Here is a 118,386-nt window from a genome sequence, read left to right on the forward strand (position 1 = left end):
CAGCAGACTGTACCAGCTTCTGGTTTGTGCTGAACTATCGAATTCAGAAAACAAAGCTTTACTGCATATTTGCCCTTGCTGGTCCATATCAATAATGGCTATTTGCCAAGCAGAGCTTTTCCAGAAGTGTACATTCAAAGCCTATTGTGTCCAGATTTGCAAAGGTTGTTCCTAAATAGGAAGCCAACTGCAAAATCTCACTGGCAAATAAAATAATGGATACCAAATTAAACTAACATCAAAAATAATCAACACCATAAAGTCAAAAGGGGGGGGGGAATCCACCCAAACAAAGTGTCCCTTGTTGCAATAAAGTCCAAAAAAGCTTCATGTTTTATTCTTTCATATTTTGTAAATCAAGAAGCAGCATTTGGTAATAAAAAAATACAGAACTATTTTAAATTTTCCAGTCCACGCAGAATATATTACCAGTTGCAACATGACAGATATGATCTGTCTCTTAACTACTCACCTTAGGCAATTGTTTGCAGCTTTGGGTTATTAAGTCTTCTGAACTATTTACAAATATATTACACATTTGAAACTCTCCAAAGCAAAGAAATATTTCAATAATTAATCTTACATTTGAGTTTCAGTAGCTCTATATAACTTCAGTGTTCAAGAGGACTATACACACAGTGCTGGAAGTCTGAATAATTTATATCTTTATATATATATATGTATAATATTTTTTTTAAAAAAGAAAGCGTTGAGAGGGTTTTTTAATATAAAACTTTGGGGGCTTCAATCACATCTATTGATCAGTCTCTACTGGAGGACAAGAATGAGATGTGATATCACTGGATTTGTACAGGGCCTCGTCCAGGTCCAGAGCTTGCTGACTAACATTCACTTTCATGCAGCCATGGTAGAAAGCGGTGACTGGAGTTGAAGTGACAGGAACATCTGCATTTTAAAGAAAAGGGAAGGAAAACATCTTTGAAGATTACTATCAAGTTTCCTCATTTTTGTTAACTAAAAACCAAAACCAAGTGTCTTCCTTTTGGCATTCTGCAAATGTGTGTGGCTCTATGACTAACCCTAGCTTCTCAAATACAAGAACTGTATAATTCAGGGAAATGTTCTGAGACTGAAATGTTGTTGGGTTTCCACTCCTGCATATAAAGATTAAAAACTGTAGATTCTCACTCTTCTCTCTTTTCAGATTTTCCTCCTATCCGCCTTTACAAGATCTTCTATTTACCATTAGATCAGTTTTTGCACCAAGGCAAGTTTGATCTGCAGGGTATGTCAAAGGTCATGAAGTCTCTACAGCCCTTCAAGTGTGATTGCAGTGGCAAAGGTTAGAGTTTTGGTCTGGGAAAGGCTTTTTCCAATATTTCCTTGAGAGAAGGGCTGAATTTGCTACATAGATTATACACCAAGGACTTTCCTCTGTTATAGCACAAAGGATTAATTTAGAAGTATGTGCTTCACAGAACAAGCACACTGTTCTGTTACTGGGAAAGAACTAGATATGCAATTAGGAAATGCCTGGCCCATCCTAAAAACAAAGTGCACATTCTCTGTAGTCAACAACTGATCAATGGTGTGGCACTAAGAATGCAGGGAAGGGAAGTCTTCCATATGCAATGCGGTCAGATAAGCAAGATCTGATTGGAACGATGCTTGGTCTTCAATATAGTTAATATAACATCCAAATTCAGTAACTATGCCATTCTATAACACCTGGAGACATTCAGATTTGGTCATTATTCTGAGGCCTTTGCTATCTGATATCAGTTCCACAGGCAATGGGGAAGGAAGAATGACGCAGCAGATAGAAATCTGCTTGGGATGTCATGAAATCTGAAGTGTTAACAGATCTTCCTACTGAACAACATCAATTTGACTAGCATTTCTCTATGCAGCATTTCCACCAATCACATTAATTGCCTGCTAGCTTGGGAAGATTTTTCCTCAGATCTATACAAGGGTGGTATCCTCTTATTACGGACTGTGTCTGCTAGGGTAGGAGGTAAAGCTCAGGTTTTACCTAACCCCAGAGAGAATAGGCAGAAATAAACACAGTTGGGCACAGAAATAAACATAGTGTTGTTTTTTTAAGCAGGAACACAGTTCCAGCTGGCTTGGCATTAGGGGGTGTGGTCTGTTCCTGCTGGGCTTTTTCTACAAAAAAAAAAAGCCCTGGAAACAAACCTACTGCACCTACTGGCAGGCAGGCAAATGAGACTGTAGACTAGGGAAGGTGGGAAGAGAGTAGGAGAGGCTAAAGCTCTGCCCTCTCCCTGCCATGACAGTAAACAGGCACATCAGCAGGAGATATCAGTAAAAAAATAAAAGATATGAGATCTCTGTACATGACAGATCTGACTATGGAAGACTGCAGATGTTAAAAAGCAGCAGGTGGCACCCCACAGGCACAAGACTGCCCATCCTGGTAAAAACTGGAGAGCAATGTCTACTCTTTTTTTTTTACAGATAAGATATGAGAGAGGAAGAGGGAAGCAAAATTATCTCCCCCACACTAGCTTTACTGCACCCCACTGCTTGAAACGTGTTTCTCCCAGTCTAGTTTTAATACCAGAAATCAGACAGACTAGAGGAAATGTGCAGAAAAGAACCAGATACTGTAAGGTAAGTGTTCTATTTAAAAACAGACACACACCCCACTCCCATATGAGAATCCCAGCAGGTAAGAAAATGCACAAACAATGTCATCAAACCGCCCTTTGCCCTCTCCATAACTAAGAATTTTAATCAAATTGGTCCCACAAATTTGGCACATATCTTTTGGGCAATTATTCCTGAAATTATATTCCTGAAATTGTATTCTCTTGAGTTATCCCTGAGACTGTGTTCCCATTGAAACCAGTGGAAATGAACAAAATAATGACACCGAATAAGCTTAAACACCATGATAAAACAACTGGGGTTAATAACAAACAACTATTTTGAGCTGAAAATATTATCCTTTTTGTCTTCAGTGTACACTATTGTTTTGCAAATGAGTCATACTTAATACTGTTTTGAAAGAAGCCAAGTTTACTGCCAGGCTTGGGACATGCATACAGGATACAGATATTTATCTGACTTTAGGGTTGCCAATTGCCTGGAGAAAAAATGCCCTCTCCCTTTATCAGAGGCTGAATGGGATGTTATTCGCCACGTGATATTACTTGCTTCCTTCCAATCTATGCAAAATTTCATCTGCCTGTTTCCAAACATTAAACCTCAGTTAAAGAAGCAAGACATTTTTTTCATTAGGTCTGTTAGCAACCCTATCTGTCTCACAAATTGTTAAGAATCAACCAATAACAAATTTCTGTTCTCAAATGCACTGAAGGAAATTTACACTAATGAAACTCAGAGTAATTATATAGGTCATACATCTTTTTACATCTTCAAATCTTCATTTGAAGTGTTAAAAAATCTTTCAGTAGATGCCTACCAGTATCCATGTAAACACTGAAGCAAGAAGAGAGAGACAGGATTTTAGTATAAGCCAATACATAAGGAAATCAGCTTATATCAACGTTATCTGCTACTATTAATTCATAAACCACCTGTTATTTAAAACTACAAAGAATCACCAACTTGCACCCAAACACACAAATTCACATACACAGAATGGCTTTGAACTGGTGTCTCTAGCTAAGGTTATAAGGTTTATCTGCAGTAACTAGCAAATGAAGCTTTTTGTAGCTGAGAGATAAAACAACCTGCTTAACTCTGCAAATCAAGCTGCTGTTCAAGGTGTAGTAGCCAAGTCAGAAGCTGAAATGAATGGTGGAACTGAAAGTGTAATGGAGTAAATGCTTTCTTTTTTTGCTTTGAAACAGTGGTAACATTACATCCCTTAAAGTCCACTGAAATTAATGGATTTAGAAGGGTGTAACTTTGCATAGGGTGGCACTGAAATTCACAAACTTTTGTATGTATTAATACCTAACATCATAACCAACAGCGCAAAAACAAATCAGAATAAAGTTTGAGTCTAGTGGCATTTTAAGACCAACAAAGTTTAATATAAGCTTTTATATTATATATATTATATAAGCTGGCTATAAGCTTTTATGTGCATGGACATTTCATCAGATACAAATAATTATACTTGAGGGGAAATTAATAATAAAATGTATGTACTTAAGGAAGCCACCTGGCACTTTTGCAGATACATCATCATACAGCAAAAAAGGACAGATCTCTTCATTAATATCAGACTTAAATATTCATTGTTTTATAGGCATGATTGGATTTATTAATGTGATTTATCCATTCTCTTTTTGTTTTCATCTTTTTCTTATCTATCACGTTGTCAAACTGAGGAAAAAGTTGAAGGGCTTACTGCACAAGAACTGCAGATGAAACAAAAATACAGCCCCACAAAAAAAACGCCTACCTGAATTAATAAGAAAATGAAGAACTGATGAATCCGGAATGTGAAGACTTGCAGAGGAACCAGATGCTATTTAGCAGGAGTGAAGTATCATCTATATAATAGTTTAATCCTCCTCAATTTAACTTCATTCATAGAGGGAAAAAGCAACTGGGATAGGATGATCTGTCCCACACATTTAGAACCCTCCATGCATGCAGCTCTGGATTTATGGAGAGGAATTTCCCCCTAGGAACACTACAGAGTCTTCCAAATTCCTCATTGTGTCTCCTGAACAGTTTGTGTTAAACACAATTCATCCCATCTCCCCACAAAGTATAAGGATTAAAGTTAATCCTATAGGCTTTAAAACAGGCAGGCAGTAATGGCCAGCAAGTCAGGGAAAACACTGCAACTTTCAGACTATTTCAGCTATTTGAATAAAAATTGCTGTAGGGTTTTTTTTTTTTAAATGCACTGGGAAGGAAAACCCCTGCAAGCATTTCCACTTCTCCAGACCTTAGAGAATTTCTCCACAAATGGAGATTTTTTAGTTCTCATTTCTCTAAACGTTGGCAGCCAGATTCTACTAGTCCAAAAATAGAATATAAAAAGGAAAGCAGATAAAGATGCCCTATAATTAAGGAAGCCAGGAATGCAATAATATCAGGGCCCCGCTGGACATTTCTGACAGTCATCTTCTCTCTACTCTTTCCCAGTCAGTTTTTCAAACAGCTTAGCAATGTATCAAACTTTCTACACAATGATTTTCTAAGAGTCACCTGACTGGTGGTGGTTAATTGCCTTCAACTCACAACTGACTTATGGTGACACTGTTGGGTTTTCAAGACAAGAGATGTACAGAGGTGGTTTCCCATTGCCTGCCTCTGTGTCATGACCCTGGGTTAAGGTTGGAGATCTTTCATCGAAATACTAGCCAGGGCCAACTTGGCTTAGCTTCCAAGATCTGATGAGATCAGGCTAGCCTCGGCTATCCAGGTCAGGGAACAAACATGATAGGGGTGTGTTTGCGAACAAATCACGTGCAATGCCCACCAGAGCCTAAGCACATTAAAAAAAATTGTCTTCCATGATCCCCAAGTGGAATCCTAAATGGGCAGAACAGTCCAGCTTGCATAGGATCGTGTGAAACCCCTACATTTTGCAGTGTCCTGAAATTGCTTGCACAATATCTTACACAAGTGGCAAAATAGTTACACTGTGTTTAACTTAGTACAAGGGCCTAGTATGGGATATCTTTTACACTTCTGCTTGTGTAAGGACCCTAGAGCATGGGTGTCAAGTCAAACATATAGCCCATGGGCTGGAACCAGCTTGTTCAGGGATCTGTCCAGTGAGGAACTGGTGAATACCTTTACTGTCAGATAACAAAGGCTCTGTATTATGTCCCTGTATACTGTCCCAGTGCTAATGAGTAATGGGCAGTGGAAGTGGGAGGATGGGCATCAGGGAGATACTAACGAAATACTGTAAGAGTGTTAATGTTTTAAGCATGTTTGTATTTTGAGTACAAAAATAATATCACTAACTAAATTCGCAGGTGTCCTTTATAAACTTTTTATCTCCAGTCCATGGCATTACATTTTATGGCACACCTGGCCCAGCCTGACAAAGTGACATTTATGTCAGATTCAGCCCTCATAACAAATGAGTAAGATACCTCTGCCCTACAGCAAGCAGAAATTTTCCAGGGATTCAAGCCACAGACACCTGTTTATACAAGAGTCACATGGAATGTAAGAGTAGCCCTGCTGGATCAGATAAGTGGCCCAGCATCTTGTCTCACAAAGTGGTCAGCCAGTTACTCTGGAGGGTCTGTAACAGGGCATAGAGTCAGTCCAAAGCATTTTTTTTGATGTTGCTTCCTGGTACTGTTATTTGGAGCAAGGCTGGCATCAGCATACCCTCAGGTGGGCCAGCTGCCAGGGCCCAGGGCTTCTGGCAAGGTCCACTGACCCCCATACCAGCCCATTTCCCTGCCTGCTTGTGTTCACCACCCATGCATCCAGCTGCCCATACCACTCAATGCCATCAGGAAAAGGGTGGTGGGCACTGTAGATGGCTGTGAGAATGGGCAGCAGGAGGGCTTGTGAGCAGAAAGGATGCACAGACATATATGAGTGAGCAGGGTGGGACCCCCTGAAAACTCTCTGTTCAGGGTCCCTCCCCAATCTGGGACTGGTCCTGATTCAGAAGTTTACTGTCTCTGACAATGGTGACCCCCTTTGTCACCATGGCTAGCAGCCACAGATGGACATATCTTCTATGAGTTTGTCCAATCCCCTTTTAAAGCCATTTCTCCCTGTAGCCACCACCACATCCTCTGGCAGTTAATTCCATATTTTAATTACTCATTGAGTAAAAAAGTACTTCCTTTTTTCATCCTGAATCTATTGTTCATAAGCTTCAATGGGTGCTCTCAAGTTCTAGTTTTTTGAAAGAAGAAAAAGTTCTCTTAATCAACTTTCTCTACCCCATGCATAATTTTATAAACCTCTATCATGTGTCCCCCCTCAGTCATCTTTTCTTCTAATCTGAGAAGTCACACTCTTATTTTTTTTTCTCACAGGGAAGATGCTTCAACCCCCCAATCATCATGGTTGCCCCCTTCTGTGCTTTTTCCGCCTTTGCCAATGTCCCTTATGAGATAAGTGACTTAAATGGCACACAGTATTTCAAATGATGCTGCACCACAGATCTATACAGGGTATCATAATATTAGTTGTTCTACTTTCAATCCCTTTCCTAAGTCCCAGCATGGAGTTCACCATTTTCACTGCTGCAGCACACTGGGTTGATATTTTCATTGAGCTACAACTACGACCCCCAGGTCTCTTTCCAGCTCATTCTCAGCAGGGTCAGCCCCCATTAGCTCTTAGTTAAAACTAGAGTTTTGTAGAAAAAAGCCCAGCAGGAATTCATTTGCATATTAGGCCACGTCTCCTGATGTCACCACCTTTTGCTCAAAGCCTTTTTTGTAGAAAAAGCCCAGTGTGAACTCATTTGCATATTAGGCCACACCCCTGACACCAAGCCAGCTGAACTGCGTTCCTGTGCATTCCTGCTCAAAAAACCCTCCAAACCCTGGTTAAAACTGAGATATTTGGGCTGAAGTGAGGAGGGAAATTAGATGAGCGGAACAGCTGGTAGGACCCAACTGTGGGAAGTCAGGGGAGACTCACTGCCACAGCTGCCAATTCATTGTGAAGTCTGAAAAGCCCCCAAAAATTCAGAATGTGAACTGTGAGCTATTTTGGGGTTTGGTTCCAAAGCAGTCAGCACAGTTCAAATTAATGCAGCTGTTACTCAAGGCAGCCTGACACCTTTGTGTTATTTATTTTCTACTTGGTTTTTTTTTCTTCACTTGACCATCTGGATAGATGGTAGCATACAAATTGTGAGGAGCTATGCCACACATATAATTAAGTTTCCACATTCACTGGGAAGTAGCCCACACAGGGCTTTTTTATAGCAGGAACTCCTTTGCATATTAGGCCACACACCTCTGATGTAGCCAATCCTCCTGGAGCTTACAGTAGGCCCTGTACTAAGAGGCTCTTGGAGGACTGGCTACATTAGGGGTGTGTGGCCTAATATGCAAAGGAGTTCCTGCTACAAAAAAAGTCCTGGGCCCACATGTATTAAGTTGCTAAAGTTAGAAGACCCCTAAGACACTGCCAACAGAGAGTGAAATGAATTTACCAGAATGTCTTCTGTAAGAGCAGAAGGCCAGGTTTTTCTGGTGATGGATGAGTTGAAATGAAACATTATTAATGGCAAGCAATGTAAAAGGATTGTGCTTTTGCATTCTCAAAGCTCTGACAGTAGCAGACCAGATAGTTAACTTCACTCCTCTTATCACACTAGAATCTAACTGTAGAGCTGCTACCTGTAGAATGACTTCTGTGTTACAATGATAAATCTTACTCTGAAGATTGTTATAGGAATAAATGTAGTTTCTTTTGCACACTCTCCTTCAGGACTTCTATGCAAACCTCACTTTCTGCAATACAAGCCTGAAAACAGAGCATGGGATGCAGTTTAATACAATAATCTAACAACTGATTTCTCTATGGGAACAGATTGCTCCTTTGCCAATGATAACCCATTTTCCGCTAGGTGCAGTTATAATTCACTCTCACCTTTCAAAAATAGGGTCAACCTTAAAATGATTTTTAAAAACAGCAATGAAAAAGATCCATCTTTGAGTCAGGCCATCATAACAAGAAAAACTGACAACATTACATTTCAATCACTTTCCCCCTGACTGCCAGTTTCATGATTTGTTAGAAAGAATCAACAATTCGGTTTGCAAAATTGAATAATCACCTGGCAATCCTCCTACATAGGTCTTTACAGATGACTGCAAATAATTATCCAAGATGGTCAGGTTCTCTTCTAGCTGTGAATTGCTTAGCTCATTCTGTCCTGTAGTCCCATCCACAGTGAGCAATATTTGACTGTTGTTGATGGCAATGTCAACCGCGTGCTCCTGCTCATCACAAATGTTTACTGCCAGTCTGCAAACCACTGTGTGCTCCACTGCCAGAACAACAAACTGAACAGCAAAGAAAGAATAAGGAACAACATGGAAGTGGTACATGTTCACACAACTCCCCCACGTCTTATTTTTTCAGGCACTTAAATGGCCTTGCCCAATCATTTTATGTTGTAATGGGCATCCATCCTCAAATATTTCTGCACTCCTTTACTTATTGGGGAAACTTTGAACAAAATTTATTTTGAAGTTAACCACAACACAGTTAAATTCACAATGTTATCCAATACACGTCCTCGGCTGGGTTCTTGTATGAATGTACACACATGAAGCTCCCTTATAATGAATCAGACCAACAGTTTACCAAGGCCAGGACTGTCTACTTAGACTGGCAGCAGCTGCCCAAGGTTTCAGGTGCAAGTCTTTCACATCATGTTCTATCTGACCTTTTAACGGGAGATGCTGGGGATTGAACTTGGGACCATCTGCATGCAAAACTCATCTTCTACCACTCAGTCACAGCCCCTCTCCTTGAAACTGTCCAGCTGTATCAGTTCATCTAGTGCCCAGAAAGATATTTTCTCCTCTCTCCTAGCTATCTGACATGAGTGCATCGGAATTTAACTTTCCCCCAGCTACATCACACAGAATTTATAGCAAATTTAAAGTAAAAGACCTACTGCTGGATGCTAAGCATGCTTATTAGAATGGTTGCTATACTGGCTTCTGAAAATTCACCACTAACCACTACACATTATATTCATCAGTTCATTTGGCTCCTGAGATTTCAGAGAATATTGCCTATGTACTTTCAAATACATTGTCACAGCAATTAGAGCAATGAACTAATTCTTTTTAAAAATGATAGCTGAGATTCTCAAAAAGCGTAATTCTATGCCCTTGACCACACTTTGTACTAAAGAAAGAAGGTGTGTGTGTCTCTCACAGTCCTGCCAATACCCACTTGTTTGTATAAAATAAAAACAGGAGAGCAAGCTACAAAAACAAATCTGGCCTACTCACACAAATGTTACAAAACGGGAAATTTTAAATGAGACCTCAGAATGCCCTTCCATTTGTACCCTTCTCCTTTCCAATGGAATATAGGCATCTGGAACACAGTTCTGCAAAATTAACGTTTTTATGTCCTATTTGCTTCAAAGGAAGAGCTAAGCATGTGCTTAAATCTCTCCCACTGAAATCAATGAGACTTCATATATCTTAACTTTGGTTAAATTATCCATTTGGTTTACATAAACCAGTCTTGTCATGGTCCTTCAATCCCCAACATATATGCAACTTCAAAAAATCTTACCTGCTGTTTAATTTTTTTTGTAGAATGGTAATCAATAAGAGCGACTGACAAAGGGACTCTTGCTTCACTTTTGACTAGAGCAAAAAGCACCCCAGTATCTGTAGCTGGCCGCATTTGAATGTTTATTTTTACTCCCCATTTCCTCCTGGTTTCATTACTGTTGTGAGATTGTGCTGGGGGGGGGGGGGGAGAGAGAGAGAGAGAGAGAGAGATGAAGTTAACACCAAAATTCTAGAAAAAGATTCAAATAATCAAACAGCAGATACAATTTACTCATCTGAGACAACAGCTGCATATACAAATTTTACACCCGCAAAGGAAAGGAAAGAGCATTGCCAAATGAAACTATGTCAACATCTCTTCCTCTTCCAATTCACAGAACATTCTGCATCCTTTTAAACTATCAAGGTTAAGGCTTGGATCCAAGTAGCATGAACAGAGCTCAGATCTCCTTCCTACTCTTGCTATAGCCTGCTGTCCTGAAAGAGAAACACCAGAAACAGTTCTTCGGATGATGTCGGGAGAGGGTGGAAATTATTGAAACCTTTTCTCTTCTTGATGGTCAGAAGTACCTTTATACTGGTTGAGGGTGGGGAAAATTTTTTAATCCAAGTCTGAGTTTCTGTAATCAGCAGGAAGATTATCAATTTATGGCCACTATAAATTGAGAATCTTCCTGTTGATTACAGAAACTCAAGCTTGGATTCAAAAATTTTGACTCTATACAGCTTTAATATCAGACTTCTATTGATATGACTGAACCATCTGATTTTTGACTCCAGCTGAGGGGAGATTGCTTTCACAAAAACGATGGCAAAATGACCAAAGTATCTCAATAGACCACTGTCTGCATCACCCAACTGTGCCCTGGATTTGTTTACTTACTTTAGCTGTTATATATTGTGAATGGATATCACACTAGCAACATACAAGCAGAAAAACAATTCATACGATGTTTTTGAAACTTGCAAAATTCTGAAACAACCTTCCCCCTCCCAATCCTATATCCACCCCCCCCCAAAAAAAATCTTTCTTGCTGTTATGGGCAATTGTTAGTTATTATAGAAACTGGCTGCAAAGAAAGGTGTTAACATTTAGAACAGAGTCTAGACAAATAAGAAAAATGGGAGTTGAGGCAGCAGAAGTAATTGCTTTCCATACAGCAATATTATTTAGGTGCCAAGTATATTTTTCATGTTCTAGAATTCCATATTTGTATGTAAAACCCACACTTCCACAGTGTTGCAGTTCATGAATCTATAAAGTAAAAGACAGTAGTTGCCGCTAGTCAATATTTGTGACAAAGCAGAGAGGTAAAGGATTGTTGAATTGTTCCTGTCTTGTCTTTAAAATTTGATCAAGACACATGGTGGAGACTCCTTGTGTAAAAATATGTCCAAAGCTTCCAAAGTACTTTCTTGAGCATCTCCGTGAAAGACAGACCTCACTCATCACTTCAGCAATTAGGGATTAGGTCCTTTAACTGCACAACCAGAAGAGGTCTGGCTGGTATCAAAAACTGTGGAAGAGGTGGAGTTTTCTCAGTCCCCTCAAGGAGGCCAAACTTTCCCCCGCTTCTTGACTATGTCCCAGTGAGGAAGTCTTTTGTAAATTTATTAATTTATATTATGTATAGTCTGCCTTTCTCAAAGGGACTCAATGCCACAGAATTCACCCTTCCAAGCAGCCATTTTCTCCAGGGAACCTGATCTCTGACAGCTGGAGATCAGTTGTAAAAGCAGGAGATCTTCAGGCCCCACCTGGAGGTTGGCAACCCAAAGTGATTCCAGTGTTAGCTGGAATACATGGAGGGAGGGAGTCACCCTTTCTGTTCCTCTATGTCATTTGGTGACTTCACTGTTAAAAGTCTAATCGATGCTGGAGTGGGTGGGATTTTGGGTTTGTTGTGTTATTCTGGTTTTAACTCTTGTAAGCCATCTTGAACCACAAGGAAATACAAGGCATATATATTTTAATAAACAAACATTGCCATAGGGTGAATGGGGGAAACTGACTTTCACCATTACATTTCAGGGTATAGCGAATTTCTCTTCCTCATGAAGTAATTTGAATAAGGAAGGTCAAAAGTAGAATATAAAAATGTAAATCCTTTAGTGAGAGATAAAAATACATAGTAAAGTATTTATGAGAACTGAATATATTATATGTGATATTGACTGGTATGTTAATTTTAAGAAACATTTTTTTTGTTCTCCATCTTACCCACCAGAAAAAAAAGCAGTGGCTTTTAAAAATAGGTAGGACAAAAGATTACTTTAAAAGGATATTCCTATGGGGTGTGTGTCTGTTTTTTTGTTTTGAAGAGCTAGAAAGCACTGCACAGTAAAATCAAACACTTACTATAATTTAGATTAAAGATAGCATAACCGTTGCCAGGGTAGAAAGAGCCTCTTCCTGCTATTCTAAAGCACTGCATCTTATTATTTAGTTTCACTGTATCTTCGATGGTTGTATCGTCACCATTCAGAAAGTTCCAGGCCCGCATGCAGCCATCTATTCGAGGGTTAATCTAGCAAGATAAGGCAGAACAGTTTTAGTTGTGAATGGAATTACTCAGTTGGGCAATCAGACAGTACTGGTCAGGGACCACCATATTAAAACACAATTGTTTACCTAGAAACCTAAAGCAGTAAAAGATTCACCTGTGGGTGGGGGGCTCACCAGTGACACTGCCAGTGATGCATTGATATAACTTATGGTGACATCAATGGTGATGTTCTAGCATATAGCCAAAGCACCATGCTACAGCATTGCCTGATGTGATGTCACTTCCAGGTAACACTGATTTTATGGCATCCCTGGCATCACCACTCACCATCCCAACTTCTCTCTGTAGGCTTCCCCTGCCATCCTGCTGACCTGTGATGGGCAGATTTTACACAAAAATGGGAGACCAGGCCTCACTAAGTTACCCATGTATACATGCTCCCATTTAAAGGGCTAGCATGCAATATGCATGCTATTTTTTATAACGAAGAGCACAGTTCAGGGAGCTCAGTCTTCTCCACTTTACCTTACTATCAGAACTGAGCAGAGCTGGGGCAAACAACTGCCTGAAGCTATGGACCCTGCAACATAAAGCAGGTGCAGGTTTAGTTTCCTTCACACCCTTATTCCATTTTTTAAATTAAAAACAGGATCACATACACAGCTTTAGGCAATGGGGAGACACATGGATCACGTTTAATCCAGACCCCAAAATTTCCTTTTTACCAGCATAGTTCCTAAATGGATATACATATATATATGGTGATGGTGTCTGAATTGGTTGCAACTAACCAAGACAGCTTATTGAAACTATTAACTCAGTGTGCAGTGTAAGGGAAAATTCACTGACTTACCGGGAGGGAAAAGGTTCACAACCAAACATCAAGTGTCATAATGCCCTAAATAATACTTTCAAGAAAATGTGAGATAGAAAACTGCACTGACTCTCTGTGCAGATAGGTCACCTTGACACAGCTATGTGTAATTAGCTGAGAGACATGGAGAGAAAATTTTAAAAATCCAGAAGTAGCAGGATATCCAACACCCCAGTATTAGAATGGCAAAGTCTCATATATTTTTTAAAACCCACTAAGTAAATAATATGTAGTTTTAGTCAGCATGTTTACCAAACACAGTTACATCATAAAATAAAACCACGATTTTAAGTAAACTAAGATTCAGCACAACTGTCTAAATACAGGCTAATTAGGGACAGTCTGATGAAAACGTGAAACCACAGTATGAGATTGGTTTATTAACCGAATTCATTCTTAACTAGGGTTTCATATGATGTATGAATGCAAACAGCCTCATTTAATCCTGGTGTTTCCACTGATGATCTTCACACTAACCATGGTTATTTTGACTGAAGATCATCATCCATCCATGGGTCACTCCACTATGGTTAGTACATCAAACCAGGATGTCAAATCATGGCTGGTGGATTAACCACATTTCATCACAATTACATTTTAATGTGGCATATAAATGCAGACAACCTTCCCACAGCCAACCAGCCATAAATGCAGTTGGGTCTTTATAGGAGAGGTGGAGGAAACAGTGAAAACAACAATGCCTGCATGTATAGAGGCAAAGCAAGATTTCAGTGATCATCTGTAAGTGGAGTCCTGGTTTCATAAATGTTCACTTTAAAAAAATGTTAACATGGAATAGTTTTTGTTGTTGTTGTTTTGAAGTTCTCAGTTCACAAAAGTTTGTCACTGTATGTAAAATCAGAATCAGAGTCACTACATGGCAAATCTAGAATGGCTCACTTCTTGGACATGAGAGCCATTCTCTTTTTTTGATAGTCCACAGGCTGAAAGTGTGGTTTTGGAAGGGTTTGGAAGAAGGAGAATTGCAGCTTAGCATCAGAGCCCATGGTCCGTATGTAGGAAGTCCAAGGTTCAATTCCTGACACTTGAGTTTTAAGCACTTTAGGGAGCCTTTATTTGCTTGAGGCACTGGAGAGCTGCTGCAGGTCAGCGTAGGCAATACCAAACCAAATGAATCTGACACAGAAGAAGGTATCTTCATATATATTCAACAAGTAACAAATGAACTGGCTGCAAAGGTTGATTCATCAAACCATAAGTAGTATGGGCACTGGAGAAAGAGAACTATGTGCAAATCAGCAATCTAACATTAACAATTTTATTTTTCTTTATGGGAGAGATTGTAGACACACATTTTACTATACCTAGATTAAAGCTCAATGCAGCCACCAAATAAAATTGCTTATGGGGTTTGATTTGTGTCATCCCTGCAATCTGTATTTACTTACTGGCTGGACAAGATAGTTGATGTTAAAAGGAATGCCTCCCACTGTTAGATGTAGCTGATACAGTCGTTTGTCCAGAATAAAGAGATCTCCTGATACAGCTATCTTCATAACTGCTTCCTTGTCGACTTTTATAACCAAACTTCTATCTAGTTCTTCAACAGATATCTGAAAGAGGGGGAAAAATGCAAACAGGATCAGAGGGAAGTATTACTGTATAGTATACTTGCAACCACAGGAAGTAAAACTGTTCTGTACTCTACATGATAAACCCCCCTTGGTTGTCTGAAATTTAGAATAACCCCATGGCACAGAGCCCTCTGCTCATGACCTGAGTTAGATCCCAGCAGAAGCTGGTTCAGGTAGCCGGCTCCAAGTTGACTCATCCTTCCAAGGTTGGTAAAATGAGTACCCAGCTTGCTGGGAGAAAAGTGTAGATGACTGGGGAAGGCAATGGCAAACAACCCCGTAAAAAGTCTGCCATGAAAAAGTTGTGAAAGCAACGTCACCCCAGAGTCGGAAACTACTGGTGCTTGCACAGGGGACTACCTTTACCTTTTTTAATGCAATTACATTACTAGAATGTTATATTGGGGTTACCATGAACTGAATGGCCCAACTTAGCCTGATCTCATTAGCTCTTGTAAGCTAAGCAGGGTCAGCCTTGGTTAGTACTTGGATGGGAGACCACCAAGGAAGTCCAGGGACACTATGCAGAGCCACCTCTGTTTATCTCTTGTCTTGAAAATCCTACAGGGTCACCATAAGATGGCTGTGACTTGACTTCAGTTTCCACCAGTACATCAGGGTTGCATCCAAGCCATTCTTACATTTGCAATTCTAATGTTGAGACTGCTCATGCATTTTACAGATTTTCTTTACCCAAAACTGTTTTTATATAGAAACTGTTTTTATATATAAAACAACTGATCAGTGCCTAAAGACCTCAGCAAAGAGTCTGTGCCATCTAGTGTTCAAGTTCCTTTTTAAAAAATTTCCTGATCATAAAAACAACACTCTTCTATAATTTGTCCTGCAGCAAGTGAACTCATAATACTTTCCAGGGATGCTAGTACTGTTACCGATTCCTCACTAGCAGTTGCTTCACCCCAGGCTTCTGCTTTCCTCAGAGCAAGTGATCAATTCCACATTGGTCACTATATGGCTGCAATGTGACTTTGAGGCTCCCTCCAATTTCCCTTGCAGCTTCCGGATCTCAAACAAAACGACCAAGTTGCTGCAGGGGAAATTGGAGGGAGCTGCAAGTCAAAATGCAGCCATGAAGCAACTAGTGGAGAATTGGTCCAAGAAAAGCAGAAGCCCAGGGGCGGAATGACTGCTAGTGAGGAATCAGTATTTGTCATTTTCACAGAATATGGGCCATAACAAGCGAAATGATAACCAAATTTCCCAGTACCTAACTCCATAAAGTTTTAAAAGTGGTAGCAATAGTGCATTTGTAGAGAGAGATAATATTCCAGCCTTATCTAACATTTTGAAAGGAAAAGAAGAAACCAGTAAATTCAAGCTTAAAAATAACAAGGCTGGATATCTGGGAAGAAGTATAGTAAGTAAAGTAACTCAATGAGTTCTAGTTGAATGATATAAGAATCTGTCAATTCCTTTGTTATAGGATTCATGTGTAAAATCCAATTCTACCTTTCTTAATTTTATTCTAATCCTAAAGCTCAATTTATAACAATAATAAAGAATTCATGGAATCATAGAGTTGGAAGGTACCTCCAGGGTCATCTAGTCCAACCCCCTGCCCAATGCAGAAAACCCACAAATACCTCCCCCTATTCATTGATCTTTGAACATAAACGGCAAATCATCAACAACACTGAAACTTAAAGAACAATTTCTGGCAGAGAAAAGAGGATTAATGAGGATTTAAACTACTGCCCAGTCTACTAGAAAATCTCCTGCAATTAAATCAAATTACAGATTAATTACATTTATAGCCCACATTATTCTCATTCAATGGACAAGTATTATAGGTGCACAAATACAGAAGCCACAAACACATATGATCACAGCATCTTCCAGTCAACAGAGGAAATATCTGGAATTGATTGTAGTGGATGGTTTAGGAAAGTTGATTTTTTTATAGTGCGGTATTTTGCTCAACAAATATGTAATCTCGCCGTTCTGGTCTGGCTGCTGCAACTGACAAACCACTGCATACCAATAGCGTATTTGGATATCTTTCTCTTTAGCCAATATTTGTGAAGCTCTACTCCAGTGTTCCACTTAAAGCAGAAAACTACCTATTTTAGTGAGAGTGAAGTAGCTAAGTTAGCAGTACCGCAGAGGTGTTTTATACACTTATTCCTTACCAAAATAAATAAGTTCCCTTTAAATGAGAACTTCTTTGTTTTGGTAAGGAATATATTTGCATTCCACACAACAATATTTAAGAACATTTTCCAGTGTCAATTTGCAAGTTAGGTCAATGTTCTAAAAGCATCTTAAGCTAGCAATTAATACTAAGTTACAGCTAAACAAACTGTTGTTGCATCATAAACATTGAATCTTCAGACAGCCACTTTCTGAGAAATGCAAAATGTCCCAAGCAAAGTTTTGGAGGTATGGATTTTAAGAGTTATGAAAAATAGCCTACAGGATTGGTGCATCCATTAGGCAACTGTAGGTGGTTGCCTATGGGCACGACCCGGGTGTGTGTGCTGAATTGGGCGCTTCCCCCAAGTGAGCAAGAAAGGGAGAGCCACTGCCCTTCCCACTGACAAATGAATGCTCCGCTGATCAGCTGATTAGCGGTCCCTTCCAGCTCTCTCCTGCGTGTTTTAAATCACACAGGAGGGAGGAAATGGCAGAGGTGGGGAATGCATATGGATCACAATGCTCACAGCCAGGCTGTGTCGTGGTATGCCGCATGGCAGCACAGAGAGGAAGGGAGCTCCAGCAGCTGCAACAAGGCTAGCCGCATACCCGTGGGGCGGAAGGCTGGAGGGCGTGCTTTGCCCACGGGGGTGGGGAGGACACCATACCTGGGGCGGTGGGCATGGTGGGGCACCCTAACACCAGCGCTGGTAGTCTATAATAACCATGCTTACCATCTGCCACATTCCATGGTTGATAACTGGCCCGCTGCTGGTCACACGACCTATTCCATTGTACTTCAGCTGCAGTTCTAATCGGCCATTGCGCAAAGCCAAGACTATCCATGTTCCGTCTTTATGGCCCCCAGCAAAGAAAATAATGCCTTCAGGATCAAAGGTTCTAAAGTCAAACTCAGCCACAAGTCTGAACACATGGATGACAAGAAACAAAATTAAAATTATGCAATGTTTCAGGAAGGCAAAATTACAGTATATTTACCATACAGCTGCTGTCAATTCAAACCCTTAAGAAGTGCCCTTAATTTCTGTTGTATCTGATATATGGAAGGCATATAAATAGAGCTGCCAACTCTGGGTTGCGAAATACCTGGAGATTTTGGGGGCAAAGCCTGAGGAGGGCTGGGTTTGGGGAGGGGAGGGACTTCAATAGGATATAATGCCATTATAATATAGTGGCTTCTAAGCATCGAAGAATCAAGGTGGTAGTGATAACAAGCTCTTTTATTGGGTACAGCATGGTACGTGGCTGCCCAGAATCAACTGGTGAACAGGCCCTGCAGGGCCAACTAAATACAATACTGTGTTCCTGTGCTAGTGTTTGATTGGGCCATTCAAACCAGCCGGAGGCCTGTGATTGGAGCAGGGCAATTTAGGATTTTCTGTTGCCCATTGTTCCTAAGTTCCCCCGCTCATCCTTCAGGCTCCAACAAGCCAGGATGGAACACCATGGATTCACATACATCAGTCATAGAGTCCACCTTCCAAAGCAGCCATTTTCTCCAGGTGAACTGATCTCCATCTCCTGGAGATCAGCTGTAATCCCAGAAGATATTCAGCCAACACTTGGAAACTCTACATATGATCAATATGTATAGATAGATAATATTATAAGCATGCTTCTTTATAGAGGAGTACATTTTTCAAAACTGAAACTACTGGAATGTATTATTAGCACCAAATTGTTTTTAAAATGTTTTGTTATATTGTTTAAGTTTTTAATTAGTTAATGTTAATATTTGTACATGTTTTTACTGTTGTAAGCCACCCTGAGCCTGCTTCGGCTGGGAGAGTGGGATATAAATCCAATAAATTAAATAAATAATACATAAAAAAAACAAGTTCCCTCAAAGTGCACAAATAATCTTCCTAGACTCAACTCCAGTAACTCCTTAGAGAACAACAAGATCGAGGGGGGGGGGAGTTATAACCTTGAGGGAGTCAAAGATAATTGCTTCAGATACCAATAATCTTGCTGCTTCAGACAAGACAGCATTTAAAATCAGGTTTGCCAAAAATTGTGGAGGGTGTCAATCAGTTTTCTTCTGAGGCTGAAGAATTATGCATTTGGAAGAGGCACTTGGAAGCCATTCCAGAAAGGGATGAAAAAGATTCCTAGCATTCCTTAGATGAATCCTTTGGTAGTGGAGAAATTACAAGCCAGGAGCAGCATGAAGAGAAAAGAGATTGTGTAGAACAGATAAGGGAAGAATGGGGAGCATGGAGGGATGGATCAAGGCGGTTCGGCGGTACTGATGCTATTAGACCTATTGGTTGCGTTTGATATGGTCGACCATCAGTTGCTGACCCACCATCTCGCCGATGCAGGGATTCAGTGGTTGGCCTTACAGTGGCTTTCCTCTTTCCTCTGCGGTCGGGGACAAAGGGTGTCAATTGGGGGAGAATTGTCTCGGAGACACACACTTAACTGTGGTGTGCCTCAGGGGGCGGTTCTATCCCTGATGTTATTTAACATCTACATGCGACCCCTTGCCTAGATTGCCTGGAGCTATGGGCTGGGCTGCCACCAGTATGCTGATGATGCCCAGCTCTATCTACTGATGGATGGCCGATCTGCTGATGTCCCAGCAAACCTGGACCAGGCATTGCAAGCCGTGGCTGGATGGCTTAAACTGAGCCAATTGAAGCTGAATCCAACAAAGACAGATGTCCTTTGCCTGAGTCGCGGCGGTCTGAGCAGGGGAATCCCCCTACCAACTTTTGACAGTACGCCACTGACAATGGCGCACAAGGTCAGACGTTTGGGGGTGCTACTGGAGCCCTCCTTGACAATGGAGGCCCAAATAGCAAAATCTGCCTTTTTTCATCTTAGGCGGGCGAAACAGTTAGCTCCCTTCCTTGACCGTAGCGACCTGGCAACAGTGATCCATGCAACAGTCACCTCAAGATTGGACTGCTGTAATGCCCTCTACATAGGGCTGCCCTTGTCACGAACCAGAAACTACAGTTAGTGCAGAACGCAGCAGCCAGGCTGCTATTGGGGCTGCCCAGGTGGGAGCACATACAAGAATTGCACTGGCTGCCCATAGTATAGCTGATTTGCTACAAGGTGCTGGACATTACCTTTAAAGCCCTTTATGGCCGAGGACATGCGTACCTGAGGGACCGTCTGTCCCCACATGTTCCCCAGAGGGTACTAAGATCAGGAACTCAACATCTTTTAGTGATCCCAGGGCCGAGAGAGGCTAGACTGATAGCTAACAGGGATTTCGCCTTCTCAGTAGCAGCCCCCTACTGGTGGAACCAGCTGCCGGAAGAGGCTAGGGCCTTGTGGGACCTTGCCCAGTTCCACAAGGCCTGTAAGACCACACTCTTCCGGCTGGCTTTCAGCTGATATTGAGTCTTATAACAGCAGGAGGAATCCAGGAATATTGACATTGAATTTGAATAACATTGGAATGTTATTAGCACAAATTGTTTTAAACTGTTTAAACTTAACTAATTTTATTACTATGATGCACTTTGTTTTATGACTATTTGTTTTATGACTATGGTATATGTTTTATTGTTGTAAGCTGCCTTGAGCCTGCCTTGGCGGGGAGGGCGTGGTATAAATTTAATAAACCATAAACCATCCTGACGGCTCTCTCCACCAACTGCAAGTGATTGTGCTGCCATAATTTTGAAGAAGAAGAAGAGAGAAGATATTGGATTTGTATCCCATCCTCCACTCTGAAAATTAAGAGGCTCGGAGCAGTCACAATCTCTTTTACCTTCCTCTCTCACAACAGACATCCTGTGAAGGTGTGGGACTTAGAGGGCACTCACAGCAGCTCCCTTTTCGAGAACAACCTCTGCCAGAGCTATGGCTGACCCAAGGTCATTCCAGCAGCTGCAAGTGGAGGAGTGGAAATCAAACCTGGTTCTCTCAGATAAGATTCTGCACACTTAACCACTACACCAAACTGGCTCTGAAAGATTTGTTAAGCATCCTATGGCCTCCTTGTCTGTAAAAAGTCAATCATTTTCTCTTTATTACACAACTTTACATAAACAGTGACAGCACTGGATACTGACATGCATGCAACTGGTATGCTGAGAAGTAAACCTGGTTAAACACAAAGCATTATTTGCTTAAACAGCAACGTCAAGGACCAAGAAGGATGGGCAACTGTATATACTAACTTCTAAGTAATCCTAACTAACAGAAACATCTTAAGAATGTTTACTCCAAAGCAATTCAGTGGGATTTGTTACCTGCTAAGTAGACTTAAGAATGCAGCCCCAAACGGCAAACCTGGATTGCAAATGTCACAGAATTCTGTGCCCTTTTAAGATTGATTTCTTGCAGCAGTTTGTGACAGCTGATAAAACAGCCTATAAAAGGTCACGCTGCAAGACACCACGGTGATATATTTTTTTTTTTGCTGAAATACAATTGCACCCTCACATCTGTAATCTTTGAAAATGATCATTATTTTGGTGTCTCTGCATCTCCTTTTAACAGCTGCATAAGGTAAGAGCAGTGGAAAGTGCAGCAAAGAGAGAGAATGACAGCTGCAAATGCAACTGATGGGAGCATGTTCCAGCTAGAAGTGTTAGAAGATGCTCTTGCCAAAAAGAAGCATCCAGATAGGCGGGAAGTGGAACCCATAAAAGCCTGTCATCAGTGACTTAGGGAAAGTGTTGTTGATTCTTTGTATTTATTTTATTAATTCATGCACCACCTTTTCAGCTAACTGCGGAAGTCCCAGGGAACTTACAAGAAACCTAACTCTCAAGGAACACAATTAAAACAAACAGAAAAATCCCAGATGGGAGAGCCACACAACTATTCTCATACACTTCAAAATGGATCCATACCTTGTGGGTTGTTTCCTTTTAAAACGGAGTCTGATAATCGGTGTGCCACTAAACATTCTTCCAAGGTAGAGTGACTTAATACTTTTTTCAGCAGCAAAAGATACACAAGGCAAAATATCCTAAGGAGGAGAAAAACCAAAAACATAGATCAAAACCCCTCAAAACAACTTGTTGAGATAATGATGAAACTTACATGCAACATATTGTCTTTTATTTTCTATTGATGTTAATTTGATGACGGTATACTCACCTGGCAGAAGTGTTTATTGGGGGGGGGGGAGGGGTTAATAAATAAACCAGGCATTCTTTTTTTTTTTAATTTTGTGCATGTGTGTATGCCTGAAAGTCATAGCTGACTTCTGTGACCCCTATTAGGGCCTTGGACATTCAGAGAGGTGGCTTCTATTGCCTACCTCTGTGTCCTTGCCCTGGTATTCCTTGAAGGTCTCCCATCCAAGTACTTGTCAAGGTCAGCCCAGCTTAGGTTCCAAGATCTGACAAGATCAGGCTTGCCTGGGCTATCCAGGTCACGGCAACCAGGCATTCTTTAAGATGTCACCCTGTACATTTCTACTGGCAAGTGCAAGGTCAGCCTCTCTAAACTTTGGCTGCACAAAGAAACATCAGTACATTTAACTGTTACAGCATTCACAGTTAATATACTTTCTACTCGAGGAAGCAGGTAACAAGTGCTTAATTAATGGGATCTGCGGACACACCTTTCTGGAAGCAGGTTTGCTGGCTGACATAGGTTTCCATAGTTCTCATGCCAGCCTTTTACCACTCTCATTGAGACTCAAGTTTTTTCTTCTTTGTACATTATTGTACAAACTGAATTCCTCTACTTCTACTCAATGCAATGAGAATCAAATGCTACCTCACAGGTATTCATGTCACTGGAAAGTTTAACTCCTCCTCTTCCATTACAGTGGCAGCTGTAACTTCCTGGTGAATTGACACAGGTTTGCTCACAAAAGTTATGGGCACATTCGTCCACATCTATACAATACCAACAGGGAGAAAGCACAGACATCGTTTCTTATTTTCATTTTTTAAAAATAAAGCAATGGAAGATGACTCATAAGATGAAAGTGCTACTAGTGAATGGAAGAATGGGCCCTAGACTTAAGGTGTGACCCATTCTGAATAGGGTTGCACTCAAAGTTGTACATTCCCCTGCCTCTATTTCCTTCCTACCCCTGTAACTTTCACGAGCAAAAATAGGAGGCTAGAATCCAAGCCAATGCGGAAACTATCAATAAAACAGTACAATTAAAATAGTTATGCTAGAATACTTTTTTTTAAACCAGCCTAAAACAGCAACACAAAGAAATTTGAACTAGTAATAGTTAATCAATACATAGAAAAGGCTTTTTATAGAAATGTATTTTCACTTGTTGGTGGAAGTCACCACTGAGAAAGCCCTCTTCCATGTAAATGTAGGGATGCAAAGGAATCCTGATTAACAAATAGCCCCTTTTTTTGCATCTTAGGAAAGACATACAACATCATTGGATATTGTTCACATCAGCTCTCCTATAGTCATTAAACCACACAGCCATCAAGCCATACAAAACTTTAAAAGTTTGCTCCTGAAAATAGGCATTATTTGAGGTCAGAAGAATAAAGCTGAAGAACTCCCCCCACAGTTCCCAGTCATTCTAGATCCTCTTTATATTGTTTAGATTTTTTAAAATATGAGCTTGTTTCAAGCTATTAAAGATGGCTGAAAATCATGGCGATGAGTTGGATCCTATGGATTTGTTGCACTAATGGAATGGACTGACCAGGGCTTTTTTTGAGCAGGAATACACAGGAATACAGTTCTGTTTGCCTTGGTGACAGGGGTGTGGCCTAATATGCAAATGAGTTCCTGCTGGGCTTTTCCTACAAAAAAGCCCTGTGTGAAACAATGGTGACATCAGGGGTGTGGCCTAGTATGCAAATGAGTTCCTTCTGGGCTTTTTCTACAAAAAAAAGCCCTGGGACTGATGTAAGAGGCTCTTCCATTAGTGGAACAAATCCAGTTTGCATCGAAAGCAAACATTAGGATTAGCATTCTGGAGGCTAAAAAGCAATCTAGTAAAAGAAGAGAAAAACTTCAAAATAGCAGTATAATATATCGCATATTGGTTTTTCACTGAATTAATCCCATTTACTAACCTAGGCAAAGCTTTCTTACATCATCAAACTTGTAGCCTTCATCACAAAAGCATGTATAGGAACTTATCAAATTTTTACAGTGAGCTTCTCCACAAATGCCTGGTGATACCATGCATTCATCAATATCTGAAACAGAGGGATTGGGGCACACAAGGATTAAACAGAAATAATCAGAATGTTAACCTTATTTCACTATCTGCCTCTAATGTTAAATCCTGGCCCAGAGTCAATTATCCTGTCATGGTTAGAATAAAAAAATGGAACCCAAAAATAACTTCAGAGTTCCCAGAAGCAAAATATTAGGAAGCTGTAGGCTTTGGGTAAATGCTATTAATTTATGAACACCAAGGGGAAGAAATCCTGAAAATGATAACCATGTAAAGTAAGGTCAGAAATGGTGTGGAAAAGAAGATCACAGAACTAAGAAATGAGAAAGCATTTGTCGTGCTCGGGAAATAAGCCAGGAATTAAAACCAAAGTGAGACTTCATCCAGCAAAAAGATTCTATGTATGGAAGTGAGTTTCTGCATGGCATTTCCTTGCACAAGAATCACAAGCAGTTGTCCATCCAAATTCACACCTGCAAAGGGATGAGAATCAGTACAAGACATCCTGTCCAATTTACATCTGCAATGTAAATCACCAAACACTGTCTCACTGCTATCTAAAATGCAAAATTTTCAGTTGTGCTGCAGTGTTGAACTTGGGAGACTTGAGTTCAGTTCCCCATTCAATCATGAAACTATACTAAGTCACAGCTACACTTGAGGCAGTCACTGTTCCTCAGCCTCATCTACTTCTCAGAGCTGCTGTGAGGATAAAAAAGGGCAACAATACTCTAAATGGGATTCAGAGTCCTTGAAAGAACGGGGTGGTTATTCAAGCCTACAAAATGCCCAGCCGTAGAACCTTTCAAAAACCATACACCATGTTACAGAGATTCCGACATTATGGTTTACTGTCTTGTAAATATTTCTGGTAATAGGGAATACCAGGGCTTTTTTTGTAGCAGGAACTTCTTTGCATATTAGGCCACACACCCCAGATGTAGCCAATCCGCCAAGAGCTTACAGGGCTCTTAGTACAGGGCGTGGCCTAATATGCAAATGAGTTCCTGCTACAAAATAAGCCTGGGAACTCCAAAGTTTGCAAAGACATGTTTTGTAAAGATTCCTGAGAATCTTGGGGTCAAAAAACAAACAAACTCAACTGATACAGAGACAGAACAAACAAGGGTGAGATTTTCACTATTCATGAAACACAACAGAAAGAAAGTTGGTGCAGTGACATCATAAATTAATTAGATGAATAAAAGCAAAAGGCCATATTCAGCAACACAAAATACAAGAAGTTTGGCTATGGCATACTGGTTTTCAGAATGAATCCTTACATGGAAACTGATGAACAATTTAAGTCATAATAAAAATGTATTTGGTAAAGCCATTCAGGCTAACATATGCCAGCAATTCAATTTATCTGAAAGGGCAGATCTTCTAGGCTTTTTCCTCTGATTATGGCACTACACAGAAAATACTCTGCTTAAATGGCAAGTGTATATTTTCCCTGGAATATACAAATGTATAACTATACTATCTACACTGGTACTGCATTTGTCCCCATTTGCTATTAAGGGAAACTAGCATAATTCAGTACATCTGGAGCCTAGTTTTTCTGGATAGACATTACAGAAGGGAACATATAATGAGCTAGCACCACAATTTATCAGCAACTTTTTTTTTTGCAAATTATTCTACATCCTCCAAATCTCTCATAAAATTCTGACTGCACTACTTTCACCTAAGATTTTTCTTTTCCTTTTCTGCCTTTTTTTTTAACCTCTCATTTCTTTTTCCCTCTACAGAATTATTTTTTACTAATAAAAATATGAGAAAATGGGGACAGGGAAAGGATTTAACGTCTTTGGCATGCATCCCACAAAATGATGATTTTGTTCATTCAGAAATGTTACATGGCAGCTTTCTGGGAAACCTCCCCCCCTCAAGAGTTATCATAAACATCTCTATCCTGTCACCACAACATTTCTCTAGCAATTAATCTTAAACCAGATTTTTTTACCCCATCTAAGTTTTTTTTTTAAATGTACACTGCCAAACCCTAAACATTCATGGTATAACAGAATGCAGTCCAGTAAGATTAAGGTAGTGGAGGGGGGGGGGAGGGAGAGACACTTTGCCAGATGTTGCTTTTCTCTGTGTCAGAGAAAACTGGTTAGCTAGGGCACTTTGGCACAATCCACCACACAATTCCTTTGTGAATCACGCCTTTGCTATGGTGCTGGATAGTTCTTGTGGTATGACTTCAGGCATGCCTAGGCATGAATTTCTGGCTTTTCATAATGAAATCTTAAGCCAATGATGTGTGACAGAATAAGAAGCATTAGCAATAGTTCAGTGCAGCACTCAGTGCTGACACAGTAATAAATAAAATACAGCACCCCATGGAACCTCAAAGGGTCTGTATATTCATTGTGGCTTAAGCTTTTCTGGACTAGAATCCGCTTTGTCAGAAGCAAGTGGGCTCTAAGCCAAGAAGAATTATAAACATGGCAAATATGTTAGTTTTTAAAATGCCTCCAGAGTCTTTTCTTCTGGTTTTGATATACCAGACTGATGTGATTATACCTTCGTAATGAATGGAATGTTTCATCCACTTGTGCTGTGTGGTTATTCCAACAGTTTGTGCAGCAAACCCCTTTGAGAAACTCCTCCCAATTCGCACAGTGAGCACACAACAACATCCACAAAGAAAAAGCTTAAATAACAGTATCTTACCTTCACAAGTTTTGTTGTCCTTCTGCAGAGCATAGCCACTATAACAAGAACAGCGATAGCTGCCTCGCTTGTTGAGACAGATCTGCTTACAGCCCCCATTCTTCTCAAAACACTCATCAACATCTGGATATAGATACAAAATAATTGATGAGTTTTCCAAAATTACACAATATTAGGGAAAGCATATTTTGAGACAATGGGTTGGATCCAACCAGATCTTCAGTGAAAATCGCTGATGCTAAATACGCTTAACTTTCAAAAAACTGATTAAAACAATCTGGTTTTAAATGTTAATAGCAATATTTTGTATCAGTATTTATATGAAGGCGTTAAATCAGACAGCCCAGATATTTGGAGGTGCGTGTTATCAATATGTTGACGACATTCAGCTATAAATGACATTAGTTAAGATTCCAGAAGTAACTGTTTTTGTCCCTAGATGTCAAATGAATGAGAGTGAACAATCTTCAACTAAATCCAGAGGAGATGGTGTTGGTTGTAAAACTGACATCCTGGGTTAATGTATCCATCTTGGGCTTGGTAAAGCTACTACTAGCACTTCATGAGTTGGATCTAATCTGTGTTCTGCTGGTGGAAACAGCTGGAAGAATCTCTTTTGGCTACCCAAAAAGGCAGCACTAGAGATCATGGGGCCTGCATGGAAAAGGTCAGGAAGAAAATTTAGCAAGGTTGAGCAGAAGAGCTGGCAAGACCCAACTCCGTGGTTACAGTTTAAGATTCTTCTGCAGCTCTCACAGTTAATAAAGGAAAAACAGTTTGGAGTGGTTGTCAGGCATGTAGCAGCAAAGTACATAAGCAGCACAATAACAGATTTACCTTGTTCACATCTTTCTCCTTGCCATCCTCCTTCACATTGGCAAAAGAATCCACCCTTCTTATCTTCACATGTTTTAGTACCTTCTTTATGACATGGATTAGGTGAACACTGATCTGGCAGATCTGTGGGGGGAAATCCATATTATAAATTTTTAAGCCTTGAAATAAGAGTTAAACAAGAAACCACACCCCCTTCCTTCTAACTCTCTATTCAAGGCCTTGCCGCTTCCATCATCAATGAAACTGAATATCCCTAGCTCTAGCATCTCCATTTTTCCCCTTCGCCCACTAAAGTATAAAGCCTTGGTTTTATCTTTGATTGTTTTCTGTATTTTGCTTCCCATATTCAGTCTTTCACCAAAGAAAGTCATTTCACCTCACACATTGCAACTACAGTCATTACTCTGTTGATAGGGTGAAAATTCTTATCCACACTCTGATAATTTCTTGCCTTTACTGCAAAAATTCTCCTTTCTGAGCTTCCATTGTTACACCTTAGTCCCCTCAGGAGCCAAACTTCTACATATATCTAATTGTTCTGTATGTGACAACACCCTGTCTCTACTTCCTGTTTTCCACCCAGATCCAACAGGAACTCTTCCTCTTCAGCTTCAAAACCTTCTGGTCTTGTTCCCCCTTCTCCCCCCTCTCCTATCTTGATCCATCCCAGCTAGGGAATTTGAGTACTCTGGCTCCACTGCATTTCACTATCCAAAAGTCTCCCACAAATTCAAATAATTCTGGCCTTCTCTCCCCCCCCCTTCTGCTTGCCATTACTTATACTTAAGAGTTGCCCTCCAGAACACCTGGCTGATGCTGCCTCTCCCACATCCTTCATATCCCTCCTCAAAATCCAGCTCTTCCACAAAGGCTTTGGCACAGCCCCAGCATCCTTACTTCCTTTCAAAAACATGTCTTATCTGAAATGAATGCATGTTCTTCCCTAGTTTACGGCTGCCTCCATGTTCTGTCCCTCCCTCTGCCATTTCTCCTATGATGAATTTCAGTTTTTAAACTGCTCATGGCAGGGATCTGTCTTCTTGTACTCTTCAAAGTGTCATGTACATTGACGGCATTACCAAGATAACATCACCATTTAAGTTTCATCTTCCTTTACCACAGCAGTTAGAAAATAGACACTACATTATAAGGAAAAGTACCATTTTTTCCTGTTAGTATACTGTTTGCTAGATCACTTGTGCACTTACTGAGAAGGAATACACTTGCCAAGCTGAATAGTTTGCTGTGTAGAACTTCCTATTCAATATTATGCAAAATTTCTTAATGAGTCTATCACCTACTGATTTCAGCACATGATCCTAAGGAAGTATTCTTTGCAAAATCAGCTTATGATTCTTTTAACAGTACAGACAAAAGCAATGGCATATTTGCCACTGTTTCCATATAGTTGTCTCAGTTTTGATCCTTACTACTCAAAACCATGAATTAAAAATTGGGTGCATGCATGTTGAACTCTACACACAGACCAGTCAGTTAAATTTCACATTCCAGAGCATAGGAAAGACAGCCCGGATGCATACCTATTCTCACAGAGGTACAGATGGGCTCAAAGAATATACACACTCCATCCCAAACACTAGTCATCCCTAAATGCCAACATATGCATCTATTGGCACTACTTAGACATGCAAGCTCCCTCTCTTCCCAGGCACACAGGCAGGCGTATGACTACAGCTACAGCACATGCTATAGACATGTGCTCAGTACGGTTTAGTCTTCTATCACGCTTCCACATACTTGTCAAACTAATTCCTTAGTACTTCAATATATTGGCCTGGATACCATCTAAATTCCATGCATGGAAATGTGGCTTCCCTGCCTTCCAGTGCAGCCCAAAACCCTGTATCTGAAGCATATGGGATCCTCCAGGAGCAGGAATGGAAGTGGGGAGAGTTAAAGTGCTGCAGAGCAGGGGGGGGGGGGTGTCAGCAAAAACGACCCTTGGCACTTACCGTGAGGGGTCCTTCTCCTAGGAGGAAAGGAGGCCTCCCTGATTGGACGGTGGGAAAGCACCCAAGATGTCCTCCGCCTCCTAAGATGTCCTCCGCCTCCTAGGGAGAACTGCCTCCTCCCTACCTTGTGTGTGCAGAATCCACACCAGCATCTCCCAGAGTAACCAGTCTTAAATTAACATGAACATGCAGCTTTGGTCACAAGTTCAGTTAGCTTGCAGTGGGTGGGAAGAATTACTTGGTATATTTCTTAGCAGCAACTACGGCTGAAACTGGCTAGACAACCTTCCACAGAGACCATTCCACTCAGACAATTGTCATCCATTATTTGATTAGGCTGCATAGGTGCACAATAATCCTGCACTATCGAACTTCGGGAGCATAAAATTTGCTTTTACTTTTCAGAAGTATGCCCTATAGATCACCCCACCCCACAAGAGCATATGAGATACGTATTATGTTCTAAATGTATTTGCCATTTTTCAAAAACAAGAAGAGGAAGTTCTAAGGATGGAGCTGCCAGCATTTTTGGTCTGTAAATCAGCAGGCACATGTTGACCCAGTTCAAATCAGTACAGCACCACAAGGGGAAGGGGGAGACTTAAGCATCTCCCCTTGTACCATTTTTCTGACCAGAAACAGACCCTTAGTTACTGCTTGGACCGCAAAACATACCATTAAGTGTCATTAAGTCATCACCTGATTTATGGTGAACCCAGCAAGAGGCGTTCAAGGCAACTGAGAATCAGAGGTAGTTTGCCAATGCATACCTCTGCAGAGTCTTCCTTGGTGATCTCCATTCAAAGCCCTGACCCTGCTTAGATTCTAATATCTTCACTAGTTGGGACTATACCATGCTACTTTCCTTCCCACTGCAAACATAAGGCTATCTATACTGCCAATGGGACAAACAGTAGTTTTATGGGAACCATTTGAGGTTGGGAAAATGTTGATGGGTGGTAGTGGAAAAGATCTGATCCTAACTAGACCCTCAAATGCTTTCTGTGTGAAGAAAAACAGACCTGAGATCTTTGTTCATGGAACTCCCTGGTTTGGTCTTGAACACAGAGTGATTTCTCACATAAGCAATGAACTATGAACCTTTATCCTTGTGGTTTCATTGCCATCAGCATTATCTGTCAGCAGTGCATTCCGATGGGCATTTGTATTTCTGCCCCTAGCTCCATTCTGTTTCAAAATATGACAGGACTGCAGCTCAGCTGGGAGACTAGCTCTAGGCCTAAGCAGATAGTACTTCAGAAACCTTCCAGATGAGATAAGAACTTATCTTGAATCATAGCACATACCACATAACTATAACATTTTATCTTTTAACTCTGTTATTTGATGAAGTCTACAACAGAATGGTTTAGCACTAATGAATACCTCATCCGAAGGTTTCACATAGAAAAGTAAGCAAAATCTATTGCTCTCGTAAATCCCTGTAAGCAAAAACTTGGAAGAAAGGTATGCTAAAACCCTCACAAAAGAAAAAGAAATGGAGGTGAAATTCACATTGGCATACACAACTGCTGCTTCCACTCAGATCAGAATAAATTTATTTGAAAAGTTTTCATTGCACCTTTTTATCAATTGCTTTCTAAAGTGGATTTTAAATGTTATAAGCAGAATACCTGCAGAGTTGACAGATCACAGAGGAAAGGAGGAGGTTAATAGTTGGGAAACAGTGGAAGAAGTCAAGAAGTGAAGTGCTTCCCTTTTTTATACATCCAATGTTTGTCACTTTCGTATTAGAACACTGTTGCTCTTAAACATGGCTAGAATAGTATTTCAATTCCTGAGGAGCAGCACCACATCATTAAGGTCCTGAAAACACTCTTTAATCAGGCTCTTTCAATTCTGTCAGAACTCTATCCACCCTAAAATACTTATATAGACCAGGTTGCCCCAACCTTATCATGTATCTGCCACTTAGCTCCACAGAAGAATGCAACAAGAAACCAGACTTGTCAGCTGCCAAATGATCACACTTGTGAACTCACCTCTGCGAATTCAATTCAAAACATGAATTTGACCATAGGTGAGATCTGTATGCCAGTGATCCTAACGGGCTGAAATGGATGCAAGCCATTTCAATAATCCTTCTTGCTCTCACCTCCCATTTCCCAACATAAACCTCCAAAACCATGTGGGGGGTTGTGAGACAGGGATGGCCATGAACTTCTGGTTTGTGAACCACAAATCAGAGATGTTTGTCATGAAATTAGGTTCATGATGAGGTTTATCTTACTAGGCAACCCTATCAGGAAACATTAGCTATGGTTTTAATTTAGGGGTATGTTCTTGTGAGTCCTACATTATTTGTTTTCAGTTTGTGTTGAAAACCACTTTCTATACAGCAGAAAAGCAGTATAAGTATAATAAATAAACAAACCACATAATTAAGTTGATGCCACATCTTTAACATTCTGGTAAATTCATCACAATGTTAATAGCCCATGATTCTGAAAGCTCAGTGAAGGAGAAGCTGCCTCTCTTTTAGGCTACAGGCCGATATATTTGTAAGATTACACGATTCATTTCACTGGATAGGGCAACAATGCTGGTAAAAATGACCCTTTCTTCACAATACGTTATTTTTCAAGAATAACTGACAGTTTTTCAGCTACCCACACAAGCCACATTAATTTCCTATGGTTCTTTTCCCAGAAGACATTTCAGATATTGTTTGTGTTTTTTTTCCAGATCATATGCCCAAATACAATCCTAACCAGTTACACCCTCCTAAATTAATTGACTTTAGCAGACTTGGCAGGGCGCAACGCTGTAGAGGATCACATTTTTCATTTCAGTTTTGCCCCTCACTGCCCTGTAATAAATTTTAATCCAGGTTTTAATTTTTTAGAAAGAAAAATATACGCTGAAATTGTGCAATCAAAGTCTGGCATTCACCCATATTCCATATTCCAGTAAACGTTAGACAATGTGCCACTAAATTGGGAGAAACCTGAGACAGCATCATGAGGAAACTTATCCTCTATTGAAATAAGTTGATGAACAGCATACAGATATAGAGACCACCACATAAATACAATGACATAAAGCCAACATTTAAAACAATGTTTGTGAGCAAGTCTATACTAGCAGAATAGGAAATAAACTGGAGACAGCACCAAAGATTTATTTGAATGGTGTCTGCAATTTCTTATTATTAAGATTTCATTTTTAAAATTTTAGGGTATCACAATTAGGTTCAGTTCAGACATCACACGCACCATGGTTTCATCAAATGAAATACAGTTCATGTGATCGCCCAATGAAAAAACATTAGAATCTCAAGCAATGTCTGTAGGGCTGACAATATAAAACCAGACACTATAATCTGTGAACTTTTTAAAAAACCTGCCCTATCCCAATCACCCATTATGCTGATTTCAGGTATATTCAATATACCTTACCAGAAAGACTATTAAAACAAATGAGCTTAATCATACACCACATTTTGGAAAAGGACAATTAACTAGTATCAAGTGAATTCAAGGAGAATTACCGGTAACTAGTATCAAATGCCCAAACTTTCACATAAATGAGAAGTAAAACTTTAAGTATGGTCCTTAACAGGGGTGGAATTCTAGCAGGAGCTCCTCTGCATATTAGGCCACATACCCCTGTTGTAGCCAATCCACCAAGAATTTACAAGGCTTTTCTTTGTAGGCTCTTGAAGGATTGGCTACATCGGGGTGTGTGGCCTATATGCAAAGGAGCTCCTGCTAGAATTCCACCCCTGGTCCTTAATATTTAATGTGAATGGAGGAAATGTCCAGAATAATTTTACAATGCAATGCCTTTGGCTTGAAAAAACAAGGATAGAAATATTGTGCCCTACCCTCTGAGGGTTAAGACACCAACATTTTGTCAAATGTAAACGAAATTCAATGTGGATTGCAATGACTTGTGATGGACAAAAAAATAACACTATACTTAATTGTAACATAGAAATATGAAAAATGCTTACTATGCACACATGTATGGAAATCTGGACTTCTTGTGCCATACGTATTAATACATGCTGAAGAACAAAAAAAAAAATAATTATTAAACCAGAAGCCAAAAATCCACTAATTTCTTATCTACGGATATTATATTCAGCAAAGTTGATTGTTTAATCAAAGTACGTTAATGTAAAAATACAGAATTCTAAATGCCTTAAATGTATTAAATGTTTTAACTCCACCATGTCATTGTACTCTACCATGTCAATAATGCTAATTGCTTTATCAACCTTCTACCAGATTTTACCAAGCACTAAAAGGATATTAGTACCTAGATATTATTATAGCTAATTGAGAAGAACAAGATTCTGAGGCGTTGACTCAAGATATTTAAAGGATATACTTAGTTATTTACAATGCCCTTGTGAGCAGAGTTAAACCCTTCCAATTTCATTGAAGTCAATAGGCACACCCTGAACAGTTACATACTTCTTTGACTTAAGAAGTATGTTAGTCTCCCTTTTGATTAACTTGTCATACTTGTCAACTTGGTCATGGTGTCCTCCTTCTTATTTTTATTTGTTACTTGAAAAATAAAAATAAAGGGGTTATTTTTTCAAAAAAGCATATATGAATTTTGTCAGGATTGTAGTGTTACAGGGTTGCCAAGTCCAATTCAAGAAATATCTGGGGACTTTAGGGGTGGGGCCAGGAGACATTGGGGGCGGAGCCAGGAACAAGGGTGTGACAAGCATAATTGAACTCCAAGGGAGCTCTGGTCATCACATTTAAAGGGACAGCACACCTTTCTAAATGACTTTCTTCCATAGGAAATAATGAAGGATAGGGGCACCTTCTTTTGGGGCTCATAGAACTGGACCCCCTGGTCCAATCGTTTTGAAACTTGGACGGTATTTTGGGGAGAGGCACTAGATACTATATTGAAAATTTGGTGCCTCTACCTCAATAAATAGCTCCCTCAGAGCCCCTGAAACCTCCAGATCAATTCCCCATTATACCCTATGAGAAACTATCTCCACATAGGGATTAATGAAGACATTTCCCTCTCCTCCACACACATACACCCCCCTTCTCGCAAATCTGATGTAGGGGATTGGCCTCTCTACTCACCAGCCAGCTTCTTCACAGCAACAAAGACACAGACACAGAAAGTTGAAGCCTTTCACCACCTCCGGAGGTGCAAAGGCACATGGTCCTTTGGGGCAGGGCAGGAAGCAGCCTGGGAAAGCTCCAGCTGCTGCGATGGAGCTGGGTGGGAAGGGGAGGGGCAAGGAGAAGCTGCTGCGATCTGAGGTGAGAAGGGAAGGGAGGAGGAGAAGCATCGGGGATCGGTGGGAAGGGGAGAGGAGAAGCTGCTGGGATCTAGGCTGTGTGGGAAGGGCCGCCATTCCCCCCCTGCTTTCTGGATTTTTGGCAAGCGGGGGGGGGGGGGAGGCTCCAAATCGGGGGTCCCCCGCCCAGGCGGGGGATTTGGGAAGCCTACAATGTTAACATGCTGAATGCAAGCAGACTTAGAACAATTAGTAGGTCACAGATTTTCAAAATAGTAAGGAGTCTAGTAGCACCTCTAAGACTAATGAATTTTATTGTAGCATAAGCTTTCAAGAAACAGTTCTTTTCATCAGATGCATATTTTCAACTATCAGAGGCATGTTAGTATTAGCGTTTAGTGGTATTCAAGTGAACATACTGTAACATATCACTATGAGAGATAGAATATCTTAGGGCACCAAATGGAACATCAGCATGCAAACACTCTTATGTAGCAGAGGAAAATGTTCCTGCAACATTTCCTGGGACTGAAAGTGCCATCTCAGAGCCAATTAAGTAGTTTTGAATACCAGCATTGATCAACTGGTGGGGGAGGGGCGCTGCTCATCCTGCATACAAACAAATGGCATTTGCTGATCAAGACTAGCCAGTGTTTTTCTTGTTTTTAAAAAAGTGCTAGTACTCATATATAAGGCTGCAATGATTTCTACAAAGCTTCCCTTTAGTACTTGGGAGAGGGCTGCAAAAAAGTTGCCAACACTCAGTACCTGGCAAGTACAACCACACACACAAAAAAGCCCTGAGAATAATAAACCCTTTCCTGTATTAGACTTTACAGTTCCGCACTTGATGAAAATAGAGATAAAAATTGCTTCACTACATATTTTCTTTTTGACCGTTCTGCTAGTGTGTATATTAAAATTGCATCTTTTTTTTTCAAATCACAAGAGGCAATGTAGTTAGATTTAAAATAAAGAGATATGCTGCTATACAGCAGGACCTAACAATGTACAAAAATGCCAGCACAAAGAACATTGAAAAGGTATTAACTGCAACTCACCCAAGTATTTCGGGTAAAAATAGTCCTGTAGGAGAAACAAAAGGAAAGATTTTTATTGGAAATATATATTTTATCTGCAACTGTATTAATATTAAAATGGCTACTGAGAGTGACACTACGCCTTTCCTTGATGAGAAAGGCAAGCATTTCCTCTCACCCTCCTCATTCCAGAATATTTTAAAGTTGCTTGTTACAGTTGTGGAATTCATAAGGCACACCAGCAGCATCCTCAGTCCAGCTTGTGATATTTGCTTATGAAAAGATGTGCTTGGAGAAAGAGGCTTCAGTTGATATGGCCCATTTTAGCTGGAACTCCTGCCGCAGATCACCTTGGGAGAAGGCATTTGTCTCTTTAAATCATTTCTCCAAGCCAAGCCAGTCAGCAGCTTGGATAATGCATTTGATGTTAAAGTTGCTTTCTTTCCACCTCTCCATTTCCCATCTATTTGCCTTCCTTCCTTCCTATCTTGCGGCTCTCAAACACCTAATGTTCATGTCTTGTGGCTCTCAAACATCTGACATTTATTCTATCAGGCTCTTACATTAAGCAAGTTTGGCCACTCCTGATACGCACAATAGTGGCCACACTGCAGTTTACATGTATTCCATTGCACCACTGAGCAAAGTTGGAAGCCTTCCTCAACTCTAAGTAGACTTTCAGCAGCTTAAGTGACACTTCTGCAAATGGAACAACACTTGTGTTGGCAGAGTTAGCTTACCCTAGGAGCCTAAGGTAGAATACATGCCCATTAAATGTACTTCCATGGGGTAAGGAGGGAGACTTAAGGCAAAAGTGCTGGAAAACTACACCAGGATCCTTACAACAAAATTTTAAACGATGTTTGCAGGATATCTCATTATTTATTGTTTTGTTAAGCAGTTTAAACCAAAATCACATGTACCGTATGTTATAAAGCACAGGGAAGTTGAAATGTAACTGAAAGATCAGCTTTGCAGCATGCATGAGCAAACCAATTCAGAAACCCAACTTTCTGTTTTTCATATGCGCACACCACAGTTTCTGTGGTTCATTAATATAATCAGCCTGCAATTCACACTGTATGAATCCATAATAGTTTTTTTATTTTAAACGGGACTGCTCTGAAGTCAGGCAGGGGTGGCTTTTGATTATCTGCAAATCCTAAATAGTTGCATTTACATTTGGAAAATAAACAATAACTAAGTTGGAAACAATCTTTTGCTGCATGTGACATTTCACTTTATAAGGCTTCCAGAAACACAGTGGATTGAGGTTCCTATTTATTTTATACCAGAAAAATTAATTTAGCAGAAAGAGTAAATGCCATCCTATCACTGGAAAATGTTAGTTAAGATCAAGACGATAGTATTGTTCAGAACAACCATGAGCTTACCCTTTAGAAAATATTCTCCTTATGCAAAAACACTACACATGCAATAAGATGTCGAGGTTTGCTATAAACTTACAGAAGTACTTTGTTTCCCACCCCTCTAAGAATGTGCAAACAGAATTTAACAAAGGTATGCATTAAATTTTTAAGAGCCCCATGGCGCAGCATGATAAAGCTGCAGTACTGCAATCTGAACTCTCTGCTCACGACCTGAGTTCGATCCTGGCGAAAGGTGGGTTCAGGTAGCCAGCTCAAGGTTGACTCAGCCTTCCATCCTTCCGATGTTGGTAAAATGAGTACCCAGCTTGCTGGGGGGGAAGTGTAGATGACCGGGGAAGGCAATGGCAAACCACCCCATAAAAAGTCTGCCGTGAAAATGTTGTGGTGCGACGTCACCCCAGAGCTGGAAATGACTGATGCTTGCACAAGGGACTACCTTTACCTCTTTTTTTTAATGCATTAAATGCTACATCCATCTGCAGATGAGGACTTCAAAACTATAAATATATTACAGCATATTTATAAATATTTTTAAACCATGTATATGAGTCATGAAATGTAAAAAGCTAATAATGAAAGAAAAGGTGGTCTCCAACGTCAGGCTCCTTTTCATGAAACTAAAGGTTTGGTCCTATGCCTTTGTTTTACGTGCACTTCTCCTTATCCACCACAGAGGTGGTTCTTTGCTGTGGAGCTGCTTCCTGTGGTGTTAAGCACCTGCACAAGACTGATGCTTTCCAAGGAAGTGCCTGAAGTGCCTCGTATGGAGAAGAATGTACTTCACATTACACCACTTTCACACTGGGCAAAAAGGAGTGCATGAGGAAATAACGGTCCAAGCCTAAACCCTTATTTATTTATAATGAATTGTGAGTTATTCAAGGTTTGGGTTGCCCTGAAAGAATATAAAATTTTGAAGATTGAACAAATTCATGCAAATACCTCTAACTTTCTCACATTTAAAAAAAAAGAGGGGGGGATTCTCCCCAATGATCTTAAGCTGGGAGCAGTGGGGAAAATAGATGATCCTTATTCCTCACTAAGGAAAAACAAAACAAGTATGGGGAGTGAAGTTCTGTTTGACAAAAGGCCAGTGAAGACAGTGTGCATGCACACACCCACATTGCTTCTCTGATGGAAGCATCTTTCCTGATGAGGCATATGAAAAAATACTCCTCATATGAAAAAATACACCACTTACATACTTCTATATGTAAGATTTAAGTGAGGCCTTAGTATCATTTAGATTTACTTATTTAAATGTTTCATTTATAAAACAATCCAAAGATTCATACTTCAATCAAGCTGGGCTGCGTAAGAGTCAATAATTCAATACACATTTGCTGTAGAGCCGGAAGCAAGAGGAAGGATTTAAAACACAACAGATCTCTTTCAAGCATCTTTATATATGAGGGCTAGCATCTTATGGCAGGGCTGCCAGGTCTGTGTTGGAAAATATCTGGAGACTTTGGGGTGGATCCAGGAGAAGGCAGGGTTAGGGGACGGGCCTCAAACATGGTACAATGCCTTGGACTCCACCCTTCAAAGCAGCCATTTTCTCCAGGGGAGCTGATCTCTGACAGCTGGAGATCAATTGTAAAAGTGGGAGATCTCCAGGCCCCACCTGGAGACTGGCAACCCTAGCATGAGCTAAAGACTGCAGTTCCTAGTTCCAAAGGATAGTCAGGTTCCGTTAAGTCCTGTTCGGAATCCTCCATAGGTGCTATGGCCACATAGGGAAGAATCATGCACCATTTATTAAATTTCTAATTAAGCATATGTACAAAGTATTTTATTCCTAAAAGCATTCCCATCCCAAATGACCAAATAATCCGAAATTATGTATGGCCCCTATGTGTTTCCAACAAACAGGCAAGGATTGCATAATATAAGAAGAATTAAACAGGAGACCAGCAGCTTCTTAAAGACTAACAAAATTTGTTCCAGAACAACTTGTAAATTAAACCTTACTTCATCAGAGGTAATTGATGTGAGCTCTGATTTATACTAGAATAAATACTTTTAAAAGGTGCTACTGGACTCCCATTTAATTTTGCCACAATGGACTTAGCAAGGTACCCCCTCTGGCATTATAAGAAGATATGTGTTGGAATAAATTTGTTTCAGGACTGGAAAATACAAATTGATACAAACACCTATTCAATTCTCAACTACTGCTTATTATGCTAACTTTCTAAAGCATTAAAAACAAAATCACTCATTATGATAGTGAAACTCACGACAGAACAAAAAATGCCAGCTTTCTAGCAACAGTCACAATAAAAGGAATTAACAATGACCTGGTTGTATAACAATGGAATATAAAAGACATCAGACCCAGCTTTGTTTATACAAAACAGTAGTCCATGCCGTGTGCCAGGTATCAACACAGCCCAAAATAGTACATAGAAGCTTAGGCTGCATTCAGATGTCACAACAAGCACAATGAAACTTTAACTGGATATGTTGGGCAGTGTCCAACTATCCATGCTCAGAACGAACATGGCATTTTCCCATCTCCCCCTCCCCCCATCACTGCAGCTCCTCTCCAACTGCTGGAAAGATCATTTCCAGTGTTTTGGGATCCACTCAGGAAACAGCTGCGAAGGCTGACAGACTTGAAGCAAGAAAGAACAAGGAAAAATAACTGCCCCCTATCTAGGGTTGCCAGGTCCGACTCAGAAAATATCTGGGGACTTTGGGGGTGGAGCCAAAAGCAAGGTTGTGACAAGTATGATTGAACTCCAAAGGGAGTTCTGGCCATCAAATTTTAAGGGGCTGCTCTCCTTTTAAATGCCTTCCCTTCACTGGAAATAATGGAGGATAAGGAACCTTCTATTGGGGCTCACAGAATTGGACCTCTATGTCCAATATTTTTAAAGCTTGGGGAGAGGGGGGTTGATGAGAGGCACCAGATGCTATGCTGAAAATTTGGTGCCTCTACCTCAAAAAACAGCCGCCCCCCTTCCCCCAAGTTCCAGATACCCATGGATCAATTCTCCATTATAGTATATGGGGACTAGTCTCCATAGGGTATGATGGAGTGCCCAGTAGACATTCAACCCCCTCTCCCCACTGTCTGATAACCCAAAAGTGGGGGAAGGGCCTCCAAACCCAACTGGGGATTGGCAACCCTACGTATCTGCAGTGGAGCTATACATGCAGGAAAGGAAAGAAGAGAGATCTGAACTCCCAGTCCCTCCTCACTACAGTCTCCTCAACCTGAATGGCTATTTGTCCATGTGAGTCCTGCAGCCCCAGGACTGATCCCTCCAAGGGGTCAGAAAGAGCTGCAGTAATGGACAGTGATAAAACAGTTTCTCTTTCCCACCAGCTGTGAATCTGTCCATAAGGATTAAGGCTAGACCTTTACAGGAAACCCCAGAGTTGGGGTAGACAGGGACTGAAGCAACCCCACACAGCTGCACATTTAAGTTTTAATGTTACACAGGCTGCTGTAGAATCCTTACTTCTAATGGAAACCTCTCCTGCATTTGGGAGCTATATTTTGAACTGAGTTAACTTGCAAATAACTCCGTAAGAGAGAGTCAGTCTGCCATCATTAAATCAGTGATATTTTCCAATGTAGCAATACTTCTAGTTTCTACAGACCCCTAAAATCCTTGAACACCCTTGGGAGCTTCATGCATACATCCAGGGCTATTTTTGTAGAAAAAGCCCAGCAGGAACTCATTTGCATGTTACACCACATTCCCTGATATCACCATTGCATCACATAGGGCTTTTTTATAGGAAAAGCCCAGCACAAACTTATTTGCATATTAGGCCACATCCCTAACAACAAGCCAGCCAGAACTGCGTTCTCGTGCATTCCTGCTCAAAAAAAACCCTGAATGCATCTAAATTAATGCAAAATATTCAGAAAAACTGGGTTATTTTTCTACTAACAGTATACCCAAATGTGCATTTTTTGCAAAACCTCTGTAAGGAAATGCAGCGCTGAAATCTTCTGAAGAAATTTCACTAGATTTATAGCTCAATCAAAATAGTAACAGTTGTTAGGATCTAAACTTAAGTTGCATTTTCAATGGTATTTATGTCTAGACTATGCAAGTTCACCAACACAAACCAAAGAGATTTTATAACCTCTTAATCCTCCACTCCCTTCTCCCTCACCACCATTACATTCCTTCCTTGTTCTCTAATGTATTAATAAACATTTAGATAGCCATTTATATATAAATATTTCCATTATTAGAAGTGACCTCATTATCTTGGCTGGCAAACACCCTTGTTAGAAAAGACAGGGAACTACTACTATATTTATAACTTGGTTAACATTGCACTGTAGAGAGACAAAAATATCAGAAATATACTGGAAAAAAATCTGCAAGAGACAATTGTAAATACAGTTGTGATGCTTTGATCGTCCTTGGCCAAAGACACTGTGAGCACATTATCCAGCCATAGAGAAACACTTATCTCCCCTTGAAATTATCACCTTTTCAAATCGATAGTACTTTAAAATGCTAACCTTTGGCGGCTGAGTCATGTTGGAAGCCATCATGTATTTTCTACTAAGAAGAAAACCTTTAAATTGTCTGAACTGACTCTGACCACTCCCTTGCCACTGTTGGAACAATCAGTACTTCCGTTTTGGGGGGGATCAAGGATGGTTTACATGTTTGTGTTGGTCCACTTGACCTCATCCCTGGATCACTAGCAGCTGAGCATGTGAAGTGACTACACTGAAAAGTAGTATAAAAGATTTGCCCTACCTACCTATCTAGTTATATGGGCCAATGCCCAAACTGTAGGATAATTCCTGAGCCCAGGAGTGTCCCCTGGGACCACAGGCCCCACCAGAGCTCAATGGGCTGGATGGAGACTGGCTACAAACTGAATCTTTTTCAAGGGGGGGGGGGCGGGGGGGAAGACAGTTGTGCCACACTAAAACTATTCATTGACCTTCAGAAACATGCAGAAGAAAAACCTTAATGCATAACATACAGTACAAAGAAAAACCCAATACCTCAAGATTGAGATCACTGAACACAAGTAATTGAGATATAGTCCATCTGCCTGCCAAGACCCACACAGAATCACTGGGAGTTGTTGGCATGCTGCCCCGAACAATGAAAGCACAAGCATACCTTTCTGCAGTCAACAGAATCAAATGTAGGTATCAATTAGGAATTTGATGAGCTTAACAAGACCCAGAACCTCATTAATTGGCAGTATGAACTTTGCCCAAAGTTAGTTTATTATCTTTGAGGTGTTCTAAACAGCCTCTTCATCAAGGACAGAGTGCTAAGGAGCCTCACAAATGCCTGGTGCCCTTGTCTCTATGCTCAAATGTGAATGGCATAGGCAGGCAAAGTCTTGTGGGATATTGAACGAAATAATAGGTGTTAAAGCCAATTCAAGATGATGCTCAAAAAGGCCTAGTCTCAGTTAGGAGTAATCAAGATCCAGGTGGGCAGCCGTGTTGGGACTGAAGCTGTACGTCAAATTTTGAGCCCAGTGGCACCTTTAAGACCAACAAAAGTTTATTCAGGGTATGAGATTTTGTGTGCATAGACACACTTCCTCAGATACATAGAAATGGAAGTTAACATTTCACACATACACACATATATGGCAGATGTCTCTACATAGGTGAATAGCAAATTAGCATATAACTTATTGAAGATGATTTGACATATGCAAAGGCTAAACAGCTGCCCTGAGCCCGTTAAGGGGAGGGCAGGATATAAATCTAAACCGAGCCTTACTCCCCCCCCCCCCCCGGTAATTAAATTCTAACATATTGTCACCTATAAACTTAGTTTGTTTTTGCTATAAGACCAGCAAATTTGTAGCTTGAAATCCAGCCTCTTCTCTTCTGTGGGCCCTCTGCCAACTTTTATTTTGCAAATCCTGGATTAAGTTCAACTCTATAGAAAGGATGAACCAGTGTGGTGTACTGATTAAGAATGTTGGACTGGTATCTGGAAGACCAGGTACAAATCCCCGCTTGTGCCATAGATGCAGCTGCCAACCTCCAGGTGGTGGTACAATTAGTACAACTCACTTCCAAGTGACAGAGGTCAGTTCACCTTGAAAAAAATGGCTGCTCTTGAAGTTGGACTCTATGGCATTATATTCCATTCCATTCCCTCCTCAAAGTTTGTCATCTACAGGCTCCACCACCAAGGTCTTCAGGTATTTCCCAACCCGGAGCTGGCAACCATGGCCATGGAAGCTCACTGAGTGACTCTGAGCCAGTCACATTCTCTCAGCCTAACCTAACTCAGGTTAGGGCTTCTAGTGTCCTGGCCCCACTGGACCTCCTGATGGCACCTGGTTTTTTTGGCCACTGTGTGACACAGAATGTTGGACTGGATGGGCCATTGGCCTGATCCAACATGGCTTCTCTTATGTTCACAGGGTTGTTGTGAAGGTGAAATGAAGGAGAGGAGAATGATGTAAGCCACTTTGGGTGACCACTGGGAGAAAGGCAGGATACAAATTAAATAAATAAATGTACTTTGTTCAGTGAAGCAAAGATTCTCTTTTGAGATTATCGGGACAGGTGTAATCATTCCCATTAGCCAAGACTATTTGATTCTATGCATTATAAATTATATTTACAACAACACGCAACATTTAAAGCTTCCCAGCAGCTCTTTCCATTTTTAGATACAGTAGAATTTTAATGCTTTAAAAGAACAGACTGGAGCAGAAGCAAAACATGGAGATAATCTCTATGTATATCTTCTCCCCCCTCTCTGAATGTTCTTTCAAATTCCCTGCTAATCTTCACAATGATCAACAGTGCAATTCAAAACTAAGGTTATCAGCCTCCAGGTGGGACCTGAAGTTCTGTCAGAATTACAGAAACTGAAAAAAAAAAAAGGATTACAGAAACTGGTTTCCCTGGAGAAAATGCTTTGGAGGACAGACTTTTCCCCTGTTGCATTCCTTCTTCAAACTCTAGCCTCCTCAGGCATCACCCCAAATCCCCAGAAATCCCCCAAGTTGGAGTTGGCAATTCTATAAGAAGAGCTGCAAAATTCAGAAACAATAAAACCACACAAGTTCAGCATCAAAATAAAAAAGACAAAAATTAAACCAAGGCAGATAAACATCAGCAAAATGTATAAAAGCCATTCTTCATCCCAAAAGGCAGGATACATACATTTTATTGCTTGACCCTGTCCTAAAGAGTCTACAAACAATGGCAATTTATGTCTTCATAATCCAGTCACTAATATCATAGCATCCATATAAGCCCAATCACTTCCATGGGTCTATAAGGATGTAACTTCGAGATGGGTGATCAGGAAATTTTATCTCTCTATTCTTTCACCTAAGTGTCTTTTCTCTAGGTCTTTCAATATCTGACATGTATCCTGTACATGACTCATAGTTTATACTTTTATTAGTTAGGTTTTTCAACAAGCATGAGGACACCACCAAAAATCCAGAAATGAAAGCAAATTCTTAATCCTGTCTGGCACTGAATGTAGCTTGCATTCAAAGTCAGACATCTGTTCAAGATAAAATATAGCCAGGAGGAATAACAGTGCCAAATTTGCAAGCAAAGAAAAATACATACTGATGCCCTGACCTGGATAGCCCAGGTTAGCCCAAACCCATCAGATCTCAGAAGCTAAGCAGGGTCAGCCCTGGCTAGTATTTGGATGAGCGACCTCCAAAGAATAACAGGGTCATGATGCAGAGGCAGGCAATGGCAAACCAATTCTGAAACATCTCCTGCCTTAAAAACAAGTCTAGCCCTCCACCTAGTGGTACATAATGCTAAAAAGAGCTAGAACTTCCGCCTGCCAGACAATCTTAGGATCTCCTGGCTATACTACACACAATGCCATACAATTAAATTAAATTAAATTACAACCGGGGTGGAATTCTAGCAGGAGCTCCTTTGTATATTAGGCCACACACCCCTGATGTAGCCAATCCTCCAAGAGCTTAGAAGGTTCTTTTTTGTAAGCTCTTGGAGAACTGACTACATCAGGGGTGTGTAGCTTAATATGCAAAGGAGCTCCTGCTAGAATTCCACCGCTGAATTACATACTGATAGAATATAAAGCAGTGGCTTTGAGCTGGTAGGTCTCTGGTTCAAATCCAATCCCAGCTATGAAGTTACAAAGAAAAATTAAACAATCACTTTTGTCAGCCTCCTCATCTACTAGATTCAATACTGCACTGCTTTACACGGAATTATGACAGCTGATGAGAAAAATTATGTAAAGTGTTTTTTTTAAAGTCACAGCTAATAGGTTTGTGGAACAGGAGGATGAACCTAGTCTGAAAATTATATTTTATCATCTCCGATGGCCTTTCATACAACTACCAGCAGTATAATAATGCACTGCACAACCGGTGCATGTATATCCCATTTTCTAATTAATCAAACTAATTGTAATACACGTGAAAATGCATTATTTGATACAGCTGCTTTTATACATGTGCAATTCCCCCCCCCCAAACTCTGCATGATCATTTCAATAATTGTGCATTTTACATTTTCATTATAAGCCAGATGAACTGCAGTGAAAACTCAGTGGGTGGCCCCTGGAAAAAAAATTCGCCCTTGAGCTCCACTTTCTCCACCTGCATAAATAATGATCAAACTCAGATACATGGTAAGGATTAGTAAAATACATACACAAGAGGTCTTATCCACCCTCAGTCCTAGGGATAATGGTGATTTGTAAAGTGGGGGGAGATGGGGAAATCAGTGTTATGTCTGCAAACCGACAATTTCACTGATGTCCCTGGGTTTTTAAAAACTCGCTAAGCATTTTAATATACTGCAATTTGAATGTGTACAAACAAAAACATAGCGGAAAGTCTTTTATATCTCACTATACAGAGCTATTTATAAACCCAACAAGTCATTTTGTCAAAAATCAATGCTGCATTTTTCTTCCAGGGAAAGACATTAATTTGAAAGGTTAAAATGTCAAATATTTCACAAGACATAACCATTAGGTGGAGATCAAATTACCTACATCTCATTCTCATGTTACTTTAAATCAAATTAATATTTAACTTTTGTTTTCTTGACCTATGCTCTCCTTTCTCAAGTTCTCCTTCCAGTTCCTTTTTCCTGCTTCTGGCCTTGTCTTGCCTTGATTATTTGGATGCCTCTCTGTTCCTTTTTTTCATTAGACCTTTCTATCTCACCTCCTCTCTGGGATCTACAGCTCAGCCAATGGCAAGTAGAGACTCCACCACTGCTATCTCTCTGTGATATAAAGACAGTTCAGCCAGTCATAGACAATGTTTCCTCACCACCAGCCAATCACTGTGTATATTACATATAGACTGACCACAAAATTTTATTATGGACCATCAACTTCTTATGAATGGACATGACACAGTCAAAATTAAGCACTTTAAATGCAGTAGTAAAAGGCATACCTACTGGGTATGTAAATTAAATTGAACAAAATTAGGCTTATTTATGAAAACAGCTGCATATCCCATTGACTTCAACAGGGAGAGTTAAAATGAAAAATTTCCCAGCTGAAATCAATAGTATTTAACATGCTTATTTTTGGCCAAGCCATGCACTATATTTCTGCTAAAGAAGACCTATACCAACTGCAGTGCCCCCCCCCCCCACTACTGACATGACATATTATGGTCACAGTGGGGTTGCTAGGACCCTCCTGGCAACTGCTGGTGTACGGGGGGGACTTACCAGGAGTGGGAGGGAGACCAAGGCTACATAGCTGGTGATATCTCTTCAGCATGTACCTGAAGTGATGCCATCATGCTGGAATGTCTCAGGCACTTGGGCAAAAGCTCAATGGTAACAATGGCTTCTAACATAAAGTTTTTGGCAAATACCAGAGTGTTGTCTGGACAGCGCTGATGCCACTTCCAGGACATGCCAGCAACATAGCTGGCCTCCCTCTTGCTCCTGGTAAGGTCTCCTGCCAGGCAGCTGATCTGTGTAGGGGGACAGGACCCATGGGGCAGAAGATTCCCCACTTTCAATGGAGGGGGGGGCTGGCAACCTGGATCACAGCAAAATAAGACTTGATAACCAGTACCTATTGAAGGTCTGGCATCTGGGCAGCAAGACATCTGAACTGGGCCAGAGATGCATTCAGTGCCAGTTACACCTTTCAATTTTCCCCAAAGGTTGTCTAGGAAACATTTTTAAAAGACTCAGTCAGCCAAATTCCTTAGTCTAAGCTAACAAGTCTGAATACCTGATGGAACACTAAAGGTCAGTCAATACTGCTCCACTGTATGGAGCCTAAAGGCACACAGCCTACAACTTTCTCATCTAGATTCCATCACACTCTAGGAAGACTGATGCAGAATAGTAGATTACATGCCTTACAGACTTAAAACACATTCCAAACACAACAATGCAATTTCTCTAAAAGCTATGGACCTTGGAGGTTTCCAAAAGTTCAGCCTGAGTTAACATCTTGCCTATTTGCCTAAAGCACTGTAAAAAACCGAATCTGCCGACAACTTCAAAAACCTCCTCCCTGAAGAACTAGGCCAATCAATGGGATTATATTTCTTTCAGCCCAACGAAAATCATCTTTTAGAATTCCCTAATGGACTATAAGCCTAATATTTGTTGAACCAGCATATAAATGGACACAGTGTGAGATATATAACCATGTCAGTATGCCATAAACAGGATTGCCCATAAATATGTCACACTTTCAGATCTTGCTTAATTTTTGTAATAATTTGTCATTCTTAAACAATTCTCCCCTGCAGAAAAACTATCTGTGAACCAATGCACACCCACCTCCAGCACAGATTTCAGTAGCATAATATGCAACCCAATTCCTTACATTAAAAAAAAAATTGGCAATTACTGAAAGACTAGAGAGACATGCTGGTTTCAGCTGTAGGAACACAATTCTCAACAAAGGCCTCTCCCTGCCTCTGAGGCAGGCTCAGCTGGTAGAAAAAGGCACAAATTACTGTATATGCTAACAATAAAGCAGTTTGTAATATCTCTATGTCCCATTTCAAAAAGCAAAAGAAATCTTGAGGTAAATCGCTGCAAATTCACAGAAAACATCTGTTTACTTTAATACTGCAGTTAGAGCAAATTCAGCATTCAGGATTACAGGAAATGCCTTGAAATAAAACTAGCTTTATAATGGTATTACAGGAGTGTCAAACATGCCACCCACGGGCCAGTCCAAGCCCCTGGAAAGCTCCTATCCAACCTGCAAGCAACTCACTGTTGTCTGCTTCCTTCTCCCTCTCTTGCTCTGTTCTGCATGGTGGGGGGGAGCTTGCTTTGTCAGGCTCTCTCAATCACATAGCAGAGCTACTGAGACAAGCTTTTCCTCCTTCTACTGGGTGAGGCTCCTCCCCCTCCTCATCCCCTGGAGGAAGGGAAAGAGCAAGAGTTTCCTTTGCCCAGTTCCCTTGAGCACAGGGATGAAATACAAAGCACCTTTAAGGCCAATAAAGTTTTATTCAAGGTATGAGTTTTCTGCCTTGCTACAGAGAGAGAGAGAGAGTGAGTGAGAGAGAGAGTTTTGTTGGCTCTTTGAGTGCAACTGGGCTTGCCTCCCCCTTTTCACTGTATTCATGCCATCATGATCCAGTCTTTCATGGTAGGAAAGCAATGTGAACTATTTAGATGAGGAATAACAACAAGCCAGTGAGGTGGATTAGGCCAACAGTCTGTTTCCAGACCAAGTTCACCCTGCACATTTCCTTTCCAGACTGGGAATTTTTAACTTCGGCTTCCCAGACTGTAGGCTCATGCTGACCACTATCCATGGCTGTCTCTATTCTTCCACTGCCTCACAGGAGTTGTAGTTATTTCTCTGGGGAAGTCTATGTCTATAGTTTTGCAGACAAACACTTAGCCCTCAGGCTGTGTAATGGTGCCTTTACATGTTCTTGATCAGCACATAAAGCAACTTTTGTACAAAAGCTTACAATGCCCAGCCAGTTCATGTTTTCTTCTGGGTGTTAGGCTCAAAGCACTGACCTTGAGAGTTCTGTAGTGAATGTTAATACATCAAAAATAGGTTTGCAATTTATGGATACACACCTGAACAGCATATTCAAGATTGCTACAGCACAGACATTATCTCCAGATTTTGATGCAATAATTCAGAGTAAGGTGTCAGTTATCAGAGACCATTAAATAAACAAAATATTGCAAAACTGCTAATATTTTAAGCATGTGTTAAGGTTTTCTTAAAAAAAACCTTTAATTGTGTTTGTCTGTGTCCTTTATAATATTTATATTGCTACTACAAGGCATTACATTTTATGATACACATGAGCTGGCCTGAAAAGGTTCCATTTATGTCAAATCTGGCCCTCATAACAGTTCGACACCCCAAACTACTTCAAGTGCTCATATATGGGATACTGTATACAATTTGGATCACTGCATCTGAGGGAGTATCAAGACCCAGAGAAGGTTAGCTTATAAAGAAAACACATCTTCCTTATCATGAGAGACTAAATAAATTAGACCTTATATAAGATGATTTAGAGGTAGGGTTACCAATTCCAGCTTGGAAAAATTCCTGGAGATTTGGAGGTAGTCTGGGGAATGTGAGGTTTGTGCTGAGGAAGGATCTCAGCTAATACCATGGAGCCCACCCCCTAAAACAGCCATTTTCTCCAGGGGAACTGATTTCTGTTGTCTGGAAACCAGCTGAAATTCCAGGAGATCTCCAGGTAGCACATGGAGGTTGACAATCCTATTTAAAGGACCTAATGAAGGTTTGGAAAATTATGAAGAGGGAGGAAGGAACATATATCAGTCTCAGATTCAAGATCATCTACCAAAAAGGTTCAGGCCAAAGAGATGGGAAAATATGCTTATGCTATGCATAATTAGAATGGAGTAAGCGGTGGACCTGCAAGGACTTGCAGGGGACACCTATTTTCCCCATAATTCCCCTTACTATTTTATTTTATTTATTTGATTTGATTTATACACCGCCCTCCCCGCCGAAGCAGGCTATTTCTTCTTTCCTTTTCATGAAAGCCCACAAAGCCTCTCCCCTTTTCCTACTTCCTTTTCTCCTTCTTACCCACCAGCCAATCTACCTTTAACAGCTCCCATCTTCAGTTTACCTCCCCCACCTTTGTCATACCCTACAGCCACTCCATGTGAGATGGCCAGGACAGTCAGAGACTGGGCCCAGTTCAGCAGTGGCCACTGGTGGGCTGGGCCAGGCCAGGTCAAAGTTGTATGTGGCCATCACTGTGTCACCAGGCCAAACTGTGTTATAGTGAGGTTCCAGTAGTCACTGCAGGGGCTGTATCCAGTGACTCCTTAATCAGGGGATATGACTGAGTGGAGGTAGTACAGAACTTTTTCCAGGGCTGTTTCAGCCTCCCAGTGCACTCCTGCTTCAGCCCCATAGCTTTGTTTCACAGAAACCAAGACCTGGAAGGGTTTGGCAATATTGTTATGCTTGCCTAGCAACCTTCAACAGCCACTGAGAGTTCAATAAGCATTTTTTCCCCTTAAAGTCATAGACATTTTGGTAATTTTTGGAGGTTTGTTCCCCCAGTGTATTTTTTTAGATTGTTCAGGCAACACTGGAACTTCTTTCAGGTTTGTAGAGAAATCACCCTGGTCTGTCCCCTACTTCCATTTTTTTTAAATTGATCACATTCTTTATGGCATGAATCAGAAATAGCTACTGATTAATTGCAACAAAATGTTGAGATTTCCTTAACTGCTAATGGCATAGACAAACACATGGAAGACAGGTTTATGGAATTTGCATGTTCATGGAAATGTACCTGTACTTTCCAAGCTCTCATGGTGAACTTCAGATGATACCTCATTTTTTATTACAACCTGTTCAAGAACTATACAGAGTCATCTGTTTGCTGGACTAGATGGACTTTGACTAACAAAACAATTATCATGTTCTTTCTCTAGTACAATATTAAGAAAGAAAGTCAGGAACTTCCACTATTGTTCTGTCTTCAGCCCACATATTTACACACTGAAGCTGTGCCTTAATATTAACCTGTAGTAACAGTCATTGGTATTACATCTCCTTTACATTTATATACCCACTAACTGGCATACTAGCATACAACAACATTGCTAATGTTTATATAGTACTTTCTAAAGTGCCTTAAACAGAATTACAATATGCAAGTATTATAATTATCAGGACTTTTGTGTGTGTTATGGTACCACCTTCTTTCCCATGTCCTGAGGGTGGAATTGACAGAAATCAGCACAACCTGATATATGAGTTTGCTACATTACAAATGGGGCCAAAATTGAGAGAGGTGGGACTTTTTGATCCTCAGCTCTCTTGAATAGAACAGTCCCACTTTTTCAAGGCTGTTATAATAGAAACAATATTGTGTAGTGGTTAGAGATCTGAGATCTATATTCATAGAGATAGTACATAAACACCTAATTTCTTTAAATGAAACAAAGTCCTTGGGCCCAGATGAATTGCATCCAAGGCTACTAAAAGAACTTGCAGACATAATTTCTGAGCCACTGGCCTTTATTTTTGAGAATTCTTGGAGAACAGGTGAAGTGCCAGAAGAATGGAGGAAGGCAAATGTTGTCCTCATCTTCAAGAAGGGGAAAAAGAAGAATTCAAGTAACTAACAACCTGTCAGCTTGACAACTATTCCTGGAAAACTTTTAGAACAAATCATCAGTCTGCCCTTGAGCATTTAGAAAAAATGGCTGTGATTATTAAGAGCCAGCATGGGTTTCTCAAGAACAAATCATGTCAGACAAACCTTATCTCTTTTTTTGAGAAAGCGACTACCTTGCTGGATCAGGAAAACACTGTAGACATTGTTTATCTTGATTTCAGGAAGACTTTTGATAAGATTCCACATACTATCCTTGTTGACAAGTTGGTAAAATGCAGTTTGGATCCTATTACTGTCAGCTGGATCTGTAACTGGTTGACAGATCACACCCCAAGAGTGCTTGTGAATGGTTCCTCATCCTCTTGGAGAGGAGTGACAAGTGGAGTGCCTCAAGGATCTGTCCTGGGATCTGTTTTGTTTAATATCTTTATAAATTATTTGGATTAAGGAATAGAGGGAATGTTTATTAAATTTGCAATTACACTAAATTGGGAGGGGTAGCAAATATGGTAGAAGACAGAGCCAGGATATAGGATGATCTTGACTGGCAGGAAAACTGGGCTAAAACCAATAAAATGAATTTTAACAGGGATAAATATAAGGTTCTGCATTTAGGTAGGAAAAAATCAAATGCATAATTATAAGATGGGAGAGACTTGTCTTGGCAGTAATATGTGCGAAAAGAATCTAGGGGTCTTAGTGGGCCATAGAGTGAACATGAGCCAGCAGTGTGATATGGTCGCTAAAAAGGCAAATGCAGTTTTGGGCTGTATCAACAGAAGTATAGTGTCCAGATCATGTGAAGTGATGGCTACTCTGCTCTGGTTAGACCTCACATGGAGTACTGTGTTCAGTTTTGGCACCACAATGAGTGGTAAAGCTGCAGTACTGCAGTCAAACTCTCTACTCATGACCTGAGTTTGATCCCAACGCAAGCTGGGTTCAGGTAACTGGCTCGAGGTTGACTCAGCCTTCCATCCTTCCGAGGTCGGTAAAACAAGTACCCAAGATTGCTGGGGGGAAAGTGTAGATGACTGGGGAAAGCAATGACAAACCACCCCGTAAAAAGTCTGCTGTGAAAACGTCATGATGCTACATCACCCCAGAGTCAGAAACGACTGGTGTTTGCACAGGGGACTACCTTTACCTTTAGAACCCCATGGCGCAGAGTGGTAAAGCTGCAGTCCTGCAGTTCTAAGCTCTGCTCATGACCTGAGTTCGATCCCGGCGGAAGCTGGGTTTCAGGTAGTTGGCTTGAGGCTGACTCAGCCTTCCATCCTTCCAAGGTCGGTAAAATGAGTACCCAGCTTGCTGGGGGGAAAGTGTAGATGACTGGGGAAGGCAATTGGCAAACCACCCCATAAAAAGTCTGCCCCGAAAACACTGTGAAAGCAACGTCACCCCAGAGTTGGAAACGACTGGTGGTTACACAGGGGACCACCTTTACCTTTTTATAGAAAGCTGGAATGTGTCCAGAGGAAAACAACAAAGATGGTGGGGGGTCTGGAGACTAAGTCCTATGAGGAGGATCTGGGTATGTTTAGCCTGGAGAGGAGATGACTGAGAGGTGAGAGGCGCTGTTATATAGAGGATGGTGTGGTTTTCTGTTATCCCAGAAGGTCAGACCAGAACCAAAGAAATTAAATGAAAAGCATTTTTGGTTAAACATCAGGAAGAACTTCCTGACAGAGCAGTTCCTCAATGGAACAGGCTTCCTTGGAAAGAGGTGGGCTCCCCTTCCTTGGAGGTCTTTAAACAGAGGCTAGATGGCCATCTGACAGCAATGCTGATTCTTTGAGACAGATCATGAGAAGTGTCCTGACCCCACTGATGGACATCGTAATGGCACCTGGTTTTGTTAGTCACTGTGCGACACAGAGTGATGGACTGGATGGGCTTTTGGCCTGATCCAACATGGCTTCTCTTATGTTCTTAAGGAGGGCAGGAAGGGTTGCCCTTTCTTACAAGCCCAGGGAGATGCTGATTGACACTTTGGGGCCAGGAAGCACTTTTTCTTCAGGCCAGTTTTGCCAGGGATCCTGGAGGGTTGTTTGTTGTTTTTTATTTTCTGCCATCTTCTGGAGCAAGGGTCAGGGTTTGGGGAGTGTATTTGTGGATTTCCAGGATTGTGCAGGAGGTTGGACTAATATGGATAATGACCCTGGAGATCCCTTTCAACTCTATAATTCTGTCTCAGCTCTGCCACCAGGGGCGGCCCGACGCCCCATGGCGCCCTAGGCAGACTTGCTGCTTGACGCCCCCCAAGTGCCCCTGCTCCTTTCCCCGCTGTGCCCCCTCCCCCCGCCACGCCTCCTCCTCCCTCCCTTTGGACCCTCCCCCCCCCCCGGTGTCATTTTCAATGCCAGAACCGGCACTAGAGCTGTGTTACGGCTCTTCAAAGCCCCCCCTCCCCGGCTGAACACTCGAAACGCGGCTAAAACCACACCGCGGGGGGGGGGGCACTTTCACCGGCTCTCAGGAAGAGCGTCCTGAAAGGACAACCCCTGCTGCTACTGACTCCTCTCTCCCAGGAAGTGGGGAGGGAAGGAGTCAGTAGCAGTGGGGGTCGTCCTTTCAGGATGCTCTTCCTGAGAGCCAGTGAGCGCGCCCCACCCCTGTGGAGCAGTTTTAGCCCCGTTTCAAGTGTTCGGCCGGGGGAGGGCTTTAAAGAGCCAGAACGCGGCACTAGAGCTGGTTCCGGCGGTGAAAATGACACGGGGTGGGAAAGGGTCCGAACTCCAAAGGGAGGGAGGAGGAGGTGCGGCTGGGAGGGGGCAGGCATGGGGGGTTGCAGAGCCGCAGCGGAGAGGGGGGAGGCGCAGGGGTGCAAAGTTGCAGGGGGGAGGCGAAGAGAATGGAGGGGCGGGCGGCAGCAGCAGCAGGGGACAGGGAAGGCAGGCAAACTAGGTGCTTGCCTGGGGCACCGGGAGGGGGGTAGGGGAGCCTAATTTGCCGCCCCCACCCTCCCGGCGCCCTAGGCAACCGCCTAGTTTGCCTAGCAGGAGGGCCGGCCCTGCATGGCACTCATTGGGTGACCTTAGTCAGCCTAACCTACTTCACAGGGTTGTAAAGATAAAATGGGAAAGGGAGAACCCCACACTGAGCTCCTTGAGGGAAAGGTGGGGTTATAAAAATGCCATGGATAGATATTACTTTGGCTAACAAACTCAGTATGTATAGCCAGCTTGCTATTTTTACAGCATCCTTCCTGACAAAAATCTAATAAATAAAGCTATGACCTCAAATTACCTTGTTCACCTCCCAAGAAGTTCAGATTCTGAGCTTTTTATTACTCAGCACCTTACAGTGAATTACTGCAAAAAACCATAGAGTTAGATTTCAGTCCCAGAGGTGGAGTTATGTCAGTCTGCTGTAACCAAAACAACAGTCTCAGAGTGTTTTAAAATTAACCTAAAATCATTTATTCTGGGGTCTATGAGGGTACTCAGTGGGTCCTTCAGTTCTTTGCAACCTGACTGACGTGAAAAAGGAAGCCTTTCTGTTTTCTAGGAATGGCAGCAGGGACTTTCCACTGAAGGGGACAGAATTAGCCTCCTTTTTAAAAAAAAGATGGGAGTTTGCAGAGTCACTGCCACTCACAGACACCAGATCACTTCAGAACACAAACCAGAAAAGACACTGATTAGTTGTAGGACTCTTGCAGTTCAGTCCTAGAAATTCTGGTTGGCTGAGCAGTACCAAGGACGTACTGTTCTAATATCACATGAACACATAAAGCTGCCTTATACTGCATCAGACCCTTGGTCCATCTAAGTCAGTAATGTCTATTTAGACTGGCAGCAGCTCTCTGGGGTCTTTCCCATCACCTACTGCCACATCTTTTAATTGGAGTTGCCATGGATTGAACCTGCAACCTTCTGCATGCCAAGCAGATGCTCTGCAAATGAGCCACAATACCTCTAAAATGTCTTCCTCTACACATCTGCATACATAAGGCTATCTTATACTGAATCCGACCCTTGGTCCATGGGTGTCAGTATTGCCTACTCGCACTGGCAGCTGCTGTCCAGGGCTTTAGGCAGAAGTCTTTCCCATCACCTATTGCAAGATCCTTTAACTAGCGATATAGAACCCAGAACCTTCTGCATGTCAATCTTGCTGCATGCCAAGCATCTGCTCTACCACTTAGCCACAATTCCTCCATGAGAAGGACCAGATGAAGGTGACTGGGAAGACCTTCATCCAGTCCTAGCTATATTTACTGCTCAGTTACTCATGCATCTTGACTCTAATTGGCGTTTTCTGGCAATATCTTCCTCACCTGCTACCAATATGTAATGGTCAGTGACTTCCGTTTCAATGTATCTGATGAAATGTGCATGCACACGAAAGCCACCGGACTCAAACTTTGTTCTGCTGCTTCAGACCAGCACAACCACCTACCTGAATCTACCTAATTATTTAAGCTAATAATGGTTGTCAATGGAATACTAGAAGTTCTTGTTTTGTGTGATGCTGTTCTTTTTCTATTTCTATGAGCGGATCTGAAAGTTTTTCTAGCCTTCACAACTGTTCAGCCAGCTTCTGGCTAGCAGTAATTAACCAATGAGGAAGTTAGTTGCTGTCTTGGTTCCAGGTTTGTGGGTGCCCAGTGACTCCATATGCCCACCACCAGGTCCCCCTCATGCCCCCTTTTCTATGCCCACTACCTTCCTGTTCCGCTTTCTCCTGCTTACAAGCTCTCTCACTGTTCATTCTCAGTTCCCTGTACCACCTGCAGCCCTGGTATGGATAGTCTAATCTCATCAGATTTCAAAAGCTAAGCAGGGCCAACCCTGGCTAGTATTTGGATGGGTGACCTCCAAGGAATAACAGGGGCATGACACAGAGGCAGGCAATGGTAAACCACCTTTGAAATAACTCTTGCCTTAAAAACAAGTCTAGCTCAACACTTCGTGGTGCATAACACTAGAACAGCTAGAACTTCTGGCTGCCAGACAATATTAGGATCTTCTGGCTATACTACACAGACTGCCATATGATAATTATTATTAATTGCACCACCTGCCCCCTTCCCCCTGTCACAGCACTGGCCAGTGTATGCACTTGGGAGTGCTGTTGCCATTGAAGAAGAAGCAGCAGTAGATATTGAATTTGTATCTTGCCCTTCACTCTGAATCTCAGAGCAGCTCACAATCTCCTTTACCCTCCTAACCCACAACAAACACCCTGTGAAGTAGGTGGGGCTGAGGGAGTTCTCACGGAAGCTGCTCTTTCAAAGACAACTCTGCCAGAGCTATGGCTGACTCAAGGCCATTCCAGCAGGTGCATGTGGAGGAATGCGGAATCAAACCTGGTTCTCCCAGATAAGAGTCCACACACTTAACCACTACACCAAATTGGCTCAAGATGATATTGGATTTATACCCCACCCTCTACTCTGAATCTCAGAGTCTCAGATTGCTACCAGTAGTGCCTCCACTGTACCACCCAAATGCCCTTCCTCAATTACTCCAAGGTGTTGGGAGCCCAGGGTACAGATACGGAGCAGGGGAGGTGCAGGGGTGGAGATCCATGTAGTGGGCACCACCAGAAGTCCCAGGTCCTGGCAACTACCTTATTTCAGGGTATGCTGATACCAACCCCGTGTCTCAGACACCAAAGTCTCTCCCAATCAAAGGATTAGAACTTGGGTCACAGCCTTTTAAGTTGCAATCCTATAGAATCAACTATTCTCTGAGACCTGATCCTGCAGGCCACATACAGGCAATACTTCCTGCTTCAAAAAGCAGGTTTAAATATAGTGGAGGTTGTTCTCCTGAGGGCACCAAATGGAAGCTTCCATGGGGTACGCATGGTTTACACTCTGAAAACAGCTGCCTGGCATATGACAGGTGCTGGAGACAGGTGACAGGAAAATTGTGGTGTGTGTGTGTGTCTGCAAAAAATGATACCAGAATGGAAACTTGGTATTGTCAGAAATTCACTACTTGACTAAAAGTTTATGCCAAAATAACTCCAAAATAACTACTCTAAGAAGCCATGAGTCTTTTGTTTTGATTTTTAATATATGATTTACCTTCCTTAAGTAGTGGAAAATTGAAAGCATAAAAATTTTACATAAGCATTACTGGGTAGAATTCTATGGGAATACAACTAGTAAGTCATTCTACTATGTATAACTTTCCACTGTATTAGTCTTTACCACACAGCGATAAAATATCCTTCTCCATGCTCTCCCCAGACACCTCGATTTCATGAAGACCCTGACTTGCTGAGAATTCTAAACTAAATACTGCTACATTTCTGAACAATTGTGCAACTATTTGATGTGCTGTGTTGGTACTATGCTGTGAGCCTATTAGAATATACATGTCAAGGCATGTTTTGCCTTAAATACAAAAACACTAACTCCTCAAAGAGAAGAGCCAAGTCCCTCCCATTCTCAGTACTTTTGACCTACATAACTCTCACCCTGCTTCCACCCCCCCCCCCCAAACACATCAAATCATTAATGGGAAAGCACAGCCCTGTGCAAAATCACCAGTCAGTTTCTCCTCCAGGAAATTTGCTCCCTAAACTAATGCCAGATAATCCAGCCATAAAAGAGCCTGTTCAGAACTGCACATCCCTACAATGCAAGCAAATCATAAATCAGCTCTCCTAAAACCTGTATGTACTTCAAGAGTAGTAGAAGGTCTGAATACTGATAGCAACATAAAAAGCAAATCTTAAAATGACTTCTGCACTGTGGACAGCTTTAGTACAAAGCAGCTGTTAACAGCTGTACATGTGTAACCATCTTCACTAGGCCAAATAATTAAAAGGAAAAATTCTGCTTAATTTCAATTATTGCAATTCAGTAAGTATAGGTACAGGTCCAGAAAGTGAGGAAAATCTGCTGGGTTTTGATTGCTTATCTAAGTGAACACATCTTTAAATGTTTCTCTGTGCAAGGTTTCTTCAGCTGAATCCCTTGCAAGTAGTTTAGATATCAAATATTCAAGGGAGAGATGGTATAAACCTGAGGCAGAAAAGGTGCCCAAAGGTATCCAAATAAGTGTTTTGATATGCAAAATGCAACCCGCATCTTCCCACCCCTGCGGTTACAATCCAGCTGCACTAGGATTTAATTCACCCTTAAAACTAAGACTCCCAAAAGCTAAAATTCCCTGTGGGAAATGCATGCCAATTTGGCAAAACACAAACACGACCAAGCTCTTATTTCCCCACTCTAAGCTCTTGGCCTCGCAACCCAAACACAAATCTTGTTAAGCGTGGTTTTCGTTATTTATCTCCTGGCTCCTCCCCCAAACAACTTCCCCAGCTGTGCAAGCAGCTGGCGTCCTCATTCCGGTTGCTGCCGCTCCAGCAGCACCGCGATTCATTTCAAAGAGAAGGGGGAAAGCGGGGGGGGGGGTGAGGAGAAACAGCCCTTCCCGACCACCAGCCCCCACCTCCCCTCCCAGGCCTCTTACCGTCTCAGGGTCGTTTTCGAACACCTCGCGGGCTTCTTCCTTGTTGCAGATCTCTTCCACGCATTCTCGCTCGAGGTGGCCTTGCTTGGCCTCTTCGAAGACCTGGAAGGCTCGACGGTGCCTTTGGCGAAGGAACTGGGAAGCCTCCTCTCGGGTTCTGTGGAACAGGGCTGGGGCCCGAAAGTGAGCCGCGAGGGGGCGGGGGGGTTAATATCGCATTGCCCGAGACGACCCGCAACAAAGAGCTGGCTGGGGGGGGGGGGGGGAACAGTCACGTCTCAGCCACCCCCAGCAACACCCAGACAAGCCCAGCAACAGCAGGGGAAAGGGAGCGCCCTCCGAGCCCTACCCCTCCTCCTCAAGAGCCCAAGCGCCCAGCTCGGTCCCTTTCGCGTCTGCCTCCTTTCCTCCTGCCCCCGAACAATGCCCTCAGCCACACAAGTCCCGAAAGAGGCGCCGCAGCAAATCCACCTCGCCGCGCGGTAAACAATGACAGCCCCGCGCCCTTTCCCCGGACGCGCGCGAGCACAATGCTGAGCGGGAGAGCGCCGTCACACCCCACCCTTTTTCGGGGGAATGGTAAAGTCGACCCCTGGAGCTGGGTAGCACAGGAAGGGCTCAACGACAGCAATGACGGGGAGGGGAAAGAGGACTATCTTTGGAGATGGAGAGGCTGCTGGGGGAGGGCTGGCTCGCTGGTCCTGAATGTGGCACCGGGGATGTCCTGACCTTGCGGGGAAAGCTTCGGGATGCAGAGAGCACTTACGGCTTTCTTCCCGGGAGGGGGAGGCAGTGGCGACTTCGCCTTTGTGGACATTTGGAGTTTTTTTAAAGTAAAGAAATAAAGAGTGCAGGTGGTGGGGGACAGAAGTAAGCGGCGAAGACCCCGCAAGGAGAAACGAGGCTGGCGGGCGTGAGGTGGCTTCTTCTCTCGCCAGCCCCTCGAAGCGCTGCTGCTACTCACTCTGAGAGGAGGCGGTCGCCAGCAGGACCAGCAGAAGGGCAGCAGCTGGAGCCGGCGGCTGCTGCATGGCGCGGCGGCGGGGCTGCTGAGGCTTGGGCTGCGCCCTCTGCCTGGCCGAGGAGGAGCAGGGCGGTCTGGTGCCGGAGGAGGGAGCGCCGCTACTGTGGGAGGCAGAGAGGAGCCTGCCGAGCCCAGCGGGGAAGTCGCTTGTGGTGCCTTTGAGCCAATCAATGGAGAAAGTTCGCGCTCGGGCTTTTCAGTGTCGACGACACACCTCAGGCCGCTTCCCCCGCGCAGGCTGGCCAGCCGCTAACTCACGAGCCGCGGGAGGAAGGATGGATGGAGGGCAGGCGGGAGAGAGCAGTAGCAGGCCCCGGGGACATCGACAGGAAGAACCGGGTGACCCGCTGTCTGCCCCGCTCCAGGGCTCTGTTGTCGCACGTGGCTGGGATTCTTTGGAAAGTTGGCCCTTTTGCCCTGCGGACTTTCGCTGTGGAGGGCGCTTTCAACAGCAATTCCTACATTTCATTGGGTGAAGTAACATTCCTCCCTCCATGTAGACAGAGCAAGATGGGTAGCCCTGTGAGTCTGTCCACAGCAGCAGGCAAGAGCCCAGCAACACCGTAAAGACTAACAAAATTTGTGGGAGGCAGGGATCATTTAGCAGAAAAAGAGGTGCTGGAGCTCATTCGCACAACTCATTTGTATATGCCATCGCTGGAAGGTGTACTAAATGATATCAGCTCAGCATCTACCTTAAAATGCTTCTTGAATTATCATTGTCATAATAAAACCTTACTCCCACCATCATATCTTTTAAATTACTTTCTTCTAGGTAGCCACAGTGGCATGAAGAAAATTTCCATCTGCCTGCTTTATATGTTTTGGTTATTTTCCCTTTTTTTTTTGTGAGGAAAAATATTAGCAAGTTTGTCAAATCTTAAGAGTTCAGCAAAATTCTCACAGAAGGTTTGAACAACAACAATAATAATACATTTTATTTATATCCCGCCCTCCCCGCCGAAGCAGGCTCAGGGCAGCTCACAACATATGGAGCCCAGAAGCAAGTATTGGACGGGGGTAAGAAAGAAAGAGCATAATAAAATTTAAAGGTTCCAGAGCTCCACTCCTGTGAGCTCCTGCCCAAACTGAGGCCTGGTGGCAGGGGATGAGCTTTCAAGGGTCACTGAAGAAGGAAGCAGTGACTCATGAAAACTCATACCCTACCACAAACTGTTTTAGTCTTTAAGGTCCTACTGGACTCTTGCTCTTTTCTGTTCCCTCCCTCCAGTAAACTAACACACAGTTGTGAATCAGGCACGTTTTCATCCCACCTTTCCTCCAAAGGGGCTAGGTAGCAGAGTTTCTGCACTCCTCTGTTTTACCTTCCCACCAACCCTGTGAGGTAGGTTGGGCTGATAGCAGAGCTGGACCTAGACTGTCTGGCATCCTAGGCAAGGCTAACTTCTGCCCCCCCCCGCAATGATGACATCACTAAGTCACATGGGAGTGCCCAATTTGGTGCCCCCAGAAGGATGGCGCCCTAGGAAATTACCTACAGTTTGCCTAGTAGCAGGGCCGGTCCTGGCTGAGAAAAAGTGACTGGCCCAAGGTGACCCCATCAGGTTCTTGGCTGAGTGCAGATTAATTTTGAACTAAGGTCTCCCCCCACTCACAGTGCAGCACTATAACCACCATAGCCTGGCTCTGTATTTCATTTATTTCTTTGTACCCCATGGCACAGAGTGGTAAAGCTGCAGTACTGCAGTCAGAGCCCTCTGCTCACGACCTGAGTTCTATCTCAGCGAAAGGTGGTTTAGGCAGCTGGCTCAGGTTGACTCAGCCTTCCATCCTTCCGAGGTCGGTAAAATGAGTACCCAGCTTGCTGGGGGGAAAGTGTCGATGACTGGGGAAGGCAATGGCAAACCACCCTGTAAAAAGTCTGCTGTGAAAACATTGTGAAAGCAACATCACCCCAGAATCGGAAATGACTGGTGCTTGCACAGGGGACTACCTTTACCTTTAGTCAATCTTTCTCACAGGGACTCAAGGCAGATTACACAGAGTGACTCAGTATTGAACATTCAGTAACCAGTGTATTAGGATTTTAGAAGTCTGAAGCTACCAGAAAGTAGTGAAGCATAGTATAAATGTCAAATATGACACATTAAGCAGTACAAGGTTTACATAGTAGGATTCTGCTTACAATAAATTATATACAGCTCTATAGACTACAGTCCCTATCATATTAACCAAGTAAGTTTGTGAACTAATTTGTACAGTGCATTTGCTACATGTTCACATTGTATTGTACACCTGAGTTAAAAATATGTGTGTACAACACCACAAGGTGTAATAGCCAAGAGACTGCATGCACACTTTTCTTCAAGGGGTCAAAAATGGGCCACAAATTTAAATATAACAAAGTGGTCCTGAAACATATGTTCCATAGTGGCCTCATGTGTGCTTAGGTAGTGTTGGTTTTTAAGTGGTGGAAGCAATGTTCTTTAATCTGGAAAGCAGTACTTCTGAATCCACTTAATGTGGCACAGAAACTGGAAGAGGAACATTGTTAAAATATTCCAGTTAAAGTAGTTTTAACGTATTTTCTGATAATGGAGCATATGTTTGGAAGGCACTAAAGCTGTGGGTCTTGGTAGGGGAGATTGCTGGTCAGTGCCTGGCCTGGGGACCCCTTGGAAACTTCTGTATGTATGCCACTTTCACTTACATTATGGCAGAAAAGTAGAATATAAGTATAATAAAGACATTTTGGAATATGGAGGTTGTTTGCTTAGTACATTGCAAAAGAGAGAGAGAGATGACTATACAAGGACACATTTGTTGCTCAGGCATGATTTTGGAGAAGAAGCCTCTCCTGTATTCATAAGGCTTATCTATACCTTACAACTTCTGCATTTATTTAAAGTGATTTTTTTCCATTTGCAAATGCAGCTTCCAGAAGGAGAGGGAAAAGAGCTTAACCCTCCCCCCCCTTTACTATTTTTCCTGAGGCAAAAAGCTGCTATTACTCCTACTTGGACAAAGTCCCAAGTTCCCAGGTAGCAACTTAGATGAAAATTTCCTCCTTGATTCTCATTGATTAAAGAATCCCAGAGGTGGCATTTGCAAAAGAAAGGGGGAAAATAGTCATTTAAAATAAACAATGTGGGATGGTAAGCTGCTTAACTCCCAGAACAACATCACAAACTTTTCACAGCAAAACTAATAACAAAGTTGTAAAGAGTGCTTGCAAAGGATGCAAAGGTACAATAAATATTGTAATCAGCTTGATTAGAGCAGAGGGGAATGCTTAGGGGCAGAACATTAGCATCTGCAGTGAGATAAGAATCCTATGCATAAGAAACTGTAGCATCCCCTGCAAGCATTCTTTACAACACCCCTCCCACCTTCTGACTGGGATATAAAGACTCAGATCTTCATTCCTATTCTTATCTGATGAAGGGAACTTTGACTCTCAAAAGCTCATACCCTGAAAATCCTGTTGGTCTCTCAGGTGTTCCTGGATTCGAATCTACCTATTCTAATATAGACCAGCCCTGCTACCCTCTGAAACTAAAGCTGGTATGTTACTGTGCAAAGTGCTTAACACACTGCCCTTTGCTAAACAAAACATTTATGTTAAGAAATTATATTGCTATTTTATAGATAAGCCAAGGAAAAAGGAAAGGTCCCCTGTGCAAGCACCAGTCATTTCCGACTCTGGGGTGATGTTGCTTTTACATTTTCATGGCAGACTTTTTATGGGGTGGTTTGCCATTGCCATTGCCTTCTCCAGTCATCTACACTTCCCCCCGCCCCCGCAAGCTGGGTACTCATTTTACCGACCTCGGATGGATGGAAGGCTGAGTCAACCTCGAGCCGGCTACCTGAAAACCCAGCTTCTGCCGGGGATCGAACAAGCCAAGACTAGAACTACAATTCTTCCGTGCATTCATAGTTTGCTGAATTTGATGGAACTTATTTTTGAGAAAACGTGTAGAATTGTGTTTCACTTTTCACCATAAATATGACAGTACTCCCACAATTTACCATTTTAATTATCTGTAGCTTGCCCAAGCTGTCAGCAGATCAGTCAGAAAGCAACTTAATAAGATAATACAGTAGTGCTTATCATAATGAGCAGGAAACTATCAGCTATTTTTATAAGACAGCCATTTCTTATGCAGTAGAAAGACATTTGAAACTTTTATAGCAAAGGCAATCTTAGATAATTAGAGGTCTAATGCTAAAAAAAATAGGTGAAAGCATAGGCTTCTTTAGCCTGAACATGGTGCAATTTGAGAATGTTTCAAAAATATGCTTTAGAAACATTCCAATCTGGAACTTGGTGTTTTAGTTTTCTAATTGCATTTCCCACCCAGATGCCAGGAAATGGAGTGTGGTTCTCAAAGGCAGGAAACAGCAAACTGTTTAGTCCCTAGCATATGCCTTTGGGTAATTTTTGACTGTGATTTCCTTTAATTGGAGGTCATAATTGTATCTGACACAAGGAAAGGGCTTCTGGTTTAAAATCAGCCAGGAGTCAATCCTAGATCCAGTTTAGGGGATTAGAAGGCACCAGTGTTCCCTCTAAACTGAGTTAGCATGAGCGAGCTCACAGATTTTTAGCCTCCGGCTCACACATTTTTGTCTTAGTTCAGGAAGGATGACCCCAGAGCACATTAATTTATGCAGCAGCTCACAACTTTAAATGCCAGTAGCTCACAACCTTAATGCCAATAGACCACAAAGTAGAATTTTTGCTCACAAGGCTCTGCAGCTTAGAGGGAACATTGGAAGGCACCCTTTTAGAGGTTCAAGAAAAGCCCTAGAAATAATTTATTTGGCCTTACTCCACCTGCCTGTAATTGTGTCTTAAAATATGGGCATGGTGAGGATGATATTAAGCTCCATTATGTGAAAATAATGTGGGACAAGTCTGTATACTAAGTGTAAGCCACCTCTGAATTTAAAGGGTTTTTGAGTTGTATTCAGGGTTGCCAGGTCTCAGGCTTTGGTGCCAGGATGTAGTGGTGGTGATCACTAGTTTAGCTAGCTTTAAAAGAGGAGAAAGCAAATTCTTGGAGGATAACCTATTAGCCATGATGTCTAAATGAGCCTTATTCTGAATAGCAGCAGAACAGTAACAGGAGGTTTTGGACTCTTTGCCCCAGTTTTAAGTCTTCCAAGGGTATCTGGATGTCCATTGAGTGAAACAAGATGCCACCATATATGTCTGGTTGGTCTGCTGCAACATGGCTGCTCTTGGGCTCTTGGTTCTGAAGTCTCATTCTCAGGGTCTCATAGCAACAACCTGAAATTTCAGGGTCAACTGCTAGCCCATAGACTTGATAACTTCTTTCAGGAACTACCAAACATGTACTCTCAAGATGGGACACAATAATTTGGCACTGACAGTTCAACTTCATTTTATGATTAGCACATAACTAATTTCCATTTTTAATGCATATGTTTGTGGTATAGTCAATTGCTTCAAGGCCACATCTGTGACATACATGCATTCAAAGGTACTGTGTGGTACAGTTTCTAGGTGTGTAGTAATAGTATTGCTATGCAGTGTAACATCACTAGACCATGCCCTATGAGTTTCAGGATGTTTTTTTTTTTTTAAGCAAAGTCATTCCTTTCCTTTCCCACTTCCTCTCCCATATTCTTTTTGGCAGGCAATAGGAACTAGTATTGGAATAGATTCCTTCTGTGATCCCCTGGACAAATATAGCTCCTCAAAGCAACGCAACTTTGTTTGGGGGAGCACAAACATTCCCCTTCCCCTAATCTGAATGAGTTATGTTCTAATAACCTAACTAGGTGCATCATGTTTGAGACTGGTTAGAATTGCATTACTGGAACAAGGAGATAGAAGAACCAAACACAGAAAGCACAGGACATAGTGGGAAAAGTCCCTTGCAGGAGTTGGCACAAAACTGGCCACAAGTTACTGTTATTCCTTTTGAAAGCATAAAAACAAAGATTCACATGTGCCAGCAGAGAAGGCACTGTACAGTGGAAGGTGTATTAGTAATTGTTGGGGGGGGGGGGCGCGAGAAACTCCCTACAACAGAGAGATGACTTTTGTAACTGAATAAATATTTTAACTTCTAAGGTTTTTGTGTAATTGGGGCAGCTGGGAAAAACAATTTGGTACTATGTATAGTGAGATACCATAAGAAAAAAACCCCATGAACCTGTTTTACATATACAGAAACATTTTAGCTGAACTCCCAGAGTTTTCTTTTGATATTCTCACCCTGCTCTTTTTAGTGAAACTCCTTACATCGTAGAAAACTGGCTAATAAAGAGGAATGGAAGGGGCTGTCCCCGGTCAAGGGAATTCTAACTCTGTGTTGAGAACAGCAAGAAAGGACACAAAGAAGAGATTGTGTTTTCATATAAATAAGTGTGCACACAAGACTGGGATAATAGGTTTGTGTAAGTAATAATGTTGGCTGGATCCTACAACTTCCTTGAGGAACCTTACTCCCACAGAAGAGGTTTTCCTTTGCTGGAACAAGGCCTCTTCTTCCATTTCAAGGCTCCTCACTTAGTGGAAGGGAGTTGTAGGATCCAGGCCAGTGCTTGTATTCAACATCTGGTCATGGAACAGGATTATTCACTCCACTCTTTCTGCAGTTCACTGAACTAGGGGGTGTATGTTTGGATATTCCCAGTTAAATATATATATATATATATTGAGGCTCCCAGGACTGTTTTTCTTCCATTTTACAGTGTGTCTGTGTCAATGTCTTCATGCCAAGTCTTGGTATTGACTTGCCAGGTTGGTTTGGCTTCGATTCTCTGGTGTGAAATTGGTTGTGTTGGTCTTGCCACACTATTTCTTGCTTAGGCTGGTTTGGCTTGGATTTTGCCCTGGAAAGATTCCACCTGGAGAATAATAATTTTGGAATTCTGAAAAGAAAATCTGAATACCAAACTGATACTGGAGATATGAATAACCCAGAATACTAGTATTTATGCCCTTCACAAAATCCAAATTAAAAAATGCAGAACGTTTTTCAGGTATACATTCCCTACACTGAACCACCTGAAAATTTGTTCATGGAGCTCAACAGATTGAACAGCATAGGTACAAAGCAGGGGTCTGCATGGGAGAGGGAATCAATCAGGGCCGGCTCGCCCAATAGGCAAATTAGGCATTTGCCTAGGGTGCCAGGCCGGGGGGTGCTGAATTGGTCTCCCCCCAGGCACCCAAGACAAATGCCTAATTGCCCAGGGGCAATTTGGCGGCGGTGGGTGGCGGGCAGGTGGGCGACCTTCCCCCCCACAGCGCAGGCAAGCCACCTCGCTGCCAGCCCCCCCCCCCCCCAGTGCACTGAGGCACCAGTCTCATGCTTACAGGCTTCAGCCGGCATCGCAAGAGACCCTTCTGTTAATATCAATCAGGAAAAGGCTTCACTTCCCCCCTCCCTTCCTGTTTTGGAAGGGAGGGGTGAGAATGAAGCCTTTTCCTGATTGATATTAACAGGGGGGGTCTCTTGTGATGCCGGGCAAAGCCAGTAAGCAGGAGGCTAGCATCTGAATGCGCCAGGGGCGGTGGTGTCAGAGCGCAGTGCTGCATTATTGCGCAACAGAAAAAACAGGAGGGGGTCAGCCTGGAGGCGCACGGGTGGTAAGTCTGCCTGGGTGCTGCATGCTTTCGGGCTGGCCCTGGAATCAATAGAAACCACTGCCCCCTCTTCCACAAATGGAAATGCTGTTTTGTCACAGGTACATGGCATATGGACTGACAAATGTGGACTTTTAATGAACTTTATGGCTTGCAACTTCTTTCCAGCCCTGGGAGCACATCACTTATACAATCTGGAGGCAGTATAGATGAGAAATAAAGGCAGTAGTAGTTTATCTTAAACTGAGGCAGAGGTATCTTTCTAGCCTGTTTTTATCACCATAACTCATGGGCTCCTAGATCAGTCCATTAGTTGAGGTCCGCCACTGCAACTGGAATACTAAAGCAAAATGGGCCTATGGACATCATTTCTTCACCCATGGATACAGCTGGTTTCCTTCTGGTTGTTCATTTCTGATTTATTCCTTAACTTTTCTTTACCATGCAGACTTCCATTTCTCGAGGGCTGTTATTCCTGCTTTTTCTCTGGATGTTTGCTAATAGTCTCCAACGTAGACAAAATCTGTTGACTCTCAGCTACTGCTCACTACATTCCATCGTCCAAGAAAGTCATGTGCTCATCCACCTCATGAACCTTCTCAGCCACTCCTCCACTGAGTATGCTTTAACTTGTATTTCAGGTCAAGTTGTTTCAGCTGTTGACCAAATTCAGCTGTTGTGGTTAGGCCTCCATTTTCTGTTTGGACATTCTGATTTCTCTCAGGAGGCCTTTTTTCCATCTTGAACTTCTCACCGGTTCATACTGTTGTGCTCAAACAGTGGTGTCTGCCTACCTCAGCAATAAGGAGTTCCAGGACAAAGTGCTAACTGAGGACCACTGGGGCCCTTCGCAACATCCAATCTACTTAGAAGTATACGCACAGAGAACCAAAGAAATTTCTGCAGGAGGCAGAAAATATACTGATCCTGCACAGATTCCCAGACAGCTACTGTATAATTATCAACAGAGGTTGGTTCCAGTCTCTCTAAAATACTAGTTCAAAGACTCCCAAATCTCTGGCTCCACATTCCAAGTTGCTTCTGCTTCCAGTTGCCTCTCTGTTTCTCCTCCTGCTCCATTAGTGTCTCATTCTGACAGCAGGAGAAGATATTTCCAAGCCATTAAGGTCTACCACAGCCAATTAAGTATGTCAGGTAAAACCATACTAATGTGTACATCAATAATATATCTAATCCTCAACATTCCCGGATCTGTGGCTACTTAAATACAGAGCAAGGAATCATGAACATGTAAGACTGTTCTTTCTACAAACTTGGAAAAAGTCCCTGATTTGCAGAAAAATCTGAACTCTAATAAACTAACAAATGAACACTGAGAGTGTTTAAAAAAAAACAAATAACAGAAGCAGCACCTGTAGCTTTAAGAGATAAAGGATCTTTGAGTGGCCAATGTGGAGAGGGACTGCTAGGCAATCACAACAGTGTTGCCACCCCTCAGGCTTTGGTTTACAAAAGTAAAATGCAAGGGGAAGGCAAGGTCTTTTCTAGGACTGTTTTGGCCTTTGAGAGAGGACTCATTGGGAAACGGCCCAGCTTGACAGCAACCACTGAATGACCTGATACCTTGCTTTCTTGCATGACTCACCTAGGACTGGTTGCTTGCTATTGTTCTACAGCACTGTGATATAGTGGTTAGAGTGTCAGTCTAGGACATGGGAGAGTTAGGTTCAAACCCAATCTCTGCTGTAGAAGCTCACTGGATGACACCCTGGACCAGTCACATTACTCTCAGCCTAACCTACCTCACAGAGTTGTTGCGAGGAAAAAATTGAGGAGAGATAAATTTGGGTCTTGAAAGTGGAGAAAGGCAGTTTATATATGAAGTAAACAAATATAGCCAAAGATGGGAGGCAGGTAAAAGGTATGTAGGTAGCTTGGTAGCAAGGAGAGGAGGAGGAGATTGGATTTATACACCACCCTTCAGTCAGAGTCTCACAGCGGTTTATAATCTCCTTCCCTTCCTCTCCCCTGACACCCTGTGAAATATGTGGGGCTGGGAGAGCTCTGAGATAACTGCTCTTGAGAGAAAAGCTCTGAGAGAATTGTGATTGACCCAAGGTCACCCAGAAAGTGCATGTGAAGGAGTGGGGAATCAAACCCAGTTCTCCATATTAGAATCTACCACACTTAATTACTACACAAAACAGGCTCTCAAGGAAAAAGTGAAGATATGGGAGTTGCCAGGAGAAGGGAAAGAAGAAATAGTGTGGGGAGGGGAAAATGGGGGGGGGGGGCGAAATGTTGTTTGCAAGTTCTTGTAGCTTTTTGGCCATACAACTGGGTCCAGAGACTGGCAGTTGGCACTGCTCAACTAGGTCATAGTTTTCCTGGGTAGAGTCTGCCAGAGGGAGGGAAAGAGGAAAAGCTGAAGATAGTATCTGATAAATGTAGGTTGGCTTGGAGTGAGAAGAGAGAAGGAATCAGGAAAAGCAGAGAGGTTATAGTATCTTTCAGGGAAGGGAAAGAGGAAATAGTGGGGGAATCAGATGTCCCCCATAAATCCTAGAGTTCCCATTCTCCAACAGAGGTGGGTTTTTTTTCCTATTTCAGGGCCTCCAACCCACCACCATAGAATTGGCTAGTGGGGGGAGCCCACTCCCAAAGAGTGCTGACACGCTTAATGTGCCTGGCATGATGATGTTACCTGGAAGCAACGTCATTGTTCCAGGCACATCACATGGGGGACACTCTAGTATTTGGAAAAAACTGTTGATGGTGCTTCTGGGTGCGCAAAGATCATTCCAGATAGGAGTGGCAGCATCTCTTGCTAGCAGCCAGGTAAGACCTGGCAACCTTAATAAATCCTTGCAGGTCCCCTGTTTGTTAATATTAATGTTAAAACCAACTCATAACAATGCCTTTAAGTTGGACCAGGAACACCCTCCTCAGCCATCTATGATCCATCAGAACCGCAAGGTCACACAGGTTTAGTTTAGATGTTGCAGAAAGAAATAGTAATTAGTTGATAGGATGACTGTACGACTTCAGAGATAAAAAAAATATTTTTATTTATTTATAAAGAATTCATACATGATAGAACGTCCATTCTACCATTTCAGAATTCTACCACAGCGATCTACTCTCAGGTGAGTCACAAAACCCTTCCTGTTGGGTCTTGAGTCCCTACAGAGCCACCATTTATTTCCTGCTGCTAGTGCAATTGCAAGGCATGCCTCCTCTTTTTCTTTGAATACAGGCTGGCTCAGATCCTTCCTTGACTTGTTCCTTAGCTTGTATTTGTTTTCCCTGGCTCTCCTGGGCTGCTGTTCTTCCTTGTGTCACATGAGTCTGATGGCATGTGAATTTCTGTCATGTGCTTGCCCCTCAGTGGGCCCCAGGTCTGGAAAGGCTGAGGATTTCTACTTTATCTCCTCGTTCTGGTGTATGTGTAAACCTGGCCACAGAGAGATGTTCTCAAAAATTATCCCTTACATCTGGAATTAACTTGCCCTAGAGCAGGGGTGTTAAACATGTGGCCCGGGGGCTGAATCAGGCCTTTGGGGTCTCCTATCAGGCCCCCGAACAACTGGCTATCATCTGCTTCCTTCTCCCTCTCTCTTGCTTCCTCTTCTGCATAGCAGCTTGCTTTGGAAGGCTTGTTCAATCACACAGGAGCTACAGAAAAAACTTCTATTTTCTCCATTGGCTGGGGCTCTTCCCTTGGGGAGGAAGGGGGGGAAGGAGAGCTTGCTTTGCCAGGCTCTCTCAATCTCACAGCAGAGCTACTGAGCCAAGCCTCTCTTCCTTCTAGTAGCTGAGTCTCCTCCACTCCCTGGTCCCCTGGGAAAGGAAGGAAAGAGCCAGAGCTTCATTTGCCCAGTTCCCTGGATCCCATGGGACAGGGGGATCTTTAATTGTGTTTGCCTGTGTCCTTCATAAAGTTTATATCTCTGCTACCTAATCTTAAATAAGTACACACATGGCCTGGCCCGACAAGGTCTCATTTATGTCAGATCTGGCCCTCATAACAAATGAGTTTGACACCCCTGAGTAGAGGTATCTTCCATAAATAGCACAAGACCCTTTTTATTGGTAGTCAGTGACCAAAGATAGATGAGATAGGGGGTCTTAATAAATATAGCAAAGTCTTTTGTGATCAACATATTGCTACTTGTTCAGTTCTCCTAAATCGTTGGGGTGGTCAGCAGCTGGAATCTTAAGAAACCAAACTAAAAAAAAATCACTTGTGGCATTTTGTTTTCTGTATCAATTGAAGCTATGGCAGTTCCCATAAAAGAGATTATGACATAGCACGTTTCTTTGTGGTTTTGTTTCACTTCAGCTATTTCCTGAGAAATGCATTATAAGCTTATCAACAAAAATGTTGTCATTCATTACAAATGGAGGGGAGAACACATGGCTTTTATCTTAGTCTAACAACTACTTTTACCAGAAATATTGTGAAATTGTTGCCCTGCGTTCAAAAGTCAATTAGGCTCTGTGTTTTCCTGCTGTTATAAAATATGTGCTCTGACCAAATTGGAAAGAAAAAAAGTGGAATGTTGGCAGAGGAAACCATTTTTGTTCATTTTTCCTTAAGCGACCTTACCAGCACATAGGTCTGTTTTTATAGCAACAAGTTAATGTGCTCAACTAAAAGAGAGCTAATAGTTCTAATATTGAATTAATGAAAGGATTTATAATGTGTGTCATATTACAATATTCAGCCATTGCATTACTTCATTTCCTTGTTGTGGGTAGAATAAAACTATGCTACTGTTAAAAAGCATGAGAGGGGGCGGGGCGGCGCGGAATATGGCGGTCGCCTGAGGAATTGGCTCCCGACGAACAGTCCCCTCAACGCAATCCTGTTCCCTCCACTCGTAGACTTTTCGCCTGGGCATGGGCAAGAAATACGTTGGGGGACCTAAAGCTCCTGCTAGAGCTTCCCTGAAGTCTCAAAAGACCCTTACCTTCTCTCCGGTAAGTGCGGACGTGTCTGGCTTTCCCCCCCCCCCGGTCCGCAGCGCTTCCTGTAATGGCGGCGGAGGCTTCTCCCGCTTCTTTTGAAAACTCACTCCTGACCACCCAAACCTTCCATGAGGCCATGAATCGGCTGGAAATGACCCTTGGTGACAGGATTTCCAAGGCTATCGCTCCCATCCAGTCTGAACTGTCAAAATTAAATGAGTCCATTTTGGCGGTCTCTCAAACGGCCGACTCAGCTTTCGAAATGGCGTCCAAGGCACATGAGGCTGTGGAGGCCCTTCAGCATTCCGATCTATGGCTCCAGGAAAAAGTTCTTTATCTCGATAACAAACTGAGAGCTTCTAATTTGAAACTGAGAGGGGTGCCTGAACAAGCAGAGGAAAATCAAGAACTGAGAATTTTTATTGCTAATTGGCTAGCCTCAGCCCTTAACCTCCTTAACCTCCATGATGGAGTAGCTCCGCTCATCGACTCGGCCTACCGTCTGGGCACATTACAACCAAATCCCAAGCACTTTCCACGTGATATACTGATCGTGGTCCCAGACTCCAGAACCAGATCTGCAATTTACCGCAAGGCCTGCTCTGAAGACAACCTGCTTTATAAAGGAAAAAAGATTTTGGCACTTGCTGATTTGTCACCAGAAACTCTGGCGCACAGGAAAGAAATGAAACCCGTCTTAAATGCTCTTGCAGAACACAAAATCCGTTTCCGGTGGTCCTCCCCTACACAAATTTCTCTGGTCCATCAAGGCCTACGTCTGTCCGCTTCGGACTTTGTCTCCGGTTGCGATCTCCTCATGCAACTTAAAATGGACACTCCTCAGGCCACAGATCCAGATCAGCCCACCTCATCTCGACCACCCAACCCTCCTTTCTCTTTCAGGCAAATGTTAATGTTAAGGCATGCTTGTCCTTTGCCCCATGCCCAGTAAGCTTCACTGTTCAGTTTCATTGAAACTTTTGTACCTGTTGTTATTACTTAACCTATTACAAAGGGTTCGGTATAAGTTAACTTTTATTATTATTCCTTCAGGGACAGTCGGGAAGTTCCTTCCTTTTTGCTCTCCACTTCTTGTTTTACTGTTGGTGCACCATTGGTCACCGTATTGTTAGCCGCCCTGAGCCTGCTTCGGCGGGGGAGGGCGGGGTACAAATAAAATTTATTATTATTATTATTATTATTATTATTGTTTAGCTCAAAGTTCATACGCTTAGTTCTATTATTTCTTTTCAGGGACAATGAACGGTTCTGTTGTATTTGTGTTGTTCTGGTTGTTATTGGTTTTTTTTTACTATAGGGAAGAAGACCACCTTTCGACTGTGCCCAGGTCGAGGTTGCTCCTTTTCGTTCTTGTTAATCTCCCAGGCAGTATTCACTCTCTTTGTACCACTGGGTCGCCCACAGGTCGACATCTGCCCCCACTCCCTTGGTCCCCAACCTTTTCTCAGGTTCAGTGGAAGGATTGGTGTCACCTTACTTCCCAGGCCGTGGCCTTTTGCATCTGTACTTTGTGCTCACCAGTTAACCTATTTGTCACTCACTTGCTTTGTGGTACTTTTACATTTTTTGTTCCCGTCTCTACATTAACAGTTATGGGACATACTTACCTTGTTGATTCACCAAATTTTCTGCTATTGTCGTCGGCTCTCACCTCTTTACAGCCCTCTAACCTTTGTGTGAAAGGGGTAGCCAGTGCTTCACTAAGTCTCCTGCTTTGTAAATGTATGCTGCTATTATCTCTGTGTAATAAGTTGTTGTTATGGCAGAACTAAAATTAATTTCACATAACTGCAGAGGTCTCAACAACGTTATCAAGGCTAAAAAACTTTCTTCAGCCCTGTCTAAATTACACCCGGATCTTCTTTTTCTACAGGAAACTCACATTAAGTCACCTAACACTACTATTTTACGTTCAAGATGGTTTCACTCACAATACGTTGCAGCTGGGACGTCTAAATCACGTGGAGTGGCTATTTTATTTTCCAAACGTATTCAGTTTGTGCTTTCGGCTCAAGAAATTGACCCCCAAGGCAGATACATATTTATAAAAGGTATGCTCAATGACTCACCAGTCACCCTAGTTTCCCTTTACGCTCCCAACACTGCCCAACTCACCTTTATTAACGAAACGCTTTCTAAATTGGCCCTTTTTCAAGAGGGCACAGTCATTATCGGTGGAGATTTTAATTACATCGCTGACCCCTTATGGGATAGATCATTTAAACTATGCCCTCCTGTGACTGCCCCCTCGCCTCCTTTACATCCCACTCTGCAAAATTTTGATCTATGTGACATCTGGAGAATAAAAAATCCTGGTGTCAAGGACTACACTTATTTTTCAGCTGTGCATAATATTTTCACCAGAATAGACTATTTCCTTTTTTCTCCCTCTCTAATAAGTCAAACATCTCACGCCAACATAGGTCTCAGGACACTATCAGACCATGCTTGGGTGGAATGTACAATAACCATGACCCCTCCAGAAAAACCTACTTATGACTGGTCTTTAAATAAATCACTTTTGCTGAGTGAAGACACTTATACACAAATAGACCAAGAGTTAAAGTTTGGGATGCTATGAAGGCGGTCATCCGGGGCAAATGTATCTCCTTGAATTCGGCCTGCAAAAAAAGGAGGCTTAAACTTAGACAGTCCATACTAGATAACATTAAATGCCTAGAACAAAAACACAAACTAACTGGTTCAAAAAAAATCTTCCACAAACTCCTGCTTGAAAGGAAAAAGCTAGATCTAATGGAAACTTCCACCATTAGGAAAAACCTATTATTCTTAAAACAGAGATACTGGCACAACCCCCCCCCCCCCCGGGCTCTAAAAATATTGTCCTGGAAACTTAGGAAGGAAATTAGTGAAAGGCAGATCTATTCTATTAAAGACCCTCATGGCAATGTACACTCCTCTAATCCAAAAATTTTACAGACTTTTCACCAATATTTTAGCCAACTATATGCCTCATCTAATCCTCCTTCCGCTTTAATTGATAATTTCTTACGAGAGCAGAACACTGTTGGTCACCTTTCTCTTGATCACCAACTTTTCTTAGACTCCCCAATCACTCCCCTAGAAATTACCGCTGCCATCAAAGACTCTAAACCCAACAAAACTCCAGGCAGGGATGGTCTACCCTCAGAATTTTATAAAAAATTTGGCCCCTCCCTCACACCCTACCTTACCTCAGTTTGCAATTTTATCATGGAGTCAGGGCAAATGCCTCCTTCTTGGTCTCAAGCAAAGATAATCCTCATACCCAAAAAAGACAGAGACCTACTTAATACCAAATCTTATCGTCCCATATCCTTACTCAATACTGACTACAAAATATTCACCTCAGTTTTGACCGCCAGGTTAAACTGTATAATTGGCTCCTACATTTACCCCAATCAATCAGGCTTTATCCCAAACCGTGACATCACTGACAACACAAGACAAACCATCAATTTGATTCAATACTGTTCCTACCAACCTTATGAATCTTGTATCCTCACCCTGGACATTGAAAAGGCCTTTGACACGGTTGAGCCCCAATTTTTATGTAAGGTACTACAGTATATGGGCTTTGGACCAAAATTCATGACAATTATAAACTCCTTTTACTCTTGCCCTTCCGCTCTTCTCCATATTAATGGCCCATACTCACCTACCTTTCTTTTGGAAAGAGGTACTCGTCAGGGTTGTCCCCTCTCACTGTTGCTATTTGCTTTGGCAATTGAACCCCTGGCAAACAAAATACGACAATCCTCCAATGTCCAGGGCATAGCAGTTCAGGATCTTACCTTCAAAATTAGTCTATTTGCTGACGACATTGTTCTCTACATTTCCAACCCTTCACATTCCTTGCCGGCTATTTCTAACCTTTTATCTGATTTTGCTAAGCTGTCTGGCCTCTGTGTCAACAACTCTAAGTCAATTCTTTACCCTGTCAACCTACTTCCTTCGACCGCAAAAGCTATAGCCTCTAACTTCCCTTTTCATTGGGTCAAATCTACATGGTCATACCTAGGTTTGAAAATTTCGCTAAAACTCTCAGATCTGCTTCAGGTAAACTACACCTTCACTATGTCAGATGTTTCCAAAACCCTTAAACAATGGGACACCCTACAACTGTCCTGGCTGGAAAGAATCCAGGTTATCAAATCTTTTATTTTCCTGAAACTTCTATACCTGTTCCGGGCCCTTCCTATTGAGATACCCCTGTCCACTTTAAAATCCTGGCAACATACAATGACTGCTTTCATCTGGAGCTACAAGAAAGCCAGGATAAAGTTAGCTACTATATGTAGGGTCAAGTTAAAAGGAGGAATGGCCGTCCCTGACATTAGTCATTACTATAAGGCTACTATTCTGTCTCAATTTGTCAAACTATTATATCACCACCCTTCACCCCCTTGGAAGTCTATAGAAGAAGCTCATTTCTCTCCTCTTAAATATTATGAGTTACTCTGGCTCAAGAAGTCTGAAAGGCCACTCTGGCATTTTGTAAATCCTTTTCTCAGGGCCCTTTTTGTCTGGGACTCTGAGCGTTCTTATTTAGCACCTGGTTATTCCATTATTTCTTCTTTTATAGGCCAGAAATGGTTCCCCCCAGCCCAACTCCCCTCCTCCTTCAAAATTTGGAGGAACTCCTCTAAAGTTTACCTTTTTGACCTTCTCTCTGCGGCAAGACAATTCTTACCTAAAATTAAACTAGACCAAAACTTGACATCACCCTCTCCATGGTTTGAATACTTCCAAGTTCGGCACTTGCTTCAAGATCCCAGACTACGCCAATCCCTCTCCCGTCCCTTGTCAGACTTCGAACATCTGATCCTACATCTCCCTAAAACCAAAAACACAACAAAAGGACTCATCTCACGAATCTACCAAATTCTCCTTACCAAAATAGAAGACTTGCCTCCTTCCTATACTGTCCACTGGCATAAAGACTGTAACATTACACTTCCCCCGGATCAGTGGGATTCCATCTGGGCTAGCGAGACACTACAATCCAAAATTATAAACAGCAAAATTACAAACTAATTGCTCGCTGGTACTATACGCCTCATCAACTCTCCCACGCCTCGCCCCATGGATCCTCTGATTGCTGGAGGAACTGTGGCCTTAAGGCATCTTATATTCATTGTTGGTGGGACTGCCCCAAACTCAAACCCTTTTGGTCATTAATTTGTGCTCATGTCTCATCCTTAACAAACGTCCTAATACCTGTTACTCCGGAGGTAATCCTTCTCAATCACTGGTCAGGTTTAAAAATTACACCCTCCAAAAAATCTTTAATCACTAAACTATTGACTGCGGCTAAATCATTGATTGCTCAAACCTGGAAAAGTTCAAACAACTTGTCATTCGACTCTTGGCTACTCAAAATCTGGAAACACATCGCAATGGACAGGATCCAAGCCTCATTAGACCAATCAGACCCCCTTCAAGCCCATACTAATTATGTTGCAATTTGGCTACCTGTTCTGGAAAAATTGGATAGTGATCCATTTTACATTAATTCTCTCACCAAAAGCACTATGTATAAGGATCTTTTGTTGTTCTAAGTATCTACCTGTGATTGCCCTCCTTCTTGGTTACCCAATGACCTACCTTATTCAGCTCGCCCTGTGTACATGTTTTTCCTTTTCCCATAGTTGTTGTGGTTATATTATTATTTAAATTGTTATACCCCTTACCCTACCTTGTATCATACCCTAACTCAAGCTGCGATACATCAATGACAATTTTTTTATTTGTATTGATATGCATAGCTTACCATTGATATTGCATTTACCCCATGTTTGTATGATCTTGATTACTTCAATAAAACATTGAAATTTGAAAAAAAAAAAAAAAGCATGATCAACCATTGCTAACTTTGGAATTTGGAAACGGTGAGATGTGGGTTTTTATTACCTTTTATGATTGCTCTAACTGCAGTCTCTTAAATTCTTCCTGTTTACAATGCAATTGGATGCCACTAAAAAACCCTGCTGGGATCCAAAAATCTGCAAAACTAAGGGAACAGGCACAAGTTTGGTGGGTTGGAAATTGTCCTGAAAAGTGTCCACCTTGACCACCCAATTTTGAAATAAAGGAGTTTTTTAAAAGGGAAGGGGAGATGCCTAAAGTAGTTCACTGAATTACCTGAGGCATGGCTGTTATGATAGATTTATATTTCTATTTATTTATTTAGCTTTATAACCTACCCTCCCCTGTAAACAGGATGGGGAACAACATTTCCAGCAACATTCACAAATGGTTTAAAATTTAAAAATTAACATAACCTTAACAGTGCAACTAACAATTTCAGATGGCACAAAAACACACACAATTTAATAGCTTTTTCCCAATTGAGGAAAAAGCAGGAAGGAGCCAGGCTAGCTAGAAAACAGCTGCTATCCTCAGTCATAGTATTGAACCAACACAAAAACACCACGTGTAAATAAATTAATGCAAACTTACTGTACAAAATCAAATATCAGCAAACTGTAAATAATTCAATAGAATTTATAACAAAACTCAATCACGTTATTTGTGTATTTCATAAATTATTTCATCAGCTCAATAAATACAAGATATAAATCGTGTTAGAGAAGAAGATAAGCATCAAAGTCCTATGAAATGCAAAGTCCAAGCCAGCAATGTATGTGACTTCCTGAGAAGAAGGGGGGTTTTTTTGAGCAGGAACACAGTTCAGGCTGGCTTGGTGTCAGGGGGTGTGGCCTAATGTGCAAATGAGTTCCTGCTGGGCCTTTTCTATTAAAAAATCCCTGTGTGAAACTGAAGGAGAGCCCCTGAATAATTAATACCCCTATAATAACATTGAATAAGAGCATGCTTTGCCTCCAAACTAGAATGTCTGATGTAACTTTACGTTGAAGTGCTGGCTACAGCACAGTGGGTGTATGCCCAAGCTGGCTAGCTAGATAAGAGAAGTGGCCTCTTAGAGGCGTCTTGCTGTAATAGATAAGTGAAGGAATGATGTCATGGAATTTTACCAGGGAGAACTCTGCGAAGGAGGGACCTTTGAAATCAGATAAGCCTGCTTGCTTGCCTGTAAAGAAAACTATGTGTATGTAAAATGATTCAGTTCAGTTCTGTTGGGCCATGCTGCCCGAACTGAGCTCTGCTCTGGTACCAGAAGTAAAAACCTCGCTTCATACCAGAAATTCTGTGCAGACCTCGTTATTTTTCTGCTACATAACAATGGTGACATCAGGGGGTATGCCCTAATATGCAAATAAGTTCCTGCTGAGAAAGTAAATATAGAGAGGTGGTCGATGATGGCAATCACTTTCTCCTAACAAATCAAAACTCCAGAAAAAAATGCTCCACTTAAAATATCCTCAGTCTAGGGAAACATGGCAGTGTATGTACAACCAACAGATTAACGTGCCTCCTAGGTAAAGTCCATGTTTCAAGTCTTCATCAGAGTCAAAGTATTCAGATCTGAAGCTGTAAAATTCAAACAGAAATCACACCACTTCCCAATAATGAGGAGCAGACTGCTTTGCACTTGAAAAGGCTGGCAATAGCTCTCCATTGGTTGCTGAAACACTATGACAAGTTTGGTTTTCTAATTTTATTCTTGATGATGATTTGTAATTATTATTTTATAATAATTTGATCCATTGCCAGTCTTTGGTAAGATAAAAGCAGTGTTCCAATATCAGAGCATATTTTAAGAAATCTATAAAAATCTATAAAAATTTGAGAGCAAACGTGATAGTCTATGACATTTTAACACATATTTCACAAACTGTATAACATCTATACAAGCTGTATACAACTGAATTTTCCTTTTTGGGGTCCCAATTAATACATTCTAACAGCCATGCAGCTTCACGAAATTCAAGAGGAAAACAACTACCTGAGCTTGAACTTTGTCAAGCTGCATGGCTGTGAGAATATTTTAATCGGGAGCCCGAAAATGAAAATTTTCTTGTATGAGTGTGAATAATTAGACCAATAGAATTATCCTTAAGAGGAATAAAACTGCCTGACGAAGGGCTAAGCTCTGAAGCGTGCCAAGACATCTGGAAATCGCGTTGTATATCTCAGGAGGCTTCTATACACCAGATTATACCTATTTGAGAATATTATCAGCAAAATACCTGGAGGAGGATTTTCGGCCACATTTCAAGGACATTGTTTGTAGCTGAGCCTTTTGATACTTGTTATTTATTTGTTATGTGTTGTTGATATTATATAAATATTATTTGCATGATTTTGTAGCAATATTGAACAGTTTCTTTGTAGTTATTTTTCAGGCTTTTGAGATATGACATACACCATTAGTTAGGTTCTCTGCTGATTACATACCAATTTACATGTATTTACCTCAAGGGAAGCTGTGATGACCCTGAATGTACAACAATCTCCCTTTAAAAGGTTATATACATAAAAGGGTTTTTTAAAATTACTACACATAACTGTAAATTGTATTAGAGTAAGACACCCCCTTTTCTTGACAGCTCATGCGGAGAAATAAAATTGGTCTTCCTATCAGGTTAACAGAGTAACTGTCAGTACAAAAATAAGATGCACTTTTAAAAGTTTTTTTTGCACTAGGGGGCTTGCTAAACCTTCTATTCTACCTTGGTACTGCAAAAAGGTGGGAGACTGTCAACCACAAAGCAACCCACAATAGGTGGCTGTACTTGACTCAGTGGATTAGAATTTGTGTAGCCTGTGTGTCTTGGCAGGATCACTGCTCATGCTGTCTTTCAGTCCTGAACTTCTTTGCATTTGTAGCTTGCCTCCTTTCTAGAGGCAAGATTCCACAATATTGTTTTCCACACTAGCAAATAATTAACAGCCATGCACCCAAAAGCAATTGAACTGTGTCAATATATTAGACTTGCATACATCCTAATAGGGCTGGCACCTGGTTGGAGATGAGGTCATGGATCTGCAGGGGTGCCATCATCACACATGATGGCACTTCCAGGAAAAACCAGAAGTGACATGACACCACTCTAGGAATTTCTGGAAACTTTATGGTAAAACCATAGTATTTCTAGTGATTCCTAGAGCAGTGTGACATCACTTCCAGGTTTCCCCTGAAAGTGATGTCACATTGTTGACCTGGTGGCAGGTTTTTTCTCTTCTGCCTGAGGGTGAAGTGCAGTTGCTGCCAGGAGGTCTCTCACCATAGCAGGAGACCTAGCAACCCTATGTAACGTCTTACACACACAACAGACCCAGAATTTGCCAATGTAGGCCTTTTAAAAAAAGGATCAGGCTGTCAGTCACCCTCTGTATCGAGGCATTGTCTCATTCTGTAATTTCCAGGGCTGGACTTTCCCTCAGTAATTGATTCTTATGACTGTGTATGTGAGAGAGTAAATCTGTTGTGTGAATTACACCCAACTTGCTTTTTTGTTGATTCCATTGACTTAATCAGTTTGCAAGACCTGAGCAAGACTGTTAATGATAGGACATTCTGGAGGTCATTAATTCATAGGGCTGTCATAAGTTTAAAGTGACTTGACAACACAAGAACACCCACACATGTACACATATTAAATAAACACAGTGGCAGTTCCATAGAAAGGAAAGAGATCACCAGGGTTGCTAAGAACCTGGAGTGAAAAGATCTTGCTCTTTTACTAATTTTAATGGGACATTATTTACTAGGTGATATTATTTATTTGTGGGCTATTAAAAGCTTTATCTATTTTGACATATGAATCCTCTGTTGAAGAGACAAGACCTTTCCCCCACTTCACTTTCTTAGCATTTATGGAAATTACTTAAATGGACCATTCACATGACCCTGGATGTAAAAACTGCTTGAAAGACTTCTGTAGTTATGATAGTTTTAGGTGGGTAGCTATGTTACTCCACAGAAGAAGAGCTAGATGCAATTCCAATGGAACCTAAAAGACCAACAAGATTTCCAAGGAACATCAAAACATCAAAGGTGCCTTTGTCAGATGCAGGGTAATGACGGAAATTGACTTCCATGCTGCAATCCTAAACATGCTTTCTGAGAAGCAAATTGCATCAAGCTCAGTGAGACTTGCTTATGACTAAACAGTTTTAGGGCTGGGTTGTTAGAAAAGCTATGATGGAAGTTATTGAAGACTGCGGAGGCACCAGGGTAGATATTTTAAAAGGACTAGCAAAACTAAGACTGATTCCTCACTAGCAGTCGCTCTGCCCACGGACTTCTGCTTTCCCTGACTTAAGCAATCAATTCCCCACCAGCTGCTGCACAGGGGCATTTTGATTCATGGCTCCCTCCTATATCCCTTGCAGCTTCTGGATCTCCAAAAAACAAGAGCAGGAAGCTGCAAGGGAAATTAGAGGGAGATGTGAATGAAAATGTGCTTGCACAGCAACTGGTGGGGAATTGATCGCTTGAGCAAAGGAAAGCAGAAGTCTGTGGGTGGAGCAACTGCTAGTGAGGAACTGATCTTAAACTTTTAACTGATGATTTTGAAAACTGAAATGAAACCACTATAGTAGGATATAAACTTAACAAATGTTTTAAGTCTTGCATTTTTAAAAGAAATACATCCCTCCAATAGCAAGTATTAGTGAAAAAAGGAGCTTGATTTACAATAATTAGTTCATAGCTGGCTTTACAACATAGAATCCGGTTTGTCCATGTATAGAATATAGTTACATTTACAGTTAACTGGAAATGTATTTTAAATTGAACTTGTACAGAAAGATGAGTGTGCAATTATTATTGAGCAACAGGTAAGAGACCCTTTGGGAATGTCTTAGAAAAAGTTTTGCCCCAGTTTCATCAGTTTATCATAATTTCATGTCTACAACAGTGTTACTGAAAGGCCTTCACTTCTCTATGTTACTGGAACGATTACAACACTAACAAACATGAGAAGAAAGCCAACTCTTTCAACATCATGCTCATGGTATGATGATGATCCATAATAAAATAGTCTTGTAAACTCTGAAATCTCATAGTCCCACTTTGAAAAGGAAGCTTGATGGCAAGTTTAGTGTCTCAGGGCTGGGATTGGAAGGTGGTGTGACTGGGCATCTGTTGAAGTTCACTGCTGGTGAAGGACCCATCACCAGGCAGAGACACTTGGCTCATGGGCTTCTACCAGGAACAGGAGATCATCCCAGATGACATTATACTCTGCTGAGGTCCCTTCTCTCCCCAAACCTTGCCCTCCCCAAGCTCCAACCTAGGGTTGTCAGTCTCCAGGTGGTGGCTGGAGATCTCCCAGAATTACAATTGGTCTCCAGGTAAACAGATCAGTTACCCTGGAGAAAATGGCTACTGTGAAAGGTGGACTTTATGGCATTATACTCCATTGAGATCTCTCCCCTCCCCAAACCCTGCCCTCTTGAGACTCCTCTCCCCAAATATCCAGGTATTTTTCAACCCAGAGCTGGCAACCCTACTCTAATCTCAACTCTCCAGCAATTTCCCAACCTGGGATTGGCAGTCCTACTTCCCTCAGTATGCCTTGTTTGTGTTAACGAAGGCCTCATGTGGAAAATCAAATTGTTGGACAAGATGTTTGAAAACTGAACAATACACTGTACTCTTCTGCTGTTGAGTGAAGCAGAATAAAACTAATGATGCTTTCAATTAACTTAGATTTTTATATCACTAAGCAATTCCCAGGTAGGCTATGAATTTTTATTTGTTTCTTTCAGAATTGTGGAATGCAACTGGATAGGTTCTGGAAAGCAGAGAGAATGGATTTGGGGTTAAAATCCAAAACATAAGGAAAGTTAAGTACTTAGCAGCTTAGTCGAGTTTTGGGTATAAGGAAAGTTAAAGTTACTTGGTGGATACAAGCATGCACTGCAATTAATTTTATGCAAAATGTTAAAAAGTATTCTGGGTGTAAAGATTTGATTCAATAATTATATAATATCAGAAACAGTACCTAGATGTGAAAATATTAGTTAATTTTGGCATGAAGAAAGTGAGAAAGCAACAGTTCCAAATTACGGTACATTCCATTCTATGTATTTTGTCCAAGACCTTCATTGTTGAGAAAATACTTTTGCACAATATTCTGCATCATTCCAACTATGATTGCTCCTGGGGGAAATCCTTCCAGGCATTTAAAGTATATACCTCATGTCTTATGATCAGATGCTAACTGCTGATAAATACAGTTGGACAAATGCTTCCTAAACAAAAAAATTTACCAGAATATAAAAAAGGATTAACTGGAAACCATGAACCTAGTCCCAAAAGCCTGTGTATATGAATTTTAGAGACACAACAAAAAGCTAAAGCTATTATCGTTCCTCACAAGGCGAACCCACAGAGGCAATGATAACTTTTGTACTGTAACTTACCTGGAAGTGGCCTTTTCCATGCCAGGAATGTGCATTCCTATTCTAATTATGATGTTTATTAAGACAGTGTCTCGTAGGACTCCCAATCACCAGGTCCTAGCAGGGGATTCCCCAGTTTTACAGGCTTCCCCCCCCCCGCCCCCAGCCAGCTGGCCGGCGGGAGAAGCTCCTCCCCCACAGCCACCCTGTACCTCTAGATCTTGGGCAGGATCTACAAACAGGTCCAGTTTTAAAATGTGTGTGTGCCTTTAAATTGGAGCAGGAAGTACTTCATAGGGAAGGGTTATCAACAGCAGACCTTGTGAGAGTGCAGCCCCTCTGTTTTGCTTTCCTTTCCTTACCGACAAGCGAGCGTGTGTGTAAAAGAGCAGCGTAGCCCCTATACTTTCCAGACCTCATTGTGGAGGCACCAGAGACTCCTGCTTTGTTCTACTGCTTCAGACCAACACGGCTGCCCACTTGCACCAGAGACAGTTAAGTGTGTGTGTGAGTGAGAGAGAGAAAACAGGGGGGGGGGGAGGGAGGGAACTCTATTATTCCCTATGGAGACTTATAGGAAATAATGGAGAATTGATCCGTGGGTATCTGGGGCTCTGGGGGGGGGCTGTTTTTTTAGGTTTAGGCACCAGATTTGCAGCACAGCATCCAGTACCTCTCCCCAAACTAAGTTTCAAAAAGATTGGACCAGGGGGTCCAATTCTTTGAGCCCCAAAAGAAGGTGCCCCTATCCTTCATTATTTCCTATGAAGGGATTTAAAAGATATGTGGTCCTTTTAAATGTGATGGCCAGAACTCCCTTGAAGTTCAATTATGCTTGTCACACCCTTGTTCCTGGCTCCGCCCCAATGTCTCCTGGCTCCACCCCCAAAGTCCCCAGATATTTCTTGAATTGGACTTGGCAACCCTAGTGTCTTGTATTGGTAAGCACTGGACAAGGTCTGTGGAGACCTCAAATCTATAATGAAGTTTACTGGATAACTTGGCCCCTTCCATACTACTCTTGGCTATAAGAATAAAATGGGGAGAAAACTAAACATATTGTCCTGGACGTGTTAGAGGAAGGGCAACCTCCCTCTTTAATACTAATAAGTAACTATTGAACAGGGACCCCCAGTTTGGTGCCCATGGGCACCATGTCACCCACTTATTTCTCCAATATGAGACTTTTCCTCAAAGCAAAGAGCCAGTCCTCCGTTTTCCTCTCTTCAGTGGAGGTACTTCAGAATATCCCAGACCTTTGTGTCTGCAAGGAACACCCATTTGGACACAACTACCACTATCACAAGTCATGGCTGGCTTGGAACTCCCTAACTGAACCAGTTCTCATGGCAACCATTTTGTGATTCATTCCACTCACCCATTATAGTCTTTTTATTGTGGTACTCACTGTGTGTTCTCAAAATTCCAAAAATGCCTATAAGTTCAAGGCTGAGGAAACCTGCTATAGACTCTATAGATGAGCATCTGTCAAAGGCCACAGAGGAGACCCAGCAGCTGGGACACTGCAAATTTTAATGGGGGCAGAGCCCTGTGTACCCCATTGCTGGCTTTGGCCTTCCTATAGCGTTTCCTTATGTAACCTATACCCAGTTGGTACACAGCACAATCCAGTATCACTTCTGGTCTACTTGAACTGACAGAATGCTATGGGACATACTCAGCATTCTCCAATAGCTCCATGAGAATCTCAAGAGTGGTGAGCTAAATAAAACAAGAAGTTGAGAACAGTGTTCCCTCTAAGGTGGGTTAGTGTGAGCTAGCTCACAGTTTTTTAGCTTCTGACTCACGCATTTTTGTCTTAGTTCATAAAGGACGGTCCCAGAGCAAACAAATTTATGCAGTAGCCAAATTGCTTGCTCCCAACTTTAATGCCAGTAGCTCGCAAAGTAGAATTTTTGCTCACAAGACTCCACAGTTTATAGGGAATATTGGCAGAGAGGCACTTTAAAGATTAAGCAACGTCCCAAAATGATCAGTAATCTACAAAATGATCACTAATCAACAACAGGAGTACATAAGAACATAAGAGAAACCATGTTGGATCAGGCCAATGGCCCAGCCAGTCCAACACTCTGTGTCGCACAGTGGCCAAAAAACCCAAGTGCCATCAGGAGACCCACAAGTGGGGCTAGAAGTCCTCCCATTCTGTCACAGAAAAATTCTAGACTGCAAGAAGATATATAAAGCAAAAATCCAGTGGCACCATAAAGCGATCAACATTTATTGCAATGTGAACTTTTGTGAGTCAAATCACAGCCCCCTTCATCAGGTAAATATGTGAAGAAAATATTATGTACTGGAAAATCTCATGGGACTTTAAGGAGCTTTATTTTGCTTGGATAGACTAACATGGCTACCCCGCTGCAATCATGTAAGAAGTTGATCATCATCATTTAAAAAAAACAAATGCAATTTCAAGGGCAGGATAGAATACTTGTGGGTTATAGGTTCAGAAAGATAGCTGACACTGTTTTGGCTTAAGATGCCATAGCAGAAAGTTTGTAAGCTGTCATTTCTGCTTGAATGCAACCCAGCAGAAGAAAAGTTTCTGAGTGAGAAAGTGTTGTCATGGCAAATTTTGCCAAATGGAATTACATTCTGTGTACAATTAAACATCTCCACATGTGCTCCTTGGTTTACAAGAGCATAGGTACATTGCAATACTATATTCTACTCAGTTTATCTTGGACTATGCAAATGTTGCTTTTCCAGAGCAACATGGTTCATAATCTAAGTGGAATCTTCAATGTTTCTGCTTGACCAATATGCATTCTAACATTTGGCATAAAGTTAAAGTACTTTTGATTATCAAAAAACCATTTAATGCACTGCCACAAAGGAATGTGGATGATGCATTTGTGGCTATCCACAGTATCGGTATTAAAATTCTATATACTACTATTGCCAAGGTGAATGTTTTAAAATTCTTCTGTGAAGGAAAAAAAATCTTCAGGCAACAAAGATAGCTTTTGGCTGAACAATAAACCTCAACCATAATTCTAAAATTATAATGCTGAAGTGCAACGAGTCTGCCTAAAAGCAAGTTGGTTGGAGAACTGCAGCCACAGTAGTTGAGGCTGGTGTGTGGAGGCTGTTTAGAAAGTATTTATTTAGAAGCTTAGCTGACCATACAGCTGGTTGCCACACTGAAGCTACTGCCTCATTATGGAAATGGTGAATTTGAAATGGCACAGAAAAGTTGTTGGCTCTATGTAATATGAATCTTTGTCAACTCATGGCAATCCTTCATAGGGTTTTCAGGGCAAGACATATTCAGAGATGGTTTACCATTGCCTGCTTCTGCATTCTGAGATCTGTTGAGATCAGGCTAGCCTGACCCATCCAGGTTAGGAGCTCACAACCCATTAGTTTCCTCTGTTACAGGTAATAAAAAGCTGGGTGTGCCCAGAGCTTTCAGCCAAAGGGTTGTGACCAAGTGTTATGAGGAAGAGCCACCAGGAGAGAGAGAGACTCTATATTTAGAAGTTTCCCCCATGTCCTGTTTGTTTTCTTTGTTGTTTTTAGGGTTTTGTTCTTTCATATATTTTTTTTAATTGTAGACCACTTAGGGCCCCCGCTGGAGGATAAAAATGGAGCAGAAATAAAGAAAATGACAAGAAAGATGCACACAAGCATTTCTTGAGACAATCAGGTCGGTTATCTGCCACCACCTATGGATTGATGACCATTGGTGCTCCACTGAGATTGTCTGTGCTTCCTTCTTCAAATATACCATGTGGGCAGTCCTAGGAACATATTTTGTGGCTGACAATGGTGCCATGAGTCAAGTGGAGTATATGTTGTGTATATGTAAAATATGTAGGAATTCATCTTAGGTACCAGAACATTGTGAACTGTCACTGCCCATACTGTAGTTTTACAAATTGTCTGGTTTTCCTATCTGGTTAAAGTTTGGTTGACATTTTTCGGGAAATCTGTATTGTCCTGTTCCATCCAATATCAGTTTCCTGGATTGCTGGAACTTTAAATTGACTTCACACAAGAGAAGCCACATTGACTAATTAGGTCTGTTACTGTTGCAATGCCAGTTTTGGGTAGAATGAAATTGTGTTAAGGTTTGAATTCTTTCTGGCCATTCAGAAGATCCTATAAATATATGACTTATAAGATCTTGGGGAGTGAAGGAGAAATGGGAAAGAGGCAGGTTGGAACTTAAATTATCATTATTTTATTCAACAACCTGAAGTATTCCTAGAGGTTTTGGCTTCATTCTCTTTATAATGTTGAACACAATAATTACAGGGTATGAGGGGAGGGGAATACGTGTCTGGAATCAATTCTCTGAATTCTAGTGTGACCAAATAACTTGAAAAGAAAACTAGATAGTGTGACTGGTTTCAGTTTAGTTTCTTTCATGAGTTGCTTTTTCTGCGTTTGCTTGTTGTGGACTCGTATCCCATTAGTTTCCATTTCAAACAAATTCAAAGCTGCAACATGTTACTGCTGACATTTATATTCCCCTGCTATGCTGAATGTGCTTTGAGTTTTAAATCTTTTAAAGTGCAATTCTAAATAGTGTTACAGTCTCCTAAGACTATTGACTTTGGTTGACTTAACTGTGCTTTGAATTTTACTGTTAGTACCTGGAGCCATCAATGAATTACTGTTTCTTTCCAGTTCTTCTCCAAGAGTTTTTTCTTCAGATGTCCAATGTTGTTTCTGCTCATGTCACTAAATTTGGTTTTGTTCAGGATGAGTGTCTGAAGAACTAAGTCAAATAATAAAAGAGGAATATCTAAGGCTAACTGGCAAATTAAGAACTAATAAGTCAAGAGATGGCACACATCGGAAGGTTCTTAATATTTATTGTGGCTTGGAACCTATGGTCAGTTTCTGCTAACAGATGGGATTTTTGTAAGGGGAGTTGGATTTCCTTCCCGCTCAGCTTTAAATGCTCCTAAAATGCTAGGGGTAGGGACAGAAACAGTATGGGGAGGGGGCAGAGGACTGAAGTGGGAGGGAGGAACTGCTTTCTACTTTCCATTAACAATAACTTTCTGAAGGTTCCAGTGCTATATTTTATACCAGGGGTGTCAAACATGCGGCCTGGGGGCAGAATCAGGCCCCTAGAGGGCTCCTATCACCCCCCCGAGCAACTGACTCTTGTCTGCTTCCTTCTCCCTCTCTCTTGCTTCCTTCTGCATCTCAGCTTGCTTTGCAAGGCTTGCTCAATTGCACAAGAGCTACAGAGCAAAACCTCAATTTTCTCCATTGGCTGAGGCTCCTTCCCCTCTTGGGAAGGGAGGGAAAGAGCCAGAGCTTCCTTTGCCCAGTTCCCTGGATCCCATAGGAGAAATACAAATAAAGTACCTTTAAGATCAAAAAGTGCTAATGTTTTAAGCAAGTTTTAAGGTTTTTTAAAAAAATCTTTAGTCATGTTTGTCTGTGTTCTTTAAAATGTTTATATCTCTAAATTACCTAATATTAAAAAGGTACACACATGACCTGGCCCGACAAGGTCCTATTTAGGTCAGATCCGGCCCTCATAACAAATGAGTTCGACACCCCTGTTTTATACTGTCATTTATTGATTTTATTGTATACTAGCGTGAAATCTGTGCTCCACTATGGTATTTAACTACCTTTAATCCAGTTATACTTCTGGGTATATTAATTTTGTGTGTGTGTGTTTTAGGAAGGGTGTTTTGGTTTTGGAATTGGTTTTGTAGTAGAATAGCCGTAGGAATAAGGCCCATTGTAAAAGTAAATACAATGGGCTCTAGAAAGAGGCTCTGGGTGACTGCCCCCATCCCATCCACTCACCCAAGTGAAGACATTCACTCTCCCTAACTTTGGTGTCTTCCCACCCACCCAAGGCAGCCATTTTCTATAGGGGAATTGATTTGACTTCAGCTTCCCATCTCCTCTCCCTTCTTCGTCTTTCTCCACAGTGGGGACCAAAGCAGCTTACATCATTCTTCTGTCCCCCTTTTGATCTGCACAACAACCCTGTTAGTAGGGCTGCCAAGTTCCTGGTCCAGGTGGGGAATTCCCGGCCTGGGAGGTCCCCAACCCGCCAGCCCAGCGATATAGGGGGAACCTCCCCCTACATTGCTAGTGCAATGATGCCACCCAGAAGTGACATCATTAAAATGGAGGCGCCCATGCAGGGCCGCTCTAGGTGTTTCCAGGAAAACTCTATGGTACAATAGGTACCATAGAGTTTTTACCTTCCAAATGGCTAGAGCGTCCGGGAAAACCATAGAGTTTTCCCGGAATCGCCTAGAGCGGCCTCTGCATGGGCACCACCATTTTGATGACATCACTTCCGGGTGATGTCACGGGAAGCTGGAGACTTGGCAACCCTACCTGTTAGGTAGGTTAGGCTGGAAGTTTGTGACTGGTCTGAAATCATAATGTGGACTAAAGTAGGAGTGAAGTGCTGTCAGCAGGGTATAATGATACAGAGTCCACCCTGCAGAGCTGATCTCTGCTATCCGGAGTTGTAAGTTTGATTGATCTTCAGCCTAAACCTGGAGAGTGGCAATGCTTGTTCCCCAGGAGGAAGTGGCTGGTTTGGAAGGTTGAGGCTATGGCATTGTACTTGTCTGAGGTCCCACCCTCCCTCAAAGTCCACCTTCTCCAGGCTCCAACCCAAATCTCCATGAATTTCCCAACCTGTAGGTGGCCACCTGGTCTCCTTCTGAGCAGCAGTAGCAATGCTATCACACAGAAGACAGAAGTTCCCTGAAGAGCAACTTTCTTCAACTGTCCACAGTCTCTGTTAACTGATTTTGACCTCAGAACACAGAGCTCCACAGCTGACCAGTCCTCCCTGAATTTTGGGTTTCTAGGTCCAGGGGTTTGGGCTGGGCATTGATGAGTCAGTCAGGACACCCGTCCAACTGTCTGCAGTCTCCATTAACTAATTTTCACCTCAGAACACAGAGCTCCACAGCTGACCGATCAGCTGGGTATTTATCCAGAAGTAAAGAATCACCACTGAAAAACCTGGATCTGGTGCCACCTATCTTATCTATGTATGAAAGGAGCACAAAAAGCAACAGAGGATCTTAACTGCTGGGCTGGACAATACAGGTAGAGATGTTCCTCCAGACCTGGCCCTTAGCTATTTAGAACCTTTAAGGTCAGAACTGTACCTGGAAACAGGTTTTTGGGAAGAACAATCTTTGTATCTATCCTACAATAGTAGTCTCTGGCAGTCTTCCCTCTAAGCTAAGTTAGTGTGAGCTCACAGATTTTTAGCCTCCAACTCACAGATTTTTGTATTAGCTCAGGAAGGATGACCCCAGAGCACACTAATTTATGCAGTAGCTCACAACTTTAATGCCAGTAGCTTTTTTGCTCACAAGACTCTGCAGCTTAGAGGGAACATATTGAATCTGAGACCAGCTGAAGTATACATTGTGCTGCTGCATCTCCCCAAACCCTGGGATATTGCTCTGATAAAACTTTCTTTATGATCATATGCCCGTTTTTTTTAAATCCAGATTATTTAGAGAAGCAAGGTTGTCTCTGTCACCAACTATATACAGGGAAAGCAAATAATTCCTAGTCATTTGTGTTCCAGATAAACCCATCAGCAGAGATTTGTTGCTTAAGTCTGCATAGATTCCCCTCCCCCTTTCTGCCATGAATGCATTAGTATCTTCCAAATCTGTTTTTCAAAGGAATGTCATGAACATATTGGGACTTGCCGAATATGCAGTTATAATACACATGGAACATTACTGGCACATGCCAGCTGTTCTGGCCATGCATCTCTTCCTGTTAAAAGACTGAGTAATCTGGAAACACTACATCATATGGCATTTCCAAAGGAACAATATATTTATATATTATACTTTAATTTAGAGGCCAGAATAAAAGTGTGTGGTAATGCAACCTCTAGTAATTTCTTATGCATCCTTTTATGCATCAAATTGCTTACGTGTGGTTCAGATGTAAAGGTAACAAGTGAGCAAGTTTGGGGTTTCCTAAGGTTTGTGTCTTCTGTAACACACCCTCCCCCAGAACCAGCTTGATTTCTGAATGCTCTCACATTTGTAGTTGACTGGTTTGTCATAAAATTTGAACCAGAAACAATCATCTGCTTTGTTTTCTACCAGTTAGGATTCTGAATCCTGGTTTAATCCTTGTTTAGGGGGAAGAGGAACAAACCATAGTTTATCACTGAAAGGTAACAACAAGCTCTAGTTTGCCATTGAAGTAAAAATACTATTGAGAAGTCTGCAGGAGAAGGAAAAAGGAGAAGGGAGTGCATGAGCCTAAGAATTTATATAGCAAGAAACCATGATTTTTCATTATTCCTAAACCTTGTCTGTGCAGCACTCTAACAACACAATCCTAAAACAGGGCTTCCTTCCTAAATACTAAATAGGTCTTACTACTTACTAAAATACTTATGGAAAAAGGCAAACAGTGACATGCTAATCAGTGTCACAATCTTCTAAGCCTACTGAAGTCTGTGGGTTTAGAATGTGTTTAGGATTGCACCATTAGAATCACAAGAATGAGCAATTCCTTCTCATATGATTGCCCATGAATGCTACAAAGTTAATCAGAGTTAAGCAATTTCAAGTTCTGTTGATTTCAACAGGAGAAAGTTGAGCAAGTGCTTCTACAAAACATACAGCTTTAAAGTCCTGAACACTGACTAGATCAGGACCATAATTGGGAGCTGTGTGCTACTCAGTGACCTTGATCTCTTCTGCTTGTGTTGTAGCAAGAAATTATGAAAGAAGTATTACCAGCAACCTCTCATCAGGTCTTGATGTCCACCGTCTTTATCTGGACAGTCACACATAAATCATGTACATTGAACAAAATTAATTTTGCAACTGTTTTGTTTATTTTATTAAATTAGATTCCTCAGGAACAGTATCTCAGGCTAACAGGAAACCTTCAATGAACCCAGGCAAACTAGTGCAATGCAGTCATTAAGTATAGGGATGAGCACAGACTGAAAAAGGTGGTTTGGTTCAGTGTATGTGGTGGCCCACAGACCAAGCCCCATGTAAAAACCAGCCTCACATGGACTGAACTGCTCTGGGAAGTTCAGGATGTGGCAGATCCCCCCCCCCCCAGGTGTTAGAAACTCCAGAGTCACAGGAGCTCTCTAGCTGATTCTCCTCTACCTGCCCACCAAATGTGGTGAATATTGGACTTAGGGGGCCTGAGTTACATTCCCCCCAATGAAAGTTCCACCAAGAAAGTGCTTTTGAGGAAGACATCAGGTGTGAGTTCTGGGGTGTATAGAATAGACCCCGTGTGAACTAAAAGCATCAAACTTACAGCAGACCTCCTTGGGATGCCCCCTTACATGCCTGCCAAGTTATGTGTAGAATGGACTTGGGGGGAGGGTCTGAGTTACAGCCCCGCAAAGACCTTGCCACCAGGAAAGTATTTTGGGGGGGAAAGTCAGGCATGGGTTCAGGAGTGTAAGACTAAAGCTGTAAGGATAAAGGGGTGTGAGACCATGAATAATGTTCTGACCTCCTTGGAAAGATGTGATGCAAATCTAGTAAAGAACACCTTTTAAATGGCAGGTTTTGGGTGTCCACAGGAACTTTGACTGAGCTTGGGCATTGATCATGATTTATTGGGATCACAAGGTGGCAAACTTGAGGAATTTTAAAGGAAAATGCGGCATATCAAAACATATGATAAACACATTGCCTCCACATCACCTGTATTTATCTGATAGGCAGACTATTATGAATATCTTGTTTTGAGGCCAAATGTTAGGGATTTAATTTTATCCTACCTTTCAACTTAGCAAAGATTGGAGTTTTCCTCCATCATAAAGAGCCTTCCTCTAACTTTTGTGGCTCTTATTCCAGCAGAAGAACCACTGAAGTTGGAGGAAGGATCATCATAGGATGAAGGATGACTTCAAATTTTGTTGAGCAGAGTGGCAGGATATAGGCCATTGGTACTATTCAATAACTGGCACAGGGCTTTTTTTGTAGCAGGAACTCCTTTGCATATTAGGCCGCACCCTCCTGTTGTAACCAATCTTCCTGGAGCTTACAGTAGGCCCTGCAAGAAGAGCCCTGTAACCTCTTGGAGAATTGGCTACGTCAGGGGTGTTTGGCCTAATATGCAAAGGAGTCCCTGCTACAAAAAAAGCCCTGATTTAACTGGTGTTTAATAGCTACAGTAAACAGTTCTTTCCTGTAAGTCAGCCATCTGTTTAGGTGCAAAAGAAGCCCAGTGTTAAATAAATGCTTTCCAGACCGGTTATGTAAAACCATTTCAACAAAGACTGGATTGGTTCCAACTTCTGTTGAATGTGATAATAGGAAATATTTTTTTTTCTGGGGATATAAATGAAACAAAACAGGGCAGAAAAATAATCACAGCTGTAAAATTATGAATTGTGTTTTCATTCTTTTTTTAAAAAAAATGCTTTCATTATATTATTGGGGGAGGTCACGCTGACCCTCAGCTGGGTAGCATAACCACTTTAAAAGGAGACAGCAGCCTAGATGCTCCCAGGTCAAGTGGTGACAGATCATGTGATACCTTGGAGAGCAATCTTACCTAGGACTATTCAGAAGTACGTAAGTCCCATTCTATTCAGTGGGGCTTACTCTTAGCAATTTGTTCTTAGGATTGTAGCCGTAAGAACTTGCTCACATCTGGAGATTTAAATGAGCACATAAAGCAAATGAAGCGAGGTGGTTCTTTTATAAAGCACAGAAACAACTTGCACTTTCTGGCATTCAGAAATGTTGACGATTAACTGCTTGTAAGTTGTAACAAAGCGGGTGCTAACAAGTATAACAGATGAGGAAGCATAAGCATACCCACCGTAATGTGCTGTGCTCCCTGCCAATGTTGTTCTTTGTTTTAAATTTGTGCCTGGAGGAAGCAGCAGAGGTTATGAGACTCATTCTACTAGGCATTGTACCAATCCAGTTAGAGCAAATGAAAAAACAAACAGCATTCAACAAGGGAGGGAAAACAGCAAGGAAACAAATGACTTTGTCCAAGGTCACTCAGCTGGCTACAGTGGAGGCCCTCGCAGTTTTGGCTGTCTTCATACTCATTGTAATCTACTTGCAGTTTTGTTTTCTTTTTAGCCTATAAATCTCTGAGCTGTTTGGGACAGCTTCACTTATTTGAGCAAAGCCTCCTGAGGGTGCCACAGTGCAAATGGGTAAGAACAACAGTTGCCCTTCTCTGAGCATTCTGTTTTCGCTCCCACCTGGTGGAACACCGTGGTCTGCCCGACAAGGTCAGGAAGGTTCTCTCTCTTTTATCATTCTGCAGAAAGCATAGAACAGAGTAGTTCATGAAACAGAATAGGACTGCAGTTCCAATGTCTGTGAAAATTTTAGGTGCTTTTATTGCGCTATTTGCCCTGACCTGATAGCCCAGACTAGCTTGATCTCATCAAAGCTCAGAAGTTAAGCAGGGTCAGCCCAGGTTAGTATTTGGATGGGAGTCCACCAAGGAATACCAGGATTGTGATGCAGAGGCAGGTGATAGTAAACCACCTCTCAGTGTTTCTTGCCTTAAAAACCCTATGGGGTTGCCATAAATTGGTTGTGACTTGATGGCGCTCTGCACACACACACACACTCACTGTATTACTATTCGTAAATATTGTATTGGCTTACTGCCTATTTTTTTTTAAAAAAATGCAATTCTCTGAGTCTCAGTGAGAAAGGCAAGCTATGGATAAATCATAACTACCTCCTGCATATAGGGAGGGGGAGTCATCATTTACCTTCTGTGATCTCTTTAGTCTGAGGACTCAGCTGACAAACCACAAATACCATTGGGGGTATTTAGATATGTCATCATGGCATGGCAAGGCAGGGGTTAATCACATCCCCCATTCTGTGGTCATGATTCCAGTTGATCCTCAGGGCTGCTCCACACAAATATTGTGAAGCCGAGAGTTTAGGAGGGTTAACCTTTCCCCTCTGTGTTATGGCACTCTAAATATCTTTCTTTGCCTCCCCCTCCAGGGTCTGTTCTTCACAGTTTAAACAACAGGAAGAGGTACAGGGATCATGTAGCTCTGAAAGGGAAGGTTTCACTGAAAGGGAACATTGGGGAAGATTGGGTGGGGGTGCTGCAGATTCCATAGGGGACACCATCTCTGTCTTCCCCTACGGGCTACAGCCCTGAAGAGGTATCCCCTCTTCAGACACAGTTGCACCCTGAGAGTATCACTTTCCTTCTTTCCTCTACATATGAAGCTCAGACCCAAACAATACATTACCTTTGTAATGTTTAGGGTTGCGGTTTTCCCAGTCTGACTGTTGGACTTCAGGAGTGAGGAAACTTGTTTTTCAAGCACCCCAGGCCATGATTCAGATCAGTACCATAGTGCGGAGGTGCGGGGGGGGGGGGTGGGGGGTGGAAGAGAAAGAGAAAGAGATTCAGCCTCTCTGGCACCGTTTTCTCAACCCAGGAGCATTATGTGCCCTGCACATGCACTGATGGGCTACATGTGCAGGCCCTCACCTGCCCTGCTACCATCATTTTTCACTGCATTTGGTGGATTCAACATTTTTCTTTCAGTTAGGTTTATTTCCCAGAACTGAAGGTGGGCTGGAAGAAAAATTCTTAAAGCAAAATAATGTGATAAAAGAGGGGGAGGTGGCAGGGCTTATTTTTCCTCATTCACCAGCTCTGTTTTTGTTTATCAGTAGACCTCCTCCTCCTTTTGATGAGATGTGAATGGGTGTGTAAACATACACAATGGATCCCCATATCATGTGTAATTTGCCTTCACACAATGACCTGATTCAGGGGGTTTGCATTTGCGGGTGAGAAGTCTGAGGTTCAAATTCTGTGGTATCGGTTCACTAATCCCCTGGCACACTATAGTTGCTGCCATGCTATATTTTTCTTTCCTCCCAAATGTAGACTAGTGGTTAACGTTGGAATAGAACTGCGGGAGCCTGGGTTCAGATCCTCACTCCGTCATGAAGTTCACCGAGTGTTCTTGGGCTAGTCATTCTCTTCCAGCAACCACCATGCAAGGTGGTTATGAAGATAAAGTAACAGACATGTTTTCCTATTATGGGAAGAGAAAACAATACTTCTAACGGTACCAGAAACATGTATGTTCTGGAGATTATCCTGTTCTTCTTGTTCTTCCTTAATATATATTCCAAAGCTAAAGGAAGACCATTGTGAAAGGAAATTAACAGAGGTTTGACATTTTTTGCATCAAACATCAGAATTTTAAGAGGGACTGTTCAGTTGTAGATGCCCCAAATCCAGGCCCTGGCATCCTTGTTTTAAAGGATTTCAGGCAGCAGGATTAGCAAATTTGTCTTTGTCTGCCTGAGACCCTGAACAATCTCTGTCAGTCAAAGAGACAGTATCAAACCAGATGGGCAGTCTGATATACTCAGATGACATATTTAGAGTAAATATTTTTGCTGCTAATCCTTTTTTTTTGCCATCTATAAGGGCAGCTTTTTGGGGGGGCGGGGGAGGCTATGAAGCTAGGCTATGAAGGGGGATCTCATCCCCCCCCCAGTTGGGAGATGTGTCTTTACCTGGTATAGAAACAATTCATAACTATGTGAATTTTTAAACTGTCATAATGTAGTTATTTATGAGCAAATTATGATATATACCCAATAATGATATACATAATAAACATGATTGTTTACAAAGAAATCATGACTTTTAATTAAAAGCCTATCTTTTACCCATGTATCAACATTATCTAGTGCACTGTTCCAGTTAAATTGCCTATTATGAATTATGGAGGTTAATGGGGGAGACTGTTGTAACTGATTTTGATTTATGTATGTCCCAGATTTATAAATCAGGATAGATTACTGTTTTCTTTTGTTAGTGCAGGTCTACCTTTTTTGTCAATTGCAAAAAGCACTAGCTAAGATAAGCTTAAATTACCTTGTTCGAGCTGAAGCCAAGAAAAATTGCTCTGCTTATGGACTTTGACAAGTGTTAGTAAGACAGAAGGCAGGGTCCTTCGAACTCCCACTACCACAATATATCTTTGTCTTCACATAATATTACAGGAAATTTTAAAACTTTTTTCTCCCAAACTAAAAGGAGAAATAGTAGGGTATGGGTGCCATACACAGTTTTTTTTAAAAAAAAACACCCACTTAAATACCTCAGAAAGTCTTAGCCCAATTGGACCTATGTAGGGTTGTCAGCCTTCAGGTGCGGCCTGGAGAGCTCCCACTTTTACAGCTTCCCTGGAGAAAATCGCTGCTTTAAAGGGTAGATTCTATGCCCCGTGGCGCAGAGTGTTAAAGCTGCAGTACTGCAGTCCTAAGCTCTGCTCATGACCTGAGTTCGATCCCCAGCAGAAGCTGGGTTTTCAGGTAGCCAGCTCCAGGTTGACTCAGCCTTCCATCCTTCCGAGGTCGGTAAAATGAGTACCCAGCTTGCTTGGGGGGAATGTGTAGATGACGGGGGAAGGCAATGGCAAACTACCCCATAAAAAGTATGCTGTGAAAACGTTGTGAAAGCAACATCACTCCAGAGCCGGAAATCACTGGTGCTTGCACAGGGGACCTTTCCTCCTTTCCTCCATGGCATTGTACCATGCTGAGGCCCCTCCCTTCCTCAAACCTCACCCTTTCCTGGATCCACACACAAAGTCTCCATGTATTTTCCAACACAGTCCTGGCAACCCTAAATAGGTATTTCCAGATGTGACCATATTGTCCATGTTGTGGAAAACACTGACATAATTTGGGCATACCTATACCAATTAGCCCCTTTCAATAATTACGTTTTGGCAGTTAAACAACATGTGAGGGGAGTTTGTGCTATCTGTGCTTCTCCCAATAGTCATGGCAGCCATTTTGTGTGGAGAGGGCCATTTTCCCAGACTCAGTACATGCAAATTTACATACTAGAAAATAATCTGGATATCTGAAGTTGGAAAAACACTCATGTTTCCCTTTCTACATGCAATGGCAACCATGCATTTTGAGAGAATTGCAAGTAGTACTATCTCCCCTAACATGCATTTTCAGCACTATTACTATAACAACTGAACTAATGCGTCTGCCACATAAAATGTGTAGGTGCTGCCCTGAAGATTTTAAAAAATCTGTAGGCCCCTCCCCCTTTAAAAAAAACCCTCCACAAAGGTACTTTTGTATCACTGCAATATTTTTCTTTGACCACCAGATGTCCCTGTCGATCTACCTGCAACCCAGCCAAAACATCCAGCTTTCCATAAATTACCTGACGATTTGTAAACGCCACTGATACTTTGGATGGAAAGTTGATTACTGTATTACTTCATATTTATAAGGCTCCACTTCATCTGAGTAATTCAACACTGTGAGCCTTTCTGCCAGTATGCATTAACAACAGCAATCACAAACCAATAAAATGCATTAGTTATTTTCAGGGCTTTTTTTTTTAGCAGGAACGCACAGGAATGCAATTCCATCAGGCTTGGTATTAGGGAGTGTGGCCTAATAGGCAAATGAGATCATGCTGGCCTTCTACAAAAAAGCCCTGTGTGAAACAATGGTGACATCAGGGAGTGTGGTCTAATATGCAAATGAGTTCCTGCTGGGCTTTTTCTACAAAAAAAGCCCATTGTCTATTGCGATTGCTATACAACAGTAATAGCAGTTATACAGTAGTAAGACGGACATAAACTAAGTTCTGTTGACCAAATTTTACCTCTTTCTATGAGCAGCATGGCGTGACACAGATATGATCATCCCTGTTAACTCTTACAACTTTGAGAAGTAGGTTGGGAAGTAGGTTTTGCTTTGCCTTGGCTTCCAAACTGAAGGTTTGTTTGTTTGTTTGTTTTGTAGATCCACACAATATTATTCCTAAATTGTCCACTTGTTGGGTCCTCTGCTTTTATGTGATCTTTCCCAAAAGTGGTTTGACACTATTTTTGTGGAAAGATTACAGTTAAAGCACCTTAGCACACATAGTGGACTGAAAGATAATGCCTTTATTGGCACCATTTTCCTTGCCTCAGTCCCCCCATTCCACTATCTTTCTTATCCTGTTGGAGGATTTGGGGGGGCTTTTATTAAAAATAGCAATTGATAGATCACTACAGCACAACACAAGAATGATCTATTGCCTATTGATCCATTAGCTCCTCTGAATTCCTAACTTTCATAGAATCATAGAGTTGGAAGAGACCTCCATATCATAGAGCTGGAAGGGACAGTCATCTAGTCCAACCTCCTGTACAATTCAGGAACTTCACAAATTCCTCCCCCCCCCACACACACCCCAGTGACCCCTGCTGCATCCCCAGAAAATAGCAGAAACTTCCAGGATCCCTGGCCAAACTGGCCTGGAGAAAAATTGCTGACTGACCCCAAACTGGCCTGGAGAAAAAACACTGTTTTTTTATAACAACCCCAAAAGGCTACAGTCTTACTTAAAAAAAAAAAAAAGCTGGGAATTCAGAGGAGTTAGTGGATCACAGTTATAGACCATTATTGCACTGTAGTGATCAAGCAATTGCAATTTTTAGAAAAAGCTGAGGCAATGCAAGAGTGGGGGAAACTGCCATGTAAATGCCCATGTGTTTGCTATACAGAGGATTTTTATAAAGGCTGATTTTAGAAAAATAGTCACAACTGTGAGGTCATGGGGCACTGTGAAATCATCATATTAACTACATGAACCCTGATGATTTAGGAGCAAGCAGTGAATATGTCCAGGCATGTTAAAACAAAACAAAACGAAAAAGATTTTTAGAAGGGCTAATTTTTAGAAAGGCTGAGGCAATGCAAGAGTGGGGGAAACTGCCATGTAAGTGCCTGTGTGTTTGCTATACAGAGGATCACAGCCCCATGGAGGCAAACCTGAATCAAAGATCATGGCCTCTTCATGGCTGACCAGAGACGATGAGTTTCTCCAGTCACAATCACACACTTGACTCAGTAAACCATACAGGTTCATTTATGCTAGATATAGGACCCTGCTGTTCCCTGGCAGAGCAGAGTAAAGGAACTGCTTCTACAGAGCCCTGGATGTGTTTTGACAGAATGGGCTATGGCTATACTCTGAACCATGCTGCACTGATTTTCCAGAACATCTTTAGGGCCTTTTGTAAGAGTGAAGTGCAAACTGGCGTGCAGCTCAGCCCTGGTTATGCTAGTGACAATAGGCTTTTCTTAATCCACAAGTAACAGTTTTCATGCTGTTTCCAGACAAAAGGGCAGCATGTACAGGAAAAGGTTGGGAAGTTGTTTGAATAATTCTCAAGAATTTGAAGAGTGTGAGAGTTAATAGACAGATAGATCTGTGGGAGTGATTGTATTCACCTCCATGCTTTTCTTTTATTTAAAAAAAGAAAAAGAAACTTCTTGCTGTTTGAAAAAAGAACTGTTTTGAACAGGGAAAATGCAAGGAACACATTCAGAATCCAGCTGTGAACTCTAATAATTCCCATGGTTACTGATTCAGCGCAAGCTATTTATATATCTGTATCTGGAGTAAATATGCAGTGCGCAGAAAGGGTCTGAATATGATGGGGGGTTGAGGGGCGACAATACTTTGTTTTTCATTCAGGAAACTGTTCAGGTGTTGCACTACTCACTTTAGGAATGGGTATTTTCAAATCCAGTCTCTGCACCTGAACTGAAAGATTTGCAGCTGCCTAAAAATAGGGCTATACTGACTCTGAGATATTTGATCACAATTTAAGAGTGGGGTAAAAGGCTAAGCAACATCCCTCCTATTTTTTCATGCATTTGGGGCCCTCTTTGATCTGCAGCTTCTTTGATATGGTTTTGTTTGAACATACCTGGGCATATTTACTGCTTTCTCTTAAGTCATCAGAGTTCATGTAGTCAGCGTGATGATGTCACAATGCCCCGTGACCTCACAGTTGTGACTATGCCATGATATCATTGAGGGCAAAGGAATTCTCCTAATGCCCTCAGCTCTGAGAAATTGATAGCTGATTTGCCATACCGTTTTGGCAGTTTCATTGTCTGACAACACTGTGACACTTCTGCCCTGATAATTTCTAGTCATGTACTCTGACTAGAGGCAGAATGTGGACCCAAAGGTGCATACAGAAAGGGATGCATTGTGAACAGCGGCATCTGCAGCTAGCTGTGGATATCATCAGTGTGCAATTTTTGGTCACATTTGCACCTGAATATACACCCCTTCAATTAATCAACCATGTACAATTGGATATAAGCCAAGTAACATTAGCTTGTTTACTTTAGCAGTGGAACTTCAAGAAGCACACAAATCTCTCCTGGCAATGATGTTAAGACAGTGAAGAGGGTGTGTAAAACATTCTTATGATGAAGCAGAACTTTATCTTGATCTCTAACTTAACGCTTGCTTTTAAATGAATTGATGCTGCAGTTCTAAGAATGCTTTCCTGGGAGTTAGTGCCACTGAATAAAATGAAACTTCCTCAGAGCACTGTTGTCAAATGGTGTGCTTTTAGCACATGAAAGCTTACAATGTGAATAAAACTTAGTTGGCCTTAAAGATGCTATTGGACTCCGACTTCGTTCTATTGCTTCACAGCTGCCCCCCTAGATTAGTCTAATGGAATTATTATATTTCAGTTGGGGGACCTTGCAGGAGGTTCAATGTACTTTGAATCTTTTTTGAACTATTCTTCTTGTTTTGGAATTATGATATGCAGAATGTAACTTCTTTATTTGCATTTTTATTCCTATTCCTTCCCTATTTTCTCTTTCCTTTTCTTTGTTATAATTCTAATAAAACTTTGAAACTGAAAAAAAGGACTTGCAGGAGGCATCTCATTTTCCCCTTCTCCAGTGTTTCCTCTTTTCCTTCTTTGAAATCCGCCTTAGCTTTCACACTTTTCCTGCTTCATTGTCTCTCCCCAGCCACAACTGACCTGTTTATCCCCATTCCCACTCAGCCCACTGGTCTTCAGTTTTCCCTCCTTCACTTTCCCTGGCAGCCTCTATCTGGGAAAACTGGCTGAGTTGTGGAATGCTGGCCACCAGACTTCCTTGCATAGTGGGGAACCTGCAAGGGGTACTTCACTTTCCCCTATATTGCCCAGTCATTTCCTCTTTCCATTCTCCTGGCAGTCCCCATATCCTCACACTTTTCTTCCTTCTTGCATACCAATGAACCAACAAGCCTACCTTTTATCTGCCCCCCTCTCTTCAGCTATATTATATATTAAATCATTTATATCACACCTTTTCCCCCAATGGGAACCCAAAGTACCTTACATAATTCTCCGCCATTTTATCTTCACAACAACCATGTGAGAATGGGTGACTGGCCCAAAGTCACTCAGTGAGCTTCTGCACCAGAATGGGGATTCAAACCTGTGTTTCACAGGTCCTGTTATGAAACTTTAACCACAGTAGCTTTTGTGGGGTGGCTGCTGTTGAACAGTAGCAAGCATCCAGTCCTGGGTGAGTTATGCAACAAGATAGCATGGTATCAAGTTGCCCAGTGGTTGTGGCCCCAATGAGTCCTCCCTCAAAAACCAACCCAACCCTGCAAATGGCCTTGTTGCCTCTTCCTACCTATTACTGACAGAAACCAAGACTTGAACAATATTGCCATGGTTGCCCAGCAGTGGCCATTGAGGGCATTCATTTTTTTTAAAGCTACAGGCACTGCTTCTATATTTTGTGGGGCTTTAACTCCTGCTAAAAAAATAATATTTTCCTGTAAATCACATTTTTTAGGTTCATAGATAGATCTGTCTTGTCTGTTCATGGCTCTGATATCTGGATTGAAGTAGCCACAGAATTGGCCATGTTGGGAATTAGAAGAAGAGAAGAGATTGGATTTATGCCCCGCCTTTTGCTAGCCAAAAGAGCCTCAGGGTGGCTTACAAATCTCCTTTCCCTTCCCCTCTCCACAAAAGACACCCTTTGAGGTAGGTTGGGCCCCAAACTGCTCTTGAGCAGAACAGCCTCCCTTGAGAGAACTTGTGGCTGACCCAAGGTTACATCTTTCAGAGCTCTCTCAGCCCCTAAAAACAAGTCCAACTCGCAAGTGCACAATGCTAAGAGATAGAACTTGCAGCTGCCAATCTAAAGATCTCCTGGCCAATGTTCCCTCTAAGCTGTGGAGTCCTGTGAGCAAAAATTCTACTTTGTGAGCTACTGGCATTAAAGTTATGAGCTACTGCATAAATTAGTTTGCTCTGGGGTCATTTTTCCTGAGCTAAGACAAAAAGCCAGAAGCTAAAAAACAGTGAGCTAGCTCACACTAACTTAGCTTAGAGGGAACACTGCTCCCGGCTATTCTGCACACAATTCCATATGATAATTTATTTTATTTTGGATCTAATATCCTTTTAAATGGAGGCACTAAGACAGCAAAACATGTGTTGTACCACTGAGCCATGGCTCCTCCCCTCATTGCTTTATAACTATTTCAGTTCACGGAACCTTTCCATATTTTCATACCATACATATCCTTTGAATCCAGTTTCTGTATCACACTGCAGAAAATAGCAGCCCATTCTGGCAACACAGTAAATAAAGCAAAGGAATAACCAGTCTAGCTCTCAATTTATGTTTATTCTGCACTTATTCCTCAGCTGACCCTTTCCTCAGTGATCTCCAGTTCCATATTGGGCCTCAGGGTCTAAAAACCTGGAATGGAGTGACAGGTAAGATTATTGGCAAAGAACAGATGAAGCTAAATGCCCAAGTAGATCTGCCCCTGTAAATGCTGAGCTGACCAACTTTTATTACCCATGACTGTCACGTCTACTGTCTCTTTTTTGGTTACTCCGATTGCCATATTCAAAGCAACTTTTATATCCATGGACTAACCTTTGAAATAATCCCAGTGGACATTTACAGGCAAAAATGTGTTGTAGAGGGACTAAGGGGACCACTGGGCCAGAATTTTATTAGTCCCATCAATAAAACTGCATTCTGGCATGCAGACAAGTGACTTTGATCCCACAGATAATCTCAGCTGATGGAAGATTGAAATTCGCAAAATTTGTCTTCTCCACCTTCACCTCCTGCTAGAGCCCCCTGAAAGGTTGCTCTGGCAGGAGAAACAGCCTAAGGGGGGAGGTCAGAAGTCTGCCATGGGAAAGGGAGGAATTGGTGAAAATCACCCTCAGCAGGCCCTCAGAAATGATTGATGGGATTCTGTTCAGAATCATGGTCTGAAATGCCATTCAGCTTCAAAGCACATGGAACAAGGTATTTTTTCCTTTATCTCCCATTCATCATGCCAGTTTCTATCCACAGTAGACAAGATTCTACAAAATTGCAAATTGGCTGCAATGTAAAGGCCAATATTTTTGAAACCAAATTAATGCAACAGTTTCAAAAATGGCCTTGTGAGCACCATTCAAGAGATCCAGAGTCTAGATACATTACATGCCTACGGAATAACGCAAAAATAATTTTAAAAACCATGGGTAGGATTATAGTACGGGCCTGTTGATCAAACAAAAATAAATGTATCTCCTTTCTGATGGCATGCTTAATAGAAGAAGAAGAAGAAGAAGAAGAAGAAGAAGAAGAAGAAGAAGAAGAAGACGAAGAAGAAGAAGAAGAAGAAGAAGAAGAAGAAGAAGAAGAAGAAGAAGAAGAAATGGCTCATTTGCCAGTTGTATCAAACTACCCTAAAATACTGGAAAGCATCAAGAGACATAGGTCTCTAGAATATATTTTTAAACATGCCAAAATCCCTTGATTTAAATGGCTTTCAGTGAGCTCAGCTCTGTGTTGGATTGCTAAGTTTATTTTTTAGGTATCTGCCCTGTTTTCCCAGGCCTGTGTGTGATATTTCATCTTCACTTTTCTTCTGTTGCCACCTTATGGCAATCTGGTTGCCATGATGCTCCCAGCCTGATATGAATCCAGTGGATGTTTTGATTTAAAAAAAAAAAACCTCTTTGGAAAATGTGATAATTTAAAAGCCATTTTCTACCCCACATTTTAAAGTGGGATAGAAACATTTCAAACACTTAAGCATTAATGTTGGATGGGAACAGGGCTTTCTTTCTGGGGGAATGTGGTGGAACTGAGTTCCAGAACCTCTTTGTGGAAACAAAATCCTCAAAAAATGTTTAAAAGTTCATGAGGGACACCGTGTGTTTCTCCTTCATTTTCCTCTTGAGAGTTCTGGCACCTCTTTTTCCAGAAAAAAAACCGTGGACAGGAAACAGCTTTTGTTGTTGTTGTTGTTCACCTCACAGAGTTCAATCTCAGTCCTATAATGAAAGGCAAGAGCAGGGCTTTTTTTGAGCAGGAACACGCAAGAAAGCAGTTCTGGCTGGCTTGGTGTCAGGTGGTATGGCCTAATATGCAAATGAGTTCCTGCTGGTTTTTTTCTTCAAAAAGCCCTGTGTGAAACAATTATGCCATCAGGGGTGTGGCCAAATATGCAAATGAGTTCCCTGCTGGGCTTTTCTATTAAAAAAGCCCTGGGCAAGGATATCAACCTTTTCTGTGACTACTCCGTTTTTTCTTTTTGCTTCGTCTGCTTCATCCAGATGGGAAGGCAACACAGCCAGCTGGTTGGGGACCTGCAGAATTTAAATATATTTTAGATGTCACATACTTTGCACATTTTGAGGCAACTGTCTACTTAAAATTCCACTCAGGAGAAGCACCCATTTGGCATTCAATATGTAAAAGGATATTGCTGTGACTGAATCTTCCTAAAGTCAAATTGCTTGAGAATACATCCAGGGAGAGAGGGGAATAAAAATTAACTAAACAAGCATTAAATGCTGGAAAGATTTTAGTATCCAACAACTAAGGAAATAGAAAATAATTTGAAGAAAGATTTCTAGAGTCATGGCATTAGAAAAGATCCAGGGATGGTGTGAGGCAGAAAGCAAAACTCTGATAAAATAGGACACACAGTAAAATCCTAAACAGAATTATACTTTTCTAAATCCATTGAATTTAATGAGTTTAGAAGAGTACAAGTCTATTTAGGATTTCGTTGTTGTGAATGTAAGGCAAATCAAGCAATGAAATCCATGTCAAGACATTAGGTGTTGTGTTATAATGTGTTACAGCATTGTCCCTTCTAGCACTGTCTACTTCAGTTGGCAGCAGCTTTAGTATCTCTGGCATGAGCCTTACTCCTTCCAGAACTTTATGATGGAGAAACCAAATAAGAACATAAGAGAAGCCATGTTGGATCAGGCCAATGGCCCATCCAGTCCAACACTCTGTGTCACAAAGTGGCCAATTTGTGTGTATATACATTCACACACACACACACACACACACATATATATATACTGTGACTAATAGCCACTGATGGACCTCTGCTCCATATTTTTATCCAATCCCCTCTTAAAGCAGGCTATGCTTGCAGCCGTCACATGTGAATTCCATATGTTAATCACCCTTTGGGTGAAGAAGTACTTCCTTTTATCCGTTTTAACCTGACTTACTGCTGTTTATGGCCTCCTACTGATTTTTATATTCTGCTTTTCTCTACCCTAACTCTCAAAGCAATTTAGTCATCTTCCTTTCCTCTCTGCACACACAACAGGCACCTTATGAGGCAGGTGGGGTTGAGAAAGTTCTGAGAGAACTGTGACTGACCCAAGGTCACCCAACAGGTTTCATGAGGAGGAGAGGGGAGTAAAACTCAAGTTCTCCAGTCTTCCACTATTAACCACTACACCACACTGACTCTCATTTTTTTTAAAAGGTCTTGATGTTCTTTAGCAAAATGAAGCATAAAAATAAACTAAGAAAGATGGGGGTAGGATTACCAGATCCAGGTTGGGAGCTTCCTGGAGATTTGAGGATGGAGCTTGGGGAAGACAAGGACCTCAATGGGATACAATGCCATAAAGTCCACCTCCAAAGCATCCATTTTCTCCAGGGGAGCTGATCCTTGTAGCCTGGGGAATCCCAAAGTCCCACCTAGAGCCGGGTATCCCTAACCTGAAGTCTTATGTGTATTTACTTGGTAGTAAGCTCTTTGGAAGCCTTTGGGACTCTGAATAAACAAGGACAAGATCTAGCTCAATGTGAACTACTAAGATGCAAGGAAATAATAAGCACATGAATTGCTAAACCAAAAATCCAGTATACATACAGGAAATGGCAGCCAACATATGTTAAAAGCTTCACCTAGTGGTCAAGATACATAGCAATCGGTGCATAACTATAGTAGGGTGTAATCAAATATGATTTTTATTGGTGGTGGGGGGGATGATCCTAAGACTAGATATATACATTTATTTTCCCATAACCTTGCCCAGAGTAAAAATGTTTTTGTATAGCTGTAGCAGGAGAACTGGAGAATCCCAGTCAATGAATATTTTAGGTGCAAACAGTAGCCTTAGTTTTTCTTCCTGAGAATCTTCTCATTAAAATGGGGGAGGGGGGATACCATATGCTAGAATTATCTCAATAGGTGTTGTCTATAGCGCCTGTAGTGCATGGCATTTGAAGGTACAGATGTTGATTTAGGAACAGAAAGGCAAGTTTTTATGTACATGATACAAATGTCAACATTTTTCTTTGTGTTACCTGCTGACAAGTAAAATATGCCAAAAGGGAGGGGAGCAAAAAGCAATCTTCAAAATTAGAGTATGTTAGTATCATGAAACAAGCATACTTGAAAGTAAATATCCAAGAATATCCAAAAGAGACCAGTTTTGTGTGGAAATCTTAAGCTGACCAAAACTCCATTTCATGGTCTGGAGCAATTTATATAAGCCTCAAAGATTTTGATGCCTACATGGCTCTCAAAGTAGCCTCTCAACTCTCACTCCGGGGTCAGCCCACAGGTACCCCCAGGAGTCTATTACATAAAAGTTTCTTCCCATCTAACTCCTGTGCTGCCTGTGGCCCAGAGACCTCTGCTCACAACCCAAAAAGTAATCCACACAATTCTGAGCTAACAGTTCATTAACATAGCATTTTTGGAGAGAATATTTGCATAAACCACCCCCTGCTTTCTGATAGGCTGAAATAATGAGCTGCTCCTTCCTATGGAACTACTAAAATAAGAACTAGGGGGTCTTTACCAGCTTTCAGCTATGATCACTGGGATGCTTGGCCTGCCTCTCAGGGAGGCATGATGACCACAGAATCATCATAAGTTATGAATTAGCTACAAGCTTTGGAGTGAATCTGACTATCCTCCAAGGAGACTTCTTCTAGCCTAAGGAGTAGGGTTGCCAACCTACAGGTGTAGCATGGAAACCTCTTGAAATTACAGCTGATCTCCAGACTACAGAGATCAGTTTCACTGGAGCAAATGGCTGCTTTGGAGGGTGGACTCTGTGGCATTACAACCTGCTGAAGTATCTCCTCTCACCTAAATGAGAGCCAGTTTGGTGTAGTGGTTAGGTGCACGGACTCTTATCTGGGAGAACCAGGTTTGATTCCCCAGTCCTCCACTTGCACCTGCTGGAATGGCCTTGAGTCAGTCATAGCCATGGCAGAAGCTGTCCTTGTGGGGGAGGAAGATAACAGATTGTGAGCCGCTCTGAGACTCTGAGATTCAGAATGGAGGGCGGTATATAAATCCAATATCATCTTCTTCTTAAGTCTGGCCTCAAATCTCATTTTTAGCTTCACCCTTTCTGCGTGATATCAGCTCCTTTAGGATCTGTTGCCATCTTATTTCTAGGGGATTGTTTTTAATGCTTATTTATTTCAATTTTTATATGTTATAACTGCCATCATAACTTGCTGTGAATTGCCTTGAGCCCAACTTCAGGAAAGGCAGTCAAAAATTCAATTAAGTTTTCCCATCCCAGAGCTGGCAACCCTACTAAAGTTCCCCCCCCCCCAAAAAAAAGGCCACAATTTCTCCCCAGCAGACCAAGAGCAGCTTACATCATTCTCCTTTCCTCCATTTTTATCCTCCCAACAAGCCTGTGAGATAGGTAAGGTTGAGAGAGTGTGACAGGCCCAAGGTCGCCTATTGAGGTTCCATGTCACAAGTGGGAATTTGAACGTGTGTCTTCCTGGTACTAGTCCAACACTTTTAACTAGGGTTGCCAATCCCCAGGTGGGGGCAGGGGATCTCCCGGTTTGGAGGCCCTTCCCTTACTTCAGGTTAATCAAAAAAGCAGGGGGAGAGGAGGGAAGTGTCTGCTGGGAACTCTATTATTCCCTGTGGAGACTTATTCCCATAGGAAATGATGGAGAATTGATCCGTTGGTATCTGGAGCTCTTGTAGGGCTGTTTTTTGAGGTAGAAGCACCAAAGTTTCAGTATAGCATCCAGTGCCTCTCCCCAAAATACCCCCCAAGTTTCAAGAAGATTGGACCAGGAGGTCCAATTCTACGAGCCCCCAAAGTAGGTGCCCCTATCCTTCGTTATTTCCTATGGAAGGAAGGCATTTAAAAAGGTGCGCGGTCCCTTTAAATGTGATGTCCAGAACTCCCTTCAGAGTTCAATTATGACTGTCACACCCTTGCTCCTGGCTCCACTCCCAAAGTCCCCAGATATTTTTTGAATTGGACTTGGCAACCCTACTTTTAATCACTACACCATACTGGCTCTCAACTTAAGTTGGACTATGGCTCTTTGTAGGGTTGCCAGCCCAGGTGAGGCCTGGAGATCTTCTGCTTTTACAACTGATCTCCAACTGGCAGAAATCAGCTCCCCTGGTGAAAATGGCTGCTTTGAAGGGTGGACTCTATGCAGGGCTCACTTTGTAGCAGAAGTACCTTTGCATATTAGGCCACACACCCCTGATGTAGCCAATCCTCCAAGAGCTTACAGTAGGCCCTGTAGGAAGAGCCCTGTAAGCTCATGGAGGATTGGCTATGTCAGGCATGTGTGGCCTAATATGCAAAGGAGCTTCTGCTACAAAATGAGCCCTGACTCCATGGCATTGCACTATGCCAAGGCCCTCACCTCTCAAACCCCACCCTCTCTCAGATTTACCCCCAAAATCTCCAGGTATTTTCCAATACAGACCTGCCATTCTGAATCAGCATGGGCTGAGATGGGGGAAAGGGCTCTCAAGGCCCAGGGCATTTGGCAGGGCCCACTGCCACCGACAACGTGCCTGCGTTGATGCTGCCATGCATGTACTTCCACCACCCACTCCCTCATTTGCAAGCTTCCTTCTCCATATGCTCCTGTGCTGGCCAGGTGAGGAGCAAGCAGGTGCTCAATGTGGCTGGGAGCACAGGTGTTGGGAGAGCTCAGAAATGAGTGGGCAGGGGAAGGATGCACGGGTGGGCAGTGGGGAAGGGGAAGATGGGCAGGAAGGGGTTGTCAGTGGGATGTAGCAGCAGGGATGGGAGGAGGCCTATGAGCCCTCTCTGCTCAGACCTGGAATTGGCCCTGCAAGGGTCAGTCAGTTGGGGTCACAGAGATGTAATTCTCTGGTTTGTGGCAACTCTATCAAAGGAAAAGTGTCTAAGGGTGCTGGGGGTCATGAATAAAACTTCTTTAAATTGATGCACTCATTGGAAATCTTGTGCTCTTGAATGACAAAAACAATTGGTACATGACTTCCATACAAACATTTTCATGATCAAGAAATAAAGAATATTTACCTCTTCTGGATTCGAGCCACACTTTCACACACAAAAAAGCTAGCTTAATTTTTAAGATGAACTTTCCCTCCAATAAAAGGTGCCATGTGGCTTTAATTTTGGGTTTTTGCTTTGGGCTGCTGCGGCTAACTTGAAAACCCTTTTCCCCACCAAGGTTTTGCTCAAGAAATTTTTTTTTTAAAAAATGCCATACACAGCTGTGAGAGGTTCCTCTTCTTTTTCAAGTAGTTTCTCTTCTGTTGAAATATCTTCAGTTTTCTGAGTAGGAGAAATGTTAACAGATAGTGATTTCTTTGTCAAATGCTCCAAGGTGCAGGGAAATAAAGTGCAGTTCCTTTCTGGGGACTTACTTGCTCAAAATACTTGTTCCAGGGTCACGTCCAGTTTAAGACATGTGACTTCAGGCAAAAGAATTCCTACTTTAAAATACACAACATGCTTGATTGCATTGTTGGTTTTGGACAAACGGTGTATTTAGTTGCCCTCTTTGCTTGTCATGGATAAGTGCTTTTGGTTCCGGCTTAGCATCGCTGAACACATTTCTGTCTGTGTGCAATGCTTTGCTGCTGCTGATATGTGAACAGGCAATGATCAACATGGCTTTTAGATTTCTGGGTTCATTTTTGGGTTCACTTTCTTGGTTCGCTCCAAAATGCTACCATAATACCAAGCAACTTGATTAGAAAGCCTGGAACACTACAACAGTGCTTTTTAAACAGTCTTATTAAGCATCATTTTTCCCAAATAAAGTTTAACAAGTGCAGCTGCTGTGGATAAGCATATCCTTATCACAATGCCTGTGTCTGCATAGATGGGGATGTACATCTAGGGTTGCCAACTCCTGGTTTGGAGGCACTCCCCCATTTCAGGGTTATCAGATAAGTGGGGAGGGGGTTGAATGTTCATTGAGCACTCCATTATAGCCTGTGGAGACTGGGATAAATCTATGGGTTTCTGGGGCTCTTGGGTGGGGCTGTTTTTTGAGGCAGAGTGAGGCACCAAATTTTCAGCATAGCATCTGGTGCCTCTCCTCAAACCCCATCCCCAAGTTTCAAAAAGATTGAACCAGAGGGTCCAATTCTTTGAGCCCCAAAGGAAGGCACCCCATCCTCTGTTATTTCCAATAAAGAGAAGGCATTTAAAAGGAGAACGGTCCCTTTAAATGTGATGGCCAGAACTCTCTTTGGAGTTCAGTCACGCTTGTCACAACCTTGCTCCTGCTCCATCCCCAAAATCCCCAGCTATTTCCAGAGTTTGATTGGCAACCCCTATGTACATCTCCATTCCAGGCTGGCATCAATTAAATCTGGACTGATGTTAGGTTTAAGTTGAATAGATTTGCTTGTAAAGAGGGACCATTATATTCTCAACAGTTACATAATCTCCTTCCACATACATATGGGATTTACCAACAATATTCATAATGACAATTTTTTATTGGCACATTCTTAGACATATTTTCAAAGTATGTATGTACCTATTTAAAAATGCCTTGGGAGTGTCCATATAAAAGTACAGTGTGTATATTTTTATGCTTGAGTTTATGGATGTGATGCTATACAGCCATTTGGTGATTAATTGTGTGAGGAAAATAATCTGAATAGACATGGCATGACTATTGCTTGCCTGGTTTGAACCAATGGACAATTTTCTATTCTACATATAATTGATCTTGGATATTTTTACCTAAAAATTAAACTTGGGTAGTTTAATTATTTTTAAAGCCATCTAAGCACGTCTTATTTTAATAAAAACCATAAATTAATAATGCAATATATAAAATCATTCTTTTCTCACACAAATTCACTGGATGCTCTGTTTACCCTCATTATACTTCTCATAATGTAATAATCTTCTTTCATATTCCCCTGACCATGATTTAATTTTTAAATTAAAAATTCTCAGTCCTTCAAGCATTTCTTCAAGGGGGAATGCAAATGTTATTGCTAAGAACTGGAATTGTTTATTACAAGATAATCAAACATCACAGAACTCAGAAAGCCCAAAAAATTCCAATTGAATTTCATTTTAAATGGCAAAACAGGTTGAATCCATTCAGTAACGTCCATGGTTTGTATTTCTAAAATTAAATTGTTAATTTTAGGTTGAGGCCAAGAATACCATAGAATCTCAACTGTACTTGGATGTCAATTTAAATACAGAAGAGAACAAGAGGAACCACATACTTAGAAGACAGAAGGCTTACACTTTTTGCAAACTGCAAGCACAGCTCATATTCTCCAGGCCAAGGAAAAAAGGAAGTCTGCTCTTAAGGATGCCACAATAGTTTTACAGAACTGCTCTGTTGGGGTTGCCAGCCTCCAGGTGCAGCTAGAGTTCTCCCAGAAGTTCAACTAGGGTTGCCAAGTCCAATTCAAGAACTATCTGGGGACTTTGAGGGTGGAGCTGGAAGACTTTGGGGTGGAGCCAGAAGACATTGGGGGTGGAGCCAGGAACAAGGGTGTGATAAGCATAACTGAATTCTAAAGGGAGTTTTGGCCATCACATTTAAAGGGATCGCACACCTTATTAAATGCCTTCCTTCCATAGGAAATAATGGATAGGGGCACCTCCTTTTGGGGCTCATAAAATTGGACCCCCTAGTCCAATCATTTTGAAACTTGGGGGGTATTTTGGGGAGAGGTACTGGATGCTATACTGAAAAATTGGTACCTCTACCTCAAAAAGGAGCCCTCCCAGAGCCCCAGATACCTGTGGATCAATTCTTCATGATTCCCTATGGGAATAAGTCACCATAGGAAATAATAGAGTTCCCAGCAGACATTTCCCTCCCCTCCCCTTGCTTTCTAATGACCCTGAAGCAGGGGGAGGGCCTCCAAACCGGGGGATCCCCTGCCCCCACCTGGGGATTGGCAACCCCAAGTACAACAGATTTCCAGATGGTGGAGATCAGCTCCCCTGGAGAAAATGGCCACTTTGGAAGGTGGACTCTTTGGCATTGTACCCCTTTGAAGTCCCTCCATGCCCTTTCTTAAGTCCCCCCCTCAAATCTCCAGTTATTTCCCAACCCTGATCTGGCAACCCATTCCATACATCACACACATTCTGCCAAAAATGGAGGCTCGTTCTTCTCATACTATATGGTAAGCATCTAAGGTAACTTATTTAACATGTCTGGAAGACGAATAAGAGCTGTTTCCTTCATGTGATTGCTAGATCCACACCTGCCCTTCCTGGAAGCAGAAGTCATACATGTGCACGATGCACAAATGAACTTGCTTCATAGTTCATACTGCATCAGAGCATTGATCTGGCAAGGACTGTCTCCTTTGGTGACAGCTCAAAACTATTGTGTGTACCCAGTTTATGCTTACCTCTTCTTCCACTTTGTCCTTCAAGTCAATCTCCACAAATAACGATTGGTTCTTCTGTAAGACAAACACCAAATACAGGACCACAAAGTTGTGAGAGACTTTTATGGGAGAACTATACAATATATACATGGGCTTGTAACAAAAGCTTGACAATTACTCTTTCCAGGGAAAAGCAGTCACTGCACTTATATATTTCATTTGAATAGGAAGTGTGAAGGTGGTAGTACATGCTGTCACCCATCATTTAATCCTTAGAATAACCCTAGGAGGGTGAGAGAGAGAGAGAAAGAGAGAGAGAGCCCATGGTCACCCAGAGAATTTCATGGCATAGTCCCAAGTCTCACTGATCCTAGTCCACTGCTGTAGCCACAAATGGTTAATTACAGCAAATCTAAGGGCCAAATGTTATCAATCATCAGGGCTTTTTTGAGCAGGAACACACAGGAATGCAGTTCCAGCTGGCTAGGTGTCAGGAGTGTGGCTTAATATGCAAATGAGTTCCTGCTGGGCTTTTTCTGCAAAAAGCCCTCTCAAAACAATGGTACCATCAAGGGGTGTGGCCTAGTATGCAAATGAGTTCCTACTGGGCTTTTTCTACAAAAAAGCCCTGCTTATCGTGAATATATAACATAAATATTGTCAAATATACCAAAATATATGTATTTATTAGAAATCAGATAAAAACAGATATAGGCCCAAATAGTAGCCTCAGATTTGGATAAAATCATACAATAGTGTCAAACATAAACCATATGTGACCATTACCATGTATGTTTTGGCCAGTATGACCTTCCTCGGTGGTCATATTTATTGCACATTGGCTCCAGGTAATACAATAACTCCAGACTACATTAAGAATATATTTTCCTTGGACCAAGAGTGAAAGACACAATTAAAGTCTTATTCAAAATATGAGTGCATGACCAGGACAGAAGGTATTTAAAATGAGGCCTCTGTACCATATCTCTGCCCTGAGTCACTGAGACTTATTATAAAACAAATTTCAGTTGGTCTTAGTTTTAATATTTATTGTTTTATCTGGAGCCAACATGTAATAAATATGCTAGACTACAGAGGAAGGCCAACTTGGACGAAATGGTCTTGGTAACATATGGTTTATGCTTTATACTATTGTATGATTTTATTCTGATAGTGGTGCATTTAAGGCCAACATAGTTTAATTCTGGGTACACACACTTCTTCAGTTCTGTTGCTTCAGACCAGCATGGCTACTCACCTGAAACTTACTCTAAAATTAAAGAGAAATAGAATGCAGAGAATATAATTCCTGAGATAATTACTTGCCTTTATCTCCAAGAGAACATCTTCTGGTTTAATTTCTGCCTTTGTCTTCTACAGATTTAAAAGTAGATGATTTAGTGCAGTCATTTACCAAGTCATTTTAAATAAGGGGCATGTGTTGAACAAGGGTTTATTAGCCTGAATTTTCAGGACTGAATTGAAGCTGTCATTGATCCCATTTCTCTGATTGATTGATTGATTGATTTAGATTTATATCCTGTCCTTCCAACTATAACTTTGTTGTTTACTGTAGATGCGAATGGCCAGTTACTCTTTGTTACCACATCTCTTTATTGCAACCATTGCATGATTTATATCAGGTATTAAAATGGTGACTAAACTCCATTTAATCAAAAGTCTGAACCTGAAATTCAGAGGAACTGGAACTCCTTGGGGTCCAACAGCATTAAGTTGAATCCAGCCAGATTTCCCCCGGTTCTCCTTCCTGCAGCCCCCATTAAGCATGGCTTTTGTGGATTCAATTCCAATGATTTCCAGTTTAGCCATTTTGAGTGTAATCTCCTCCATTTTTCACCTGTAAAAGGCTGATTGAATCCAGTCCACTATTTCTGCTTCCGGCGACTCTCCCCTTCATGAACTGAAGCACAAGCAAAAACTTCTTTGATTCTCCTCCTGAGTACAGTATGTTGTGAAACAGAGTGCTGGACTAAATGGGCCACTGGTCTGAGCCAGCAGTGGTCCTCTTAATAGTTGCAAAGACTCTAATATGGAGCAGTCATGCAGCAACCCGGTTTACACAAGAAAGAGAATATGTTGGGAGTCTCCAAAGGGGCTAGAATGGGTTGCACCACTTTAGACTGTAGGTGGACTATCATCTGGTCTGGAAC

At 41.9% G+C, this 118,386-nt stretch overlaps 1 protein-coding gene and 1 long non-coding RNA gene across 2 annotated transcripts; both read right to left on the reverse strand.

Moving 5' to 3' along the window:
- Positions 1-312: 312 nt before the first annotated feature.
- On the reverse strand, positions 313-60,786 carry GAS6 (growth arrest specific 6). Its single transcript, XM_060233748.1, has 15 exons — positions 60,568-60,786; positions 59,604-59,773; positions 36,218-36,242; positions 33,888-33,941; positions 27,939-28,061; positions 27,102-27,224; positions 24,310-24,435; positions 23,024-23,145; positions 22,147-22,265; positions 18,040-18,229; positions 14,966-15,130; positions 12,535-12,703; positions 10,174-10,346; positions 8,690-8,918; positions 313-906 (listed from the first exon to the last, which is right to left on the reverse strand). The coding sequence occupies exons 1-15, from the start codon at positions 60,632-60,634 to the stop codon at positions 755-757; spliced, it is 2,007 nt and encodes a 668-aa protein (XP_060089731.1). The 5' UTR covers positions 60,635-60,786; the 3' UTR covers positions 313-754.
- A 47,056-nt stretch (positions 60,787-107,842) lies between these two features.
- Positions 107,843-116,295, reverse strand: LOC132568905 (uncharacterized). The gene is made up of 3 exons (XR_009555224.1): positions 116,237-116,295; positions 113,095-113,159; positions 107,843-107,927 (listed from the first exon to the last, which is right to left on the reverse strand). It is a non-coding gene; the product is annotated as an uncharacterized LOC132568905 (long non-coding RNA).
- Positions 116,296-118,386: the final 2,091 nt, after the last annotated feature.

Source organism: Heteronotia binoei, chromosome 3, assembly GCF_032191835.1.
Source record: "Heteronotia binoei isolate CCM8104 ecotype False Entrance Well chromosome 3, APGP_CSIRO_Hbin_v1, whole genome shotgun sequence".
Classification (NCBI taxonomy): domain Eukaryota; kingdom Metazoa; phylum Chordata; class Lepidosauria; order Squamata; family Gekkonidae; genus Heteronotia; species Heteronotia binoei.

Bases quoted from the DNA above. Each gene is read 5' to 3' on its own strand.
- GAS6 (XM_060233748.1), bottom strand. From the start codon at position 60,634: ATGCAGCAGCCGCCGGCTCCAGCTGCTGCCCTTCTGCTGGTCCTGCTG. The intron at 59,774-60,567 runs GTGAGTAGCAGC...TTCGGGCCCCAG, and splicing joins GGCGACCGCCTCCTCTCAGA to CCCTGTTCCACAGAACCCGA. The intron at 22,266-23,023 runs GTAGCATTTGAT...TCTCCTCCTTAG, and splicing joins GTGACATGAATACCTGTGAG to GATATTTTGCCTTGTGTATC.